This window comes from Bombus vancouverensis, unplaced genomic scaffold (assembly GCF_051014615.1).
Source record: "Bombus vancouverensis nearcticus unplaced genomic scaffold, iyBomVanc1_principal scaffold0084, whole genome shotgun sequence".
Classification (NCBI taxonomy): Eukaryota; Metazoa; Arthropoda; class Insecta; order Hymenoptera; family Apidae; genus Bombus; species Bombus vancouverensis.
Genome location: NW_027468975.1, coordinates 1 through 121,972, shown reverse-complemented (window position 1 = coordinate 121,972; position 121,972 = coordinate 1). Strand labels below are relative to the sequence as shown.

At 37.5% G+C, this 121,972-nt stretch overlaps 6 protein-coding genes, 3 long non-coding RNA genes and 3 pseudogenes across 31 annotated transcripts; 7 read left to right on the top strand and 5 right to left on the bottom strand.

Moving 5' to 3' along the window:
- Window positions 1-6,170: 6,170 nt before the first annotated feature.
- On the bottom strand, window positions 6,171-11,355 carry LOC143305090 (venom serine protease Bi-VSP-like). 5 transcript variants are annotated; one of them, XM_076627660.1, is made up of 9 exons: window positions 10,675-11,355; window positions 8,914-10,346; window positions 8,606-8,701; window positions 8,251-8,529; window positions 7,907-8,175; window positions 7,727-7,823; window positions 7,460-7,564; window positions 6,956-7,027; window positions 6,171-6,811 (listed from the first exon to the last, which is right to left on the bottom strand). In XM_076627660.1, exons 1-2 carry the CDS (start codon window positions 10,804-10,806, stop codon window positions 10,191-10,193), a joined length of 288 nt encoding a protein of 95 aa, XP_076483775.1. In that variant the 5' UTR covers window positions 10,807-11,355; the 3' UTR covers window positions 6,171-6,811; window positions 6,956-7,027; window positions 7,460-7,564; window positions 7,727-7,823; window positions 7,907-8,175; window positions 8,251-8,529; window positions 8,606-8,701; window positions 8,914-10,190. The 5 variants fall into 5 exon arrangements, with proteins under 5 accessions (XP_076483775.1, XP_076483773.1, XP_076483772.1 ...); XM_076627658.1 differs by having other exon boundaries at window positions 6,171-7,382; window positions 10,675-10,829; window positions 10,901-11,355; XM_076627657.1 differs by having other exon boundaries at window positions 6,171-7,382.
- On the top strand, window positions 9,512-49,517 carry LOC117162928 (uncharacterized). Of its 8 annotated transcripts, none has more exons than XR_013061765.1 (4): window positions 9,512-9,596; window positions 46,068-46,153; window positions 47,007-47,390; window positions 48,556-48,612. XR_013061765.1 is itself a non-coding variant. In XM_076627649.1 (2 exons), exons 1-2 carry the CDS (start codon window positions 47,463-47,465, stop codon window positions 49,090-49,092), a joined length of 567 nt encoding a protein of 188 aa, XP_076483764.1. In that variant the 5' UTR covers window positions 47,390-47,462; the 3' UTR covers window positions 49,093-49,517. The 8 variants fall into 8 exon arrangements, 2 of the variants coding, with proteins under 2 accessions (XP_076483764.1, XP_076483763.1); XR_013061763.1 differs by lacking the exons at window positions 9,512-9,596; window positions 47,007-47,390; window positions 48,556-48,612 and adding exons at window positions 43,793-44,098; window positions 44,236-44,878; window positions 44,977-45,633 and having other exon boundaries at window positions 46,068-46,371; XR_013061762.1 differs by lacking the exon at window positions 9,512-9,596 and having other exon boundaries at window positions 45,664-46,153; window positions 48,556-48,639.
- On the bottom strand, window positions 47,315-53,550 carry LOC143305087 (adrenodoxin-like protein 2, mitochondrial). Of its 5 annotated transcripts, none has more exons than XM_076627643.1 (5): window positions 53,402-53,550; window positions 52,874-52,986; window positions 52,577-52,709; window positions 52,159-52,210; window positions 47,315-47,506 (listed from the first exon to the last, which is right to left on the bottom strand). In XM_076627643.1, exons 1-5 carry the CDS (start codon window positions 53,548-53,550, stop codon window positions 47,315-47,317), a joined length of 639 nt encoding a protein of 212 aa, XP_076483758.1. The 5 variants fall into 5 exon arrangements, with proteins under 5 accessions (XP_076483758.1, XP_076483762.1, XP_076483760.1 ...); XM_076627645.1 differs by lacking the exon at window positions 47,315-47,506 and adding an exon at window positions 51,479-51,874; XM_076627646.1 differs by lacking the exon at window positions 47,315-47,506 and having other exon boundaries at window positions 51,880-52,210; window positions 52,474-52,709.
- LOC143305089 (survival motor neuron protein-like) lies at window positions 50,788-55,595 on the top strand. Of its 5 annotated transcripts, XM_076627652.1 has the most exons (4): window positions 50,788-51,068; window positions 53,261-53,341; window positions 54,940-55,122; window positions 55,248-55,595. In XM_076627652.1, the coding sequence occupies exons 2-4, from the start codon at window positions 53,261-53,263 to the stop codon at window positions 55,347-55,349; spliced, it is 366 nt and encodes a 121-aa protein (XP_076483767.1). In that variant the 5' UTR covers window positions 50,788-51,068; the 3' UTR covers window positions 55,350-55,595. The 5 variants fall into 5 exon arrangements, with proteins under 5 accessions (XP_076483767.1, XP_076483770.1, XP_076483769.1 ...); XM_076627655.1 differs by lacking the exons at window positions 50,788-51,068; window positions 53,261-53,341 and adding an exon at window positions 53,707-53,802; XM_076627654.1 differs by lacking the exons at window positions 50,788-51,068; window positions 53,261-53,341 and adding an exon at window positions 54,260-54,730.
- Window positions 55,596-61,905: 6,310 nt separating this feature from the next.
- On the bottom strand, window positions 61,906-70,753 carry LOC143305088 (omega-amidase NIT2-A-like). Its single transcript, XM_076627651.1, has 5 exons — window positions 70,610-70,753; window positions 66,067-66,251; window positions 65,497-65,665; window positions 64,989-65,222; window positions 61,906-64,837 (listed from the first exon to the last, which is right to left on the bottom strand). Exons 2-4 carry the CDS (start codon window positions 66,148-66,150, stop codon window positions 65,089-65,091), a joined length of 387 nt encoding a protein of 128 aa, XP_076483766.1. The 5' UTR covers window positions 66,151-66,251; window positions 70,610-70,753; the 3' UTR covers window positions 61,906-64,837; window positions 64,989-65,088.
- A 4-nt stretch (window positions 70,754-70,757) lies between these two features.
- LOC143305091 (uncharacterized) lies at window positions 70,758-73,512 on the top strand. Its single transcript, XR_013061768.1, has 6 exons — window positions 70,758-71,292; window positions 71,505-71,600; window positions 71,677-71,955; window positions 72,031-72,299; window positions 72,383-72,479; window positions 72,642-73,512. It is a non-coding gene; the product is annotated as an uncharacterized LOC143305091 (long non-coding RNA).
- Window positions 73,513-75,551: 2,039 nt separating this feature from the next.
- On the top strand, window positions 75,552-89,303 carry LOC143305086 (rRNA biogenesis protein RRP5-like; annotated as a pseudogene).
- Window positions 76,919-83,173, top strand: LOC143305082 (uncharacterized). Its single transcript, XM_076627642.1, has 2 exons — window positions 76,919-78,446; window positions 82,214-83,173. The coding sequence occupies exons 1-2, from the start codon at window positions 77,459-77,461 to the stop codon at window positions 82,231-82,233; spliced, it is 1,008 nt and encodes a 335-aa protein (XP_076483757.1). The 5' UTR covers window positions 76,919-77,458; the 3' UTR covers window positions 82,234-83,173.
- Window positions 89,304-105,863: 16,560 nt separating the features above from the next.
- On the bottom strand, window positions 105,864-105,982 carry LOC143305092 (5S ribosomal RNA; annotated as a pseudogene).
- LOC143305085 (uncharacterized) lies at window positions 105,890-108,338 on the top strand. Its single transcript, XR_013061761.1, has 3 exons — window positions 105,890-106,008; window positions 106,982-107,067; window positions 107,537-108,338. It is a non-coding gene; the product is annotated as an uncharacterized LOC143305085 (long non-coding RNA).
- A 372-nt stretch (window positions 108,339-108,710) lies between these two features.
- On the bottom strand, window positions 108,711-112,485 carry LOC143305083 (katanin p60 ATPase-containing subunit A-like 2; annotated as a pseudogene).
- Window positions 112,486-112,499: 14 nt separating this feature from the next.
- LOC143305084 (uncharacterized) lies at window positions 112,500-121,945 on the top strand. 4 transcript variants are annotated; one of them, XR_013061758.1, is made up of 4 exons: window positions 112,500-112,583; window positions 113,338-113,430; window positions 117,408-117,614; window positions 118,707-121,945. It is a non-coding gene; the product is annotated as an uncharacterized LOC143305084 (long non-coding RNA). The 4 variants fall into 4 exon arrangements; XR_013061757.1 differs by having other exon boundaries at window positions 113,335-113,430; XR_013061759.1 differs by lacking the exon at window positions 112,500-112,583 and adding an exon at window positions 112,722-113,193 and having other exon boundaries at window positions 113,335-113,430.
- Window positions 121,946-121,972: the final 27 nt, after the last annotated feature.

Sequence of the window (121,972 nt, the reverse complement as noted above, 5' to 3'; positions counted from 1 at the left end):
GATTCTTAGACACTATACCTAGCAAGTTATTCTGCAATTGAACAACCAACCAATCAGGCGTAATTTTTTCAATCTCTCCAGTAACTCTCTGCCCTAATTTGACAGATGCAATGGGTCTGTTTTTGTAATATGAATTCCTTGAAAGTTCTACTAATTTATTAAAATACAGGATCAATGGATTCAATGTATATTTTCTTTAGCGGTAATGTTAGTCTTAATTGTTGTTCTTTCCTGTTAATAGAAAATATTTTTGCCAATAAAATTTGGTTTGTGTGCAGTAGATTAAAATTACTAACGTTACTATGGGACACATATCCAAATGGCGTATATTCTGCAACTGGAAAAATAAGTCTTATACCAGTCTTATACCCATATCCTTGATCGTACAAGGTATACAGTCTCCTATTTTCAGTTTTTCAACATTCCTGTACCTTCCTTGAGTTGCAAAAGTCCTAGTTAAAATTAAATTAGGTACTGTAGCAAATAGAAGAGCTGAAAGTGTATGACCAGGAACATATTTTGATGCTAGTAGAGCTGCAATCTCCATACAAGGTGACATGTGACCATCTAGTAAAAATCCTGTACTAACAGTTTGTCCTTTATATCTACTGACTCTTAAATATAATCCCTGAGCGGATGATTCTATTATTGTGCCCTCTACTTCTTCACCAATATCGAATGTTGCTTCTTCAACTTTTATGTCTTGATTAGCCACATTTAGAACTACTTTTCCCGAATCTGTGTTCACTGTTTGAATTTTTACCAAAATTGTTTGTCCAGCTGAATAGTTTCAATTTACGTTAGATGTTTCCAGCTCGAGGGCAGTATGTGGAATCCAACCTTTGACATCCCCGAAAAACTTTACCAATATTCCACGCTTATGTATTTGAACGATAGTTGCGTGGTGTTTCGAGTCAATTTTCGCGTCTTGTATGTTTCCTAAAATGGGCAAGTCACTCGTTATTAAAGACCTTTTCAAAGTGAGATGTACTTTTTTCGGCCTATATAAAGGAACAAGACTCTTGCTTCTACTTCTTTGTCGACTTTCAGCTTTTGTAAGGGACTTAGATCTTCGTCAGATATATGATCTGGTGGAATTTGAACATTAAATTTACCAAGTTGTACATTAACGAAATCATTCAGTTTATCAATATTTGTAATCTTTACATTTACCACGTCGCCAGGTTTAAATGTTATATAGTAAATGACAACGTACATATTTTATAAACTGGCACATACAATCGTTTAGTGTAATGGTCGGGGTATCTACGTGTACTCTCTAAGTCACAAGTTAAGTAATTGCGAAGGCATATTAAGTTGAGTTATAAGTTTCAATTCCAACGAAGTAAGAATCTAATCCTTCTCATTCGCGCAAGCGAGAGAGCGGGAATCAAAGACTAATGTAAAATAATGCCTAGCATAATGCTAATACCACGTACCATATAGTTGCTGAAACTTTTATGCTTCATACATAGACATAAACATAAATTGTTTCAATATAAATATTAATAATAAATATTAATTGAATGAATATAGATAACAATGACCACTATAGGTTTCATATATGAAGTATTAGACCGAACGAGGTATGAAATATACAAGATATAGTACTCCTTATAACATTTATAATAAAACAATCGTCTGCTCAGATTTAATTTTTTCAATTTATAAAAATATGAATTTACACAAACACTCGCACTTTACTTATCATTACTTCCACAACAACGTTCTCTTTCTAAAGTTCAGATTTTCGTAACTGCAGATAAACGTGACACCCACATAGGCACGCATCATTTTTTTGTATTCCGCTACAATAGCACTTGCTACAGTTCTGCTCGTAAAGAAATCTGACAGGCGTGTAATAGACAAAAAATCATTTATCAATAAGAGGAAGCAGTCGCGAGCGAGTCAGTTATAATTCGAGTTTCACGAGTTATTAACGGTAATTAACGGAGTTATACGAGTTATCGAGTCATATGCGAGCAATCATACACTGTTTTTACGAATACGTTTGTACGAGCGTCTCTCGACAGTACTTATATTTGTCGGAGATGAAAGAACACCGGAGCTTTTGGAATTTTGGATAATCCCGCAACATTATAACCTAGAGTCTACTATAGCTGTAATTAAACAATTGTAGTTGTTCAATCCGATTGTAATTGTTCGAGATTAGTGATAGTGAGCTTTGGCTCGAGGCGACAGTCCGTCGCCTAACGTAGTCGCGGCCAAGGGATGAACGCTTTGTCTAACAAAGGTATGGAGTAATTCTATAGCCCTCCTTAAAAGAAATATTTGTGACGGCACGCGACGGTAAACATTCCAACGGTCTCTGTCCTGTAGCTCATCACACGCAGAGCCTATTCTCCGAGTAAGATTATTGCCAGATGTCGATGCGTCTCCGCAGTACATGTTCGGCTAGCCTGAAGGCCCGTTATAAATCTTAAGATTTAGTCAACTAAAGTCCTTCAAACAGACAAACAGTCTTTGTCCCACCTACGGGAAAATAGGGGAGACCTATTTTTCAACGAGCGGCGTCTCCCACTAGCAACTTTCCCTCGAGGGCGGCTAGCATCTTTTTCTAACCACCGATATGGAGATTGACCAATTAGCAGCAACGCCAATTTCCCTTACTTTCTGAACGAAGGCTTTTCTCGACGAATCCGATGATCTCGTGTCCTTAGACACACCCCATTATAGTTTTCCTCTGTGGCATCATCAGGACGGGAAAGGCATTCTCGCTCGCGATTTCATCGATGAAAAGAGTAACCCTTTACGACCAGTGAATATTACGCGTCCAACTTAGATTTTGTGAGCACGTTCATCTATCATCCCGTCGACCGCGGTGTCACGTAAAGTCGGTACTTGTGTGGTAGTAAGAAGGCTGAGTCGTAACCCAACTACTTATTTTCCTTTATAAAACTTTATTATAAATGTTCACACTTACAAAATAATACCGACCTGGAGAAAAGGGGTTATATGAGTACAGCAACTAGAAGAAGAACAAGAACTGCCCGAGCTGGGTGAAGTCTCGGTTTATATACGTTTTGGTTTTAGGATGTTGAGGGGCTAGGTGTAGGTTATGATGTAGAAAGTGTCCGAAGGTCAGGAGTCCATGTCCTATCTCTGATGTGGACTGAGGTGCATCACAGTCTTGGTGTATGTTATGATGATAAGGTGGTGATGTATCCAAAAGTGTCCAAAGGTCGGGGGTCCATATCCTATCTCTGATGTGGACTAAGGTGCGTCACAGTCTTGGTGTATGCTATGATGATAAGGTGGTGATGTGTCCAAAAGTGTTCGAGAGTCGGCCGTCGATGTATTATCACTGATGTAGGTTGAGATGTGATTGATGTCACAGCGGAATCGTTATTGAACCTAGGATCATTGTCATTAGTTTCTCGAGTACCTAACTACCACGGTTACTTGTCCGGTTCTATAATAATCGTATTTGCACTTGTCAATGTCTTCTCTATTGCATAACGACAACGTGTAACCCAAACGAAGATTCGTTTCACGCCCCTAACCCTAATTCTAATGTAAACCCGACATATATATATATATATAATTAATTAAAAAGGGGGAAATATAATTCTGTAATATCGTAGAATAGCTTTGATTGAAGATCGGCTGAAATTAGAAAACACCGTGTACGTCGTCTTTTTGTAGTTTGTTTACATCCAAGAGCGCCTAGTAACAGTGACGCGAGAAAAGATAAACAGCGTCAAAACAGAAGTACGGTTTCATATTTCAAGGAGTGGCAATCGAGAGGCCAGAGCATGTGAGCCAGAAAGTGTGTGCGTGTGCGTGTGCGTGTGCGTGTGTGTGTGTGTGTGTGTGTGTGTGTGTGTGTGTGTGTGTGTGTGTGTGTGTGTGTGTGTGTGTGTGTGTGTGTGTGTGAGAGGACGAGAGCAAGAGCGAGCACGACCGAGCAGGAATGCATTGGCGAGGGTCAGAGTTGATCGAGACGTCGAAGCATAGAGTCGTTAGAATTGTCGAGTGTTAGAGTTGCTAGTGAGAGAGAGAGAGAGAGAGAGAGAGAGAGAGAGAGAGAGTTACCAAATATAAAAAATACGAGCGTTGCATTTAGTTTTCCTGTTAATCAAACATCGTTTCTCTGTCTAACTAATATCTGTATTTTCAATCCATTATTAATAAATTATAATTAATCGGACAAAATTACACCTTTAATATATTCCGATATTACATTACCGTGATGTAATATTTATCATGCTTATTTTGTACGTAAAACGAATCGTTGGAATATTCCCGAAGCTAACGAAGCAATTCCCAAAAGTTAAACCGAAGAAATTAACGCGAATAGTTAAGTGAAATGTTTCCATTAACTTGCTGACCAACCGGCAAATAAAAAATCATAAAAATTGTTTCAATGTGTTGAGGTCACGCATAACTTCTTTTTTCATTGACGATTACCAAACAGGTAAAATTTCGAAATTGTACGAAGGCCACGTGACCAGATCGTATTGGAATTTGAAGTGCATGGAAAAAGACAACTCGAAGTACAAACCTTGAGCTGTACTACTCGAAGTACAAACGTGAACTAATGGATGCAGAAAAGCAATTAACGCCAAACATCCGAACAGCATCTTGGAGCCCGTCATTGTTCTGAAATAAAAGAAGTGACGAATTAAAAAGACGCAGGACTAATAATAATAAAGGAAACTTAGTTCGTATTATAAATTGAATTTACATCAGAAAAGAAGCACGATCAAGCGAAACAGATCGTAGAAATGACAAATATCATCGATATACGTTTCAGTGTAATTTCACTTTTGAAAATTATTTAGTTTAATACGATCGTATTCATCGCTCTGAAACTTTCATTGTGCTGCAATTTGTGCTGCGTCTTTTTAATTTCTCTATCTTTCTGTGTTTTCGGAAAAATTACTTGAAACATTAAGAATTGCTTGCCTTATTTTATTTTCGATTAGTTAGGATTTGATTATTCCAGGTAAGCTTTATTATTTATAACAGGTTTTATCACTTGTTTATTATTTAGGAGTTTGTTATTTTAGGATTAGTACCTTTTAGGATTTCTTATCCTTCGAGTTTCTGTTTCAGATATCTAGGTCTATTTCAAGATGTTTTATTACATTAGGATTATTTATTCGATTAAGATAATTTAAGAGTTTCACAATGTACAAAGAAATAATCGCGTGAAATTTAGATTTATGCTTTAAACGTATTAAACACGCGGTAATTTCAATGTCTATAGCCTCGAACGTGTTCTGATTAGTTGTGTCATTGTCTGTGACATTGAAATCACAAAAATCCATTGCAAGTGTGCTGTCATGCAATGTGGATGTAATTGGGTTTTTTGGGTATTTCCTGTATCATCTGATTTGTACAGTACTATTTTAACGCAAGGACAGGAAAGTTATTATATATTTCCCGTCCATTATTTGAATCGTTGTGAAGTGTAACGAATTATATTCGATTCGAGGAGATGTTAATGAATTACCCATTTCATATGTAATTACATGGAAATAAAAATCATTGCAAAAATAATTGATCTAATGACAACGGAATTTCCAATATTTTTTTGTTTCGTCACGTCTTTTTCATAATATATCTTTTATAGGTACGTGATTTATTAATCGTTCGAATGGAAATAATTATTCGTATAATATTCAAATGATTCTAGCCATAAAATAAATTAAAACGATACCTGTCAATGATATGCAATCTGCGTATGACGTCAACCTCGATCTATGCTTATACAAGAAATTTTATCAATCAATGACTAGATATACAGTAATCAAATATTATAAAATTTCCTGAAAACCTTTAGGTGTTAATATTAAGGTGTTAATATCTTTAATATTTGCAAGTTATTGTTTAGCGCTAATTAGTTAGAATGTAACAAGTGGTGTACCAGAATTGAGATAATTAAGCCACACGAACAATCTTATTTAGATCTTTTTAATTTTTTAATTCTCTTTTGCTCCAATACTTTGTAAAATTAATCTTCATTAGCTACTACACATCATAGAATAACAAGAGATAATTTTTCTTATATAACGTTTCATTCATAAAATCTATCATTAAAGTATATCTTCATAAAAATATCATTCCATACTAACGGTATATTTGGTGTCATACGAGATAACAGTTACCAGTGATGACATATGTAACTTTATAAAGATATCTCGTTTTATTATATATTAAAAGAATGTACTCATTGCTGCTATATTTCAGATGAAAAAAAGGAGGCAACGATTTTACAGTAAAATCGTTCGTTTACAACTGATTCATTTACATTTCATGATAATACTGTGCATTCTGAATATGCTATGATTTGGTTTAAAATAATAAATAGTCCATTCTTGCATACTATTGTTCCAGCTTTACTTGTATTTTCGATATTGATATAAATAGAAAGACAATTAATGTCGTTCGAGTCTATTTTCGGATCATTTATATTACGTTTAATCCATATAGTTATTATATGAGACATAGTATCGTAAAATTTGGAAGAATAAAACGTTCGTACAGGATGTACATTTTATAAGAACTCCAACAAATCTGCGTGTGCACCTAAAATACAAACCGATAGTGATTGTTCATAAGTTTATATACATTATCTAATGTCAATCGAAGGTATCAATTCTTTTTCTCCATAAGAGTACTTTTTCACTTATATGTGTTCAAAAATACTTGTGTTCAACCGTGAAGCATATGTCACCTACAACGAAAAAGAGTTTTCCTATACTTAATATTTCCTTTATATACCCATGAAAGTCTATTCTTCGCGTAGTATGAAATTATGAATAAATCTGGAATATTGTTCAATCTGAAAAGAAAAATAACTTATTGACATCATTCATTGATACGAGATTCAGAATGTTTGTTTTGTCTTGCAGAGAAAGAAGGCAGCCCTTTCTTTTAATGTGAAATAGAAAGCGAAAATTTGAAAACAGATTTTTTGGAAATTTACTTGCAAATATCGTTTTCAATATCGTGATTTTCTTCCCAATGGTACTGTACTTTCAAATTTTCCAGTATCCCTCTAAAAACAAAAAGTCGAACCTCGTTATTATTAACGTAGGCATTACAAGGAAGAGAAGTATTAGAAAGCAGCTCCTTTTTATTATGGATTTCTTTATAATCATCTAAATAAGAAATTCCGGAAATTTTTTCCTCAAGAATTTAATTCTTGTGTTTTGATTGATAATTATTACACTGCATACTAACTTTTCGCATACTGTTCGCGTCTAACAATTTCCTAATAATAACTACTTCAAAATTACATATGTTCTTGCACGAATTCAAAAGTACGTATGATACAATTACAATTGATTCTAAAATAATAATTATTTAAAGATATTAAGATACTAATTAAACGTTTCACTATATTTCAAAATCTGGAACAACAAATTTTTATTTATAAAAAATGAAACTGTGTTTATATATTCTTTGTCATGATGCTATTTCTTATTACCATGTCGACATTTTTTAAAATTCATTTTGTTATCTCTACGCAATATGAAAATTCATATACTGCTTAATATTTTTTACATATTATCCATCCACCGCATGATATCTCCTGAAAAATCAAAATATTAATGTTATATTATTACAATGCTTCTTAAATTTCAATTTTTGACAAATTTGAAATCCAATATATTTTGCACAATTGTTATTTATCAAAAAATTCTAAGTTAGTAACTTTCTTTTCAAATGGCAAATAACATATACTTTGACTTACCTGTAAGTTTTTGTTCCTAATCATCATTTCCTCTTATAGAACATCATTATTGATCTTATAATTACTACCGGTGTCATAGATATTGTAGTGGCTACAACTGAATTAATAGAAAATGATAAATAACTGTGTATAACACTAACACATAACTGTGTATAACAATGACACATAACTTTTACTTACATATCAGTCGATAAGGGATTACTGTGATATCCTGTTGATGTTTCTTAAGGCACTTGATTAGGTGTGATACGGTATCATTCCTTATGGTATACTGTAGATAAGTATTTTAGAAAATAACAAGAATAAATCTAAATTATTCAGAGGTTCCAGTTTCGGCTTAGACTTAAATACAGGACCATTTGCAAAGAAGAAAGGGTGCGTTTCTACAGCCTCGTTATAGTAACCATGAATACCAATCTCTGAATTACTGGTTACTAAACATAAATATCCTATAAAATTTAATATATTTCTTTAATTTTTAATACATACATGAGTTAGTAGTTCTAAATTATGAATCATCCTACCTGTGATATTACACTTTTCCTTATAATATCATCACTCAAGTGAACAACATTAAGATCATGTAAACCATGTCATCCTATCTTACTGTGAAGATACTTAGTTATGTTATCTAACATTATAAAAATATCATCAAATTCAAGTCCTTTTATTCACATCACATGGCCACGACGATCTGGTTCTTCGTTATATAATGTTCTAAAATTTGTCGTATATATAGGATGTACAAACCCTGATATCAAGGTATCAGTTCTTCCTTCCCAAGGGACAGTTTCATTAAAATTCTGATAGAATTAAAAATTAATTATTAATATTCTAACAATCATATATGTTAAATACATTATAGTCAACGATATATACCTGAGCGAATGTAGGGGTGATTCCTTGATAATTATAAATGTCATCAGCCCACATCATTGTGCCACTTCTTTGTACTCCAGCCTCTCGATTAACAGCCTAAACAAACATACAAAATTTTATAGAAGCTGCACAAAATATAGTATATATGCGCAATATTGAAGCGTTCAAGGGGATATAAAGGTAATGTACATCACATACACGTGTACTCTCATGCAACAAAATACAATTAGATTTAATAGTATAAACTCTTTTATTCATCATAATAGATTGGAAATTTAAGTGTCTTACGAGGGTGAGTAAAAAGTTACCCTCTCTGTCGGTGTAGAATTTATTTTAAGCAATTGTCAAAAAAGACATACATCATTTTTTGACATAATCACTCAATTTCTGTATACACTTTGTCCATTTGCTGAAGGACCTTCATATTTTCTCGTTAAAAAATGTTTTGGGCTGAGCTGCAAACCACGAATGCATCGTCGTCTTCACCTTTTCATCAGCTTTTTCGGCATCCATCTCGCACAAACTTTTTAAAACCCAAATCTGTCGTGCACTATTGCATAAGCAGAGCCGTGGCTGATTTGCAAATGATTTGCCACATTATCCAGTGTCACTCGTCTATTCCATAGATAGCACGTTCAATGTTGTCATCGTGGATGTGGACGGGCGTCCAGCTGTTTTTTCATAACACTTGTGCGATATTCTTTGAACTTTTGTGCCCATTCAAACACACTTCATGACAAAACACTTTCTCCATAATGTGCATTAAATCTTTGATAAATATAGGCATTAAACATAACCTCAGACCACAAGAAACGAATCACAGCATCCTGCACAAACGAATTGACGTAACACAATGAAACCTACGCAGCAGCACTGAACAGATATAGACGTCATACGAAGAGTGCAGATGGATCAATATGGTCGACAGAAGTTTTAACTATCTGGAGTGCGGATAAATTTTTACCGAGAGTCGTATAGGAATCTATAATCTGTAAGTACACCTTTGGCTGAATGGAAATTTCTCTTACATATAGTCAAAAATGCAGAAACAGTGTATTGAATTGGAAAGTGATAAAAAATAAGTGAAGTTTCGAGGTTGCATGTGATTGCATGAATATACAGGACGTTTTTAGCGAATAAAAAATAATTTTGAAAGACACGAGACTTATCTTGTATTTTATGTACTCTCTGTGTCCGAATTTCCAGAAGCTCTCTATCTTATGAAGTGTTTTAGATTAGCCGGAAAATTTTGTATGTACATACAAGAAGTATACGATCTAAGTGGAATATTCCATTATTCTCTTGATACAACAGAAACGAAATTTACAGAACTTCTCAGAAAGTTGGTTTATTATTACCAAATTAATAGAATTAATATACGTTTATCATCTTTACATACCTAAGTCGTGGAGGTTTATCGTGCGTAAAAAATTAGTGTCGTTTCAAAGTTACATTTCGTACATTTTAAGCCTATAATTTGTAACGTACAAAACAATGTAAATTTGAGCTGTTTCTTATCTCCACAATAAGAAAATCCAACTTTACGTTTTTTACACAATGATATTTATGGAACAGTAATATCATATTATTGCATCGCTTGGAGAATGAAGTCAAGGTACGATGTGACCCTAGTGTAAACGCTGGGATAGCCAGCTGTGCCGCACTTATAAGCGTAAGACACAATACCTATTAAATACGAGGTTAATTCATGTTGTATCAGCAGTGGTCCGCCGCGGTCAGCCTGAAAGGATCGTTAAATTTTTAATCAAAGATACTGAAATATATCGATCGAATTGTATTGAAATTATACTTATATACAGTAATAATCTTCTATTGATTTGTGTATAGAAATACTCCAATTTATAATGTACATGTTATATGTATTTTGAACAAAACTAAGATTAGAAGGAAATTAGACTAAATACCATAATGAGGTGTGAGAAGTGGGCAAAACTATTAAATTGTGTTTATCTATTATTTCTAATGTTTAAGACGTCGATTTGATGTTAATTCAAATTGACGTGTCTTCAGATACCGTATAGTTTGTAGTAACTCTGTAACTTAATTACCGTACAAGAATCCTCTCCACCTTGAGCATGTTCGGCGCATATTATACCATCAGTGATATCAGGTGCATTAGGAAATTTGGAATAAGCTATTTTGCATTCGGCGTTCTTAATCACTGGCATTTGTACTTCCATTAATGCATTACGTCGTGGTCGTCCTACGAAGAAAATAAGAAAGATATTTAAGACTGGAACTGTTTAATTTTATTATAAAATTGATATCACTTACTATATCTTAATGCTCCCCATCCAGCAACAAGGGGGTTATAGCCGACGAAGTTGCTCTTTCGTAGGGGCTCTTTCGTACAAATGGGATATACGTACCCTGAAAAATAAAAAAATAAATGAAAATGCAGGAAACGAATGACCAAAAGTATGAGAAAGAATTGTACACGCTTTATGACACAATATATGTGTACAGTAAGAAATTTCAGGATATGATACTTCAGTAATACTCAATAGCATATATATATATATTTGAGGACTTACTCGAAAATGGCACCTCCTCCACCAATCTAAGAATGGCAATATTATGATTGTGTATGTTTTCTATTCCATCCATATGTGCACAATGTGCTGCGGTCAAAACATGCCTAGCCGTTATCAGGGAACCTCCGTACTTCCATAGTGGTTTGTCTGGGTTTCGGGGATTACGAAAACTTAATGCAGCGATCCATGGCCAAGCGCCTAAAATGCAATAGTCATAGTTGTGAATATACATAATTTTTTCTCACATAACGAGTAACAACGATTATTACCTATTCGATATTCGATCATACAGCAGACGATAAGTACATACGTACAAATACTCTGAAATAGAGACTTGATAAAGACAGAAATTAAATTTTTATTCCAGTGGAATACAAATTATTAAATAATTCTATATAATTTCTATTTGAACTATACTGAACTATAAAGTTCAAACGTGTAATTTCTGCCCTAACAGTTTTTGATCTCTATCTATATTATTACTCCTATATCAATTTTTTATTTCAAGCAAAAAGATACTCTTCCTAACATGAAGTGAAAGAAAGAAATAATTCAAGTTAATAAGTAAAGTTACTACCGATAAAATCATATCATTATTATTTAGTCTAATTGAAATGTACATTGATGTGCTGTTTAATGCCTTTAAAGTTCATTCTTTGCAGTAAATGGCTTATTATTAATCGGAAAGAAAGACATAAAACGTGCCTTCTTGATTGTCCGGTGTGGTACGTACATTCTGGATCAAACAATTTTAAAACATTTATACAGTTCAAAGATGCGTAAGAAAGCGACACCGATTACTCAACTTTCGAAGTAAAAAGCCGATCAAGTCCACCGGATTGCCCTACAGACACGTATTAATCCGTAAGAGTTAGTCAACATGTTGATAATAATTATCTAAAGAAACTTTTCACGTGAAAATATAAAATTTTAATTGATTAGATATTGTGTTAGCCATACTTAAGAAAGAAAATGAAAATGAATGAAATGAAAGAAAAGGACTACCTTCAACCTCATTTTTTAAATAAACACTTTGTCAGTTTTGCGGTAAATAAATTCTTAGGAATTCAGGACAGTTTTTAGTGAATCATTTTGTTTCGACCGTTCGCGGAGAGACGCGATCGCGGGATAGCACGTCAACGAGAGTTGTAAGTTCCCGTTACGATTAAATAATCGACGCCACGAACTGATCGATCCCCTTATTTCGATTATGATAATAAGGGTAGTTCAATGAAATTCCACAGAATTAACACAAATAAATTAATGTTTATTTCAACAACTTATTAACTAGAAAGATATAAATGGAACAAAAAAAATGTAACTGCGTTTTGGTTGATAAGTAATGCGCGACATACCACATGTGTTGACGGTTCGACTTCTCGAAAAGTTCTGAACGCCTTTCGATTTTTTTCGTTTTTTCTGGAAGGCGACCCCCACTACGTTCGGATCACGCCACATTCTTTTACTGCGAGGTAAAATACGGGCCACGAGTCGACGTTTCTGGAAGTCGCCCTGCTTAATGAACCACGCGCTTGCCACTACAATGTTTGTTTGCCGGGCAGACGCGACGATCCGTCTGCGACATTATAGTGGCGCTATCGATAGTTAAGAATATGACCTATGGTAAGCCGCATGGCGTAACATTCTCCCCCCGTTGAGAGGGTACCGATCAAACTAGCGAGGTGTGGTTGAAGTTCCCATCTTATTTCGTCTCGGTGGCTAGTTGTTCGGGTTTCTCGAGATCGGGTTGAATTGGCAGTGGGACAAGCCTTTTGACGCCCCGATCCAAAATGCTCTTTGCCGTCTGAACTGTAGCTGTCCGGATGACACCATCGGCGCCTGGATGAACCTTGATAACTCGGCCCAGAGGCCAATGCATGGAGGGAACGTTGTCCTCTCTGAGGATGACGATTGTGCCCTTTTGGATGCTGTGTCCACCCTTGCTCCATTTATTGCGGTTGGTTAGCTCGTTCAAATACTCCTTATGCCAGCGGTTCCAAAAATGTTGTTTAAGCTGTTGGATATGCTGCCATTTGGAGAGTCGGTTCGATGGAATGTCTCTGAAATCTCGATCACGTAAGCACATTAATGAATCGCCAATGAGGAAATGTCCGGGAGTGAGGGCTAGGAGATCATTTGGATCGGTGGAGATAGGAGTTAGCGGGCGGGAATTGAGGACTGCTTCTATTTCTATGATAAGAGTATTACGGTGTTAAGCTCATATGTTTCTGTTTCTCCACTCGCGCTGCGCCATAATATCCTTTGATATTTCCGATCCTCTGGTCGTACGAGGAATTGCCGATACATTTTCTCGATGTCGCCAGTGAGTACGTACTGATGAGCGCGGAATCTAATTAATATACAAAATAAATCTTCCTGTAACTTGGGTCCTGTGTAAAGTGTATCGTTTAGGGAGGTTCCGGCAGTGCTTGGTGCCGATCCGTCGAAAACTACACGGAGTTTGGTGGTTTGACTCGATGCTTTGGTCACGCCATGATGGGGTAAATAGTATCCGTTGTCGTCGGAGTGGTTGACATTGACCTTCGTCATGTGTCCCAATGCCAGGTATTCCTGTATTACCGTTCGATATTCTGATTCGAAGCGTTTGTCGTGCTGGAATCGGCGATTGAGTGAGGCGAGTCGTTTAATTGCCAGCGTTTTAGAGGATCCGAGTGACTGAAGCTGATCATTGAAAGGTAGAGCGACGATGTATCGTCCTTCGCTGGTGCGTCGGGTGTGGGCTTGGAAGTGTTCTTCGCATCGTCGATCTGCCCTCTGAGATATGTTTAATTGAGGGTCCTTCATCGATTTCCCAAAACCGCGAGGGGTCTGCTTGTAAAGTCGTCGTGGATGTGTGAAATATGTTTGTCGCGGTTTGGGAAGTTGGACTCCCCAACTATAATTATTTTACTACAGAATCCTCAAAAACATGATGTATGTATATATATATCCTGAAATATTATCAGTCTATTGTCAAGTTATAGAACATTATGGAAATTGCCAATTAAAGTCATAAAAAACAAAAAATAAGGAAGATCGTTAAAATATGTGATTTTCCAATCAAGATATAGAATTTATTCGAGTAATACAGATTACGGTAGAGATGGTGACGGTAACAATGAGTGGACTGATTCTTCGTGCGAAAACAAATTGGAAGCGCAGAGCGATGTATTGTTTCAGCGAATATCGATTTTAAAGCACGGTTTTAAAGTACGTGTGCGTTTGACTAGGTGTGTTAATTAATATTGCTGTCTGATTTTCGATATGTAAATACAATATCTACATATCTTTAAACTTATGATAATTGAACTAACAATTTTTTTAAATTTAAATTAAACATGATAATTGAACTAACAATTTTTTTAAATTTAAATTAATATTTATCCTTTTAAATGCAACAATTTTTTTTAATAATAACTTCACGCGTAAGTCAGCTGCGCACATATTTGATCGTTCTTTAAAGCTTGAATCTCTGCGAAGAGAAAAAATCTTTCAACCAACAAGAACTGGTTCTATCCATTTCCTTCCAGATAAATCTCTCTATCTAAAATCCTTATTTCCGTATTTCCTTGAAAAGGTTAAAGTCGTTTTGTATAAAATCCAATGTAGAGAAGAAGGAAGATCCGCAAAAGATTCTTTCAGCTTTCCCTATGTTTGAGCTCGAATCAAAGCAATCCTATTCCCAATAGGGTGACTATGCGTTTAACTTCTCATAGAATCTCTCTGATTCCGTGTGATACCTTCGGTGTTTTTGAAGTATGTAATTGATGTCGTAACGTCGACGCTTTGCAGTGCGAATTCAATTTTGAGTTGCAATTTCCCTGTTTGCGTGGCAAAAGCATAAAATCGATAGCGCACGTTTCGATAAACACGTTTTCTTTGCTGATGGCGCACTGTAAATATAAATATTTGAATAAATATCGCGAATTTCATGTTGCTAAAAGATTTATACTATTTATTCGTAAATAACTGTTGGATATGTTTAAGTTGAAACCACTGCATTAGGTCTTTTTTCTTGTTTAAAATTATTTGTATTGGTAAATTGATTGAAAGTTCTAACATGTAATTTGTTCCTCTTTTATAAATAGTTTACAGAGGATAAAGCGTGGGTAACTCACGACTGTCGCGATCATGACACTATACATACCTATGTATAGCACGTATACTAAGCTAACTCAAATAGCAAGTCAGAGAAATGGAAACTTAGGAAAATCTAAAAGAAGATAAAACGTTCGAGCCTTGACAGGAATATAAGAAGCTAAGTAATCTTCCTAAGTAATCTCCTCCAGCTTTTTCTATTTTGATCAATAATTATTAGTACATGTTAGGAAAACAAATAGAATTTTTGTTCTCAAGCGAGGTATAATTTAAATTTTGTATGTACACAAAAGTGTTAAATATCTGTAATAAACATGGTACAATCAATTTTTTTACATAAAATTATATTGTATAGGCTATTGTTATTTAAACATTTTAAATTGGATGAAGGAAAAAAATGACGCAAATAAAACGTAGAACATTTTAATTAAAGAGACTAATAAGGAGATTTATCTACTTAACTGTGATTAAATCATCTCCACTTAACGCTCTACCTCTCCTATTAATTATGCTTCGTTAAACTATGATTACAGAGGATGGGTTTTTTGATAAAATGACATTCTGACAAATATATATAGATCGATATATATAGATATAGATAGACAAATATATAGATTCTTACAACAGTAGTTATGAATGAACAGTTATTGTATCAATTCCGTTCTTCAGAAGCTTCATTTGTGAAAAGACAATTCGCCAGAATATGGATTCACTGTAGTTATAGCTATAGGATTTCAATCTAGTTGACAGACTTGCTTTACGTAGAAAATATCTGTCTCTTGTTCTACCTTATCGCGATTCTCTCCTCATCTTATACGCTTTGTCGAACTAAGTAATATTGGCATATATCTCGGCTCTGGTTACAATCATTAGTTTCCGCCTAAACGGTTAGAATCACATAGCTCGCGCTCTACTCTCGTTTATTGAACATTCAGGCCATATGGTCGCATGCGACTAGTTTTATGTTAATTCCGACCGATTACAATACCTTTCTTTCGTTTACAAGGAACGACGAGACTGGCAGTTGCGCGATTTCCAATGCAAAAGCCGCGATATCTGCACGATAACCTAACCTTAACCGATTTTGTTGTACTATTCTTATGTGGACTTCGTTTGTACCACTTTCGTAACAAAAATAGAATACGTAGAACACAGCATTCCGTTATGCGATATTGTCGATTCCTAACATCCGAAAAATCAGAGATAATTTTTTCCCTACAGTTGTACATTTGTGTGAAAAATTACGAACGTAAAGTTGTTTGGTGCATGCACAGTGCTCCCCTCCCCTTCATTTGCGTGGACATGCTAGAAAGATTCACTTTTCCACGGTGAAACTGTATGTATTATAATTTCATTTTTACAAAGGTCGAACATCCTACTATACATAAATTTAATATTAATATAAGCAGGTTTCCTGTTAAGTATTACATCTGACGTATAAGCACACGTGTGTACGAGCCTTGGTTTTAAATGTCTTATAGTAGACACCGAAAAGATTATTCAGTTGGATATCTGACTCAACATCAATATTTTACTAGGAGATAACATGTTAAGAACACGTTGGTGGATGGCATGGGAGATGATGAATGAAGACATACTTCTGTGAGATACATAAAATAGTAGTCAGAACGTATTTTGGCGCTTGGGGACAGCAACAGCTGGTGATACTGTCATACACCTCCATTTATAAACTTTCGAAAATCGATGTGACCTTCAAACTTTAGTGTATTGTGTTTCACAGCACAAAATGTTTCCGAAACGTACGTTTATTGTTACAATGAACTTGACTAATGGCTCTGAAATACTATCCTTGAAAAAACAATGGGGGAATTGGAGCAAAAAAAAGAAGGAAATAAACAAAGACCTTGTTGGTTCCTAAAAATAAAATATGCTACAGGAAAAACTTTTTCCAACTGATTGAGATGCGACCAGCTTTAAAAGCTATGACGCGAATCGAGCGTTTGTCTACAAGAGCGCATTTTCAGTGGATATATATGTCGGAATGACATTGGGGATAGGCTTGTCGGTGTTTGAGGAGTCTTCATTGAAGGTAGCCATCGTTGCGGTGTAACGAAGATACGATTTATTGACACAGGTATGAATAACACAGGTTTGACAATCTACCACGGCGGTGAGACGTCCGCGGCACTAGTGACAGTGGTCTCCGGTTCAGTAACGAATCCGCGGCCAACGGGATGACAGATGGGCGTTCTCGCTGAATCTAAGTCTGACTCGTAAAAATAATTGCTGAGCGTAAAGACGTTACTCTTTGGTCGACGGGAGCGCGTAAAAGAATGCCCGTCCCGCCCCGATGATGCCACAGATGATAACTATAATGGGGTGTTTCTAAGGACACGAGATCATCGGATTCGTCGAGGAAAGCCTTCGTTTAGGAAGTAAGGGAAATTGACGTTGCTGCTAATTGGTCAATCTCCATATCGGTGGTTAGAAAAAGATGCTAGCCGCCCTCGAGGGAAAGTTGCTAGTGGGAGACGCCGCTCGTTGAAAAATATGTCTCCCCTATCTTCCCGTAGTTGGGACAAAGACTGTTTGTCTGTTTGAAGGACTTTAGTTAACTAAACCTTAAGATTTATAACGGGCCCTCGGGCTAGCCGAACATGTACTGTGGAGACGCATCGACATCTGGCAATCATCTTACTCGAAGAATAGGCTCTGCGTGTGGCGAGCCACGGGACAGAAACCGTTGGAATGTTTACTGTCGCGTGTCGCCACGAATATTTCTTTTAAGGAGAGCTATAGAATTACTCCATACCTTCGTTAGGCAAAGCGTTCATCCCTTGACCGCGGCTACGTTGGGCGACAGACTGTCACCTCGAGCCAAAGCTCACCGTCACTAATCTCGAACAATTACAATCGGATTGAATAACTACAATAGTTTAGTTACAGTTATAGTAGACTTTAGATTGCAATGTTGCGGGGCTATCCCAAGGTTCCGGTGTCCTTTCATCTCCGACAAATATTTAACTATATATATTAACTATATATTTTCCCTAGGAACAGTAAGATTTTAACGATACAACTTTATCAAGAGATCTTAATGTCATAAACGGTATCGAAACTTCGTAATTAATATTGTTAAGGAAGAAAATATTGGTAATCTCCTCGAACGACGAGCGCTTGATATTCACAATTAGAACTCGATAACTTAGCTTCTTATAATATCCCAATAAAATGTTATTTATCGATTACAATTGTCCTGTCGTATTTTATTGTGTTTGCTTTATAAATGTGAACTTTATTCAAAAAGAGTTCATCGATATAACGGTATTGAAGAGAACTACTCGAGAAACTATATCTAGCCCTTGGATGGAGGGATTGCTTGCTTCTTACAATCGAATAATTGGAGTGTAACTAGAAACACGAACGGTAGTTTAGCAATGGAGAAGAACTTTAGAACGACAGCAATTTTCTTCTTGTTTCTTTGAGAAAGGCACCGTTCATTTTATGTTTGCGAGAATGGGGTTGTTGGACGAATTTGATTAAAAAGGAAAGATCTTTAACAAATATTCTTCCCATTGATACATTCCTATATTTTTGATTTAATTATTTGAAAATGCAATTTTGCATATACCTATGTGCTATTATATACTATAATCGCAGGCGTTGTTTAAAATGATGTACTATTGAAACAAGGCAAAGTATCGTCGAATTCTTCTAGATTCAATTTCTCAAAAGAATGGCTCTATTGATTAACCAAACATAGTTCCCATAAGCATATACGTACTTCTCAGAAAAGATAGTTATATCTAGATCAATATTACTCCCCACAGTGACCTATATGTCAAAGAAAAAAAAGACACATCAAGTATTAAATCATACTACTATTACGTCCACTATCTCTACAAATCCTCCACTCTTGGAAAAGTTTATCTTATTCAAACGTAACGTAACTCAAATTAAATCTTTTCCATCATCATAAATACGAAACATTTATAAAATTATCATCTTCGATTATTTACTCAACATCTAGCTAACAAAATCTTCTCCATCGCCGTACCCCTTAATCCTGACCGCGTACAATTAACGTATGAATAGTTAATTTATTGAAATTTAAACGACCATTTTACGCTACTTGTACTCGAATGATTTTAGGATCTTGCTGTATCTCTTGCACAGTGTTATATTGACAGGCGAGAAACATAGAAACGTAACTTCCGATCCACTGATTTACCCTAAACAGACGATGATAGGTTATACGGTGGACGCAATACAGAAGCGTTTCCGATGCAATTCGAAGGTGCGTTGTTACAATGGAGTTCATCGATCCATAATGACTATTTTCCCGCCAACTACAGCCTGTAATAACGGAATAGCCAATAAAGTATATCCTGTCGATTTAATCGTTACCCTCACGGTGCACCGCGCGCACGGAGATCGGATCGGTGATTTTCACGTGATGTTTCGCAAATCGTGAGGCGCTCGCGTGATTCGCGCGTTTTAAGCGTTCCCGCTCTTCCCGTCCGATAGAAAGAGAAAGGGAACAGGGGTGGAAGGAAGAGGGAAGATACGTGATGCGGGTTCAACCTGCCGCGGGAACCTTTAAAGAAGGTCGGTGCAACGGGAGAGATGTAATTTTAATAAGTTGGAGAACAAGTCATTGTAAAAGATGGATATTCAGATGTTGGAGCGTCAGAAAGACAAAATTCGCTACGGAGAAAAGTAAACAAAAATATATATATAGGGAAGAAGCGACAAAGATTAAAAATCGTTAAGAATTACAGGTAATTTAATGATAAAAGGGAGAAAGAATTGTGTAAAAATTCTACTGGGAAAGAAAAGAAAGATTAAGCCTCCAACGAGAAAGACGTGCTCAGAAGCGAGTCCCGCGTAGCGCCATGTAGAGGAGCAGGAAGAAGCGCAGTCTTCCTCAGGCATTCCAGCGTCGAGTAATTCTGAAGCATATCCTGACGGGGCAACCGTCGTCAGCGGGCTTCAGGCACCAGCACAATGACTACTAGGCGAGCTCGGGCTCGTTGCACGGCGGCCACCACCACCACCATCATTCTGGTCACCAACAGGATCAACAGCAACACCATCATTACAACCAAAACAGCAACGTTCGTGGAACGACAGGGGGCAGCCAAGGACGGGGAGTCGACGTTTACGACTCGGTGGTCCATCAAAGAGCCAACGTGCATCAGGCTGCCACCACGCCATCTTCCACTCACAGACACCCTTTGAATCATTCTCAGTTGAGCGTGAACAATCTTTCTCAACGATTGAATCACTCGCACGCTCTTAATCTGTCCACGTTGTCCACGTCGAAGCATTCTGTGAACAGCGTCAGTCCTGTTGCCGGTGGGAATGACAATAACAATAATAATAATCTGTCGACTACATTGGGAGTGATATCCCAGGCGCCGCTGCACCAGGACAGCAGACCTAAAGCGAATGGAGGCTTTGATATCTCGAGACTGTCCAGATTACCCAGTCAGGCGACACCTTCGCCTGCACCTGCTCTTCAGGGTACGACTACCGGGGGACAGTTAACCGGTCCCGGTTCCACGGCGTACCCCTTGAACGCTTCCTGGTCGTCGTCCCTGTCAAGGAATCACAAGGACCACGAGGTTGGCGCGAAAGAGACGTTGACCAGTTTGGGTTTATTGTGTCTAGTGTCGTTGTTACTGGCGCTACTCTCGTTGATCTTCTTGCTGAAGATCTCACCGTTAACGGTGACGCCGAGTAGCCTGATCAGCCCGGAAGAGTATACGATTGTCTACGAGGTGACGTTAGCGCTGTGCGCACTCGCCCTCTCCCTAAACCTCTGCTGTCTCCTCATGTGCGCTATACAGTTCCTCTTCACTGTGAAACTCGTCAAGACTTCGTATCAAGGACATTGGTGAGTTGAGTTTTCGTTTTATGCCACGCTGGGTAAATCTGTGATTTATAACGCTTTAAATACCTTTGTACATAATCCGTACTTTACTTAACCCGAAGGTCGAACAAGGTGTGAAAAATATATACGTTTAAAGTTTGTATCCTTAAGATACTGTTATCTTTGAAAATCCGGAAGTCAAACAAAATACACAAAGAGAAACTTCTAAAAGTGCAAATAAACGTTGAGATACAAATATCCTTTAATCCCAACTATACATATGATGGAAAGAGGACTCTCATAGTCATCGACATTTTCCCTCCTAAATGTCAACAGCATCCATATTTACATTGTTGCTGTTGTACATGTAACTTTTCAAACTTACTTAGGTATTGATAAAGAAAAGAAAAATAAGCATTTTCCTGGTAGCTGGGAATTCGCGGGATTCGCGGTCGAACGATGATTACCATTAATTTCTATAATCTGGCGACGCTATCCTCAATCATTATCCTTGTGCCGGAATATAAGTTCTCATTCGTCCATGCGTGGCCTATCTGTGTGCGTCTGGAACAAACGCAGTGTCCCGTATCCCGTGCGATATATCAGAGGCCTGTCTAGTGTTTCTTCTCACGCGGCCTGGAGGACGAAACGCAAAAATTCACATCCTGTACTTGACGTGCAAGCGTTCACCGACCACGTGTCCCGTTTTTACTGATCAAACACGTGTCTGCAATCACAATACGATACTGTGTGGTGAGATGTATCCGTAAATGCGTATGTTTCGTGACGCGAACCTTGAAAATGAAAATTACACTTTCGTTTATTCCTCGAGCGTCGTGCACGCAGGAAATCGTATAATAATTTTATTAGTAAGATTTTTTTTATATAGACTACGCTATATTAATTTGTGACCAAGCTGAAAGATCGTGACACACCCTTTGTGTAGAAATTGCAATATTCTCCGTTTTACCTAGTAATTCTCCCAGCAAATTCAGCACGCACGTTCGCGAAAAATATTATCGAATACACACAGTGCAGTGCAGATCAAGTTACAAAGGGAATATAGATATGCTCGCCTCCCGTGACACGCAACTCGAAAGCGAAAATAAGGCTCGTTAAAGACGATACATACTCCTCGAGATGGGATCTGTGGTTTCTGCTCGGAAGTTCCCTTATCGTTGGTCAATCGGATTTCTTTTTTATCTTTTTCGTTGCCGACCGAGACAAAGTAAGCATCGCCGACTCTAATTACTAGCGAATGGAAACGCGCGTTAAGTTATGCAGATTGGCCGAAATCGTCGGCCAAATCACTGTGTGTTACGTCGCGTAACACTCTACCTAGCCGAGGCCACACACCGCGGGCAAGATGGCAACCAGATGTCTTCGGATACTCACTGCGTACCCTCAACAGTCTCAAGTACCTTCCATAAATCTCATAGATTTCCTAGTAAAGGTCCTTCAAACCAAACAAACGTCTGTTTCCGAAGAATTTCCAAAGACTATTGTCTACCACGGCGTGACAAGGGAAAATTAGTTTTTCTCACGTACGCTGCAACTTTCCTCCCACTAACCACTTTCTCTCGAGGGCGGTTAAGACCCTTCGTGTGACCAATTAACAACGAAGCCTATTCCCTCACTCTCCTAACTAAAATCGTCACCAACAAATCCGATGGTCCCGTGCGCTAGACACACCCATCCTTAGCTTTCCTCCGAGACAGCATCGTCTCCCAAGACAGTACTGATTTTACATCCTTCGAACGGTCAACATCCTGCAACCGGGTATACACACCCATAGATCAGTCACTCACTCATCTCGTACATACGCACCACCGTACATACGTACATACGTACATACTGTCTTCGTTGTAAGTTGTTGGAATAAACGGTGAAATATAACTTACTCTGCTGTGTCATATTCATTTAACCACCTCTGTTATCTTAACCGAAACAGGGGAACGACTACTTCGCGGCGTCGATTCACCGAATCGTAGCGAGAATTTACGCCTCTCGCGACCGCGTCTCTCCGCGAACGGTCGTAACACTGTGATTACCCTCAACGGACACGCTGTTTTAAGTTTTCTCTTCGGTTCTTTAATTCCGTCCTTTTTCTTTCGCTCAGTTTTTTGGCCAGTGGCGGGTCTTTTATCGCGTGGCGAGTTTGATTCGCGTGGGAAAATGTCGTGTGCTCTTCGGCAGATAGAAAGATCATTGTTTCTTAAAGCATCCAGACGTTGTGCGTGATTGGCATATTAAAGTTTCTTGCGAATGTTACCGTGTGACCATGTCTCCCTTGTGACCGTAATTGTGCGACGATGTTTTCCTGCAAATATTACCATCTAACAAGTTTTTCCAACGAATATTACTGTTCGATCAGGTTTTACTCGAATCTTGTTCTTCCCTTGATAGGGTCCTTTCCTTATATAGAGTGTCCCAGGATTTCGCAGTCAAATCTATGCCACTATATTCCACTGACTATTTTAATGTACCAAACTACGAAGATGCGGCTGATATTGTGCGTGTTGCGTTATTCCACAACTAGGCTTGATTGGCAGGCCGTTGGAACGAGATTTGTTCAAGCTGTTCGAAATGTTGGAGAACGAGCCGTTAACATTGTAATGTATGCAACTACAGAGACGTATCGTAACTTTTGTTTCGAGAACAAATAACAGAGAAGAAGAGAATAATGAAGGTTGGACACGGACGAAATTAACTGTCGATCTTGAAACTCGTGCACTGCGATTTCAGATAATCAAATTAGCATAGAATGAGATTTGGGAACGGGCAGAGTATATTCCGGAGTTTGGATATATATATATTTAGATCAAAGATTGGTTCTTTGCGAGAAACGTTTTTAAGCAACATATGAAATTCTTCGTCTATTTATAGTATATTTCATTTTACTATAGTGGGAGCAGTATTCTATAAATCGGTTTATAAGAGTGCGAATTTATTATCTTAAGGCTAGCCTTGCTAAACCCGGTCAAATGACCGGTTTCAAAATTTAATTTGAAATTGTGCGTTCGTCGTTGTTTCTTTTCTTCCTCCAACTTTATGTAAATTCTTATATTATCCGACTAATCAATTTCTCAATTTTTGTTAACGTAAGAATCTACATAAAGTTAGAAGAAGAGAAGAAACAACAATGACTGTACAATTCTAAATTAAATGTTGAAACACGGCCTTTTGACCAGGCCTGGTAGAGTTAGTGTTAAATCATGCTTTGTAATTATTTATTTTGGCTGGTGGTAAGCAACGGTAACGCAAACACTGATCGAAGTAGACAGGTGTTCGTTAGACAGGTATTCAGGCCCCAGAATTTCCAGGTCACCGATTGGGGCCCCTGTTGTAAATTTCTGGTGATTCGCCCAACTATTGGTTAACTAAGAGTAAAGAGAAGAGGACAGTTTACATCTGAGCTACTGCTTCGATTAACCACATCTGGCAGAATGGCCTTTAGGGAAGAAAGTGTACCGTTTTCTGTGGTCGACCATCCTTTGTTTTCTTTTCTGAACAATAGATCTAGCTTGGACATTGATAACTAGCGGTTTATCGATCGTTCGATGACACAGGACACAGCCATTCTTTATGCTACGTTATCACCACGACTAACTTTTACAGCTGTCTGCCAAGTTAATATTACCGGTTGTGTCACACTATCGCAGTGTGCCCAGAAGAGATAACCGGAGGACGATTAAAATTGCAACGTCACCGGACGCTTCTCGTTTGCCTTCTTTCTCTCTTTTCCTCGTCCTTTCGTTCAACGGTTGTTTCCCCTGCTTTGCTTCCGGGGCTTCCAGACAATTCAAGATTCTGCTGAATTGGAATGCTCGATTTTCTCCTAGAGAGCTGTTTAGCTAGAAGGAATAGTCCGAGTGTCGACGGGTATGCGAAGAACTATCTTCTTGTGCTCTTAACCACTTAACTACGTTCGACGTGTTTATTCGTTATTGCTTGATTTTACCTGCTCACCCCATAGAGGCATTTTTGAAATTAAACTTTAAAAAGTTAAAAATTAATTGTTTCCAAAATGTTTTCAAATACTCCGAAGATCGTTGGATATTTTCGTGTTAAAATTATTAACAAAGTAAAATGTACACAGCTGTATCCGTATTATTAATAATTAATTATCCTACGATATTTTCCGGGTTACTCGCGCTCCTGAAAAATTTCTACCATAGACCTCCCCCATATGTAAGGAAATAAACTTCGCAGTTAACAAATTAATTGTTTCCAAAATGTTTTCAAATACCCCGAAGATCACTGGATATTTTCGTGTTAAAATTACAAAGTAAAATATGCACAGCTGTATCCGTATTATTAATAATGGAGGCTGACTCCTACGATATTTTTCTACCATAAAAATGTCTACCATAGACCTCCCCCAAATGTAAGGAACTGCGGCATAAGTTCCCTAATAAACAATAGGAATTTCTGTTGTAAACTACAAATTACAAATTACGAAACCTTCCGCTCTAAATTAACTAAAGATCACCAACAATTCTCCTTCGTTCTGAAACTAATTCTCCGACAATGGTGTTCCCTATGAATGAGTCAACTGGCAACGAAAGACCAAAAGCAAAAGGGTTCTCGGTCAGTGTCTCTGGTGCACGCCAGCTAGGAAGCCTCAGCCGAAGGTCGTCCGGCTGAAGATAACTGCGAAGTCTGCAAAGTGGCATTGTTAGCGAAGGAGAAGGAGCCCTGGGGTGTGCAGACGTGCTCCGAAAGAAGCACGAACTTTAATGGTGGGTCCCAGTAGTAGACGGCCGTTCCTCTTCGCTTGCTCATTGTCACTCGAAGCTCGGTGCCCGTCCCTCCTTCCGTACCACGCTACCGAGTCTGAGACGCGAGGATGAAAGAAAAAAAAGCCGAAGTATGACACAGGTCCAACGACGACACCAACGACGACACCAACGACGGCGACGACGATCACAGAGACACGAGAAGAATGAAAGACAAGCGGCGCTGCTAAGTGTCGGCTCATTACTTAAATGGTCCGTGATAAGGGATCTCTGGTGCTGCTGGCGCGAACACGCTGAACAACAAACTTTTCGAATAAAGCCACTTTTGGACAAAGTAGTTGCTGGCTCACGAAGTTTTCTTCTTTCGTTGTTAGATGGCGCGATCCTAAAGTAGGCGCGCATTTTTCTTCGCGATCTCACGTTTCGATCGCGGATTTCGACTTATTGGGGAAACAGGTTAATTGGATTATTACTGGAGAGACGTGGAAGGATGAACGTTTTCATCGTTTCGTTCAATGACGGGTGAAACGCGTGAAAAGAGTTCGTAAGGTTTAAGCTAGGTGAGAAAATACAGCTTTGAATTTCCTATAAATGAGAGTTTAACAACGACGTGTCAAACACGACGCATGGAGCATTTGTACTAAATTTCTTATTAAATCTTGTTAATTCACTAGCTAAAAAACCAACTATTACATCGAACATGATACGACCAATAAAAATAAAGAAATCGATACGAAGAATACGAAACGTAGATTCTTATGAATATGTGCGTTTCTTTAGGTGTATCGCTCCTCCAAACGACAATTCGCCGAAACACACATTAACTTTAACCAATGTATGAGAAATCGTCTCTAGCGCGTTTTTATGCCAAGATGAACGCTACTGTGACCCCGAACGAACCGTGAAACTGAACGATTCGATCTGTCATTGAAAACGCCCATCGGTCGCGAAAGTCTTGTTCGTTTTTCATCGACAGCCCGGTTTAACGTTACACGCGTGTCTGGTTTCTGTTCACGGGCGGTTCTTCGTGCGTCAGAGCGTCCGAGCATACGCGTGCACCCGTTCGTCTTTCCACCAGAAAGAGAGAAGAGGGCTTCTCTGTCGTGGCTGTTGGCATTCCACGCCTTCGAATCCGGCATTTCAAATTTTTTCACCGACACAGGGCACTACGGAACGGGAATAAATTTGGCGGGCCGTGACTGCGCCTTAATATTCCAACAAGCAGACAGAAAAATAGAGAAAGAAACGGGCACTCTCGTGTCTCAATGCTTGTAATTTATTTTTCGATTAATTCCCAATCACCAGCCGATAATTTTGATGTTTCCAGCTGATGATAAATCGAAAAAGTGAATAGAGGACTTCCAGTAGAATTTGCGTGATTCATTCTTGGCGTTGATTGGCGTGAATTGTTCGTCAAGACGTTATTTTTCCAAGGGTATAAAAATCTGTCAGTTAGGTGGAAACTATCAATTTGTATACAAAAGATACGATCGTATTTGAAGATTGTATCGTAGTCATCTGATTTATCGTGCAAATTTTGCACGTGACACTCTATATTAAGTTTGTTGTAGCATTAATTAATCACAGAATGTTACAAGAAAACAAATTTGGTTTGGCAAATATAATAGCCGATGTTATGTAGATATGTGTGGCGGATCGGTATCAATAGGACGCCGACAGGTCGAGCCGCGGGTACCAACCGCCAACACTAGAGGGCTACGACGACAACGAGTCTGTCTGTCTAACTCGCTAGCGGTCGAATATACGAGCGATGATATAAATACCGCATCTAGCGAAACTCACTCTACGTCTAAGGCAGGGACTACCGGGCATAGCCTTACTGACGAGTCCACCGGTAGTCCCGGGACGAAACGCTCTCTCTCTCTCTTTTCTTCCGTCACATATGTAATGTTCGAATTTGTAAACTATTAACTTTTTCGACAAGGAGGTATAAGGAACAAGTTAAAGTAGACGTCATGTTATGAATCATCTGCGAGATATGAAAGACTTCTTTTATGAGGGATCAACACCTCGTGAAGTCAGATTTTATTTATAACATACTTTACAATTTTGATTTATTTGTTTGAGGTGGTATGTCGTGATAGGGTCGGAAGGAAAACTCAGATTTCTTGAACGATAAATGTTTATTCACTCTAATGTCAATAAGTACACTTGATACAGGATTCGCGATTGTATTCGGTTCGCGAATGCGCGGTTATAAGATAGAGCTTGGAGCGTCATGGCGTATAAATACGTATGGTGATGTTTCGAGCTCGCGGAACACGAAGGTTTTCTTCTCGCCCTGTCGCGTAATCGGGTGAGGACTGATTTTCTCTATTCGCTCCTTTAAACGGTTCGCGAATTCCGAGTTGGCCTGTTGCTTCGTTGGTACGAAGAATTCTGTCGGCAATCGTATGCCAGTACCGTAAACCATTTCGACTACCGTTGCGTTCAGGTCCTCCTTGATAGCGGTTTTTATGCCTAATAAAACAATTGGTAGGACTTATACCCAGTTGCTCGTATTGTGACATTTTATTGCTGCTTTTAATTGTCGATGTAGACGCTCTACCATTCCGTTGGATGCGGGGTGATAGGCTGTTGTGCGTAAATGCTTAATGCCGAGCAACCGGCATAGTTCATTGAATAGGTTTGATTCGGACTGGCGTCCTTGATCAGTCGTTATTTTTGAAGGTACGCCGAAACGAGCTATCTATGTAGAGAGGAGGGCCGAGGCAACGGTTGTCGCTATATTGTGAAGTTTCTGCCTTCTAAGGCGTGTCGAAAATGTTTGACTGCGGTGTATATCGCGAGTAGTTCGCGATCGTACGCGCTATATTTTTGCTGAGCGGGGGTCAAAGATTTCGTTGCGAATCCTAGCGGTTGTAATTGGTTATTCGCGCGTTGTTGTAATACTGGTATCGGATGCGCCAGCATCGTGGCGTCCACGAGTGCACGTTGCGATTCGCGAAAGCTGTTTTCCTACTGCTCCGACCACTCGATGGGCGCGTTGCCCTTTTTCGCGCCTTTTAACAGGTCGTTGAGCGGCTTAAGTGTTTTTGCGGCCCCCGGTATGAAACGTCGGTAGAAGTTTATCATACCGAGGTACCTACGTAGTTGCTTGGCGTTCGCGGGCTTCGACAATTTTACAATCGCTTCGACATTTTCGGGCGGCGGCTTAATTCCGTCGGGGTTTACCGAGTATCCGAGGAATGTGATTTCGTGCACGCCGAATTCGCATTTCGTGGGGTTTATCACAACGCCGTAATTATTGAGACGGTTGAGCAAGATTTTCAGATGTTCGCGATGTTGGTTTTTGTCGTCCGAGGCTATGAGAAAATCATCGATGTACGCGTAGACGATATCGAGCCCGCGTATGATTTCGTCGACGAACCGCTGACATGTTCCGAAGTCCAAATATCATATTTGTTGTTTCGAGAAGTCCGGTAGGCGTTGTTATCGCGATTTTTTCAATGTCCTCGGACGCAATCGGAATTTGGTGGTAAGCGCGGACTAGATCGATTTTTGGCGGTGAGTATCTGTCGGGTACGGTGCGGGCGTTCAACGCACGGTAGTCGCCACATGGTCGCAGGTTTCCGTCCTTTTTCGGCACTACGTGCAGGGGTGATGCCCACGGGCTTTTCGGTGGTCGCATCACGCCTTGCTCGATCATGTGTTCGAATTCCGCTTTTACCTCTTTAAGTCGATCAGGTGCAAGCCGACGCGGTTTGCTGTAGACTGGTGGACCAGGTGTAGTTTCGATGTGGTGTAGCATACCGTGTCGAATTCTCTCTTTTCCGAAGATCGGTGGGCGGGTGAGGTCCGGGAATTCTGCCAGGAGTTGGTGGTATGGTGATTCGCCGATGACGGTCTTGTCGGACGCTTCGTCTGTTGTGGCGGTGTATCCCCTTGATGACGTCTGTGTTATCGTATCCATAAGCCTTTTGTTTCGCGGGTCCACGAGCAACCCGTAGTGGCTTAGAAAATCCATGCCGATGATGGGTGTTTTGACGTCGGCTACGGTAAAATCCCACTTAAATGCTCTGCGTAGGGACAGGTTTAGGTAGGGACAGGTTGGCCGCGAACAGCTCGTACTTGCTTCTGTTCACGTGTCCGTGTAGCTTGTTGCGCGGGTATACGCAAACATCTGCGCCGGTGTCGATGAGGTAGGAGATCCGCGAGTTCTTGTCCGTTATGAATATGCGGCGAGATGCCAAACCGTCGTCGTTTGCCGCTTTTACGGACGGCTGGTCCGGTTTCCCGAGTTCCAGGAGCAAGGGGGTGTGCACTTTCTCGCGCTTTCTCGGAACTGTGTGTGATAGTAACACAGCCCGTCTTGCCGCAGCGTATCGCGAGGGCGCGAACGGCGGCGGGATCGTGTACGCGAGCGTGATTGTACTCGTGCCCTACGGTGTTCATTGCTTCTTTGCTCGGCTACTAGCGCTCGCATCTCGCGCATATGGGCGTCCATTCGCGCTACCCGCTCGGTGACCAAGTTGGCGAAGGCTGCCATGGCGTCGCCTATTCCGCTATTCTGGCCAGGTGGGAGGGTTATCGCAGGCAGTCGGCGATCTGCCCTGATTCCAGGGTGGCTTCGTAAATGTTATCGGCAATTTGTATGCGGGAGTCCGGATCGTTGTTCTGTACAGAGGCTAGGATGCTCCGTATGCGCTGTGGAAGTCGACCTTCCCAGACGGTGAAAATGACATCGTCTGCTAACGAATTGGTGGCTAGGCTTTTGAGATCACGGTAAAACTGAGAGGGCTTCCTGTCCCCCATTTGCTCGTTCTCGATTACCTGTCGGAGTCTCTTGGCGTACGACTCTCCCAATCGCTTGATGAGCTCCTTTTTGACGTACTCGTAACGCTCTGTCGCCGGTGCGGCGTCGAATACGTCTCGAATTAATCTCGCGTGCGACTTGTCGAGATTCGCGATGACGACCTGGTATTGTTCTTGGTCACTAGTGATCCGGGCAGTTTCGAACTGCACTTCCAGCATCTTGAACCACAAGTCGACGTCGTCAGACCAGAACGGTGGCACGCGGAGAATGGCGCTAATCGAGTCTGCGTTGTCCCCACCGGCCTTCGTACGTGCGGAGTGGGCGTTATTGGTCATTTCGAACTGATTTAGATTCATTGTGTTACGTTTCACGAGCACTCGGGGATAATCACGTCGGGGTCACCAATTTGAGGTGGTATGTCGTGATAGGGTCGGAAGGAAAACTCAGATTTCTTGAACGATAAATGTTTATTCACTCTAATGTCAATGAGTACACTTGATGCAGGATTCGCGATTGTATTCGGTTCGCGAATGCGCGGTTATAAGATAGAGCTTGGATAGCTACGATTCGAGATACGCTGCGAGTGCGGACAATGATTGCACGAGATGTCGAGAGCTTAGATAATTATTCGGCTCGAACCGTGTAAGTATAACGATCGTGATATACTGCGATAACTCGCGGTAATAGACTGACATTTTTGTCGCGATGCTGCTGCGGAGGAAGACTCGTTGGGATGTGTCTAAGGATGCGAGGGCATCGGATTCGTTGAGAAAAGCTTTGGTTCGGAAAGTGAGGGAAATGTACGTTAATGTTTATTGGCTAATTCGTGTTGGTCGTTGGAAAAGGATGCTAGCTGCCCTTGAGAGGGTGTTGCTAGCGGGCAGCGTCGTACGTGAGAGATAGCAGATTTCTCGTGTGTCCCCGTGGTAGGTGGTCGACTTCGAGACTGATAAACAAAGACTGTTTGTCTCTTTGGAGGACCTTAGCTAAAATAAATCCAAAGATTTATAGCGGTCCTTAGGCTAGCTGGGAATATTCGATACAAATGTATCGACATCTGGCAATCATCTTGTCCGCAGGTATAGGGTCTTTGTGTCGTGCATCACGCGACGTAAACTGTTGGGAAGTTTACTGTCAAGTGCCGCCACATGTTCAAGGAAAATGTATCTGCAGCCGGTTATAGCGGTATTTACGTTACGGATGATCTATGGGAAGATTCACACGAACAAACCTTTATGGACTAACCAAATTTATTTTGTTATTAAAAGCGATCTACAGAACCGATCGACGACTGGTGTTCAATTTAAAAATTGCTTCTCTATAAAAGCAAGAAATCTAATTTACATCGTGTTCTTCATCTGTCGCCTCCATATACATCCTGGTGGCAATAAAATTCTGAATTTACGAGAAATCCGTATTTCGACTTAAGCTTATCGATGTTACCGACTGGACAAAGCCTTCGAGAGTTTAAATTAACCGATCGACCCTTCGTTGAAAGGACGAGCAAGTGCCAGGAAACTATCGCGGGAACGCTCGTAAAAGCGCGCAATGGTTCGGCGTGGTAACCTAGGAAGAGGAACAGGTGCGACTGAATCGTAACGGTTGTCGTGGCCCCTTTTAAACGATCCGTGGCCACCCTTCAGTTTCGGCGTCATTAACCCTTCCCTTCTTTCTTCCTGGTTCACTTAGAAACGAAGAAAATTCCGGAGGTAGTTTGCTCTTAGCAGCTGCCATTTTTTTTTCTTTGTTTAGTCGACACGAAGCATTTTGGAGAATTTCTGTGATTGCTTCGCGAAGGTACAGAGAATAAGAAAAAGCGCTCTTTGTTCGTTGACGACTTTCTGTCAATTAGAAATAAGAGTAAACGGCATAACAGTTTTCTTCTTTGCCACTGTATACGTAATTTTTGTTAGACTTTAACAACTCTTATTTTTCGTGAGCAAATACTGTCGAGTGGTTATACACTGTATATGTGAAGCTTCGTTTTCTTCGCGCGAAATATCCATGTTGTTCTTTCTATACTTGTGTTCATATATCATGACGTTCAGCCTACACGTGCCCGAGAATGTAATGTGACAGATAATTGGGTTCGAGCTGTAAATCTTTCATTTGCAGCATGACGCGAATCTAACAATACTTCTTTCCTTGTTCAGATCATGAATATTTTTGTCGCGTGCAGGTAGAATCATATGTCTAGAGTATCCACGGGTTTCGTGTTTACTTATTTCTTTAACTAACTTCGGTTTTAACCAACTTCCTATTAACCAGCAAATTAATCAAATACTTTCAGAATCAATGACAAGAATATACCGAAAAGTGTCGAAAGAATTTTAAAGGTACAATCATTTTCCTAAAAGTTATCTTGAGACGTATTGTATCGTTAGTCTCATAGAGTTAACCACTTTTCTCTAGAATAATACTCGAACACAGCTGTAGCTTTCTATAAATTTCCTCGATATTCGATTGAATTTCCCGAGATCGTTTCCAATGACGAGATCGCAGCAGTTGTTACGAAGAATATCGGAAGAGCGAAGAACGCGTATGTGTATCTGATCCATCATTCACAATAGTCTCTACGGTCCATGCGTATGATCCATCATCTGCGTAACCGTTTTACAATCCTCACCGTGGAAATGCCGATCCGCGATGCTATTCTCGCGCGCACTCGACCGCTTAAGAGTGTCGTGTAAAATTAAGGTAAAAAGTAAGGAACTTGTTAATTTCCGACAAGGAGATAAAGTTCTTTTTATTTTTTACTCAATTTATACAATTTTTTCGGTTCGCGATGATACACTTTCGATATTTGGATTAGTTAAGAATTTTTTTATTAGACTGACTGGATGATTTTGAAGGGAGCATTTATATTCTTCCATTCGTTGGAGTGGGAGAAGGTTTTGTTTATACTTAGTGTAAAATTCGGAGAACGGCTGGAGTGATCGAATGCCACTCAGGCGGCTGAGAACGGATGCTGACCGGACGGTCACACGCGATAAGGCGTTCGGAATTTCGGTTTGTTATATACAGCTGCTCGAATTTTGTCTGTGACATTCCCCCCTTCTTAGATTGAACTTGATCCCTCAAGCTTTCTTCAGAAGACTTTTGTGGAATCGGACTTGACGTGGCTTGAAAATTACAGCTGATTCCTCCTCTTCATCTGAGTGGTATGTGTTGGTTGGAATATAGATGTTGGGTGTTGAGCCCAGGGTGAGTGGTACTGGTGGGGCTGTCGCATTTTGGCTGTTGATTACAGTTTCATTTCGGCAGCAAAATAAATTGATACATAATTTGTTCGGTATACATTTCCTGATGCATTTGAATACCCCTATTTTGTTTAATCCACATATACCTAGTATGCCTAATGCTATGTACCCTAATATCTGGAGCGTGGTTAGTCCCCAATACTGTATATTTTTAATTCTGTGTTCGAAATTAAGAGTTTCTATCTCGTCGCCTATTTTATCGATCGTTGTTTTATAGCCTTGTAAATTATCTATTATTTTCGGTGCTCGCTCGAGTTTATCTAATAGATGAGTGAAACTGTCGTTTGTTTTGAGCGCTAGGGTTTTTGTTTTGATTTCGTATTTGACTTCGTTTGTTGTTTCGCCCTTACGCGTGTGTTCGTCTTTGTAGAATATATCGCAAGAAGTGTTGGCTCTTATGATGGAAGGCTTGTCAAGTTTTTGTAAGGTATGTTTCGTTTGGCAAATTGTGTCTATTTCTATCGGATTTGCTGGTATCGCAATGTAACAGTTGCTAGTTTTGAGCGGTATAAAGCTAATGTCTTCAATCTTAAGTACAGTTATTTGACAATGTTCAATGTGTGGTTTGAAATTTATTATTTCGCTGCGACAATCGGTTCTTGAATTTCTGTCATGGATTGGTAGTGTTTGTTTGCATATAGTGGTTCCGGCTCGATTTTTACAAAGTTTGTTGAAATACTCGATATCAGCGTTTATAAATGAAAGACCTGAAGTTAAATATATCTGATGTTCGACTACTGGAGCCAAAAATACTCCATTAGGGGTAGGATATACTTGTAATATGTTCCATTCTGTGTTAGAGACTAAAGGTACTATGATTTTGAAAAATATTTTGTCATCTATTGTGAAGATTTTAAGATCACTGATGTCGAGTATGAATTGAAAATGTTCGGTTTTGGCAGAAATCGCGGTGTTGTACATCTGGCTACCTATTGCCTTGACGTAATTTTCTATGAATTCATTGGGGTCAAGTATTTGTGGACTAATTATTCCTTGTTTGCCTAATATCATGACGTTAAGTATTTCATCTAATTGGAAGTGTAAAGTTTGCATCGCGGTGTGGACTTTCATGATCATCTTAAGCATAGATCTATCGATATTTGCCTGCTGTTGTAATTTTAATATATCACTATATGATCTCTCTAAGTGGTTTAGGTTTTCTGAGTTTACAATTTTTCTAATAAGTGCTGTTTGATTAGCTATTATGGTCTTGATTTTATTATTATCATCGAATAGTTTGTCCATATTTTTGTTTATGAGCGTAAGATCATCATCGTCGAGAGTCCCGAACAGACTTTTCGATACGGAACCTATGATGTTAAGCAAACCTCGTGTGCTCCGGGTATGTGTTAACGCTTTCAAGTGTTTTGCGAGTTGTTTTAGGTTATTGATGCGATTTTGTAATCCGCCTAACTCTTCGACGTATTGTTTGCTGATTGCACGTGAGTCTATTGTTAATTTATATGATTCTATTGCGCTTATCTGTTCGTATATGTCGCTAGTGTCTAATCCTACTATTACATTGGCAGTGTCGCTGTATAAATATCCTTTTCCTATGTTTTCTACGAATACAGAGTTTCCTTCTAATGGTGTAATATTTATTTGCGCGGATACTATTCCGGCAAAGAGGAGCGTCGACCTGGAAAGTAAGGTTTTAAACGATTACCGTGTATCTTTTTGTCTTGAATCAGATAGTACGGAGTACATACTTTATCAATCGTGTACGGTCCTAACCATTCCACATCAAGTTTATGCTTTTTATGATCGTTATGTATTAAAACGGAGTCTCCTTCTTTGAAAACTGATTGAGGTTTTATAATTTTACGTTTTTGATCGCGCTGATATCGCTGTTTACTTTTGATCAATGTTTCGCGAGCGTGTCGGAATCTAGAGTCCCATTCCTTTTTGCGGAACGTGACTTCGTCTGCGTATGTGCGTTGGGGATTCTTGGATATTGTGGAGGGAAGATTGGCTTGGTGTCCGAATGTGAGTTCGAATGGCGTGTAACCAGTAGAGTCGTGTATCATTGTGTTATATGCAAGGCATACAAAGTTAAGTTGATCGTCCCATTCTTCATCCGAATTTCGCTGTATCGATTTTAACATGTCCGTTATTACTGCGTGTGTCCGTTCTAACGATCCGTTACTTTGTGGGTGGAAGGATGTCGTTTTGATATGTTTGATTTTGAACGCGTCTTCGTACTGTTGCATTAAACTAGATATAAAATTCTGTCCGCGGTCAGTTAATATCTTTTTTGGAGCGGAAAAGATGTAAATGTAATGATTCAAGAGTGCGTTCCAAATTGTTTCCGTTTGCTGAGTTTTTAGTGGTACGAGTATTAAGTATTTTGTCAATTCGTCATGTATGGATAGAATGTACAGATTGCCTTTTTTCGTCTTTTTCAGTGGGCCTAATAAGTCCATAGCAATTTTATCGTTTGGTTCGAGGGGTGTGTCGGTGATACAAGGTTCTTCGCGCGGTCTGATACGTGTAGTTTTAGATGTTTGGCAGGTGTCGCATGATTCTATATGTTGTTGTATGCGTTTCATCAAATCTGGTACTCTGTGCCGTTCACGAATGCGGTCGTATGTCTTTTGTATACCGGGGTGTCCTACTAAATCGTGATTTTCTTTCAATAATTCGTCTATTTCTTCGTCGCTATATGTTTGAATTGGTTCCCATGCAAAATTTAATTCTTTTACGGTGTCGTTCAGGAATAGTAAAATTTGTTTGATCGCGTTCTTTTCGGTCTCTGTGAAACTGTCGTCGCCTATACCTATCTTTTCGTTTATATGAATAATTTCGTTTAATTTGGTTAACCATTCGATTCTGTCGTAATTTCCTAGCTCTGTTTTGGATAATTGATAGAAAGATTTACGGTTCGGAGTCATTTTGAGAATTTTGGGTAACGCGTAGGTAGATTTTTCCCAATCGTGATATTTTTTATCGAGTTCTATGTTCAAATTTTCGCGTCGTCTGGTCAGAACATGTATTCTAGATAGTGCGTCGGCTGCAGTATTATCTTTTCCTTTCGTGTATTCTATGTCGTATTCGTATTCTTCTAGTTTTAATCGCCATCTCATCAAGCGTGATGAGGGGTCTTTGCAATTCTGTAACCATTTTAGTGCTTGGTGATCGGTTCGGATGAGGAATTTCCGTCCTAACAGATATTGTCGGAAGCGTTTCACGGCCCATACTATTGCTAAAAGTTCTTTTTCTGTAGTGGAATAATTTCGTTCCGGTGGGTTCAGAGTTCGCGAGATATAACAACATGGATGTCCGTCCTGTGATAAGATTGCACCTATACCTTCGTTACTGGCGTCAGTCGTTAATGTGAATGGTTTCGCAAAGTCTGGGAATTTTAGTACGGGTGATGAACAGAGTTTGTCTTTTAATGTCTGGAATGCTTCCTGGGTTTTATCTGTCCAATGAAATGGTGTCTCCTTTTTTGTAAGTTCGGTCAATGGTTTCGCGATCTTAGAAAAGTTTCTGATGAACTTACGGTAATAACCTGCTAGTCCTAAGAACGATTTGATGTCTGTGGGATTACGTGGCTGTTTGAAATTGCTAACGGCTTCTAATTTTTTGGGATTTGGCTTTACATCTTCGGCGGTTACTATATGTCCAAGATATTCTAATTCTGGTTTGAGAAATTCGCACTTGTCCGGCTGTATTTTGAGTCCGAGTTCGCGTAGGCGTTGCAATACTATCGCGAGGTTGCTATTGTGCTCTTCAATCGACTGTCCGAATATTATAATGTCGTCTACATATACGAAGCAATGTTTATTTATGAGTCCTCTTAGCACGGTATCCATCATGCGTTGAAATGTTGCAGGTGCATTCTTTAAACCGAATGGCATCCTACTGTAATGATAGTGTCCTTGTGGTGTGGAGAATGCTGTGTACTTTTTAGAGTCTATGTCCATCGGGATTTGGTGGAATCCGGAGGATAAATCGAGGGCTGAGAAGAATTTTGCGTTGCCTAGTTGGGATAGTATGTCGTATATGTCAGGTAATGGATATGCGTCCTGGTCAGTTAGTTCGTTTATTTTTCTGAAGTCTATTACAATTCGCCATTTCTGTTTCCCTGAGGCGTCTGCCTTTTTTGGTACTACCGAGACTGGTGAATTGTAAGGAGAATCAGATGGTTCTATAATGTTCTTTTGTAGCATTTCGTCCATTTGTCGTTTGATTTCTTCTTTATGGCATTCAGGCGGTCGGTAAGATTTTGTGTTAATGATTTTATTTTCTTTTAACGTTATTGTGTGTTTAGCAAGGTTAGTGCATGGTAATAAGTCGGTCTCTAGATTGAATACGTCGAGGTAGAACAGCAATATCTTTTCGATTGGTTCACGGAGGGTTTTCTCTATATGCGAAAGTCTAACTAAATCTTTAAACGTGGAGACTTGATCGTACGTATTTGAATTTTCGATAAAATTAGTCATTTTGGCTGGGCACTCACCACCATTGATAAAGCATATCGTTGTCGGTTTTCCTTCCAGGTAGACTGTTTTTGACACTGCTTGTTTTGGAGGTACGTCGTTTTCCTGTTGCAATAAAAGTATATTATTGTCAAGTTTTAATTGTTGATTCGAGAGTTCAAATTTGAATTTAGATAGGGCTGGCAAACCGAATATGCCGTCTTCTATAATTGGAAAGTTGTCTTCTACCACAAAAAATTCTAGAGTTTTGCCAAATAGTTTTATCAAAGCGTGTTCGTTGGTTTTAAATTTAGAGTGTCCCATCGAGAATTTCCGTTCTTTTGTTATTCTTGGTCGTAATACGCATCTTCGCTTGAGTATATTAATTCCTGCTCCGCTGTCAATGAGGAATTTATGTCGCTGTCCGTCGGATCGTAAAAGTACTGTGGGTAGTCTTCCTGTTGTGGCGTTAATTCGTAGGTCTGGTCTATTGGTTTCTCTATTTCTTCCTTGTGTGTCTCGAGATTGTGGACTGCTGGTGGTCTCGGAAATTGGCTGGGTGTTCGAAAATTTTTACATTGACTGGAGACATGTCCGATCTGGTTGCATTTGAAGCATTTTAATTGTGTCCTTTGGGCAAGTGGTATTTGTTCGGTTTGTCGGAAGCTTCTTGGCATTGGATTGGGTGTTGGAGTTGGTTTTTTAGTCATCAGATTAGGATTATTGGTTGTTAGTCGTTGCTGCTCAGGGAGTCGTAATCGTTCTATTGGTTTTGGTCGTCGATTTCGATCTTCCCTGAAGAATCGCTCGATGTCGGTGGCTTTCTTTTCGGCTTCAAGGATATTGTATGGTGGATTGACGAGTAGTAATTGTCCTATTTCGCCTTTCAGGCCTCGGATAAAATCGATCACGGAGTCTTTTAAAATCCTGTCGTTCATAGCTCGTCTAGTAATTTCGTCACGGTATTCGTTCGTTATACTGTATTGTAACTTATTGAGTGCTCTGCGGAACCTGATGATATAACTTTGCACACTTTCGTCGTGACGCTGTCTCGTTTCGCGTAGCTGGTCTTGATGTTCTCTAACAGAGTCTTGGGTGGCTACGTTTCGTCTTAGGGCATCGTACAGGTGTCCGTATTCGTATATCGGTATATTGCAGATGGTCATTGCGGCTTTACCCGTGATTTTCCCGATTTTGATCATTTTTAATAGTAGCGTGGGTTCGCTACACATGGCTCGTAATTCGCGAACTTCGCGTATGAATTCTTCTACTCCGATATTGTCTTCGCCGTTTAATTGCGGAATACATACTATCGCGTCTTTGGCCCGTAAGCTCGGAGAGGCGAATTGCGGTGGACGGTCTTCGTAAGAGGGATGGTTGTCTTCTTCTGTTCGAATTGGAACGCATGGTGGGGAAGTTCTATCTCTCGCGGCAACAGATTCGTCCATAGTAATAAGGGAGCCTAGTTCTGTAGTAGCGTCGCGTCCTATTTTTATTTTGGAGATATTTTTGCCTAATAGCTCTATTTCCGCTGCACGCTTCTTATTTTCACTGTCGGCCGTCCGTTGTGTCTCTTCTACACGTTGCGCAAGAATTTCAATTTGTTTTTGTATCACGTCGAGTATGGCACGAATCGAATTGTCCGTACCTCCGTTTGTAGAAACGGTTTCAATAGTTTCGACTTTGTCTTTTCGTGATGTGGGCATGATTCTAATTGAGCTTATTGATTCTGAACTACTGTTGCTATTTGAATTCGAAGCGCTTGAGAAACTGGGTTTTCTCACACGGTATCGTGAAAATGAATCCAGATTTTTCAGCTTACCGTAGTAGCTATGACCGTTGAGGAGTATCAGGGATGTTTCCTCTCTGGTTGGTTCTAGATTCCGAATCTTATTCGTAGGCTTGCTCTGCGCTGGCCGTAGTCCTCTCGTCTAGTTTCACCGTAGTGGAACGTTGAAAGTTGCTGCAGGGCTTCGTAGTAGCAAAGATTCGCACTGGGTCCGTTAATCCTTCGATCTTCAATGATGCGCGTACGCCGAAATCGTAATTTCGTTTGCACTGAAGTGAATAGATCCTGGCACGGATCGCTAAAAATGTCGTGTAAAATTAAGGTAAAAAATAAGGAACTTGTTAATTTCCGACAAGGAGATAAAGTTCTTTTTATTTTTTACTCAATTTATACAATTTTTTCGGTTCGCGATGATACACTTTCGATACTTGGATTAGTTAAGAATTTTTTTATTAGACTGACTGGATGATTTTGAAGGGAGCATTTATATTCTTCCATTCGTTGGAGTGGGAGAAGGTTTTGTTTATACTTAGTGTAAAATTCGGAGAACGGCTGGAGTGATCGAATGCCACTCAGGCGGCTGAGAACGGATGCTGACCGGACGGTCTCACGCGATAAGGCGTTCGGAATTTCGGTTTGTTATATACAGCTGCTCGAATTTCGTCTGTGACAAGAGCATCGTCCAGAGACGTTTTCATCATACACAAATAACTTTGTTTTTCTTGTTGCAGTCGGAAGCGTGGAGAATTCGATGTTTCTGGCTGATCTGTTGTTTTATCATTTGCGCGGCATTTTTTCGCGGTTAGAAGAAAGATGAGATTAATATCTTTGTGGTATTTTGATACTTATCGATCTGCCGATAATGTTGGTGCTGGTAGGGGAAAGCGTGGTTGAGAAGAAGCGCGCTTTTTCGATAAATTATGAATTATGGCTAACGGTAATTCACGCAATTTACGTAATCTAGATGGAACAGACGCTTTTCAAGATCGCTTGTCGACTCATTTATGTTTATAATTTTCAGGAGAAGAAAATCTAAACCTTGAATATATTCAATTCGAATATGTACTGTAGCCTAAATTCGGGTCTTTTTTCGGCTTTCAACGATATCGATTTTGTCTCGATTGACTTCCTGCCGGTTTACGTGCTTTTATTCTTCCTCCTTCTTCTTCTTCCGGTGTCCAATGATTCCTTTGAAAATCGACGCGGTTCGTACCGAAGCGTACGCTTCCGATGCGGAAAGTACGCGATCGAAGCGTGTGGCTTCTGACCGGAAGCGTAGCCTTGCAAACGCGATTAGATTGCATTAGCTACGAGACTGAAATTAAATCTCGAGTCGGAATTGTATTTAATTTTCTTCGGGAAGTTCAATGCCGGAATCGAAAATTAGACGATTGAATAGGGATTCCTAGTTGATTTTAGACGTCCCTCTTCCTGTAACTCCCACCGAACTTGCATTGGGCGTTGTTCGTAGGCTTGTCGTGCGGCAAACCGTTTCGCAAGAGCTTATTTGCATTTCCTCTAACTGCGGTTCGCATAAGACGCGTCAAAGGAATATTGACTACTATCTATTAGGTCAGATTTTTTCACTATTTTCTGCTTCTCGTAGGATTGTAATGTTACAGTACCGGTAACACGAAGCTTGATCTACGGCAAATAATAAAATATCTTTGAGATTAAAAAATATAAAGATTTGAAAATTAGGACATTTGAAAGTTTGTACTTACTCGACTGAATTGCTATTAAGTGACGTTTAAAAATTTTAATCACAAGGTTGAAAGTAATATAGTTAGTAATTCTAACGAACACCTATCCTCAGATAGATTGGTATACACACGCGAGTCGACCGTATTCTCCGGAAATGAAAACAACTACATCCCTGGAACCTGGAACACGTGATTTTCCGCATATCCATTAAAGCAACATCGGTCAGTGACTCGTCTACGGTGCAGTCGCTAGACTCAATTAATGACCACGTTCTGGTCGTAAATATAGAAAAGGCAACGAGATATTTTAGTTTCTTGGCTAACTGGGCTGAGGTTGGGTCAATGTTTCTGTGGATTTCATTTACCTCTTCCGGCCTCCTTATATTTTCTGAATTCTTACAATTTCCGAGATACCAGTTCATAGCAAATTGATTCTTATTATGGCGTAGGATATAGTAAATCTTATTGTCTAAAAATACAGGAAAAGATTTCATTTTAGATGATTATTTCATTAAAAGATTATTATTTTTTTAACATTTTATTCAAGCGTTTCTTAAGACATTTGTTCAAAGAGATGTCAGGTTATAAAAAATTGAATCAACCTTCCCAAAGCTCCTTAACCTCTTGTTATTTTTGATAAATCAATAGCATTACGCAATATATACCGTGTGATTTCCCTAGACGATCTAGTAGCACTCTTCTTTACAACCTTCTTTCAAAACGAGAAACAAGAAGAGGATTTACCAAATATCATTGTCATCGAAGCGCAGAGACGCTCCGGTGATTCTTATCTCCATTCATCTCTCCGAGTGAAACTATTTGACGTCGCCTTGAATAGACTCAGACAGTTTTGTCGGGGGTCCGTGTCGTCGCCTGTAGCCAGCTCGCACGATCGTGAATGGAAAGACTCGTATAAAATCAAAGGGCCGACAGACTCTTCCTGCTTAGACGAGATCAATAAGATCTCGTTCAATAGAGAAGTTACCTTCTCGACCGCCGGCGCCGTATTACCCTTCAAAGTCACCGGAAAGTCATACAAGCCAACCGATGCAGCCTAACCTTTATCCACAGATAAAATAGGTTTCTCTTATTCCATCTGAATTTCTAAAGAAACCAAGACTTGATTTCAGTCTGGTTAAAAGCTTCGCTCGATTAAAGCTGTTTTTCAAGCAATAACCTACTTTGTGAATTTCATGCACGCGAATCCAAGTATGTATGCGGCAGAAATGAAGCTTTCGTGCATGTCTAATTGTAAGTTGATGCGAAACAATGCGCATGCGCCGAAATCCCACCACTTTGCGGACCTACATTGTGCCTTTTACTAAGACGCCTTGTTTGTTTACTCTTCTCGAGCTAATTCTTCACTATTATTATCTACATTATTTTCACTGGCTAACAACTGGTTGGTCTGCAATTGACTAACCAATACAAATTTTTCGTTACGTGCATATATTCGAAAGAATTCGAAATTAAATTATCATGTATTACGGGCAGTTACGATAGAGTGACACAAAGCAATCTGTGTTTGAATGCCTCCACTCGTGGACAATATCGATATAACCTAAATGCGATAAATCGCGAACGTTTGATTCGACTCATGGGAAATTTACGCGTTTTTGAATCGTTCCGAGTCGCACGCGAAATGCAGGTCAGAGAACCGTCTAATATTTATTGTTGAGATCGTGGGCTTGATCTTAATGGCGCGGCGGCACGCGATTCTTTACCAACTATGCTCCTTCACTCCAGCTCTCGACCTTCTTCCCTATTCAACTAGCTCGAGCAGTGAAATTGACTCTGCATGCCTGTGATTTTGACAGGGAATGGGAGTCGAGTTCGTAGTGAATGCACATTGTGTATACGTGTTTTAGGTGGTTTGTGTGAGTTTGTTGCGGAGATTCGAGACATTTATTTAACCTCTTTATCATATTCGAGCCTGTGCGATATAACCATATCTTAAATGTAATAAGTTTTATTTTTTATTGCAAAGTTCTTGAAATATATAATGCACACAATAAGTGTATAATATTTTATATATATAAATTATATTTAAGAAGTTTGGGATAGTTTAAAGATGAAATAAATTGCTTTTTAAGTTTAATCTCTTACTTTCGACGAAATCAAGTTTCTCTGGAATTTGGTGGAGTTTAAGATTTGATATCGGTGTCGTAGGAGTTATGTGACACTTTAAGGTGGAATAAATCTAGCGAGGAGTTTAAGGTGCGGCAAAGGAGCGTGGAATGTTGCAATAGAAATTTATTGCAGTGTTAGTGCATTGGTAGATTGATCAAATTTACGTGCAGCGTGGGTAACCAATGGTAAATATTTTGCAATGTGTATAATTTCTCAGTAATCTGAGGCTTATAAAATCTATTGACAACTAATGGAAATTGTTGATTTAACAGATCAATTTTAAATTCCTCGTTAATCTAAATTTTCTTAATCCTATTTACAGCTAAACCTTACGACGAAAAATTAACGAAGTGGAATAAAAATGGCATTGTGATTCTTCTCGTCGTGTATTGGTGTCACATCAAATTTAAGAGACAGTTTTACTTGCGGATGTTGCATGTTACGTTGGTGAGGTCGACGAAAGCGTAAAATAGGAACTCGTCCGAAATACACTAACGCGGAAGGTTAAATTTAACGCAAAAGGCTGAGAAATTAGTTTAGAACTCGAAATTTCATTGGTACGACGCTCTTGAAACGCATTCAAAGAGGTCGGCGACCTCGAAAGGGGATGAACGCAACTGTTTCGTGGGAATTTCTTATTGTGGCTTATTTGGATGAAGCTGCTTTAAAATCAGCGCTGGATTCGTCTGTATTTTGCCCGGAAATCATAAAATGTTTAGGCCAGGCGACTCCATGTACAGAAAATGTTATGTCCACTTTTTACGTCCGTAGAATTCAACTCTTTACTACTATGCACTTCTTCTCCAAAAAAATATCGCGTTTCAATATTAAAAAAGTTTCAATAATATACTATCCATTAGAAGAATGATAACATGATAACCTTACAAATTATTAGTATTAACAAATTATTATTGTATAGAAATGCCAACTATTGCTTCGGTAAAACAAACAAAGGAATTTTACAGGTAAATTTTACAAATTACAAGTCATCTTATAACGCAAAATACGACGTGTAAAATTGTCTCAATTTATTAACAGTATTAATAAATTATTATGATAAAAGATGCAGGAATCTTAGCCTCATGAGAAATTAGAGATGAAAATGAGTGGGAAAAGATTAATCACTGGTCCTCCTAAAAAGATGCAGTCCCATGGATGGATGGTTGTGCGAGTATTAAAGCAGCGCAAAACCGTTCCCCGAATTCTCATCCCGGACGTCGTACGACCAAAGACAAAAACAACTCACTCGAGGGCATTGCGGAGAGACATTCATCGAGGACACAATAGTATTATTCCAGGAAGTGCTAGTTCTTCCTAGATTCCGGTTACAATGTTCTTAACGCGTGGAAATTAATCTTAACCAGGAAACATCTATAACGGCATGTATTTTCTGCCGTGATTGTAAATCTGTTTGGAACATGCGGTTTGTCCGTTAATCTATGCGCTGTTGTTCAATTGAGTCAATATTATTTGTTGGTAGATTAATGTGTGCAAGAGCGCTCTATCCATTATTGACCAATTCGAGCACGTATTGGTAAATTTCACACCGGCAATTACGGTGAAATCGTTCGTGGTCGCTGGAAATTAGCAGTATCGTTTGCGGTCGTGAGCTGATTCACACTGCGTGAGCGGGGAATTATGTGAAGCAGCTTTGCTTTGTCGTTTCATGCATTTAATAGGTTTACGGCGGTGGACAGAGTTTGTAAAAAATGAAGACAAGGTAGAAAAAGATTAGTTTTCATTTTTTACTATTAGATTATTTTCAAAGTGATCTTTTCAGTGAAATATGATTGACAAAAAATAAGATCTATAATTGAATCATTATAGAAAATAGAATAATATTGATAATAAAGAAATAAAAATCAATTATAGAATAACATATAATAATAATAATAATAATAATAACAATAATGTGGATAGACTTTATGTTTACTTTTATATGTATAATGATACTGTTTGATCCTTGAATTAAAGTTAAGATTAACGTTGCGATTATGATTATCCTTTGTCTGACTAAATATATTTGAAGTATCAATTACAGTAGAATTTTTGAAAGATTCTTGGCTGTTAAACAAAAAACTGGTTCCTTTATATTTCGCTCAATTATCATAGAATCGTGAAACTGACTTTCACTTCAAATTTTGTCTGTTTCAGGAGTAACAAGTACCTGCAAAAATCATCCATCAGCCGGATATGTGCTGTCGGAGGGTTTTTCATTAGCATTCCCGTCTTTCTAACTGGTAAGAACCAATTCCTTCAATTCTGTCAACTTTAACCTTTTGAAAGATACTAGTACATAAGTTATACGTTTAATTTTTCTTGAATTCAGGCATGAATCTAAAAGATACTGTGAACTATCTCTGAGTGTATGAAATCAGTTTAGAAATCCAATGGAAATAAAGTTAATTTTAACGCCGAATAGTCATTATTTTTCTTAGAAAAATAAAAAATGATCGTCTTTTAGGGAAGTTTTAACAGATTAATTTATAAAGAGCTGAAACAGAATATTCATGTCATGCATGAATACGGCTGGTGGATGGATCGAGATCTAATCTAAAGTTTACGTTGTGTCATGCTAGTTTACACAGCTATCATTCGCTCGATCAATCGTTAAGCTGTTGAACTCGATTCAAGACGGACATTTTGACTCTGTTCAGAAGAAAACTGCGTTTTAATAAATTTGACGGAATAGAAATTATGATAGACTACAATGTTTTTTTAATTATATCATAAAATTTATTTATTTTTTTTAATGTCATGTTAGAAACTTCAAATACTGTCCAAAACTTCGAACGTAATCGTTTTAGAAATTTGTAAATTACTTAACGACCAAAAATATTGAATTCTCTATTGTCTGAAGATAGATTCTCTATAATTTAAGTAATTTATTCGTCGAGAATTGATATATAAAGACTTAAATAATAAATTAATTGAAAAATAATTTGCGACTAGTATTGAAAATTTCAATGAAAAGCATATGTATATAGTTTACGCTTCGAGAATTATATGTATTGAGAATATGTATTTGCGCTGATTCTTTGTCCCGCTTGTTATGGCATACGTGTTATAATGATCCTCTAACAATGCTTTCAGGTATGATATTGTATACATTCATCCAGTTTCATTCGACGCCGGTGTCACGTAAAATGGATACTTGGGTTGCGAGAGAAAAGAAAGCTGAGTCGTAGCCCAACTATTAATTCTCTTTTATCGAACTTTATTATGACTTTGGCACTTACAGTAGAATAACGTTGAACAGAGAAAGGGGTGTTGTACAAGAACAGCAACTAGAACGAGAACTCCCCGGGCTGGGTGAAGTCTCGGCTTATATACACCCTGGCTTGGGGATGTTGGGGAGTTTGGTGTGGATTCCAAGGAGTCCGAAAGTCGGGGTTGGGGCCTTATCTCTGATGGGGACTAAGATGCGTCGCGGCGTTGGCGTCCAACAGTCGGGAGTCGATGTCTTTTCTCTGAGAGGTAATTGGTGTCACACTGGCAATCGTTACGTCGGTTTTCATAGGCCTTGGCATCGTGTTTTGTGGATGCGCAATGGTCCATAACGTCTTCGTGTGGCAGAGGGTAAGAACATATCGCTATTAAAAAAGAAAACGAACACGTTCAAACACGTCTAAATCATCTTTTATGTGTATTTTACCCGGAAATCATTTTATCGTGAAATTTTGTTTTTCAGAGTTACCATAATTTATCTGGTAGAGTTCATAAAAATTTTTCTGAAATCAATTGCAAGCTTTTAGGAAACCAGGATTTTTCACATTTTTAAGAAGCGTTATAATTATATTGCTGATCTTTATACGTTCGTGCGAAATTGAAAAGTACGCAAATGGCGCAAAATGCATAAAATGCGCTAAAATATACGTATATAAGAAAACAAATCTCGATTAAAATTTTATTTCTTTGATTATGTTCGTAAAACTACAAACTTGTATAAAAATACGCATTCTAGTTATAAGTGTTAAAACATTCGATCTAGTCCTTATCACATTCATGAAAACCTCCATTTAACCATTCGTTGTATCAACAAACATTCATATGCAAAACTTACCACCTACCACATCCTCCGCGTATTAATATAATCCCCTTTTATAAATTATACACTTTAGAATGGACTGGTTGGGTCAGAGTCATATAAGCTTACAAGTTCTCGAGGAGTTCTACCGAAGTTACATTTACGTTTGCATAATTTCACCGAAAAAGATACTCTGTAGAATGACAGGTTCGTTTGTTTATGTGATCCGCAATCGCAACTATTTCAAGGGGATTTTATAAATAACCATACACACGATATTCAGTGTATTTTCGTATTCTCGTTTATTTTTGGGAGATTTGTAAAACTGTTGAACAAAATAATTGAGTAACGATTATATTTGCTGAGAAAAAGGGTTTTTCTCTGTACCCCTCCTTCTACTTCAAGCATGTAGTATTGACAATAAGATTGACAATGGCTGAAAGTAATCCAAAAGAGTTTTCACCATGGTTATCGGTAACGAAAAAGATTTGAATCATCTTTAATACTTATTCGTAACTAGAATCATTTCAACTAAAATGTAAATTCTTATATTATAACTTTTTTAATTTGTTATGGCCCCTGACTACAACCTAACCTATCATTCTTATTTCGTAGGAGAAGACGAATGCCGTGAAGGCGTTAGCGCGCGAACAGTGCGAAGCGGCGGTACAGCTGCAGCGTCAGCAGCAGCTGCAACAGCACCAGAACCAGCCCCAGCTACAACAGCAACAACAACTACGTGGCCCGTTAACCATCCACCATGCTGGCTGCCCAACGAAAGTCGGGCCCGTGACGAACCAACTAAATACCAGCCACGCAACGCACGGCCGAGCTGCACAGTACCAACACTATCATCACCATCATCATCATCGACACGTGTCAATGTCTCCACCGCCCTTGTTGCTCTCATCGCCAGCTCCGATCGCGGCGACGCACAATCATCTGAACGTGAGCGGACACAGAAACGTGGTTACGCCACCGGATATACCAGCAGATAGATCGCCACCGAGTCCTGGAAATAAGCTAAATAGATCGCAGCATTTGCCACGGGAAGCAACCGGCAGCGTCAATCCTGGTCTTCCGGCTGCCACATTGGATCTAAGTAGCGCAGCAACCACCAATAGTCCGCATGAATTGTCCACGTTAGTTTAGAAATTTGGTCCGAACATTATATCTTCACATAGGATTGGAGATTAATAGTTGATAGTTAATTTACACATCGATCTTTTTATTTGTAAATTGGGTCGTGGTTTAGAGTTGGTTTGTAAAAATTCGGTCCTAATTGTTAAATGATGAATATTGATTAAGAATAATAGGCATTGATGTACCAATCTTTTTTTAACTTATATACTTGAGCACACGCATTGGAGATTTCACTTTTATTCAGTGAAACAGCAACTTCATTACTCGCTTATTCAATACGGCAATTGCATATATTTCATGGACATTTTAACAATGTTTTGAATAATTTCTAACGGTACAATTGTGATGAAGTGAAAAAAATCGTGATAAGAAACAGAGAGAAAAGTTGCTCGTTAATGAATATTGACCAGAAATAAAGTAATTTCTAAAGAATATCCCGAAGACGTCGTAGATATTACGAAAGGAATGATTAATTTATATCCGCGTGTATCTTGTCATTACCATACTATTATTATTATTATTAATATTGTTAGTAGTACTCGATTACATTATTATTAATATTAATATTATTGCCTTATTATTATTAATGTTATGGAACCTCTAGTCCTAGGTTACTTTCGCTGCCACGAAAGGATAAGATTTTCGAATTTTTGACTATTACGTGTAATTCAAGTTTTCCTGTTGCGCATGCGCAGTAGAAAGAAAGCGGAACTCAAATCTCGAACTATAGAGAGTTGAAAAGTAGTAAAAGTAAAAAAGCACGAATAACATTTGTATTTGTGCTGGATTAAGTTTGATAATTGAAAATTGAGTTTGATGATAACATTTTTTTCGTATTCGCTTTGGTAAATATTAGTTTTATTTAAAATTGAACAAAGCATTTTATGTTTTTCAAATACGGTACATAATCGTAATATCGAATTTTGTAAACTGATAGTAAGAAACTCTATAATTCGAGACTGGAACTTTGATCAAGTTCACATTGAACGTAAACTGACTTAATTTTGTTATTTAAGCGTGTATACTATACGTGTTTGTTCCTTCTTCTCTTGTGCGCAGGCTATAGCTTAATTACTTCCAATAAACGCAGTTATATCGAATCAATGACCGATACAAATTTAGATATTAGGATTATTTAAACAAGAGATTAAAAACTAAAAAGTATTGTTTTTATACTGCATATGTACATATGCAATATGAACGACAGTTTGTGTAATAATATGTACCCCTCTTCTTAGTTTACTTTTGTATATTTTGCGACATTTGATATTAATTTTATGAGGAACGTACTTACACTTTATCTTTGTAATTAAATGTGAAATGAAAGAAAAGAAATGACATGAGAAAAGGAAATTCGATGTATGAGTATATACGAATTGACGGAATTAAAATTTAACGCTATATTTAAATAGAAGACGTGAAATATCTTGTCATCTTAAAATAACTTGATCATTCCTATTCTTTTACATAAAAACACTTTTCGACTGTAACTTAAGAAACATGTCTGCTAACGTGAAACGTGCCAGAAAAAATTAACAACTTCCATTAAATTGGCAAATTTCTCATTAATATCGTAAAACTCGCGTTTACAAAGATCAGATCAGTGTACATAATATACAAAACAAATGCAGAATATATAAATATAGCACACACGTTCTGAATTATATTCGAATTGGGCAGGGTAACCAAGTGAAAATATGTAAATTTCACGATGTGTAATGTACACTTTATCGAATTTGTAAGTAGTGTAGAAATAGAATATTTTACACGTAACAAAATATACAAACGACAATACACAAGTTAAATTATTTGTTAGATCCATGTATAACAAGCATAGTACAAAAGTGTTTTAGCTTTATGTACTGGTAATTATGAGAAATACCAACTTAATAGATGTATTTGGTATGTACCTAGTTAAGAAAACAATAAATTATTCTGAACAGATAAAGCGTTTAGTAGCTTGTGAAGTATGAATTTTCGAAAACGTAAGTATTTTATATCTAAGTAGTTAAGAAACGCGAGCAAGGGAAATCAAACAAAGGGACAAAGTTTTTTTGTTTAAAAATATTTAATTTGTTGTTCTATTATCCGAGGTTAGAAGCGATAATGTACAAAATCTGAATAAATAAGATTCTTCTATATTATTGAATTTTAATTCTAGGGTAAAGTAATATATCCGCATATTTTATTTATATACAATATGTATAAATAATGATGTGATTTGACTAATTTTGTTGAAAGAATATTTGTACTTTTTACGTAAAACTTCAGTCTTTTACAAACTTTCTTGTAATTAATAAACCAGTAAACACAATATTAATAAAATCTATTAAAATTATAAACAAACTCATAAGTTTTAATTTTAGTCCTTAAAGGTTGAAATATTTTGCTCCAATGTCGAGACATTTGTTTTAATCCAAAACATTACTATACTGAATCGATAATGTTGCATGTGCCACGAAAATGATGATAGTGTCAGATAACTTGTTGTGAAACGAAAAAGCATTGCATGTACATTTCTGTTGTTTTGTTGACCATGAGTTTGATGATCTTTTAAACTTGCCCATAGCTAAGAAATCAAACAGTATATCTAAACGAAATTAATTTCAAATTATTTTTTAGGTTCTAAGCTTTTATCTAATCTTTCAGAAGTTGCAAAATTTATTCCACAAGAGTCTTTTTTATCATAACCAAGTACACATCTTAAAACCATTTAAGTCTTCCTTAGTAATTTCTTCTTATCTTTAATAGTAACGAAAATAATTTAGATGAACGTTTTAAAATTGACACCCTGTATATTAAAAATAAAAGATATATTTTCTTCATAATTGGATAGGCTTTTTACAATGGCAATGTACAAATATCAAAATTGCAATTATACTATAACATATGTATATATATAAGCTTCACATTTAAACACAAGATTCTTTATTATATTTTTTTAATACCAATATTTTAATAATTATAACAAGGGTTTTTTAACAAGAGATGTACAACATTGTATACAAATTTTCAAAAACCTATAGATAATTTCAGTTATGCTCTTGCATCATTAATTGTTGATGGAACTCTTACCTCAATTCCATCTAGTTCCTTAGACATTACTATTTGACAGCCTAGCCGTGACCTGAAATTAAATATTATATAACTGAATATGTCAATAAATATATTTATTGCTATACAAATTAATACTAATACACAATAAGATTTCTATTTATCCATTTGAAAATCAACATTGTAAATATGCTAATTCCAACATAGATTTGTAATGATTATAGGGTCATAAATAAAAAACTATGAAAATTTATTATAATTTCAGTTTCGTAGTATTCAGAGATAGCGATTTGAAATTCTACATTGAGATGCAGATTTCGAAATACCCAATACTACCTGTTTTTACATAAATTTAAATAGAAAAATTCACTTTATAAAATATTAAAAGGTAATAGAATTAATAATGTGAATGATTTGATACTGATTATTATGAACTAACGTATCTGTTAATTCATATGCTAAATCCAACATGTCTAATTCTTCATCTGTTGGTTTGTCAGGAAGTGCATCATAAACTTCTTTCGAAAATATTAAATGGCACGTACTACAAGTTAATGTTCCTTCACAAGCACCTATATCAATTATATTTTAAGATTACAACATACTTATATAATAAAGTATCAAAAGTTAAAAATAATAAGAATATTAAACTTGATAAAAATGAAAATTTTCAAATATTTTCTACCTCAAAATTATTTATTTTAAATTAAGTAAATTACGCTTCTTTAAAACATACCATATCCATCTAAATCAATTTCATCATTTACTACTATGTCTAATATAGTATCTCCAACTTTCCCTTTTGCTTTGATTCTCTCTCCACTTGCTTTAACAAACGTTATATTTACTCTGAAAATAATATTTATGAAAGATAAAAATTATCTCAATATAATTATTTTCTTTATTTTTTGTGTTTCTTCAATTAATCTTCTCTTAATTATACCTTAATTATATGTATCACTTATGATAATAGAAATAATTTAAAAATAAGATATACTTGTCTTAATAATACATAAATAAAATTCGTATATCATATATTTATAACAGTGTTATATTTTTAGTTGTTCACTGTCAATGTTGTTCTTATTAATACTATTCTATTAATACTATGTTATTTTTCTAGATGTTATACTCCTACAAAGAGAAAAATTTCTTAGACATTATTATTAGCATTATTATTTTGACACCAATTTTATATTGGAAGGTAAGTACTGAAATTCTATTAAAAAAAGAAGGAAAGCACAAGAAAATTTGTATCACTTACTCTTGTTTTTCTGAAAGTGGTTGCGTGGTCGATATTCCTCTTGTTGCCTGCAAAAAGGGCAACGTTGTGTTGCTTGTATATTTTGAATAATTTGATGCAATACCGAGAATTGATCTCGAAAATTTTTGTAATTGATTTACTAACGCCATTCCACTGTCATAAATATCATGAGTATGGGACACCCTGACCGAACACCAGATAAGTATTGCGGAAAATATCAATTGTAGATCAATTGTACTTTGTACAAAAACTTTCACGGCATTCTTCGGCTGCTATACTGGGACGTTCCTTTACTGTGATAGGTTATAAAACGATTCCTAACACAAGTGACGTATCCCTACCGGACACGTGCTCTTCGGGCCACACGTTTTATGATACAAGACCAGCAAAATGATCAATGTGTAATTTTACATATCTTACATTTTTTCCAAGTGAAATATTGTTTTTATTAAACGTTTAAAACCTCAGGCAACATTTATTTCATCTGATTTCAGTTTTACAAATATATATCTATAATACATATCTGTATAAATTACGGTCTGGTTATATCAAACAGGGACCGACACTCGCTAGGGAAAACTGCCCAAAAATTGAATCGTAAAAACCAATATGAAAGACAACAAATTTCTCGTTCTGCGGAACAAATAGAAATGAGCAGAGTATCTTTATCTTTATCTGAGACATTCAAAGCGTATCACGCATACGCTAAACCTGAAGAAAACTTTCTTGTCTTCCATGTTCATTTTTCCCTTTCCATTTCCGAACGGTTTCTTCTATATTTATTTATATGTTCGTGATTGATGCTATTGACAACATACAACTAAGGGGAAATACGAATAGTAATAGATAGATGTATAATTCATTATGCAATTTTATAGAATTAAATCTTATTTATCTTCAGATATAAAAACTATATTTACCAGCTGAAACACTAACGCATATGCAGTATAATATAATCTACTTAACAATCTCGTTTTAGTTATAATATGTGATTAATTCTTTTGCTATTTCGCTATAAACAGTTTCTTGTGCATACAATATTTTTTTATAGTATTCTAATATATTGTTAGATATTGTAAAGAAAGTAAAATACAGTTATTGAAGTTTGGGAACATTCAATGTTAACCTTGCTTCAAAAAATAACCTTTCGAATGAATGGGGAATAGATTTTTAGTATTATAGTTGGTATAATGTCATCATTGTTTACAATGTGTTAGAGTTAAAGAAATGAGACAAATTAATATTTCAGAAGCAAATTCAATATTTAAATGATGTTATTTTAAAATGGCAGATGATATGAATGTTCTTTTTATACGAGGAAATGGAAACGTATGTATGGTAATGGAAACGTATGTATGGTAATGGAAACGTAATGGTTTTAACATTATTTTAGTACAAGATTTTAGCAAAATAGTAATTAACAGTATCCACTACCTTTTAGTCAATTTTTGAAAAATGACATATATGATAATTTGCAATAGTTTGATAATAAAATACTTGTATCAATATTAATAACGTATAATTTGCTATCTCAAAAGGATACAGACACAGCCAATGATAATGTTTGGGATGATAGTGCATTAATAGAAGCATATGATAAAGCAATAAATTTAGCAAAAGAAGAAGTTATCAAGCGAATGGGAATGGATGTTGGAAATTCTCAACCGAAAGAAAACCCACAAAATCTTAAGCAGCCTAAACACGCAAGTAAATTACACAAGGTTGTGATTTTGATAGAATATTACAAATTTGATACAGAATATTATTAAATATATTGATTAAGAAGCAAATTATTTTATTTTGCTATTTACTTATATTTATTTGTATACACATCTTTTCTCTATAGAAATGGATCATAGGAGCACCTTATCGTGCAATATACTCAGAGGATGGAGAAATTTATGAAGCTATAATATCAAAAATTTACGAAAACAATGGCACGTGTTGAAGTGGTTACCACTTCTAAGAAAACTCTACATCTGGTCTTTTTTAGTTTTCTCAAGCACTGAAGCCATCGACAGCGTGTAGACAAAAGACTGCGACGAAGTCAGGCCATAAACAGTAGACAGGCGACGTTGGCTTCGGGGTTTTTCAGTTATTAGGTAACACAGCTAGCGTGCGGATCTGGACCAGCTCAAATTGTATTTTTACTTATTACACTTCTATTTAAATATATTTTCTACCTTACAATTTATCCACGTGTTTTCTCTGTTTACACACCGAATAACCTCAACAGGTTATGGGCCCAGGGCTGTAAATTGCAAGGTAGCAACGTGAAATGAATAAATTGTTAAAGTGTTGTGCTTAGTAAAATAAGGGATAGTGCTAAAATGGAATCAGCAAGTGCGAAGGTCGAGATGTTACGCGGCGAAGAAAATTGGCTCCAGTGGCGTTTTGTTATGCGTACACTTTTGGAGGAAGACGACGACCTGATCAACGTGTGTGAAGGGAATTTGTGTCATCCAGGTAACAGCGCGGAGAAAGAAATCGCTCGTGGAAGATTTTTGAAAGCAGATCGATTAGCGAGAAAATTAATCGTGACCTCAGTAGGAAAGAAACCGTTGGATCTTCTTTTATGTTGCACGACAGCACATGAAATGTGAAAAAAGCTGAATACAGTATATGACATGAAGTCGGATGAGAATTTAAATATGGTCCAGAAGCAGTTCTTCGATTTTAAATGGGAAGAATCTGAAAATGTCTCTTACAACCTATCAAAGTTGGAACTCATAGCGGCGAAGATGAAAGTCCTTGGGAGTGAAATTGGCGAGAAAATGCTGATAACACGCATTTTATCGGTGTTACCAAACAAATTCGATCATTTTCACAGTGCGTGGGATTCCGTAGAAGAAGAAAAGAAGACCTTAGACAGGCTTAGTACCAGGCTGATGACGGAAGAAATTAGATGGAAGAAAGACGACCAGGAAACATCGGTGGCACTGGTAACGAAAGGTAATAATTATAAAAGGGAACAGCAGAAGCAGTCAAGTAAACGCGAATACGAGAAACAAGGACCAAGTTGCTTTAACTGTGGAAAAGTTGGCCATCTAAAGAAGGATTGCTTTAGATGCTTTATATGCAAAAGGAAAGGCCACACCAGCAAAAACTGTTTTAAAAATAACAAAAGAAGCAACAGTAGAGACAACCAGGAACCTAGAAACCAAAATCGGGATCACAGCGGAATTGGTCTATTAGGAAGTACCTCAGCGATACAAACGGCAAACCCTGATGTTTGGATAATCGACTCAGGAGCTACGGATCACATGACAGGACGACGGGAATGGTTCAGCGTTTTCGAAGAATTCGATAACACGGTGAAGATAGAGATCGGCGATGGTACGTTCATGGATGCGTGCGGCAAAGGAAAAATCAGAGTAGACTTTTGTGGACGGCAAATGGGTAACATGTACAATGAACGATGTTCTATACGTACCAGGTATGAAAAGAAATCTGTTTTCGATTAGATCTGTCGCAAGAAGGGACATAGATTTTTGTATTTCAAAGGAAGGGACCAATTGCATATTTTTACAAAATCAGAAAATAATAGCAAGAGGTTCTGTTATCGGAAATTTGTATAAAGTAGATATGCGAGTTATCATACCGTCAGTTTGTAATTTTAGCAATAGAGCGGAGTCAAACGCGGACACATTGCAGTTATGGCACGAACGGCTATGTCATCAGAACATCAGACATGTTAAAGAATTCTTAAAGAATTCAAATATGAAAGTTGTAGAGGATAATAACTTTTTCTGTGAAGGTTGCGCGTACGGGAAACAGCATAGATCGAGTTTTCACGAGAAAATCAATCGGGCGAATAAACCTCGCGAAATTATTTATACGGATGTATGTGGACCTATGGAAGTCGAGTCATTAGGCAAGAAACTGTATTTTCTGACATTTAAAGATGATTTTTCAAAATTCACAAAGATTTACTTCTTACGACGTAAGTCAGAAGTAATTGAAAAACTAAAAACCTTTTGCCTAGAAGTTGAAAATCAATTTAAGGATAAAATTAAAGAAATTCATAGTGATGGAGGGAAAGAATTCCAAAATAAAGAAGTCAAAGAATTTTTAAGAAGTCAGGGAATTAGGCACACGATTAACGTCCCATACACTCCTGAACAGAATGGTGTCGCAGAAAGGGAAAATAGAACAATAGTAGAGGCAGGTCGGTCGATGCTATATTCGAAACCAAATCTACCGCTGTTCTTATGGGCCGAAGCCATGAACACAGCAGTACATGTCATAAATAAGACGGGGCCGACAAGACAAGATAAGAAAACACCATATGAACTGTGGTACGGGAAACCGCCGAATTTAGAAAAGTTTAGGGTTTTCGGTACTGAGTGCTTTGCTCACATACCTGCGGAGAAAAGGACAAAACTTGACAAAAAGGCTAACAAAGGATATTTGGTAGGCTATTTAGATGACGGACGAGGGTATCGAGTGTACGTGCCAACAGTAAAAAATGTAATATTAAGCCGTGACGTAATATTTAAGCCTGAACTAGAAAATGCGAAATTCGTAAAATTAAGTTTACCGAAAATTGTCGAGCGCGAAGATGTGAGTGCGCAGAGCGATGGAGCATGTACGTATGAAAGTGCAGAGAGTGAACATGAAAAACAACCTCATGGAACTAGCGACAATGTGAGACAATTGAGAGATAGAGATAAGATCAAACGAACCGATTTTTATGGTAACCCAGTAACGTACGTAGCGGAAAAATTACCGGTGGATTTTAACGAAGCGATGAGATCCGAAAAGAAAGAGTTATGGGAAACAGCTATGAATGATGAAATGAAATCGCACCATGAAAATAAGACGTGGATACTTGTAGAAAAACCTAAAGATCAGAAGGTACTTAGCAATAGGTGGGTTTTAACGATAAAGCTAAATCCGGACAACTCGGAACGATACAAAGCGCGACTTGTAATAAAAGGGTGTTCACAGAAAGAAGGCATAGATTATAAGGAAACATATAGTCCCGTTGCTCGGTTTGGCACAATTAGATTAATGCTCAGTATTGCAGCCAAAAATAATTTACACCTCGGACAGTTCGACATTAAAACCGCATTCTTATATGGAAGTCTGAAAGAAGATATTTATATGAAACAACCTAAAGGTTATGATGATGGTACAAATCGGGTTTGTAAATTGCTAAAAAGCCTATATGGCTTAAAGCAGTCTCCAAGATGTTGGACGGAACGTTTCACAAAATTTATCTCGAACTTAAAATTTTATCAGAGTAATGCAGATCCTTGTTTTTATATTTATACAGAAGACGACAAATTAATGTTGATGACCATATACGTAGACGATGGACTGGTAGCAGCTTCAGACGAATCTTTAATTGATAAATTCTTCGATGATTTAAATAAAGAATTCAAAATTACGAGTTCGAAAGAAGTAAAGAGTTTTCTTGGACTTGAAATTAATAGATTAGAAGATGGTTCAATATTCATTCATCAGAGTAGGTATATCGAAAACATATTGGAAAAATTTAATATGAATGAGGCAAACAGTGTTTCTACACCTATCGAGACTAATTGGAACGAAAGTAACATAGGCGATAATGATTGTAACGCACCATACAGAGAAGCCGTAGGGAACTTAATGTTTTTACAAACCGTAAGTAGGCCAGATATTAGTTTTGCAATAAATATAGCGGCGAGACACTTAGAGAATCCAAACCAGTATCAATGGAAATTAGTCAAACGAATTTTGCGCTACATAAAAGGGACCGCAGACATGGGACTCTTATATACAAAAGCAGGCAGTCTCGAAACCTTTAGCGACGCTGACTATGCAGGCGACAAAGAAACAAGAAAGTCGACATCAGGCGTTGTATGTAAGTATGCGAATGCGGCCATCACATGGCAATGTAAGCGACAACAATGTATAGCTCTATCTACGACCGAAGCTGAATATGTCAGTGCAGCCTCAGGAGCGAAAGAAATTATGTGGCTAAAGAAAATATTTCTTGAATGTAAATTAGAGATCCTTAAGTATATGCTATGTGTAGACAATACTAGTGCCGTGAAATTAATTAAGAATCCAGAATTCCATCAAAGAAGTAAGCATATTGACGTAAGATATCATTTCTTGCGAGATTTATACAATAGAGGCGAAATTGATATAACGTATGTAACAAGCGAAGAGCAATTGGCAGATATATGTACAAAGGCGTTGCCAAAACCGAGATTTGAATATTTAAGGAAAAAGTTAGGTTTGAAAAGTAAAAAAGATATTAAGAGGTAATTGTTTGTAAACATGTAGAGTTTTTAGGGAGGGTGTCGAAGTGATTATTACTTCTCAAAAAAAAAAAAAAGAGGAAAAACTCTACATGATCTGTTTAGTCTTCTAGTTTTTTTTTTGTGTAATAAATTAATTTGTATGGAAAAGAGAAAGGCGGCTGGCAAATGTACTTGAGAAGGCATTGACAAATTAATTTTCAGATATTTACGACAAGAGTTAGAAAATATTAAGAGATAATTTGTAAATTTGAGATAATTGTTTGTAGGGATGTAGAGTTTTAGGGAGGGTGTTGAAGTGGTTACCACTTCTAAGAAAACTCTACATCTGGTCTTTTTTAGTTTTCTCAAGCACTGAAGCCATCGACAGCGTGTAGACAAAAGACTGCGACGAAGTCAGGCCATAAACAGTAGACAGGCGACGTTGGCTTCGGGGTTTTTCAGTTATTAGGTAACACAGCTAGCGTGCGGATCTGGACCAGCTCAAATTGTATTTTTACTTATTACACTTCTATTTAAATATATTTTCTACCTTACAATTTATCCACGTGTTTTCTCTGTTTACACACCGAATAACCTCAACAGCACGTGTGTTGTAAAATTTGTAGGTAATACCTTTAGCATGATGGTTATGTCAATTAAGAAATGTACTAAAAATACATATATATATGAAGTAAAGGCTTTCGCATAGTCTATCACAGTGTCATTCAGCAGGTCCTTAACTGGGCAGGAGTACCTGTCAATGTCTATGGGGAGACCCGTGGGATATAGGGTCATGAACCATAAACATGCATGTTACTTATTGTTCATTATTAGCTGCGTGGAATATAATTCTCCTCATTAGACGAGTGATTATTACTACATATATCAAGGCAAACATTTATACATATACATTTATGCACGGGAAATTCTAATACATTGCCTGTAAGGACAGTAACTGAATGGCACTCAGTCATTCTATTAAATGACAAAAATTTCTTTTACTCTGTGTTTAGGCTATGGTAATACAGAGAAAGTCGAGTTGAGTTCTCTTTTAGAATCAGAAGGTTTGCAAAGTCAAATAGCACAACAAAAGAAAGCTTTGGAAGAGAAATTCAATGAAGAGAACGATGAGACTTGTGAGACTAATTTTTCTACAAATGTAAATTCGAAAAAATATAATGTAGAAAAAATGGATTGTGACTCTGAAGAAGCAAATGCGTATAAACATCACTTCATACCGGGACCATCTTTCAATTCGATGACTGATATAATGCCACCTGCACCTCCTTTACCACCACAATTAATGGCCAAGTAAGTACAATTTAAAAATTCTAATGGAATGCTGAATACTTCTAATATTAATAAGTAATTTGGAATAAGTTTAACATTTTATTTGGAAAAAAAATACGAAATTTTAATAAAATGTACTAGATTACCAGATAATGATACAGACGCACTTTCAAGTATGTTGATGTCATGGTATATTAGTGGTTACATGGTATATTACACAGGTAATTATTTCATATAAGTATTTTATTGTATATTAAATTTTCAATGGACTATGTTATTTCTTTTGTAGGTTATTATCATGGTTTGAAACAAGCAAGAAACAATCAAGAGAACAGGAAGAACTGTTGATTATATCAATTTTTTCAATAACAATATAACAATAATATAAGATATAATAAAATATAAAACTCATTGTATTTATTTACTTCAATTATTTGAAATAAAGAACAGCTTTATTTTCATATAAGACTTTAAGACTTTTTTAAAAATAATTACTAAGATAAGAAAACATAAAAAACATATTTTTGATAAAATACACTCACATATATATGTCGGGTTATCATTAGGATTTAAGGCTCGTAATGATCCTTCGTTTGAATTAGCCATTGTTTTACGAAACGGGGGAATATATTTACGCGAATAAACAAGATTTTACAGAATATTATGAATAATGAGTTTAATAAATAATAAGATTAACAAACGATAAGTTTAACTAATAATTAGATTAAAGATTAATAAGTTTAACGAACAATAAGAGGAACGAATAATTAGCCATTGTTTTACGAAACAGAATATATTGACGCGAATAAAAAAGATTTTACGAAATATTATGAATAATGAGTTTAATAAATAATAAGATTAACAAATGATAAGTTTAACTAATAATTAGATTAAAGATTAATAAGTTTAACGAACAATAAGAGGAACGAATAATATGTCTTACGAATAATGAATTTAACGTATAATGAGATTAACGATTGATAGGTTTCACGAATAATGAATTTAATTAACGCTATTAACAATGTTCCGGGGTTCAAACGAATCCACGGTCAACGGGATAACTCTTTACTATGTGTAGAATAATTTTAAACACAAAATACAATTGCTGAGACACTCGGTAAATTGCTCGATGTATCACTTTCCAAGGCGATCACACGAATGAATATCTGATGAAAATCTTTTTCGCTATACGACTGCATTGGTTTGTTATATGCTCGCTGGGAACATCGAGAAGGTTCCAATCGTTGTTGCTAGGCAAATTCTGTCAAAAGTTTGTTGTATACTCTTTGGAAACATCGAGAAAGATTCAAACGCCGTTACTAGGCAGTTTCTGTCTGGAGATTGATTCCTAATACAACGTGTGTCCCATTATATCGACATCTCTAAAGTACAATTCTATGTGATTTCTAGGGAGAACAATACAACCGATCCACACCTTCGTCAGGCAAAACGTTTATCCCGTGACCGTGGCTACGTTCGGCGACCAGTTGTCACCTCGAACCCACTTTCGCTTTCACAAATATCAAACAATTACAAATGACAATTGCTTAATTACAGTTATGATAAAATCTAGGCTAAAGCATTAGAAGGCTTCCTCAAAATTGCAAAGGGAAGGCTCCGGTTTTCCTTTCATCTCCGACATATATAATACAAGGATATAATACAACCGAACATTTTAAACTTAGCCTATAGCGCGTGCGCGCACACACACGCACACACATGACACACATGACACACATGCGCGCACGCACATGCGAATGATTTCTCGAACGATAATCCATTTATTTATATTTTTCAATATCTGTCCTTACGATTGCGTATTTATTTGTTCCACGTATCATATTTATCTATTTGCATAACTGTAGGTGACATTTTTTTTAACAATTTTGCTAATATTTCATAACTTTTTAATTCATATTTCAAAGTGGTAACAGGTGTTTCTTTCTTTTCAAGTCTCCTCCATATCGGGCTTATTTCTAGTAGCCACGCTTGCTTACAAAACAATTTTATATCTGCACAAGAATATCTTTCAGTACATTTTACTATGTGGTTTACAATATCTGTATTTTCTAATAAGTGGTTGCTAAGGTATAATTTGAATATACCAAGTCGAGCAACTTCATTGGGTAATGATACGTATATTTGCTTTTCGAGACGCCTGAGTAAAGCTGCATCAATGCCCCTAATAACATATTTACAATAAATATTATCGTTCTATTATACTAATAATAATGAAGGAATACTTCAAACAACACAATAACATATTTGGAATTTGGAGAAATATTACGATATTTTGGTAGATATTACGATAGGTTGGTTTAACTTGTATAGTTTTAATAACTGTGTAAGATCAAACAAGAACCTATCGTTAGTTTGGCGAGATTTGATTACACGAAGCAACATAATTGCTTTGAAACTCAGGACAGAAAACAATGTCAACCGGTAGACGCGTTTGTCTGGTGAACGTGTAACGCGTGAATAATAGATAGCGACAATCACGCGAACGCTAGTTACAGCTGACTTGGCTTACATTGTAGCATTCAAACTAGAGTATACGAGCCGTAAGCGCTATTGAAAGTTCAAAGGCCGACTAGTGAGCTTCATCCTATCTCATTTTTTAATCAGGCGATGGATCGACGAATCGTATTGATTTCGAGGATTATTATAGTTCTGTGGGAATTTTAAAGCGTGGTTTGTCTAATCTTGTCTCGTTAGCTACAGACTCTTTGGCGAGCAGCCTGAAACCGTTCCTTCTTTCCTCCTTTTTCCCTTTTTACATCGCTTTGTTTTACATCGCAATTTACATTTATTTGTAAAGTTTGAATCTCCTCGATATTGAAGATGTTGAAGCTGCAAGTATGTGTTTCATTTTAATCCATTCGAGACCGAGATTTAATTGTAAGACGATACCTAGGTGTCGGTACGATCTGAATGTTTAGTTGGAATGATTCTGTGTTTTACTCTCTCCAGGGTATCCTTTTCATACTTTGATTTTAAATCGATGACAATCTTAAATAGTATGCCTCATATTTTTAAAATATAAAATTATATACTATGTTATTCTATAATGTATTATGTACAGTTATATATATATATATATATATATATATAATAATTCTATATTGAAAAAAATATGAAATTAACATGATATATACATTACTACATAAGTTATATATAAAATATGTATATTATACCCTTGCCTACTGACTGATATGAATTTCTTTCGGTCTCGAATGCGTTAAAAGAGAGCGCAAAGAAGTCGAAATTACTTATTGTAATTAGTAAAACGACCTGAGAGGCAGACAGATACAAGAAAGAAGGAATATTATATTAGCGGCATTATCATGTTTTTGCTCTCTTTAATTCTTTCATCGAGACAGACAATCTACAGGTATTAATCGACCAATTTCTCCAAGCTGATAACTTCGAATTGATGTTTATATATAAGAAGTGTTGTTAAACGATACGCAATTGCCTTTTGATCGTAAATTTTACTATCAAGGGGTCTTTTATGTATGCGTAATCATTGTGAATTATAACAATTTATGTGATCGATATTAAAGGTGTTTAAAAGCATGTATTTTTTTCTATATTATTATTCTCCTATATTATTATCCTATATTATTATAGCATTCCTATATTATTATAATATCCAATTACATGTTGATACACAAGATATACAGATTATTATTTATAACGTTTTAGTTTTCTTAATTGAGTCATTCATTTAGTACAAATGATAAGAAATTAGTAATAATTCACAAAAAAAGGATATCGTAGTAGAAATATTATAAAAAAACATTTTCTGTTTTAGTGTAGAGTTACTCCTTCTTACAGACAGTGTCGTACAAATCTGTACGTCTCTGAGAAAATGTAGGTATCCGAGCCCTTACTTCCTCAACAACTTTTAGATCTGATAGAGAAAAGAAACATACGAAATAATAAGTAATACTTACTAATAAATTCAACAAATACAAAGGAAGATGGCTAAATCGATAAATTAACGAGACTAAAAATTAATTACATCATGGATCTCTCGCTTTTAATTTTAAGCTGTAAATTACCGATATCGGTGACTGCCATATTCTCTTGAGTTTCCAAATCGTAAAGAATCTTTCCTCAGGGATTGGTCAACTGTGTATGTCCCCATGCGACGTAACTTGCTTAAGGAACACGAGCCGGTGATATGCAGGCAACGTATAATTGATTATCATTCGCTCTGAAACGCTGAAGTAATGACCAGTGCAGTGGTCCAGTGGTCATATTGAATGCCGCTGGATATATCAGCATTTGGCAACCTAACCCAGAGAAGCAGGAAATATGAAGCCACCGAATACCAATTAACTTCGTAGTTGCACGGTTCACATTCCATCATTTCTGAATATGCGAGGACAGTCCTCTTATTGTGCTTTTAATTCTTTTATTTGTTTCATTTTCAGCAAATATACTGGTTTTTTAAATTAAGCTTCTTTTTATACAGAGTTACAGATTATATTAATTTTATATAGAATATATTTAAGAAAGATATTTAATTTTTTGCTAGTTAAGTATTGATCGATTAAGTTACTGTACCTTTGTTCCGATAAATGCGTGCCATTTCCTCGAATCTAATATCATAGCAAATGCCAATACCTATTTTGCAGCCCTTCACATCGAACGTCGTTAGGGAGTTACCAGGACTGAGTGAATCACTCTCTCGAAAAGTAATCTTATTAGGAATGTCGATGTCGAATAGATGTACCTAATAACATAAAAATGTGGTCGCTAATTATATTGCTGCAACTTTTGTAATTTAATATCAAAGTTACCAACTCCTAAACTTTAATTATTTTTTATTTAATAACTGACAGCGTTTTTATCACTTTCTTTTATTAAAAAATCTTATCATTTAATAATGTTTAAAAAGGAGAAAAAATAAGTATAATAATATTTTAAGTATGTGAAAAATTTATACAACAACAAACACATTACAACAAAAATGGGCGTTTCCCGTATCATAACGTATTTTATAAACCGTAAATTATAGAATTGGTTATAGTATACGTATGTACATATGTATATTCCTAAATTATTCCTAGATAGAGTCACTTTCTTCACCCCGATATTTTCAAATTCAAAGCCATAAAGGAATATATTACTTACCTTTCGGTGTCTTGCTATCAAAGTTCCATCGGGACCCCAAATAGTACAGGTATTGTACAATTTATCGCCCTCTATTTCAGGCATCGTACCACCAACTACATAGATGTTGTTTTCTTTAGCTGCGTTCGATGAAGCAACGCTCGTTTCACCATCAGGAATACTCTCGCCGTATTTAGGAAAGTACTCTGCATTGCAATATTTCAATTAATGAAAAATAACTGTCTTTTGTTCCAACCATAAATTAAATTGAAATGTTTGTCAGTTTTTTATTTTCTAAAGTATCAAAATAACCAAGTTTTATATTTCGACTTAATTAAATATGCAATTTCTTAGCTAATAGTATATATAATAAATTGTTTCTACAGGTTCAAAATGAAAAATGAATATTTAGAAATATTTAATTACGACAATGCTATTTGTGTTAGCATCAGTGGCTTGTTACTCAACGACTTTGCTAGTATAAGTACCCAATTATTAGTATCTTAAAAAATATATTTATACAAAAATCACGATAATCATGAAAATGGGGAAATCCTATATTCTCGAATCAATTCACAATTTATTTTGTATATTAATTAGATTCCGCGCTCATCAGTACGTACTCACTGGCGACATCGAGAAAATGTATCGGCAATTCCTCGTACGACCAGAGGATCGGAAATATCAAAGGATATTATGGCGCAGCGCGAGTGGAGAAACAGAAACATATGAGCTTAACACCGTAATACTCTTATCATAGAAATAGAAGCAGTCCTCAATTCCCGCCCGCTAACTCCTATCTCCACCGATCCAAATGATCTCCTAGCCCTCACTCCCGGACATTTCCTCATTGGCGATTCATTAATGTGCTTACGTGATCGAGATTTCAGAGACATTCCATCGAACCGACTCTCCAAATGGCAGCATATCCAACAGCTTAAACAACATTTTTGGAACCGCTGGCATAAGGAGTATTTGAACGAGCTAACCAACCGCAATAAATGGAGCAAGGGTGGACACAGCATCCAAAAGGGCACAATCGTCATCCTCAGAGAGGACAACGTTCCCTCCATGCATTGGCCTCTGGGCCGAGTTATCAAGGTTCATCCAGGCGCCGATGGTGTCATCCGGACAGCTACAGTTCAGACGGCAAAGAGCATTTTGGATCGGGGCGTCAAAAGGCTTGTCCCACTGCCAATTCAACCCGATCTCGAGAAACCCGAACAACTAGCCACCGAGACGAAATAAGATGGGAACTTCAACCACACCTCGCTAGTTTGATCGGTACCCTCTCAACGGGGGGAGAATGTTACGCCATGCGGCTTACCATAGGTCATATTCTTAACTATCGATAGCGCCACTATAATGTCGCAGACGGATCGTCGCGTCTGCCCGGCAAACAAACATTGTAGTGGCAAGCGCGTGGTTCATTAAGCAGGGCGACTTCCAGAAACGTCGACTCGTGGCCCGTATTTTACCTCGCAGTAAAAGAATGTGGCGTGATCCGAACGTAGTGGGGGTCGCCTTCCAGAAAAAACGAAAAAAATCGAAAGGCGTTCAGAACTTTTCGAGAAGTCGAACCGTCAACACATGTGGTATGTCGCGCATTACTTATCAACCAAAACGCAGTTACATTTTTTTTGTTCCATTTATATCTTTCTAGTTAATAAGTTGTTGAAATAAACATTAATTTATTTGTGTTAATTCTGTGGAATTTCATTGAACTACCCTTATTATCATAATCGAAATAAGGGGATCGATCAGTTCGTGGCGTCGATTATTTAATCGTAACGGGAACTTACAACTCTCGTTGACGTGCTATCCCGCGATCGCGTCTCTCCGCGAACGGTCGAAACAAAATGATTCACTAAAAACTGTCCTGAATTCCTAAGAATTTATTTACCGCAAAACTGACAAAGTGTTTATTTAAAAAATGAGGTTGAAGGTAGTCCTTTTCTTTCATTTCATTCATTTTCATTTTCTTTCTTAAGTATGGCTAACACAATATCTAATCAATTAAAATTTTATATTTTCACGTGAAAAGTTTCTTTAGATAATTATTATCAACATGTTGACTAACTCTTACGGATTAATACGTGTCTGTAGGGCAATCCGGTGGACTTGATCGGCTTTTTACTTCGAAAGTTGAGTAATCGGTGTCGCTTTCTTACGCATCTTTGAACTGTATAAATGTTTTAAAATTGTTTGATCCAGAATGTACGTACCACACCGGACAATCAAGAAGGCACGTTTTATGTCTTTCTTTCCGATTAATAATAAGCCATTTACTGCAAAGAATGAACTTTAAAGGCATTAAACAGCACATCAATGTACATTTCAATTAGACTAAATAATAATGCTATGATTTTATCGGTAGTAACTTTACTTATTAACTTGAATTATTTCTTTCTTTTACTTCATGTTAGGAACAGTATCTTTTTGCTTGAAATAAAAAATTGATATAGGAGTAATAATATGGATAGAGATCAAAAACTGTTAGGGCAGAAATTACACGTTTGAACTTTATAGTTCAGTATAGTTCAAATAGAAATTATATAGAATTATTTAATAATTTGTATTCCACTGGAATAAAAATTTAATTTCTGTCTTTATCAAATCTCTATTTCAGAGTATTTGTACGTATGTACTTATCGTCTGCTGTATGATCGAATATCGAATAGGTAATAATCGTTGTTACTCGTTATGTGAGAAAAAATTATGTATATTCACAACTATGACTATTGCATTTTAGCCGCTTGGCCATGGATCGCTGCATTAAGTTTTCGTAATCCCCGAAACCCAGACAAACCACTATGGAAGTACGGAGGTTCCCTGATAACGGCTAGGCATGTTTTGACCGCAGCACATTGTGCACATATGGATGGAATAGAAAACATACACAATCATAATATTGCCATTCTTAGATTGGTGGAGGAGGTGCCATTTTCGAGTAAGTCCTCAAATATATATATATATATATATATATATATATATATATATATATATATATACATACATATATATATGCTATTGAGTATTACTGAAGTATCATATCCTGAAATTTCTTATTGTACACATATATTGTGTCGTAAAGCGTGTACAATTCTTTCTCATACTTTTGGTCATTCGTTTCCTGCATTTTCATTTATTTTTTTATTTTTCAGGGTACGTATATCCCATTTGTACGAAAGAGCCCCTACGAAAGAGCAACTTCGTCGGCTATAACCCCCTTGTTGCTGGATGGGGAGCGTTAAGATATAGTAAGTGATATCAATTTTATAATAAAATTAAACAGTTCCAGTCTTAAATATCTTTCTTATTTTCTTCGTAGGACGACCACGACGTAATGCATTAATGGAAGTACAAATGCCAGTGATTAAGAACGCCGAATGCAAAATAGCTTATTCCAAATTTCCTAATGCACCTGCTACCACTGATGGTATAATATGCGCCGAACATGCTCAGGGTGGAGAGGATTCTTGTACGGTAATTAAGTTACAGAGTTACTACAAACTATACGGTATCTGAAGACACGTCAATTCGAATTAACATCAAGTCGACGTCTTAAACATTAGAAATAATAGATAAACACAATTTAATAGTCTTGCCCACTTCTCACACCTCATTATGGTATTTAATCTAATTTCCTTCTAATCTTAGTTTTGCTCAAAATACATATAACATGTACATTATAAATTGGAGTATTTCAATACACAAATCAATAGAAGATTATTACTGTATATAAGTATAATTTCAATACAATTCGATCGATATATTTCAGTATCTTTGATTAAAAATTTAACGATCCTTTCAGGCTGACCGCGGCGGACCACTGCTGATACAACATGAATGAACCTCGTATTTAATAGGTATTGTGTCTTATGCTTATAAGTGCGGCACAGCTGGGTATCCCAGCGTTTACACTAGGGTCACATCGTACCTTGACTTCATTCTCCAAGCGATGCAATAATATGATATTACTGTTCCATAAATATCATTGTGTAAAAAACGTAAAGTTGGATTTTCTTATTGTGGAGATAAGAAACAGCTCAAATTTACATTGTTTTGTACGTTACAAATTATAGGCTTAAAATGTACGAAATGTAACTTTGAAACGACACTAATTTTTTACGCACGATAAACCTCCACGACTTAGGTATGTAAAGATGATAAACGTATATTAATTCTATTAATTTGGTAATAATAAACCAACTTTCTGAGAAGTTCTGTAAATTTCGTTTCTGTTGTATCAAGAGAATAATGGAATATTCCACTTAGATCGTATACTTCTTGTATGTACATACAAAATTTTCCGGCTAATCTAAAACACTTCATAAGATAGAGAGCTTCTGGAAATTCGGACACAGAGAGTACATAAAATACAAGATAAGTCTCGTGTCTTTCAAAATTATTTTTTATTCGCTAAAAACGTCCTGTATATTCATGCAATCACATGCAACCTCGAAACTTCACTTATTTTTTATCACTTTCCAATTCAATACACTGTTTCTGCATTTTTGACTATATGTAAGAGAAATTTCCATTCAGCCAAAGGTGTACTTACAGATTATAGATTCCTATACGACTCTCGGTAAAAATTTATCCGCACTCCAGATAGTTAAAACTTCTGTCGACCATATTGATCCATCTGCACTCTTCGTATGACGTCTATATCTGTTCAGTGCTGCTGCGTAGGTTTCATTGTGTTACGTCAATTCGTTTGTGCAGGATGCTGTGATTCGTTTCTTGTGGTCTGAGGTTATGTTTAATGCCTATATTTATCAAAGATTTAATGCACATTATGGAGAAAGTGTTTTGTCATGAAGTGTGTTTGAATGGGCACAAAAGTTCAAAGAATATCGCACAAGTGTTATGAAAAAACAGCTGGACGCCCGTCCACATCCACGATGACAACATTGAACGTGCTATCTATGGAATAGACGAGTGACACTGGATAATGTGGCAAATCATTTGCAAATCAGCCACGGCTCTGCTTATGCAATAGTGCACGACAGATTTGGGTTTTAAAAAGTTTGTGCGAGATGGATGCCGAAAAAGCTGATGAAAAGGTGAAGACGACGATGCATTCGTGGTTTGCAGCTCAGCCCAAAACATTTTTTAACGAGAAAATACGAAGGTCCTTCAGCAAATGGACAAAGTGTATACAGAAATTGAGTGATTATGTCAAAAAATGATGTATGTCTTTTTTGACAATTGCTTAAAATAAATTCTACACCGACAGAGAGGGTAACTTTTTACTCACCCTCGTAAGACACTTAAATTTCCAATCTATTATGATGAATAAAAGAGTTTATACTATTAAATCTAATTGTATTTTGTTGCATGAGAGTACACGTGTATGTGATGTACATTACCTTTATATCCCCTTGAACGCTTCAATATTGCGCATATATACTATATTTTGTGCAGCTTCTATAAAATTTTGTATGTTTGTTTAGGCTGTTAATCGAGAGGCTGGAGTACAAAGAAGTGGCACAATGATGTGGGCTGATGACATTTATAATTATCAAGGAATCACCCCTACATTCGCTCAGGTATATATCGTTGACTATAATGTATTTAACATATATGATTGTTAGAATATTAATAATTAATTTTTAATTCTATCAGAATTTTAATGAAACTGTCCCTTGGGAAGGAAGAACTGATACCTTGATATCAGGGTTTGTACATCCTATATATACGACAAATTTTAGAACATTATATAACGAAGAACCAGATCGTCGTGGCCATGTGATGTGAATAAAAGGACTTGAATTTGATGATATTTTTATAATGTTAGATAACATAACTAAGTATCTTCACAGTAAGATAGGATGACATGGTTTACATGATCTTAATGTTGTTCACTTGAGTGATGATATTATAAGGAAAAGTGTAATATCACAGGTAGGATGATTCATAATTTAGAACTACTAACTCATGTATGTATTAAAAATTAAAGAAATATATTAAATTTTATAGGATATTTATGTTTAGTAACCAGTAATTCAGAGATTGGTATTCATGGTTACTATAACGAGGCTGTAGAAACGCACCCTTTCTTCTTTGCAAATGGTCCTGTATTTATGTCTAAGCCGAAACTGGAACCTCTGAATAATTTAGATTTATTCTTGTTATTTTCTAAAATACTTATCTACAGTATACCATAAGGAATGATACCGTATCACACCTAATCAAGTGCCTTAAGAAACATCAACAGGATATCACAGTAATCCCTTATCGACTGATATGTAAGTAAAAGTTATGTGTCATTGTTATACACAGTTATGTGTTAGTGTTATACACAGTTATTTATCATTTTCTATTAATTCAGTTGTAGCCACTACAATATCTATGACACCGGTAGTAATTATAAGATCAATAATGATGTTCTATAAGAGGAAATGATGATTAGGAACAAAAACTTACAGGTAAGTCAAAGTATATGTTATTTGCCATTTGAAAAGAAAGTTACTAACTTAGAATTTTTTGATAAATAACAATTGTGCAAAATATATTGGATTTCAAATTTGTCAAAAATTGAAATTTAAGAAGCATTGTAATAATATAACATTAATATTTTGATTTTTCAGGAGATATCATGCGGTGGATGGATAATATGTAAAAAATATTAAGCAGTATATGAATTTTCATATTGCGTAGAGATAACAAAATGAATTTTAAAAAATGTCGACATAAGAAATAAGATATAGCATCATGACAAAGAATATATAAAGACAGTTTCATTTTTTATAAATAAAAATTTGTTGTTCCAGATTTTGAAATATAGTGAAACGTTCAATTAGTATCTTAATATCTTTAAATAATTATTATTTTAGAATCAATTGTAATTGTATCATACGTACTTTTGAATTCGTGCAAGAACATATGTAATTTTGAAGTAGTTATTATTAGGAAATTGTTAGACGCGAACAGTATGCGAAAAGTTAGTATGCAGTGTAATAATTATCAATCAAAACACAAGAATTAAATTCTTGAGGAAAAAATTTCCGGAATTTCTTATTTACACGATTATAAAGAAATCCATAATAAAAAGGAGCTGCTTTCTAATACTTCTCTTCCTTGTAATGCCTACGTTAATAATAACGAGGTTCGACTTTTTGTTTTTAGAGGGATACTGGAAAATTTGAAAGTACAGTACCATTGGGAAGAAAATCACGATATTGAAAACGATATTTGCAAGTAAATTTCCAAAAAATCTGTTTTCAAATTTTCGCTTTCTATTTCACATTAAAAGAAAGGGCTGCCTTCTTTCTCTGCAAGACAAAACAAACATTCTGAATCTCGTATCAATGAATGATGTCAATAAGTTATTTTTCTTTTCAGATTGAACAATATTCCAGATTTATTCATAATTTCATACTACGCGAAGAATAGACTTTCATGGGTATATAAAGGAAATATTAAGTATAGGAAAACTCTTTTTCGTTATAGGTGACATATGCTTCACGGTTGAACACATGTATTTTTGAACACATATAAATGAAAAAGTACTCTTATGGAGAAAAAGAATTGATACCTTCGATTGACATTAGATAATGTATATAAACTTATGAACAATCACTATCGGTTTGTATTTTAGGTGCACACGCAGATTTGTTGGAGTTCTTATAAAATGTACATCCTGTACGAACGTTTTATTCTTCCAAATTTTACGATACTATGTCTCATATAATAACTATATGGATTAAACGTAATATAAATGATCCGAAAATAGACTCGAACGACATTAATTGTCTTTCTATTTATATCAATATCGAAAATACAAGTAAAGCTGGAACAATAGTATGCAAGAATGGACTATTTATTATTTTAAACCAAATCATAGCATATTCAGAATGCACAGTATTATCATGAAATGTAAATGAATCAGTTGTAAACGAACGATTTTACTGTAAAATCGTTGCCTCCTTTTTTTCATCTGAAATATAGCAGCAATGAGTACATTCTTTTAATATATAATAAAATGACACCAAATATACCGTTAGTATGGAATGATATTTTTATGAAGATATACTTTAATGATAGATTTTATGAATGAAACGTTATATAAGAAAAATTATCTCTTGTTATTCTATGATGTGTAGTAGCTAATGAAGATTAATTTTACAAAGTATTGGAGCAAAAGAGAATTAAAAAATTAAAAAGATCTAAATAAGATTGTTCGTGTGGCTTAATTATCTCAATTCTGGTACACCACTTGTTACATTCTAACTAATTAGCGCTAAACAATAACTTGCAAATATTAAAGATATTAACACCTTAATATTAACACCTAAAGGTTTTCAGGAAATTTTATAATATTTGATTATTGTATATCTAGTCATTGATTGATAAAATTTCTTGTATAAGCATAGATCGAGGTTGACGTCATACGCAGATTGCATATCATTGACAGGTATCGTTTTAATTTATTTTATGGCTAGAATCATTTGAATATTATACGAATAATTATTTCCATTCGAACGATTAATAAATCACGTACCTATAAAAGATATATTATGAAAAAGACGTGACGAAACAAAAAAATATTGGAAATTCCGTTGTCATTAGATCAATTATTTTTGCAATGATTTTTATTTCCATGTAATTACATATGAAATGGGTAATTCATTAACATCTCCTCGAATCGAATATAATTCGTTACACTTCACAACGATTCAAATAATGGACGGGAAATATATAATAACTTTCCTGTCCTTGCGTTAAAATAGTACTGTACAAATCAGATGATACAGGAAATACCCAAAAAACCCAATTACATCCACATTGCATGACAGCACACTTGCAATGGATTTTTGTGATTTCAATGTCACAGACAATGACACAACTAATCAGAACACGTTCGAGGCTATAGACATTGAAATTACCGCGTGTTTAATACGTTTAAAGCATAAATCTAAATTTCACGCGATTATTTCTTTGTACATTGTGAAACTCTTAAATTATCTTAATCGAATAAATAATCCTAATGTAATAAAACATCTTGAAATAGACCTAGATATCTGAAACAGAAACTCGAAGGATAAGAAATCCTAAAAGGTACTAATCCTAAAATAACAAACTCCTAAATAATAAACAAGTGATAAAACCTGTTATAAATAATAAAGCTTACCTGGAATAATCAAATCCTAACTAATCGAAAATAAAATAAGGCAAGCAATTCTTAATGTTTCAAGTAATTTTTCCGAAAACACAGAAAGATAGAGAAATTAAAAAGACGCAGCACAAATTGCAGCACAATGAAAGTTTCAGAGCGATGAATACGATCGTATTAAACTAAATAATTTTCAAAAGTGAAATTACACTGAAACGTATATCGATGATATTTGTCATTTCTACGATCTGTTTCGCTTGATCGTGCTTCTTTTCTGATGTAAATTCAATTTATAATACGAACTAAGTTTCCTTTATTATTATTAGTCCTGCGTCTTTTTAATTCGTCACTTCTTTTATTTCAGAACAATGACGGGCTCCAAGATGCTGTTCGGATGTTTGGCGTTAATTGCTTTTCTGCATCCATTAGTTCACGTTTGTACTTCGAGTAGTACAGCTCAAGGTTTGTACTTCGAGTTGTCTTTTTCCATGCACTTCAAATTCCAATACGATCTGGTCACGTGGCCTTCGTACAATTTCGAAATTTTACCTGTTTGGTAATCGTCAATGAAAAAAGAAGTTATGCGTGACCTCAACACATTGAAACAATTTTTATGATTTTTTATTTGCCGGTTGGTCAGCAAGTTAATGGAAACATTTCACTTAACTATTCGCGTTAATTTCTTCGGTTTAACTTTTGGGAAATGCTTCGTTAGCTTCGGGAATATTCCAACGATTCGTTTTACGTACAAAATAAGCATGATAAATATTACATCGCGATAATGTAATATCGGAATATATTAAAGGTGTAATTTTGTCCAATTAATTATAATTTATTAATAATGGATTGAAAATACAGATATTAGTTAGACAGAGAAACGATGTTTGATTAACAGGAAAACTAAATGCAACGCTCGTATTTTTTATATTTGGTAACTCTCTCTCTCTCTCTCTCTCTCTCTCTCTCACTAGCAACTCTAACACTCGACAATTCTAACGACTCTATGCTTCGACGTCTCGATCAACTCTGACCCTCGCCAATGCATTCCTGCTCGGTCGTGCTCGCTCTTGCTCTCGTCCTCTCACACACACACACACACACACACACGCACACGCACACGCACACGCACACACTTTCTGGCTCACATGCTCTGGCCTCTCGATTGCCACTCCTTGAAATATGAAACCGTACTTCTGTTTTGACGCTGTTTATCTTTTCTCGCGTCACTGTTACTAGGCGCTCTTGGATGTAAACAAACTACAAAAAGACGACGTACACGGTGTTTTCTAATTTCAGCCGATCTTCAATCAAAGCTATTCTACGATATTACAGAATTATATTTCCCCCTTTTTAATTAATTATATATATATATATATGTCGGAGATGAAAAGAACACCGGAGCCTTTGGAATTTTGGATAACCCCGCAACATTGTAACCTAGAGTCTACTATAGCTGTAATCAAACAATTGTAGTTATTCAACCCGATTGTAATTATTCGAGAATTGTGATAATGAGCTTGGGCTCGAGGCGACAGTCAGTCGCCGAACGTAGCCGCGGTCACGGGATGAACGTTTTGCCTAACAAGGTATGGAGTAATTCTATAGCTCTCCTTAAAAGAAATATTCGTGGCGACACGCGACAGTAAACATTCCAACGGTTTCTGTCCCGTGGCTCGCCACACGCAGACCCTATTCTTCGAGTAAGATGATTGCCAGATGTCGATGCGTCTCCGCAGTACATGTTCGGCTAGCCCGAGGGCCCGTAATAAATCTTAAGGTTTAGTTAACTAAAGTCCTTCAAACAGACAAACAGTCTTTGTCCCAGCTACGGGAAGATAGGGGAGACATATTTTTTAACGAACGGCGTCTCCCACTAGCAACTTTCCCTCGAGGGCGGCTAACATCCTTTTCTAACCACCGATATAGAGATTGACCAATTAGCAGCAACGCCAATTTCCCTTACTTTCTGAACGAAGGCTTTTCTCGACGAATCCGATGATCTCGTGTCCTTAGACACACCCCATTATAGTTTTCCTCTGTGGCATCATCGGGACAGGAAAGGCATTCTCGCTCGCGATCTCATCGATCAAGGAGTAACGCCTTCGCGATCAGTGATTATTTTCAGACTTAGACTTTGTGTGAACGTTCTGTCGTCATCCCGTTGGCCGCGGATTCGTTATTGAGCCCGAGAACATCGTCACTAGCGTCGCGAGTGCCGAACCGCTGTGATCAACTGTTAAGACTGTAATAATTCTATCATTGCAATAAACTACGCCTGTGTGTACTGTATCAATGGCTAATCCTCGAGAAGATTCATTTGACGCCCACAACCCCATTCCCAGTGAAGATCCGACATCAGAAGTGGGATTCGAACGGTTGCGAACGCTGGAAGGGCAGGTCGCTACCATGAGCAACCTGATGCATACGCTAATGCAACGACCAAATACGGGAATCACCAAATTCCCACATTTTAACCCAGAAGTCGCAGGCGCCGACCCAGCCGCGTGGTGCGCGGCTGTTAGTATGGCCATGGAGGACAACCCCCTGCGAGGTGGCGCGCTATACTCTGCCTTAAGTGACTCTCTACAGGGTTCTGCAGCACATTGGCTGGCGCGAACAACGGGAAACGGAGAAATTACTTGGCCTAAAGTTAAGGAACGATTCCTTACACAGTTCGGTGGCCGAGAGACGACGTCCTCATCGTTAATCAAGGTATCCAGGGAACCGCGGGGAGCGGGCGAATCCACGGGGGCGTTTGCCGGCCGTGTCCGCTCCCTCCTGCAGATGCGGTGGCAACATTCTACGCTAGACGAAATACTTAACGCTGTCACTCTCTACATATTAATTCCACACGACCAACGTCTTAAACGACTGGCCCTCACGAGCGATATCAGAACGGAGGACCAATTCCTGAGCGAAATGCGACCCTTTTGTTACGAAGAAGAGTCGACATCTTCGCCGAGATATGCACCGGCGGAACCCGAAGCTAAGCGACGCAAGTTATCGGGCCACCAGACGAGGTGTCATTACTGTGGTACTCTCGGACACAGAATCAAGGACTGCCGCAAGAGGATGCAGGGCGAACAACAGAGGGATGCACGACGCCAGGAAGGAAACCGACCGGCCGCACCGTCCAAGGTGGTCTGCTACAGGTGTCATGCGGAAGGCCATATCGCACCTAACTGCCCGGCACGACGGGACGGTAGACCAGGCCTCAAGGATGAGCGTAAAGTCAACTCCTGCGTGGTGGAGTCCCCAGCCGGTAGTCTAAGTCATCTGGGTGAGTCGTTCCCATTTTACTTCGATTCCGGAGCCGAGTGCTCATTAATTAGAGAATCTGTCGCTCCGAAATTCTCCGGAAGGAGAACAACAGATATAGTAGTTATGCGAGGAATAGGAAACACCTGCGTTAAGAGTACCTCCCAGATCTTATCTACGGTGCGCATTAACTGTTTTACATTGGAGATAACCTTCCACGTTCTGGCCGATAGTCACTTACATTATGATATCATGATTGGCCGCGAGATCTTAAGCCAGGGTTTTGATGTAACTATTACACGGAATAGCGTCGATATTTGTAAAACGAAGACTATTAATGCCTGTAGTAAAACCTCCGAGGACGAGATCAATATCAATGCGGTTGACACTGACGTAGTTGGCAACGATAAAAGTCGGTTAATTTCTGTCCTCGAGAAATTCAAAGATTCATTCATTACGGGCTTCCCACGTACTCGCGTAAGCACGGGCCAGTTAGAAATACGGTTAATCGATCCTAATGTTACCGTGCAAAGAAGCCCCTACCGACTTAGCGAAGAAGAGCGTAGGATAGTGCGTGAGAGAATAGACGAGTTAATTAGAGCAAAAATCGTGAGGCCGAGCAGCTCGCCGTTCGCGAGCCCTGTCTTACTTGTAAAGAAGAAAGACGGCTCAGATAGACTGTGCGTAGATTTTCGGGCACTAAATAAAAATACGGTCGCGGACCGGTATCCCCTACCCCTCATCGCGGATCAAATCGCGAGATTGCAGAAGGCGAGATACTTCATTAGCCTGGACATGGCCAGCGGATTCCATCAAATTCCCATTCATCCTAATTCGACGGAATATACGGCGTTCGTTACACCCGACGGGCAATACGAATACGTGACTATGCCGTTCGGTTTGAAAAACGCACCATCCGTTTTCCAAAGGGCCATTCTCAACGCCTTAGGCGACCTCGCGTATTCGTTCGTTGTTGTTTACTTGGACGACGTCCTAATTATCGCCGACTCAATCGATCAAGCTCTAGAAAGGTTAAGCACCGTATTAGATACCCTCGTGAAAGCCGGATTCTCCTTTAACTTTTCGAAATGCTCCTTTTTAAAGACATCGGTACTCTACTTGGGATACGTAATCCGTAACGGAGAAGTCCGTCCAAACCCGGGTAAAATACAAGCCTTGAGTTCTTTACCTGCACCGTCGACCGTCACACAACTTAGACAATTCATAGGTTTGGCCTCTTATTTCCGAAGCTTCGTTCCCAAATTTTCACAAGTAATGAAACCCCTGTACGCACTTACCTCGAGTAACAAGAATATACCTTGGACGGATAGGCACGAACAGATAAGACAAAAGGTAATTTCCGTCCTGACTGACGCGCCGGTTCTGATGATATTTGACCCCAATTACCCCATAGAACTACATACGGACGCTAGCTCGGAAGGATATGGAGCCATTCTAATGCACAGGGTCGAAGGCAAAAATCGAGTAGTGGAGTATTATAGCAAAAGGACTAGCCCTGCGGAATCTAGGTATCATTCCTACGAATTGGAAACGTTAGCAGTTGTAAACGCCGTCAAACACTTCCGTCATTACTTACACGGACGAGAATTTCTCGTCGTCACCGATTGCAACTCCCTGAAAGCATCCAGTAGTAAGGTACACTTGAACGACAGGGTTTACAGATGGTGGGCTTACCTGCAAACTTTTACCTTCGACATTATGTACCGGGAAGGTAAACGAATGGCCCACGTAGATTTCTTTTCGCGAAATCCCGTAGACTTGGATCGCAGTACGTTTAGCAAAATCGTAGAGAAAGAAATTAACCTAACCGAAATCTCCGACGATTGGCTACTAGCGGAACAACGTCGCGACCCACAAATTGCCGAGATCGTCGATAAATTGCAGAACGAAGAGCTCGCGGAAGATGTCGCGAATACGTATGAGTTACGGTCCGGCACCCTTCACCGTAAAATACAGAGAAAAGGTAGAACTCTCTGCCTGCCCATCGTTCCGAGAGGGTTTAGGTGGTCTGTTATTAACCATGTGCACCAGTCCATTATGCACTTAGGTTGGGATAAAACGCTTGAGAAACTGTACGAGTATTACTGGTTCGAAGGAATGGCGAAGTATGTTCGCAAATTCGTAGAGAACTGTCATGCTTGTCGAGTTTCAAAGGCGAGTTCGGGTAGAGTACAAGCCGAACTACACCCCATACCTAAGACCAGTATACCTTGGCATACGGTTCATATGGACATAACGGGCAAACTAAGCGGTAAAAACGATTCGAAGGAATACGTCGTTGTGTTGGTCGACGCCTTCACCAAGTTCGTATATTTGCACCATACCCGTAAGTTAGACTCCGTTAACACCATTAAAGCGCTTAAGTCCGCTATATTTTTGTTCGGCAGTCCCTGCCGGATAATAGCGGATCAGGGAAGATGTTTTACGGGCAAAGAATTTCGCGACTTTTGTCAAAGTAAACACATAAAACTCCATTTAATTGCGACCGGAGCTAGTAGGGCCAACGGGCAGGTAGAGCGTATTATGAGTACGCTAAAAAACATGTTCACAACAATAGAAACCACCGGGCGGTCCTGGCAAGACGCGATCGGGGAAATACAACTAGCCTTGAATTGTACCACCAACCGCGTGACTAAGTCAAGCCCGTTGGAACTACTAATCGGTAAAACAGCGAGACCCTACGGCTTATCCCTACCCGACAGTATCGAAGAAAGAGAGGTAAATATCTCCCATGTAAGACAGCAGGCGATAAAGAATATAGAAGCAAGCGCCAAATACGATAAGGATAGGTTCGACGAAAACAAAGCTAAAATAGTTAGGTTCAACCTTGGCGATTTCGTATTACGCAAGAACGAGGAACGGAACCAGACGAAGTTAGATCCGAAATTCAGGGGTCCGTTCGTAATAGCAGAGATTTTGGAAGGAGATAGATATACCCTAAAAACCTTAGACGGCAAACGATCATATAAGGACAGACACGACAGACTGAGAAAGATGCCAGAAGGTTGCGTCCCTGCTGAGTTAGACGTCTGCGGTGATGACGACGGCGGTGATAATAACGATGCAAGTACACTGACCTCAGAGGATCATTAACACTGCGTTGTGGTCATAGTAATACACCGAGTGGTTTTATGTGCTTTTGTTGTAACCCGGTGAGTGGGTTGATGTGCTTTTGTTGTAACCCGGTGAGTGGGTTGATGTGCTTTTGTTGTAACCCGGTGAGTGGGTTGATGTGCTTTTGTTGTAACCCGTTGAGTGGGTTGATGTGCTTTTGTTGTAACCCGGTGAGTGGGTTGATGTGCTTTTGTTGTAACCCGGTGAGTGGGTTGATGTGCTTTTGTTGTAACCCGTTGAGTGGGTTGATATGCTTTTTGTTGTAACCCGTTGAGTGGGGTTACGTTCTTTTGTTGTAACCCGTTGAGTGGGGTTACGTGCTTTTGTTGTAACCCGTTGAGTGGGCTTACGTACTTTCTGGGTGTAATGCACCCAACGTGGCAATATGATCCAACAAACTGAGGTTCACCAGTGTACGAAATCGAAAATGATCTGTTGTGTCATTACGGTCTGACTGGCGACTCACAGAACGCACCTGACACTTTGAGTACAAATTATAACATTACAAATTCCTATTCTCTTTTATTTTTCTGTTGTCAAACCTCCGAACGAAACTTTGTTATTGCACTGGACCCTTGACTTACTTAGACATTTAGTTAAATCGTAAACAATGTCGGTTGTAGCGAATCTAATGTAAGAAATACGATATTTTAGTTACACACGAGGACGTGTGATAGTCAGGATGGCCGTGTCGGAGATGAAAAGAACACCGGAGCCTTTGGAATTTTGGATAACCCCGCAACATTGTAACCTAGAGTCTACTATAGCTGTAATCAAACAATTGTAGTTATTCAACCCGATTGTAATTATTCGAGAATTGTGATAATGAGCTTGGGCTCGAGGCGACAGTCAGTCGCCGAACGTAGCCGCGGTCACGGGATGAACGTTTTGCCTAACAAGGTATGGAGTAATTCTATAGCTCTCCTTAAAAGAAATATTCGTGGCGACACGCGACAGTAAACATTCCAACGGTTTCTGTCCCGTGGCTCGCCACACGCAGACCCTATTCTTCGAGTAAGATGATTGCCAGATGTCGATGCGTCTCCGCAGTACATGTTCGGCTAGCCCGAGGGCCCGTAATAAATCTTAAGGTTTAGTTAACTAAAGTCCTTCAAACAGACAAACAGTCTTTGTCCCAGCTACGGGAAGATAGGGGAGACATATTTTTTAACGAACGGCGTCTCCCACTAGCAACTTTCCCTCGAGGGCGGCTAACATCCTTTTCTAACCACCGATATAGAGATTGACCAATTAGCAGCAACGCCAATTTCCCTTACTTTCTGAACGAAGGCTTTTCTCGACGAATCCGATGATCTCGTGTCCTTAGACACACCCCATTATAGTTTTCCTCTGTGGCATCATCGGGACAGGAAAGGCATTCTCGCTCGCGATCTCATCGATCAAGGAGTAACGCCTTCGCGATCAGTGATTATTTTCAGACTTAGACTTTGTGTGAACGTTCTGTCGTCATCCCGTTGGCCGCGGATTCGTTATTGAGCCCGAGAACATCGTCACTAGCGTCGCGAGTGCCGAACCGCTGTGATCAACTGTTAAGACTGTAATAATTCTATCATTGCAATAAACTACGCCTGTGTGTACTGTATCAATGGCTAATCCTCGAGAAGATTCATTTGACGCCCACAACCCCATTCCCAGTGAAGATCCGACATATATATATGTCGGATCGGGATTCGAATTTTGGGCGCGCGACGACTCTTCATGTGGACTAGCCATCGTTTCACAAAGCCGAGATTTTATTTACACGTATATACAGGTCTATCACTAAGCTTAACAAATAATAAGTACAACTAATAATAAGTCTAACAAACACTAAGCCTAATGAATAATACGATCTACGAATAATTAAATTAAATAATACTATTAGCAATGTTTGAGTTCAAACGAATCCACGGTCACCGGGATAACTCCTTACTAAGCGAAACTGACTTAGACGCAAATGCGATCCTCGAAAACGCTCGATGTATCACTCTCCAAGGCAATCGCAAGAATGCCAGCCTCGTGGAGATTTTTCTCCCTGTACGATTGCATTTTGTTTTCTATACCCGTTTGGAAGCATCGAGAAGGTTCCAAACGCCGTTGCTAGGCACACTCGTTGGAAGCATCGAGAAAGTTCCAAACGCCGTTGCTAGGCAGTTTCCGCCTGGAGTTTTGATTACTAAATACAATGTATGTCCCATTGCATCGGCACCTCCGAGGCAACATCACACGTGGCTCGGCCCGCTCTCGAGGCCGCGTGCCGCCACAACCACATTTCTCGGAAAACACATACAACCACTCCAGACCTCCGTTAGATAAAACATCCATCCCGTGACCGTGGCTACGTTCAGCGACCGATTGTCACCTCGAACCCAATCTCGCTTATTACAAATCTTAAACAATTACAACTATAATAAAATCTAGGCTAAGGTACTAGAGGATGTTCCCAAAATTTCCAAGGAAGGGCTTCGGCTTTCCTTTCATCTCCGACATATATATATATATATATATATATATATATATATATATGTCGGGTTTACATTAGAATTAGGGTTAGGGGCGTGAAACGAATCTTCGTTTGGGTTACACGTTGTCGTTATGCAATAGAGAAGACATTGACAAGTGCAAATACGATTATTATAGAACCGGACAAGTAACCGTGGTAGTTAGGTACTCGAGAAACTAATGACAATGATCCTAGGTTCAATAACGATTCCGCTGTGACATCAATCACATCTCAACCTACATCAGTGATAATACATCGACGGCCGACTCTCGAACACTTTTGGACACATCACCACCTTATCATCATAGCATACACCAAGACTGTGACGCACCTTAGTCCACATCAGAGATAGGATATGGACCCCCGACCTTTGGACACTTTTGGATACATCACCACCTTATCATCATAACATACACCAAGACTGTGATGCACCTCAGTCCACATCAGAGATAGGACATGGACTCCTGACCTTCGGACACTTTCTACATCATAACCTACACCTAGCCCCTCAACATCCTAAAACCAAAACGTATATAAACCGAGACTTCACCCAGCTCGGGCAGTTCTTGTTCTTCTTCTAGTTGCTGTACTCATATAACCCCTTTTCTCCAGGTCGGTATTATTTTGTAAGTGTGAACATTTATAATAAAGTTTTATAAAGGAAAATAAGTAGTTGGGTTACGACTCAGCCTTCTTACTACCACACAAGTACCGACTTTACGTGACACCGCGGTCGACGGGATGATAGATGAACGTGCTCACAAAATCTAAGTTGGACGCGTAATATTCACTGGTCGTAAAGGGTTACTCTTTTCATCGATGAAATCGCGAGCGAGAATGCCTTTCCCGTCCTGATGATGCCACAGAGGAAAACTATAATGGGGTGTGTCTAAGGACACGAGATCATCGGATTCGTCGAGAAAAGCCTTCGTTCAGAAAGTAAGGGAAATTGGCGTTGCTGCTAATTGGTCAATCTCCATATCGGTGGTTAGAAAAAGATGCTAGCCGCCCTCGAGGGAAAGTTGCTAGTGGGAGACGCCGCTCGTTGAAAAATAGGTCTCCCCTATTTTCCCGTAGGTGGGACAAAGACTGTTTGTCTGTTTGAAGGACTTTAGTTGACTAAATCTTAAGATTTATAACGGGCCTTCAGGCTAGCCGAACATGTACTGCGGAGACGCATCGACATCTGGCAATAATCTTACTCGGAGAATAGGCTCTGCGTGTGATGAGCTACAGGACAGAGACCGTTGGAATGTTTACCGTCGCGTGCCGTCACAAATATTTCTTTTAAGGAGGGCTATAGAATTACTCCATACCTTTGTTAGACAAAGCGTTCATCCCTTGGCCGCGACTACGTTAGGCGACGGACTGTCGCCTCGAGCCAAAGCTCACTATCACTAATCTCGAACAATTACAATCGGATTGAACAACTACAATTGTTTAATTACAGCTATAGTAGACTCTAGGTTATAATGTTGCGGGATTATCCAAAATTCCAAAAGCTCCGGTGTTCTTTCATCTCCGACAAATATAAGTACTGTCGAGAGACGCTCGTACAAACGTATTCGTAAAAACAGTGTATGATTGCTCGCATATGACTCGATAACTCGTATAACTCCGTTAATTACCGTTAATAACTCGTGAAACTCGAATTATAACTGACTCGCTCGCGACTGCTTCCTCTTATTGATAAATGATTTTTTGTCTATTACACGCCTGTCAGATTTCTTTACGAGCAGAACTGTAGCAAGTGCTATTGTAGCAGAATACAAAAAAATGATGCGTGCCTATGTGGGTGTCACGTTTATCTGCAGTTACGAAAATCTGAACTTTAGAAAGAGAACGTTGTTGTGGAAGTAATGATAAGTAAAGTGCGAGTGTTTGTGTAAATTCATATTTTTATAAATTGAAAAAATTAAATCTGAGCAGACGATTGTTTTATTATAAATGTTATAAGGAGTACTATATCTTGTATATTTCATACCTCGTTCGGTCTAATACTTCATATATGAAACCTATAGTGGTCATTGTTATCTATATTCATTCAATTAATATTTATTATTAATATTTATATTGAAACAATTTATGTTTATGTCTATGTATGAAGCATAAAAGTTTCAGCAACTATATGGTACGTGGTATTAGCATTATGCTAGGCATTATTTTACATTAGTCTTTGATTCCCGCTCTCTCGCTTGCGCGAATGAGAAGGATTAGGTTCTTACTTCGTTGGAATTGAAACTTATAACTCAACTTAATATGCCTTCGCAATTACTTAACTTGTGACTTAGAGAGTACACGTAGATACCCCGACCATTACACTAAACGATTGTATGTGCCAGTTTATAAAATATGTACGTTGTCATTTACTATATAACATTTAAACCTGGCGACGTGGTAAATGTAAAGATTACAAATATTGATAAACTGAATGATTTCGTTAATGTACAACTTGGTAAATTTAATGTTCAAATTCCACCAGATCATATATCTGACGAAGATCTAAGTCCCTTACAAAAGCTGAAAGTCGACAAAGAAGTAGAAGCAAGAGTCTTGTTCCTTTATATAGGCCGAAAAAAGTACATCTCACTTTGAAAAGGTCTTTAATAACGAGTGACTTGCCCATTTTAGGAAACATACAAGACGCGAAAATTGACTCGAAACACCACGCAACTATCGTTCAAATACATAAGCGTGGAATATTGGTAAAGTTTTTCGGGGATGTCAAAGGTTGGATTCCACATACTGCCCTCGAGCTGGAAACATCTAACGTAAATTGAAACTATTCAGCTGGACAAACAATTTTGGTAAAAATTCAAACAGTGAACACAGATTCGGGAAAAGTAGTTCTAAATGTGGCTAATCAAGACATAAAAGTTGAAGAAGCAACATTCGATATTGGTGAAGAAGTAGAGGGCACAATAATAGAATCATCCGCTCAGGGATTATATTTAAGAGTCAGTAGATATAAAGGACAAACTGTTAGTACAGGATTTTTACTAGATGGTCACATGTCACCTTGTATGGAGATTGCAGCTCTACTAGCATCAAAATATGTTCCTGGTCATACACTTTCAGCTCTTCTATTTGCTACAGTACCTAATTTAATTTTAACTAGGACTTTTGCAACTCAAGGAAGGTACAGGAATTTTGAAAAACTGAAAATAGGAGACTGTATACCTTGTACGATCAAGGATATGGGTATAAGACTGGTATAAGACTTATTTTTCCAGTTGCAGAATATACGCCATTTGGATATGTGTCCCATAGTAACGTTAGTAATTTTAATCTACTGCACACAAACCAAATTTTATTGGCAAAAATATTTTCTATTAACAGGAAAGAACAACAATTAAGACTAACATTACCGCTAAAGAAAATATACATTGAATCCATTGATCCTGTATTTTAATAAATTAGTAGAACTTTCAAGGAATTCATATTACAAAAACAGACCCATTGCATCTGTCAAATTAGGGCAGAGAGTTACTGGAGAGATTGAAAAAATTACGCCTGATTGGTTGGTTGTTCAATTGCAGAATAACTTGCTAGGTATAGTGTCTAAGAATCATTACTCTGAGAATAAAAAAATAGGGGACAAAATTTCTGGGACGATTATATGGAAAAATTACGTACACGAGCTTGTCCAATCGACCACGTTATCGTTAATAATGCATAAGTGCCAAAATAAGTGCCAAACAAAATAAGCAAATACAATTTCCTGACGGTAAATTGCTACGTGGTAGAATCTTAATGGTGACAAATTGGTTTATCCTGATGCTCCTTCAAGGTATTGGCAACGGAACTTTAGCTGCGATACCTGTACGTCGTCACATAAATAGTTTACTGCCAGATCTAACACCTTATACTATTCATTCTAAAATTAAATGTTACACCTCATTAAATTTCAAAAAATCCGATATTATGCCTCTCAGCGTCATAAAATCTGCATTTGAAAAGAAGTGTTGTGTGAGAGAGAAATCGGATGATAATAATAACTTAAAAAGAAAGAAGCAAAATCAAGAGTACGTGGCACTCGCCAAAAAAATAAAAATTGAAAAGTTACGGGAAGACGAAACATGAAAAACAAAGGGAAACGAAACAGAGAAAAACCAGAGAAAGATTTAGAAAAGGAATATTCAAAGAGAATGTGTGTTGAACAAACAGGAGAAGAAAAGATTAAACTGGAAGATACCAAAGCTTCCGAAGAAGATTTGAAATATGCTGACTCAACTCTCCTTCAGGATAAAGAGTCATCTTGCGATAGTGAAGATGAAGTAGAAGAAAAACCAAATCTGAGAAATAAGAAATTATGTGCCGCTGAACGTCGAGAACAAAAAAGACAGGAGAAACGTGAAATACGTCAAAGAGAAGAAGCACTCGCCAATAACCAGTTACCAAATTCTGTACATCAGTTCGACAGATTAGTTTTAGCTAGTCTAGACAGTTCAATAGTATGGTTACAGTATATGGAATATCATTTACAAACAACAGAAATCGAGAAAGCAAGAGCAGTTGCAAGAAGAGCGGTGAAAACGATTAATTTCAGGGAACAGAAGGAAAAATTAAACGTTTGGAAGGCTTGGTTGAATTTGGAGTCTAAATTCGGATTTCCTAAAGCACTGAATGATGTTTTTCAAGAGGCAGTGAAGTCTAACGATTCACTGAAAGTATACAGTCACATGTTGACTGTTCATGTCGAGGCTAGCAGGCAGATGGAACTAGAGAAAACAATTAATACCATGATTGGAAAATTTAACTGTATTCCCGAGATGTGATTTAATTGTGGAGAAGGGTTGCTAAAAATGGGTTTGAGGGACAAATCGAGGCATATTATGCAGAGAGCATTCCAATCTTTGCCAGCATCTGAACGTATGTACACTACAGAAATAAAGAGAGAGCAGTAACTCTGTTTGAGCAAATTCTAAGTTCTTATCCGAAACAGGTGGATATATGGTCTTGTTATGTTGATTCTCTAGTTAAATCTAATGATACTGATATAGCAAGGTAAAAATATTTTTTCAACTATATTTTGTCTTTTTAATTTCATACAGAATTTATCTTCTAATAATTTGTATTTACAGGAAAGTTCTAGAGAGAGCAGTTGTTCAGGCATTACCGCCTAGAAAGGTAAAGATCCTCTTTAAAAAGTTCATCAATTTTGAAGAACGAGTTCTGCCCGGGCGGTCGAGCTATGCGTACGTAAAACATAGTGCCTCCGACATTGTGCGACAAGAGTAGAGCAACAGAACCAATCGAGGATGGAAAAAGTACCATCAATAAGAATACTAAACAAAGGAGAAACATACACTATAAGCAGGGCAGTAGACCAACAGAGCCCAATTAAAACAACAAGAGAAGTACAGGACTGCGCAAATACAAAAGAAATAGAAATGGAAATAATACAAGAAGACGACGTAAAGAGCAATACTAACAAGGATCTACCACAACATAACGAAAGTTGGAGAACTGTAACTCCCAGCAAAAAAAGAAAAATAAACACAAACACAAACGATAGGAGGACCACAGAAACAGAAAGTCAACAATGGCTACAAGAAATTCCTACACAAAACTCCTTCAGCTCACTGACAGAAGAGATGGACACAGACCCTACAGAAAAACCAAGAACACTCACTCCCAAGCCACCACCAATCTACATAGACGCAAAAATAATAGACCCCCTCATTGATCTGCTAAACAGCACGGCAGGAAAAGAAAACTGCACTATCAAACAGCTCAAACTGGACCAGGTAAAAGTACAGACTAATACCCCAGAAACCTACAGAAAAGTAACTAAAGCGCTAAAGGAAGAAAACGCTGGGTATCACACTTGCCAACCCAAATCCGACAAGAGCTGCAAAGCAGTAATCAGAGGTCTACACTCCAAAACAAATACAAACAAAATATGCGAGGAATTGGCCAAGATCGGACACCAGGTAAGAACAATCAACAATTTAGCCAGATTTGACACTAAGCAACCACTACCGCTATTCCTAATAGAGTTAGAACCGAAAAGCAACAACAAAGAAAAATTTGAAATTAAAAAAATCTCAAACACAATAATCACAGTCGAGCCACCCAGACATAGAAAAGATATACCACAATGCATGCGGTGTCAACAATACGGATACACAAAAAACTACTGCAACAGAAGCCCGGCGAACACAAGCCAGCTACAAAGGCTGCGTAGTCAGAAAACAACTACAAAGCAAACTCTTCCCGCCGATTCGAAACAGGACACACAACAATTTCCACACGCAACAAGACAACACAGAATCTATGTCAGCACCAAATACACAGCATGTAATGAACAATAACCACACTAACACCAATACCGTCAAAAACCGAAGCTACGCGCAAATAGTCAACCGGTCGTCACCCCTAGATAATCAAGAATAGAACAACCACAGCAACGACGCTACAGAAATCAAAGAGTTAATAAAACATTCCATAAAAAACACCGAAATACTCACAAAAATGATAAGCGAACAAAACGAACTCCTCAGACAGCAAACACAGCAGATAACAGACATGTTACAATTACTTACTAACGTGATGAGCAAAAAATAAAAATAGACACGCTTAAAATAGCAACCTGGAACTCTAACGGCCAACAACAAAGGGCCCTAGAAACTAAAACATTCCTGTATAGCAACAACATCGATATACTACTCGTTTCAGAAACACACCTCACAATGAAAAGCTATATAAAAATACCGCACTACACCATATGCGACACCAAGCATCCTCCAGGGAAAGCACACGGAGGGATGGCAGTAGTAATAAAAAACATTAAACATCACCTACACAGTCAGGTCAGTAAGGAACATATACAAGCAACCACCGTTACCGTACAGACTAACAGCAACCAACTGCAGTTGTCAGCAGTATACGTACCGCCGCGACACAAAACTACAACGCAAATGTGGGAAGAGTACTTTCGACACTTAGGTGACAAGTATATTGCAGCGGGAGACTACAATTCAAAGCACACACTATGGGGATCAAGAATCACTACACCTCGAGGTAGAACCTTGGAAAAATACATTAGAAACAATAACCTCAATATATTATCCACAGGAAGACCGACATACTGGCCGACAGACCTGAGCAAAATACCTGACCTGCTAGACTTTGCAGTTACAAAGGGACTAAACGCAAATAAACTAAACATAGCACCCAGCCTCGAGCTTACCTCCGACCATACGCCCATAATAATTGAATACAGAAACAAAGCAATACTTTACAGCAGCACAGAGAAGCTATGCAATAAAACCACCAAATGGCAAATATTCAAAGAAATAATAGAGAGCAAAATCAGCTGCAACATCCCACTGAAAACACCTGAACACATCGATCAAGCAGTAACAACATTCACAGAAACTATCCAAGAAGCAGCAAGGGCAACCACTATACCTGAAACAACCAACAGACAAACAAAAACAGTTCCACTAGACATCCTCGAAAAAATTAGAGAAAAAAGAAAAGCGAAAGCAAAATGGCAAAAACAAAGAACAAAAGAAAACAAAAAACACCTAAACAAACTCACAAAAGAAATAAAAGACAAAATAAAAGAGCACAATAACAACGAGTTCACAAAGTTCATCGAGTCACTATCTGCTCACGAGAACTACAACTACTCCCTATGGAAAGCCACAAAAAAAATAAAGAAGACAATAAAACTGGTACCAGCAACCAGAAGAATGGGCAAGAAGCAACGAAGAGCAAGCTGAAGAATTTTCCAACCACCTATGCAACACATTCACCCCACACAACATCAACAACAGCAACCACAATAGCCATACGGACGAGGACGCGCTAACTACTAGTACACCAACTGACAATCACTACACCATACCCAAAGCAACAGCACAAGAAATCAGAAACATAATTGAGAAAACAAAAAATAATTAAGCACCAGGAATCGACCTAATTAACGGCAAAATCTTAAAAAACCTTCCGCCAAAAGCAATAAGACAAATCACAATAATAGTTAACGCAATACTAAGAATACAATACTTTTCAAAAACTTGGAAACTGGCACAAATCATAATGATACCCAAACCAGGCAAGGACCCACACGAAATCAAACCCTACCGACCAATCTCACTACTTCCGATGTTCTCTAAGATACTAGAGAAAATAGTTTACTATTTGGGGATAAACCCCATAATAGAGAAGAATCAACTAATACCGGATCACCAATTCGGATTCAGAAACAAACACTCCACAATAGAACCAGCGCACAGACTCGTCAATGAAATCTTACAGGCGCTGGAAACAAAACAATACTGCACGGCACTCTTTATGGATATCGAAAAAGCATTCGATAAAATAAACCACACTAGCCTACTTCAATCAATCAGGAAACAGTTCCCGGAGCAGAGATACCAATTAATCAAATCATACTTAAGAAGCTTCATAGTAAAAATCAAAGACACATACTCTGAAGTTAAAGAAATCAAGGCAGGAGTTCCGCAAGGAAGCGTCCTAGGACCAATTTTATACACATCATACACGGCCAACATACCAACAACTAACAATAGCAAAATACTGACATTCGCGGATGACACAGCTGTACTAGTCAGGCACACTAACCCTGCAACAGCAGTTACACTACTACAAGAACATATCGCAAAAATAGAAAAGTGGCTTCAAGCAAAACAAATTAAAGCAAACCCCGATAAATGCAACCATATTACATTCACACTGCGAAAACAGAAACCACCAAACATTGTACTAAATGGCACACACATAATACAAACAAGGCAAGTCAAATACTTAAGACTCCACTTAGATACACGACTCACATGGAAACAGCATATTAAAGCAACAACAGACAAAATACAGATGGCAAGGAGACAAATGTACTGGCTAACAAGTCGAAAATCCAAACTAAGCATAGAAAACAAACTAAAAATATATAAAATGATCATAAAATCAATCTGGACGTACGGAATAGCACTATGGGGAACAGCAGCAATGAGCCATATAACCAAAATAGAGGCAACGCAATCTAAAATACTCAGAACAATAGTAAACGCGCCATGGTACGTTAGAAACGAGAACATTCGGAAAGACCTGGGAATACCAATGGTCAAGGAGGAGATTAACAGAAGTGCAAGAAGGTACAGAGAAAGAATACCCAAACAAATACAACGCACCCAAACCGGCTGGCAGCGGAAACGGTCGACACATCAAGCATAAAAAGAAGATCTCACCTAGACCTAACAGAAGACCTAACAGATCTCACAAGGACATAACCTAACAAACACGATAATGGTACCCCGCTGGGGGTAGCCACCCACATGTTATATTAGTATACCGCTATAATATTTTACCAAATGTCCTACTGGACAAATTGTAAAAATTGGCTGTAGAATATGTAGAGAAGCAGTGTACAAAATGATTAAAAATAATAAAACATTTTGACACATATTTCATTACATCACGTGAGCAAAACCTATGTTACGTGGCGCAAGATGATCCGTGCGACGTCCTTCATTGTCGGACCGTCAAAACCCAAGCACCATTAAACAGGCCCTCAATAAATCTAAGGCCCCACCATAAAACTTTAACTTTTTAACGTCATTATTTTAACACATGTTTTAAGTTAATCCTTTTGTCCTGGAGGACTTTTTAAGCCTAGAAAGGTTTTCGGTTTATAGAGGGTTATTGGAAAGGTCCTTAGGCTTATTAGGCGCTCTTAAAAATTACGGAGACTGCGGGCAGTGACCTAACGGAAAAAGTGGATATTTATCTAACGGAAAATCCGGCTTTTTCCGGATTTTTTGTAAACAATGACACCCCCTAGCAAGGTTGGTAGGAGGTTTCCTTCTCCTCTCACCACTCATTAACATGACTGAAACCAATAGGCATCACATATCGTTACTCTCACCTTATTAACGAAAAGTGTGAGAAACGAATCCGCTTTCTTCGTTCAAGAAAACACACCCACACCGAGCTTTCCTCCGTAATTGCATGAGATCGGAACATCAGTCTCCTCTATTGCTACGTCAACTACAACAAGAAACTCAACTGTAAGGGCCTTGCTGTATTACCAAAGAATACTGTGCATGTGTATCGCATCTTCATACGCCAAATCGTCGTCTACGACATATATCATACGCAACGGCGTAAGTTCGTTGTATCAATTTGTTGAAAATATATAGTTTATAATCCTGTTAATCGCAGCGCTATATCACCTCAACCACCTCTATTATCTTAACGGAAATCAGGAGATCGATCTATTCGCGACGTCGATTATTATAATCGTAACGGGAATTTACGACTCCCGCTGATGTGTTTCCGCGCGATTACGTCTCCCCGCGATTGATTGAAAATACAACCTTAATTACACAATACCTAAAACAGTCCAGTTATGTAAAGTTTTCTACCACATATACAAAATACTATTAATATTGATACAGATAAAAATGAAAAAAGTAATAATAAATTGACATATTTACAATTTCTCTGATCTCAAGTGCGTCCTTTTTATTGATTATTCTGTAATGACAAAAACAGGAATATGTCTAATCAAAAATCTTTTAGTACGTTTGGGACGCAACTGCTCCATTGTGCAGCAGTAGTTTTAGCTAATCGATCGTTACAACCACGTCCGCGCTATTGACTTCTTCAGAGGTCTCGGCGACATTTGAATTGTGCCTGAAATTGTACAATTTGGTTTTGTAGGTACCCAGGTAAATACCCTTGTCCAAGAAGTCTTCGTTTTTGTACTTCCCGTTCGTGGTTATTATGTTTTGCGTCTATCTTCTTAAACATATTTTTTGAGGTAATCCATGCTGCATCACGAAGACATTAAATAATGTAGATTTATATTGTTTCGACTCGAGATCTCTACCGATTCATTTATGTGATGCTCTGTATGAAGTGTATCATCGATCAATTTGAAGAGAGACACGATTTGAATTTTTGGACGAACTACAAATTTTTAATAGTTAGTAGCCAAAATTGAGAAGCTAAATCAAAATCCGCGCGGTCACCGTCTACTTCTTCATAAATGTAGTCATAGACTATGGACATAAAAATATGGATCGTACCATAGGTCTATGGTTTATTCATCTCTGGATATAATGTTCTTGATTCGTGATGTAGTCGCGCGTGGGTTGCCTCGTTGCTTATTGCCCCGGTGTGGCTGATTCCTCCATCTGGTTTAGGATCAGTTGTCTGCAGCTTGTGAAGCAAAAAAATCAGAGACTGTTGAAGAATTTTGAAGATAGATCTGTCTTATACTGTTCATTCTAAAATAAAACGATATATTTCATTAAGTTCCACAGAATAAATTATTGCGCCTATTTGCATGGTAAGATTTGCTTTCGAAAAGAAATACTATGTAAAAGACAAGTTGTGCGATAATAATAACCAAAAAGGGTTGATATTTCTAATTTCATAGTGTGCTTACTTCATAAATGAAATTTTGGGGGTGTCCTGGAGAAAGTACTTGTTACGTTCGGATACTGGCAAAGATTGCAATGCTCTCTGCATAATGTGCCTCGATTTTTAATAATCCTTCTCCACTATTAAATCATGTCTCGGGAATATGTTTAAACTTCCCAATCATGGTATTAATTGTTTTTTCTAATTCCATCTGCCTGCCAGCCACGACACGAACAGCCAACATGTGACTGTATATTTTCAGTGAACCGTTAGACCTCACTGCCTCTTGAGAAACATCATTTAATGAGTCAGGAATTCCAAATTTCGATTCTAAATTCAACTAAGCCTTCCAAACGTTTAATTTTTCCTTCTGTTCCCTGAAATTAGTCGTTTACACCGCTCTTGTCGCGACTGTTCTTACTTTCTCTATTTCTGTTGCTTGTAAACGGTATGCCGTATACTGTAGCCATACTATTGAACTGTCTGGATCAGCTAAAACTAATCTGTCGAACTGATCTACAGAATTTGATAACTGGTTATTGACGAGCGCTTCTTCTCTTTGACGAACTTCACGTTCCTTCTGTGTTTTCTGTTCTCAACGTTCAGCGGCACTTAATTTCTTATTTCTCAGTTTTGGCTTTTCTTCACAATCGCTAGATGACTCTTTAGGCTGGAGGAGAGTTAAATCAGGGTTGTTATCCCAGTAAAATCCATACGCAAATATCCTTGGCTTCCGCTCGTTATCGTCACCATTATTAACATTGTTAAGCGCATATCTCAAATCTTGTTTGGAAGGTTTGGTATATTTCAGTTTAATCTTTTCTTCTCCTGTTCGTTCAACACACGTTCGTTTTTCTCTGTTTCGTTTTTTATCTTTGGTACTTCTTGTAACTTTTCAATTGTTATTCTTTTGGCGACTACCATGTTCTCTTGATTTTGTTTCTTTCTTTTTAAGTTATTAATATCATCCGATTTCTCTTCCACACAATAATGGAAGATAGTGTCACGTAGAAGACACAGGAAATCACGAAATTAACGGATCATGTCTTGTGAATTTGAAGTGTGTAGGACGTAATAGATGCCAAAAAAAAAAAAAAAAAAACACTCGGAGATATTTAAACAGTATATTTATTAACAATTCTCTCTTTCGACACTTTGCGTAGAACTCGCGATTACACTTGACGATTCGCAATTCTCGGTTACAACTGATAGACGATGAGTTAAGGTGGCGATTGAGCAAAGTGCGCGATATAAATTAAGATGATGACTACTCAAGGAACGTAGAGGAACTGTCCTTCTGTGACGATGACGCTGCGGAGGTGTGACTAAGGGTACGAGATAATCGGATTCGTTAAGGAAAGTTTTCCTTAGGAAAGTGAGGGAAATGAACGTCGCTGTTAATTGGTTAATTTCTATGTTGATGGTTGAAGAAGGATGCTAACCGCCCTCGAGAGAAAGTTGCTAGCGGGAAGCGTCGTCCTTGAGGAAAACAGATTTCCCGTATCTTCCCGCAGTAGGTGTTAGAGATTTAGGGACTGTTAGGATAAAGACTGGTTGTCTGTTTGAAGAACTTAACTAGTTAACTAAATCTTAAGATTTATAACAGGTCCTCAAGCTAGCTGAACATGTACTGTGTAGATGCATCGACGTCTGGTAATCGTCGCACCCGGAGAATAGGGTCTGCGTGTGGCGAGCCACGGGACAGAAACCGTTGGAATATTTACTGTCGAGTACCGCTACAACTATTTCTTTTTAAGGAGAACTATACTATTACCTCATACTTTTGTCAAGCAAAGCGTTCATCCCTTGACCGCTGCTACGTTCGGCGACTGGTTGTCGCCACGAGCCCAAGCTCATTATCACAAATCTCGAACAATTGTAATCGAGTTAAGTTATAGAGGCTAAAATATTGAGGGTTTTCCGATGAATTCCAAAGGAAGGCCCCGGTGTCCTTTCATCTCCGACATATATATTTTGTGGCATGCTTGTAAAATCTAGACATCATTCTTTTGGTAGCTTTTTATGATTGTATCACAATTTTAAGATTAATTAAACGAATATTTAATAATGATTTTAATATCGAAAGTAACGATTATTATACTACGAATTTTTATATGAATAGAGTATGTTAGAATATGTGAAACATAAGATCCGGTCAAGTAATAGGAACAAACGAAAAACAGTTTTGTACGAAGAAAAACAAGAAAGATATAAAGAATAACAGGCTTTGTTTTCGAGAAAATTGATCTTGGAAATCTGTTTGAAACATGTAAATTTGGTTAGTTACCGATTAAGCAGAGGGAAGTTATTCGACGTGCAAAAATAAGAGAAAAATGTGGAATAAGATCTTTCCATATAAAGCTTCATTTTCAAGAAAAACGAATTTCTTCGTGCTCAGTTGATAACACTGTTCAACACGTAATTTTGCAACCTTCAATTTCTTTTACCACCGTTCCTGGTATGCCATCTACACCAACCGCTTTATTCCGGTTCATCTCAGCTCCGGCATCCAGTAGCGCTTCCTTCGTGATCAAGCCCTCGCTGACACTAATACTCCCGTGGGTTCTACTTATATTTCCCCTCGGTCTCGTTAAGAAAAGCTACGTCATGATAGCCCTGTACGCCCTTCGCTATGGATCCCTGCCCAACGAGGCACAGAACTCCTTTCAACCCTTCTCCTTGTTGGTTCGAATCAGTTTCCTCATCTGCCTCTTCTTTTTCCGCAACTCCTAAATCCACTGTGCCGCGTCTCCAGTTCCTCTCGCCATTGCTCTCTAGCTCTTCTTCTCGTCGTCATCACCTCCTTTCTTAACTTCATCGACTGTTCACTCCGCCAATAATTATGATTTTTCTTGCTCATCGGAGGATAAACCCTTTTTAATTCGGAGGTACATGAGGTTTCCACTGTAACAGCATACATCGAGCCCTCCTGCATAGATGTCCCTCGGTACATGTTACTAAGCTTTCCTAATTAACCATTGCCACCAGGTGGCCCACTTAGCCAGATTGACACATACCATTTCATATTGAATAATACTTCACTTCATACATGTAGATGGCACCACTCCTTAATGTATCATAAAGCCCCTAAAGAAGGGGCCCGCTTACCTATTGGCAACCGTATGACACATGCGCGTCTCATCACGTCGTTCAAATTATTATGTGAGCCCTACTTCCTACACTCCATTGCATATAAGCATTTGCATTTGCATTTCCCCTATCCCATCAACTCACAGTTGACCCTAGTGACAAGAAAACCTCACCTTGCCCCAATGCTACCACCCACATGTATCTTCTTCAATTCATCGATCTACTAATATTCATGTGCCAATCCAGCAGGTATTAATCGTGTCGAAGCCACCCAAAGGGCAGTGTTAGTGTATTATTGTGTTCCATCGTGTGCAATTGCATTCTCTATCATACTTCATAATCTTACACCATTTAAATCTATTATATTAATTATCATCTCGAAGCCAATATTAAATACTGTTGCGTTGAAAATTAATACAAAACCATTCTCGTTATTCAATTAAAAGTAAAATAAATAACGACTAAAACAAAAACAAAACACGATAAACAGACTTAGCGTGATGAGTTATTGTTATTAAAGGCGTTTTTAATCTTTCCATTCTTAACCATTAATTTAATAGTTTGTAATTAATTAATTAATTAATTTGTAGTTATGAAGCTATAATAACTCATCAATAAATGCGAACAACCAACGTCCTTTCGAATTATCTACAACAACGTACTCACGCATATTAAACATTTACTAATACGTTATATACATTAATTTATTACTTTTTAAATTATCTACTGTTTCCTATTAATTCCTTTCTTTCTAATTCCACTCTCTAATTCTTTCACTGTTTTCCATTATGAACTGACTTTATCTGATGAGTCATTATAGTTCCAAACATATTTATCCTAAGCTATTGTATTTAAATTACTTAAGGTTGAAAATAAATTTCTTCTTAAAACTTTATATTTATATAGTTCTTCAATTATATTATGTAGTATTCTACGTAATACTCCTTCATTATATTACCACTCTTTATTATATTTTATTGAACTCTGGCTTCTCCTAATTCAATTCTAATTTTATTTCCTTTTAAAGTTTTATCATTTAAATTGAGATTCGTAATTGCATTTTTTTATAGATACTCGACTTTACCAACTCCTCTTCATATTTTAATTCAATAATTCAATAATTTATTGCCTTATATTCTTTGATATTGTTCATCTATGACTCATCACGCCACGATTATCGAGCATTATACTTCTTGTTTCTCTCACATTTAACATTAGATCCTCCAATTATTCCATTTATTTTTGTTCAGCGAAGATATTACCATTTAATTATACCCAAACATATTGCAACTCACTCACTCGATCATAATCCACGTCGACTCCCTTGTAATATACACCCTTTTTTTTTTATTAACGTGGAGGAAATCCGCACTGACACCAGGTCGCTTCTGGGGAAAAGCGGCGTGGTAGTGCCGGACTCCAGCCGACTAAAACCTCCACGATGACCGCCCCGGCTGCGATTGAAAGGGGCCCGGGAATTGGTGTGAGCGATACACCGCCCCCCCCCGCCTAATACCGCCGCTTGATGGAGCCATGTATCATACACCCTGATATTCACTTAATACTATTCCACTCACACCAATTCTCCTATCACCTCATCCCACTTCACACCCCTTACAATTTATCGTAATAATTCATTGCACTTCCCTCCCTCTTTGTAATCCACTGTAACCCATTGCAATTTTGTTGAAATTCGCACAAGCATACTGTATTTTCGACCAGTCGTGGGGAGACGCTTTTGCTAGGAAATGCGTCAATGGAAGTCGTAAATTCCCGTTACGATTGTAATAATCGATGCCGCGAACAGATCGATCCCCTGATTTCCATTGAGATAATAGGGGTGGTTGAGGTTGTATAACGCTGCGATTAACAGGGTTATAAAGTATGTATTTCCAACAACTTTACACAAGATAATAACGCCGATGCGTAAGAGGTAAGTGAAGAATAAATGGATTGCTCTTAGATGAGAGAATCAGTGTAGAGACGATGATTGATCTAAAGACAGAGCTCGCGTCCTGGTAGATATGTTGTCGTCGACGAAGTCTTGAGATGTTGGGTATGTTAGAATGGAGAGTTAACTGAACTTCCGCTCTCATGTAATTACGGAGGAAAGCTCGGTTTGTAGGTATTTTTTGAACGAAGGAAGGGGATTCGTTGTTCACACTTTTCGTTATGAAAAGTGAGGGTAACGGTCCGCGATGCGGCTTGATTATAACCCACGTTAATGCATAAAGGTATGAGGAAGAAGCCTCCTACCAACGTGGCTCATGGGTGACCTTGTTCATGGGAAAAACCAGCTTTGTCGTTAGACAAACATTCGTTTTTCCCATTAGGTGACTACCCGCTCTCTCCGTAATTTTTAATAGCGTCTAATAAACCTGACGACTTGTCTAAGGACCAGCCATAAACCGAAACACTTATAGGATTAGAAAATCCTTCCGGATAAGCACATTAACTTGAAAACATGTGCTAACAGTTAAATTAAAAAGTTAAGGTTTATGGTGGGTCCTTAGGTTTATTGAGGACCGGAATGACGGTACGTGGACCATAGGCTGCCAGGCATTGTCGTGACCAGTTTCGACCATTTTGTTTATTGACGGTCGGACGAAATGCGTCGTCTCCAGGTTTTGCGCGGCGCGTATCCCAGGATGGGAAAGTCCCTGGAGCGAATTATATACGCTGTGCCGCAAGGGTTTCAATACAAACGGTCGTACAATATCGCCTGATACGTCGTAATCAGGAAAACGTATCTTCCTTAATTGTAATGCGGATGTATCGGACTTGATGATGTTGCGCAGCTCGGTGTCGTTTTCTTGCGCTGCGGCGAGAGTTTTATGGTCCACAGATTTCCCTATCGCTTCGATGCGAGATAGAGCGTCGGCTACATTATTGTCCAAACCTTTAATGTATCAGATGTCGGTCGTGAACTGTCCAATGTAGTCAAGATGGCGAAATTGTCGCGGTGAACATTTGTGTAGATATTGATTGAACGCGCACATGAGGGGTTTCTAAAACGTTTAACTGCGGTGTACAGAGCAAGAAGTTTGCGGTCATATGCTCTATATTTTTTCGCTGCGCGGAGGTCAAGGATTTTGTAACAAATCTTAACGACTGCCATTTGTCGTTTACGCGTTGTTGTAGTACTGCTCCTATGGCGTAATCGGATGCGTCTACCGCGAGGCTGACGGGCCCGCCTGGTATCGGATGCGCTAGTGTCACACGCTCAGTAATGTCACATGTTGAGAAGCAGTAATAGGGTGGACAAAACATACTGCATGCCACAGCTATCGATACAATAACCAGATAGTAACGGAATAGCCGTCTCTGATATACACTCGGGGATAATCCCTACAGGGGGACTAAAACCTCAGCATAAAAACCTTTCCAAATTAGCGTTCGATATCTTTTTTATTATAGCACTCTGAACCCTCACTATTTTGGATTCGTACAATAAATTTTACTACTGTTAGGTAGATGATACATTTACACTGTACATGTGAATGTGTGTGTAAGCGTCAGAGGGCGTCCAGGTATCAGTTGAGACAAAGACGATTCGAAGCTGTTAGAAGAATCTGGTGGGGTCGGTTGACAACAAGCGTGCGTACAAGAGGGTTATCGAGGTCTTCGGAGTGTAATATATGTCGGAGATGAAAGAACACCGGAGCCTTTGGAATTTTGGATAATCTCGCAACATTGTAACCTAGAGTCTACTATAGCTGGAATTAAACAATTGTAGTTATTCAATCCGATTGTAATTGTTTGAGAGTTATGATAGTGAGCTTGTGCTCGAGGCGACAGCTAGTCGCCGAACGTAGCCGCGGTCACGGGATGAACGCTTTGTCTAACAAAGACATGGAGTAATTGTATAGCTCTCTTTAAAAATGAAATAGTTGTAACACACGGCAATAAACATTCCAACGGTCTCTGTCCCGTAACTCGCCACACGCAGACCCTATTCTTCGAGTAAGATGATTGCCAGATGTCGATGCGTCTCCGCAGTACATGTTCAGCTAGCCTGAGGGCCCGTTACAAATCTTAAGATTTAGCTAACTAAAGTCCTTCAAACAGACAAACAGTCTTTGTCCCAACTACGGGAAAATAGAGGAGACCTATTTTTCAACGAGCGGCGTCTCCCACTAGCAACTTTCCCTCGAGGGCGGCTAGCATCTTTTTCTAACCACCGATAGGGAGATTGACCAATTAGCAGCAATGCCAATTTTCCTTACTTTCTGAACGAAGGCTTTTCTCGACGAATCCGATGATCTCGTGTCCTTAGACACACCCCATTATAGTTTTCCTCTGTGGCATCGTCAGGACGGGAAAGTCATTCTCGCTCGCGATCTCATCGACGAAAAGGTTGACACCTTACGGTCAGTGAATATCACCAAAGAATCTGACATAGAGTACGTACACCTACCATCCCGTTGGCTGCGTATTTGTTAGTGAACCTAAGACCATTGTCACTAGTGTTGCAAGTGTGTGATCATCGTCAGTTTGCGTCAACTCTGTAACCTTTTTGTTTGTGTCAATAAAAGTCACTTCCGTGGTCTAAGAAGATGGATAGCTTCAGTGAAGAATCATTACCTACCCCAAGTCCTCACCGTGATAGCGACTCGAGCCCGGACTCGGATCGTGACTCGACATGTCAATAGGAAAGGATGTACTTACTCTTAATAGGTGTGTACCCCTACGAGGTAAGACTTGGGCGAAGTGCGGTGATGTGTGAAGAAGGTTTCGATTTTAGGAGGTAGAACAGGATATCCTGAGAAGTGGAGTTTTATATTAAATTATATTAAAGTTATATTAATTTTATAATAGTAATATTATTATTATGGCAATAAACATTGTGCAGGTACGATGAAGTTTAGCATTTTTTACCTATTTAACAGCAGATAGTTTATTGTAATTGACTATAGAGTTTATACGATTAATTGTTTACTAATATCGACTACAGAAGGAGGTTTTTAACTCTCCATATATCTATCAATGTTTATGTGTTTTATTAATTATTACTTGGTTGTAAGCATATATGAAGGAGTTACTTACTTGCTTTTACTAATGTACTTACTTGAGAGGTAAGTCTTGGCTTGCGTAGTGTTTAGGGAACGAGGTTTTTGATATCTAAAAATTGACTTTGAATTATTATTCATGAAGTGGATCTCGCTAGGATATCTATGCTCATTTTAATAATGGACCATTGTTACTTGATTTGTAGAGAGAGTTAGTTTATATTTAGTTTTTATATGTCGGAGAACAGTCAGGAACAGGGTTGTGGGCGTTTGATAGACCTCCCTTGGAGTTGGCCATCGTTGTGTGATAACGAAGATACGGCCTGATGCTACGAGTATGGACATTACCGATTCGACAATCAACAGCGGTGGTTGGGCACTTGTGATGTTAGTGACGTTGGTCTTAGGTCCGATGACGAATCCACGGTCAACGGGATGAAAGATATACTTGCTCTAACTCAAACTCACTGATCGTCAGGCGCTGCTCCCTTCGTCGGTGGGATCTCAGGAAAGAATGAATTTTCGTTTCAATGATGCCACAGAGGAAAACTATGATGGGGTGTGTCTAAGGACACGAGACCATCGGATTTGTCGAGGATAGCCCTCGTTCCGAAAGTAAGGGAAATTGACGTCGCTGTCAATTGGTCAGTTTGGGACAAAGACTGTCTGTCCGTTTGGAAAATCTTAATTGCCGGAAAAACCCAGGTTTTGTAGCGGGTCCTCGGGCTAACTGGATTTGTGCTGTGTACGTGCCTCAACATCAGGTATTCATTGTCCGAAGGAACCGTTGGAATGTTTTACTGTCACTCTACGTACCTCTATTGGTATTTCTTTTAACGAGGGTCATACTATAACTCCACACCTTTGTTAGGCGAAGCGCCCGTCCCGTTGACCGCGGCTACGTTCGGCGACTGGTGGTCGCCTTGAGCCCAAGTTTATTATCACAAATCGCAAACAAGTACAATTGGGCAGGATGACAGCAGATTGTTTAATTACGACTGTAAACTTTAATTACAATTTTACGGATTTTCCCGAAGTTCCAGAGGGAAGGCTCCGGTGTCCTTTCATCTCCGACATATATGTTTGATTCTACTTACTATATAATGACAATAAATTTATATTTTATGTATTTATGTATATGAGGTACTTACTTTGAGTGATAGTGATAAATTGATGATGGCATGTGTCTAGCGAAGGAGGTTTTGATGCCTGTAAGCAGGCCTCGAGTTAGTTTTGTTAAGAGGATTATTATATTCTCTTGTTTGATTTTGACTATGTGATTGTTATGTTACGCTTTATGCTTTATATTTATTTTGTCTACTCAAATAGATGTACTAGGAATGATGTACTTACTTCTAATAAGTGCGTGCTCCTACGAGGCAGAGAATTGGGTGATGAATGTGTTGAGGAGCAAAGAAGGAGCTGATCTTAGAAAGTAGAATGAAGAATTATCCTGCGAAGAGGAGTTTATTTTAATTATATTATTATATTAATTGACATTGAGTAGGTATTATGGAGTGTAGAGTATTTTTACTTATTTATTAGGATACTGTTATTATAATCGACTTTTGATTTTAGAGTTGTACGATTAAATTGTGTTATTAATAATTGACTAGAGAATAAGGCTTTAACTTTCCATATATCTATCAATGTTTGTGTGTATTATTAATTATTACTTCGTTGTAAGCATGTATGCAGGATGTACTTAGTTGCTTTACGTACTTATTCTTACTTGAGAGGTAAGCCTTGGCTGGCGTAGTGCTAGGTGAGCGAGATTTTTCGATATCTGAAAGTAGATTTGAATGATCATTTAGTAAGTGGACCTCATTATCATATAATATATATTTTATTTATTAATGTACTATTAATATGGTACTATGAGATTTATTATATATTAGGCTATTTTACTATAATAGGTGACTATGTATTAGGTATAGTTATTATGTTTTAATAATTGACTAGTGATATAAAAGTATGGAGTTTGGTTTTTGTCTATAGTATTATAAGGGATGTACTTACTTTAAGAGGTTGTGATATTAAGTGGGTTGCTTACTTACTGATTTAATTTATTTAATGGTTAACTATTGATATATAAGGAGGTACTTACTTCAAGAGATAGGGTTAATTCGAGGATGGTCTAACGTCATGCGAAGGAGGTCTTGATGCCGGTAGTGATGAACTAGTTTGCGATCGTTAGTGCTTTTAGCGGTGATTGATATGTTTATTAAGTGGTGAATTGCTGGTGGACGTGAGCGCACCAAGCCTGAACCTCACCGAGGGGCGCGGCGGGCCTAGCGCGCTTCGCCAACGCCACACGGAGTTCCCAGGCGATCACCCATCCAAGTACTCTCCGTGTCCGGCGCTACTTAACTTTCGTGACCTGACGGGAACGAGTGCACTCAGCGCGGCCAGGGCGTTGGCATTTCTATTTTTTACTTAACATGTTTGTAAGTAGTTGTAGCATGACTGTAATTTGTTGTGTTTGTTGTCTGAGTACTGCATTTTGCTCACATATTTTTGTTGACTGCAGCGTCGTTATTGTTGTTGTTTTGATTTTGGTTGTTTAAGGGTGGTGTTTAGTTAGTTACTTGTGCATAACTTCGGCTACCAAAGGTGTTGATGGGGTAGAACTGATGCCGATGGAATTTGACGAAATCGTTATTGTGTTTAAATGTTACATTCGTCCATTAATTGTCGTAGAATATCGAGACTACGTGATAAGTAACACACATTTTGAGTCGATCCGTTAATTTTCCCACGATCAATCTATCAAGTTACGAGACGAGAAATTTTTAATTTATAATAAAAATGTATGAGATTACGCTTTTTCGATGTACGCTTTTTCGAAGATCTGTAGCGCAAAGAACAATTCTCTCTCCAACGGTTTCTTTGATACATATTATAGCATCGCCGGAACACTGTTTACGAAAGGCCGACGAAACACATACAGTGTCGCGATAAAGCGTAGGTGCCGACGGGCCGAAAGTGTCGGGAAACTTCAATAGGCCTAATGGCCCACCGATATCCCTTTGGTCCTTCCGTAAAATAATCGGAAGAAGGCGTATATAACCAAAATAGCAGACGGTTACGAACACGTGCGTAGCGGGGATATTGAAAGATGACAAAGGGAAGAAAATTATTACTGGACGTCTAGGTTACATCATCGAGAACACAAAAAGGAAACAAATATGTCCTGACCATACAGGATCTATTGACCAAGTGCTCCCTTAAAATTCCTACTGTAGCGGTTCATGGCCATAAAGGAAGTTCCAGGGCTGAAGCGCACGTGCTGGCCTGTGAAATGTGACGTCCGAGGTCAGGACGTCGTCAAAGAATAGACCCTATGATTTACAATAAAGCGCAAGTGCTTTCGATAAAGGAAACTGATTCCCTACCCCAGAAGAAAACATTCTGTTTCAGGCACCTCGGTATCCTATATGAATGGCAACGAGGAAAGGCTAGAGAGACGCAGAGAGATACAACTGATCAGTGAAGTCGAGTAAACGGTGAGTATGCGAAGAACAATACCAGTACGGCCCAGGTAACGCGTGCTGGTAAAACTATCAGGTCTTCCACGTATAATTAATAAACTCATTGTTAAATCAATCCGCGGAGTATTTCTTTGGCACCGTACACGTCCTACCACCTCACTGATAAAATCGAAAATAAAATCTAAGGAATATTACAACAGACGGATCAATAAACAAAATTTCAAAATGGTAGATTTGTTACATTTAATGAAAGAACTTAGTAGAGGGAAATCTCAAACGGATATACAGAACCTCATAAAGTTCCCAATATTTTCAAGTACCATAATATTGAAATCGAAGTAAAAGGAATGCCATGGTCAATACATATAAATAAATTAAAATTAACGCGCTCGCAATAGATAGTGACGAGCATTCAAACAGGCGGACCAAACACAACAAACAAAAGCAACACGTTAATAATGAAAACTTTTCCTATTATATACAGTACGGGCATCGTTTTTTATGAACAAGAACAAGGAGAGGAACTCTACGGTCCTTGGGATGGAGAACTTCCAGCCTATCACCCGGAGGTGTATGGATAATTACTCACTTACTGTTACCAATTACTCCAACACGCTTATTAAAATATCTTCGACCGTATCATTTGTCAAAACTGTTATTACAATGTAGATGAAATGCCAAAAGCAAAAAGGAATCGTAGACGTAGAGGCTATAATCCAGAATGATCGAGCTCTGTATACGACTGTTAAACTCGATATTTTGTTATCGAACTCACGATAAGAATAAATATAATGACCGAGCCCTTCTCGCTGGGGCATTCGATTGTTGCATATTCACTACCGTAATCTCCAGGTCGCATTGACAAATTTTGAACAGATGTTACGATAATAAAATGAGCCGTGACACTTTAACAATTTATGATTTTACAATCCGCGGGAAAATAACATACTCAATATTCTGATTTGTGACTCAACAAAAATAAAGAAACACATTTATACGTCCTCTGTACTGCATATGTCGTTGAACATGTGGAAAATCGCTAGTAGCACATAGATTATGAAGATACATTTTGCTTGTTATGATATAGTAATCCTACTTTTTCAGCACTGTATCATATTTGGATTTAGGCTTGAAGAACGCTTCTACTTTACTAGTGTTGCTGTTTTTAAGATCTGTTTCTCGTAGTAGGTCTATAGAATTGTACTATATATTCAATATTACTTTATGAATATATTATGAAAATTATGTAAGAAAATTTAAATAAAAGGCAAATTTGAGGTAACAAACTGATAGAGCATGTTATACAAAATATGTTGTAAAACGAATAAACTCACTTCACTTCACTTTTCGTTCACTTTTTATAACACTTCGTGCTTTGCTTTTTTGTAAAATGTTTCGACGTATTCATTTTTTTATTATTTTTATGCAAAATTATGTTATTCTGCCAGAACTTTGTAATTTAATTCTCTCAAGTTAACTTACTGTTTGAAACTGACTCCCTTCTGCGAAAACATTTTTTGACTAAATTTACCCAGATATTTTCTGTATCCAATACTCAGATCCGATGAATATTCGGAGCAGTTCAAGGCTTGAATTTCGAAAGAGGTCCCGGTGCACCTTTATTAAGCGTCAAGTAGGCCAAGGTGAAGAAATTTACCTTTATATATGATAATAGAGTTTATTATGCAGATCTAACAGAGTAACGGTACAAAATGTTACAGAATGATTCAAAGTATTAAAAGAGACTGCGTCAAAATATTTTAACAGATTGATTCGAGCGCTTATTTTGGGGGGTTTTTATATCGTGCTTTCTATACTGTGTGACACTATCGTGGGGTTTTAGTCGGTAAGTCCGACACTACCCCGACAGTGTCCATGAGGATCTCCCCACGAAAAAAAAGTTCAAGGCTTGAATATTTTTAGAAAAATAATAATTTCACTGATCTTAGTATTAATTTCAGTGATTTCAGTAAAAATAAATGTAATTTTCAGTATTACTAACAATTTGTTTTATCCTCTTCCTACCACATTTTGAAATACAAATTTTTAAACCTAAAGTTCAATCTAACAATGAAGGTCATCATCGAGGTTGATACATGTTCCAGTTTCGAATATACATCAAAAGAAGTATTTCCTTTCTTAAGTTGAGGTCACAATAAGCATCTTCAATCAGCATTTTATTCTTTTGTCTTAATGGTGAAAACAAGTGATCGAAGAGATAGTACGCATCAAAATATAATACAATATGCTCAAATATACTACACAACCTGCTACAATATACTGCAAGAGTAATTGAGACCGAACACGGAAGACCAGGAACGATAGCGTCATAAGCAGCTTGTTCCTTTTTGTTCTTTATTTGGAGTTTTAGATTTCTTCCCTTACAATAAGTAGCTCTTTGTGATCTATCTGTTTCCTCTCCTTTTTCCATCTACTTAGGGACTCATTTTTTGGAATCCGCGGACACAGTACGTAATTGATCTTCATCGAGCAATCTTGTCAATACGCATCGTCATTTGCCACTCCCTCATTTGAAGAGATTTGATGATAGTATTCCTATTACGGCATGTATATATTTCATGATATGGAGCAATATCATATGATGGTAATAAAAATTTCTCGAACGATAATCCATTTATTTATATTTTTCAATATCTGTCCTTACGATTGCGTATTTATTTGTTCCACGTATCATATTTATCCATTTGCATAACTGTAGGTGACATTTTTTTAAACAATTTTGCTAATATTTCATAACTTTTTAATTCATATTTCAAAGTGGTAACAGGTGTTTCTTTCTTTTCAAGTCTCCTCCATATCGGGCTTATTTCTAGTAGCCACGCTTGCTTACAAAGCAATTTTATATCTGCACAAGAATATCTTTCAGTACATTTTACTATGTGGTTTACAATATCTGTATTTTCTAATAAGTGGTTGCTAAGGTATAATTTGAATATACCAAGTCGAGCAACTTCATTGGGTAATGATACGTATATTTGCTTTTCGAGACGCCTGAGTAAAGCTGCATCAATGCCCCTAATAACATATTTACAATAAATATTATCGTTCTATTATACTAATAATAATGAAGGAATACTTCAAACAACACAATAACATATTTGGAATTTGGAGAAATATTACGATATTTTCTACTTAGAAAACATTGAAATAACGTGATATACGTACCAAGGGGAATTAGTTGTAGCCAGAAGAACTACATTAGAATTCTCATTAGACACTAATCCATCCAATCTAGAAAGAAGTTCTGACCTGAATCTCTTTGCAGGTTCAGACAATATACAGTCTCCTTTATTTGTGGCGATCCAGTCAATCTCGTCGATAAAAATAATTGTAGGCGAATGACTATAGGCAAGTTCAAATAAAACCTGTTCAGTTTAACAAATGTATTATTCATTAAATATTATATTCGAAATTCCTTAAATTCATTGCCTCATCACGAATATGATATCATTTCGTTTTCCAAACAACTATTCTATTTATATATAAATGACGAAAAATAAAATCAAATCTTTTTATACCTAGAATCTCTCCTTCATAGACAAAGGAACAAAGAAACTTACATAGACAAAGCAACTTACACGTATATACTTCTCGGAATCGCCTCTCCATTTGCTGACAGTTATGTTAATGAGCTGGCAGTTATGTTAAAAAAAGGTGCAATGGCATTCTGTCGCGACTGCCTTCGCTAACTTCGTTTTCCCTGTTTTGTATATTTCTTGTAAACACGTACAGAAATGAAAAGAATACGAGTATCTTACCTGTACCAGGTGGGCCGTACAGCAAAATACCTTTCCAGGGGGAAAACGGGCCATCAAAAAAGATATGATACTTAAGGGGATACACAACGGCCTCCTTAACAGCGGTTTTACATTCCTCTAGGCCTATAACGTCATCCCAATGTACATTTAATTTGTTTACTATGATCTCCTGTGACGATACAAAGATAAAATGGCGTCTTCTCTATATTAAGTAAGTGTTACGTAATTTGATATTTGAAGCGTTACTGAAATCACGTCATTGTCGATATACGTTGGACGGTTTATCGACGGGAATTTTATCGTTTAAAAGCTTTACGATACGTATATTAATCGAAAATAACTTACGCATGAGATGTCCTCAGCAATTTTTCGTAATTCCGGATTATCTGAATAAAGCTTTGCAATGCATTTCAATATCTTCGATTGCATGGATTGTTCCATTGGGACGTTAAATAGCTCTTCTGATGAACGTCCATCACTCTCATTGGGGAATATTGACGTCACTGTCATTGCGAGATTAATATGATTCGCATTATCATCAGTTATCTTCTGCTGTAGATTCGTCTCTTTCACAGGCTCACTTCTCGCTTGTTTACTAACAGATTTGGCTTTTGTCTCAATACTTCTACAAACACTGGATCATATTGTAATACGATACGTTGAATACGATACGTTGAATACGTTGAATACCGTTTAATATCGTTAAATAATTTAAATTCTTACGTTTTGCTTGCATTTGTCACTTCCCTCGTCATTTCCCTTCCAGTTATTTTCTTACACAATATGGGATATTTTTGAAATTTCATCTTGTAATAATTTTCATACTCTGCAACGATAATTTCCAAATCGATGTTGTCGCAAACCCGATGTTCGGGAGATAGACGAGCTTCCCGGAATAATACATCGCTAACGTCTATATACATAAAAAAATGTAGTTTTTAATTAATTATAGTTTTTAACTAATTAAAAATATTTTTCGCAATGACTGAACACTATAAGATAACCATCAAACAACTGTTTTATCTCTAGGTAAGACAGGCAAAAGAATGTATTTACTATATAAATCCTCGAAGATAATTTCTTGTCTTCTGCTTTTTAATTTCCAATTTTTAGATGGATAAGAATAATTTGAATTTATACTTCATATATTTGTTTATAACTAGTTAATCTACATAATCGATTGAGTTATTCTTAACTACTGAATTACCGATGTCGAATTTTCAAATTTGGTTTCGCCTTCTCTTTCCATGATGTCCACTGATTTCTATTTCGATTGGTCACTGACACTATTCAAAAGAATTGGAACTAGGAATATATTTTAATTATAATATACTCACCCATTGTGTTCCAAATAATCACATACAAGGTATAATATGTTCCGATGACGTTCCGAAATACGACTCTCCTCCTAATGCAACATGGATATAGAAAGATGGATGCAACATGGAAATAGAAAGAGAACACCATGTATAGATACTTCCTGTCCATGTTTAATCAGGCATGCACACTAGTGGACACTGACGCTGCTCGTATACCGCTGTTACATATTTCCTGTACAAGTGCGCGTCATTAGACAAGGACGGAACATCCTCTCTCTACTTCTCTATCGCGTTTTTAGTTCGCTCACGCGCTCTGTACTTATATCTATTACATTTCCACCCTAGGCAGCGGCCGTGCAGTGACTTACAAAAGCTCCGAACGGTTCCATCCTGGGCGGACGGTTAATTGCGTTCGGTACTTCGAGGCAGAAAGGTGAGTACAGAATCGCTCCTCTTAGTACTCTTATTAGAAGTGTTATCATCGAATATAAGTTTTTTCAATAAATTCTTATCGTTTTACGATCTTTCTAGAATACAATGACGCCAGCAATCGATCATTTTCGCGAATTTATTGTAAATTAATTGGGGGAATATCTGGAGTTCTTTATCGGTTTCGACTGTAAAATCAGCAACTATTCGAATTTTTCATTCATAATTGTGACATTTTCGACACTTCCGTTGCCAAGACCCTCTTGAGAGATTTTTGGCACGTTCCATCACCCTTGTTAAACGAGTGCACATTGGTGGATATATTGATTTTAAAAACCAATACGTGTACGAGATTTATTATCTCACTGGGACAAAGAAATCCGTTTTATTCGCGAATTTTCCGTGTTTCTTCTTAATTTTCGTGAGTGTCTGGCGCGGAGCATTATTTGAATGAACTTTTCATCGTTCAGATTATATTTCGTTTAAAAAGATTGAAATTGATGTCGAGAAGAAATGAAACAAGGTGCTCGGGCATTCCATCGTTTCCCGGGGAAAGAGAAATATGAAAAAAACGGTCGTTCTTCCTTCTGCCATTTTCGTCCATTACCAAAATGGTATGACCCAAATGTCCCGGGCCGTGAATCAATCAAGCGAATTTTGAATAATTTTTGAATAATATCCAGTTAATAATTTGTGAAACAAATTAATTTCATTTTATTGTTGGAAACAAATTAGTTGGATTTTTCTTTCTTTAGCAGTTTTCGCCGGAGTTGACCTGACGTGCTACTTCAGTTTCCATCATCGCTTCTCGAAACTTCCAACGTCCTTGGTGTTGGAGTCTCCTTGACCAGGTGAGTACATAGCTTCTAGATACTCGTCGCTGTTCATCCTTACGAGCCTCTCGAGAAAAATCCGCAGTTAATATTCTGCTAATCCCTGCTGCTTTTAAAGACCATAAGTAGTCGTCCGTAAGGTTTAAAAGATTTCGAGTAGATTTGTATTACGTATTTTATCTTCTAATTTTTAAAGAGAGGGTCGTGTTTAATCAATTGAAAATGACGAAACTGTAATGGGACATTATTATCAAATATTAAACGTGGTTCCATTGGGTACTTTTATGGTCTTTGCGAGATATATATGCATTATACGTTGCTACTAGCAACGCGTAGCGATGAACGATGGAGAGCAGTACCTTCGTTATCTCGTCTCGGTTGTGTACATATCAGTAATGCACAGTACTCGTACTAAATATCTTACAAATTCCATACAGATTTTCAGATTAGTTTCGAATAATACCAACACGACCATGATAGTCACAGTACAGTATTAAATGGTGCCACTATGCATAATACACTCCTAAAATGTTTCTACAAATATATTTGTCCGAATATTTTTGTCAGCTACTATATCCTAACCACGGTTTATTAAACAATATATAGATTTAAAAAAGAATATATAACGACATTACTTGTTTAGGCTAGATTGGTTTAACTTGTATAGTTTTAGTAACTGTGTAAGATCAAACAAGAACTTATCGTTAGTTTGGCGAGATCTGATTACACGAAGCAACATAATTGCTTTGAAACTCAGGACAGAAAACAATGTCAACCGGTAGACGCGTTTGTCTGGTGAACGTGTAACGCGTGAATAATAGATAGCGACAATCACGCGAACGCTAGTTACAGCTGACTTGGCTTACATTGTAGCATTCAAACTAGAGTATACGAGCCGTAAGCACTATTGAAAGTTCAAAGACCGACTAGTGAGCTTCATCCTGTCTCATTTTTTAATCAGGCGATGGATCGACGAATCGTATTGATTTCGAGGATTATTATAGTTCTGTGGAAATTTTAAAGCGTGGTTTGTCTAATCTTGTCTCGTTAGCTACAGACTCTTTGGCGAGCAGCCTGAAACTTGATCCAGTTTCGAGAAAATGAAAAATTCGTTTCTTCTCTTTGCTTCCCTGTTCCTTCTTTCCTCCTTTTCCCCTTTTTACATCGCGTTAGGACCCGTTAAATAATATTGACTGCCGTGGACGCTGGCTGAGAAGTGCACTTTATAACTAGCTTTAAAATCACTGACGTCGATGAGGACAAAGGTAAGTTAGAGGGTCATTTATCTGAGCTGGTGTTATTCGACCTGAACCCTGCAGCTTTTCAGAGTTTCTTTCGTTTTTCTTTTAAGAGCAGAGATGTTAACTGGTCTCTTGTTACGTGTAAGGAGTATGTACTAAAGCTTATTTATCACCAATTGGTTGCTCAAAGTCGAGATATACATACCTATATTATATTAATACGTTACAGAAGATTACGCGTTAGTTAGCTTATGAGAATTTATAGTGTGTCACAGATCACAAAAGCAGAATGACTACTTTTTCATAAACGATATATGTATATGAATTGAAAGTTTAACTATTACGTCACATACTTCTCTCGATAAAGGTCGTCGAGTGCATATTGTTAAAGAATATTAGCCATTTGAATTCAATAGTTTCGAAGATACTAATGCTTCTGTGAAGTTTTTGCAGGCTGTTAATTTTTTATTGAGATACTACAAATTTTAAATAACTTCGATTAGAAATAAAAATCACATTACATTAACGCGTAGAATGTAACGTAACGTAGATAATGTAAATATAAATTATATTACAAGGAAACAATACGGGTAGGTAATGTGAAACATTCTGGTTAAAATTGCATCCTTTGAAGGCTAGGACACACAGTACTTACGAAGTAGATTAAGTACCAAATGGGGTACTTAAGAAAATTCATGTTGTCATTGTTTAATAAACATCTTCAGCTAATAGCTTTCTGCAAAAGCTGGTTTAAGTTATGCTAGCTTGTTCCTTATTAATTGCAATTATATTGTTCGTATCTCCTAGAGGATTAACAATCCATTTTTATAATGGATAATAAAAGTAAATTCCTATTAGGTTGTCCCAAGTTTCTTTCGTTTTATAAAGAAATGACAGTTATGTTATTCTATATTATTTTATATTAAATTGGAAAAAGGTGGATCACACGTAATTCAATAAAATAATATAAAACGAAAAATGTTGTACATCTATTACTTTCTTATAAAACGAAAGAAACTTTTGGAACAACCTAATATTTCTCTACTACGATGCTTCTACAGTGCTAAAATATTTGATAAAAATGTTAAGAAATTCTAATATTGATTTAAGCGTATCGATTTATCCACTCTTCATATTTGATCAAACAGAAATTGTTAATTATGATTTACACTTAAAAGCGGATTGCATATTATGAGGATAAATTATCAAATTCATCTCTAATATACACATTAGAGAATCATTCATAGCCGCAATCCTGTTTACCGCTAACATTCCTGGTACTCAATAATTCATTAGGTGTCTGCTTTAGCCGCACAGAATACACCTGTAAATAATTAATCGCCATTAATATTCCATCGACTTTTGAAAATCCCTCATGTGATCTATTTCATGCGATGAGAATATGTATAAATTGAGATTGCGATCGACCATCCTCAGTCGGATAAATCGAGTGATTCAAATTATAACACAAAAAAAAGTTAAAACTAGTTACATTATCTTTTTCAATTTTTATGTATTATTTGGCGGAAGAAACTTTGGTAATTGGTAAGTAAAGTTCACCTCCTTAATGTTAATGATTTTAATATGTTATTAAGCTCAAAGTTCTAAGGAATTTTCTATATATATATATATATATATATACATATACATAACTGTGTGCGTATATATATAATATACGTATAACAGGCAAAGTTCAGCTCTCAAGTGTACGCAAAACTTTTATGTTCATTTTACGCTATACCAGTATGTTTCATGAATTTGTTTGCTAACAGTATCGAAACAAATAACAAGCAGAGGACGAGCTATTCATGAATTGTTTTGCCAGCGTGTACGCTCCCAATATTTTCTATTTGAGAAAACATACTTGTTGCTATTGCAACTACAAATATCTTTACAGTCGACGCTTTTGCCGCGAATCATTGACTAACATGTAAAATCGAGAAAAAACATGGTTTATTGTGATGGAAATGTGGAAAACCGCAAAACCGATATAGAAGGGAAAATAAAGGAAAGGAAGGTAGGGATAAGTAGAAGCTTGGGGCCAAGTTTAATTCACTGAAACCGAGCTGCTTGTATTATCGCAAAACAAAATTGCCAGTACGTCATTTCCGTACTCTCGTCCTCGCGAAAATGGTTTTGCTCGTTAAGAAAAAACGAAGAGACAGGGAAGAGAGGAAAAAGCAAACGGAGAGCGCTTTTAAAAAGCTGGCGAACCGTGTGTTACCACAACGAGATACGCGGTGCTATTTGTCGCTTTAAATTGTGTCGCAACTCGTTTTTGAGATCTTTGCCAGGGACGCGTTAAAACACGCTGCAAATATATTTCTGGCTTTTCTGGGGTTTAACTGAAATATGACAAATAACGTTGTAAAACATATGTACTTATGACTTACAGAGTAATTGAGTGTACAAAATATAATAGCCAGCGATTTAGGGCTTTAAAAGATCAAAAGAAAAGAAAAGAAAAGAAAAGAAAAGAAAAGAAAAGAAAAGAAAAGAAAAGAAAAGAAGAAAGATAATATGTTGCGGCAGAATAAGTCGATCTAAGAAAATAGATAACGGGAGGGGGGGGGAGGGCAAAGCTAGTTAATCTGGAAAGAATCCAAGCGTCAATTTCAAGCATTTACAGAGAATCAAGCGGGCTGGTTAAGGTCGTGAGTTGAGCAATTATCCCGCGTTAGGTTCAATCAGGTTAGTCCCACGCGAAATTGATCCAACCATGCGAAAACGAGTGTATTCTGATTTCTGTCGCAGATACTTCTGGCTAGTGCAGTACCTACACGGTGGTTGTTGAAATAGCCGCTTCTCATCTATTTTCCGCAGCGCGGACATCATCCTTTGATCCCTTACGACTAATGAAGTTTTCAAAAATGTACGGCAGTTTGAGATTCTACTTGAAAATGATCATGATTGCGGTCTGCGTACCGCCTGCCCTTCTTTTCGTTCTTCCGTTAAAGACTGGTAAGTTGATACTGATTAATTATGCGATCGAAATCCTATATAATGGCTACAAAAAATATTTGCATCATTATTCTCGTTTCCTAATGAATCGCTGTTTTAATCAAGTTTTATATTGCATCAAATTTCTGTAGTTACACGAAAGTACTAAATTATAGAAAACTTGATATACACGGATTTAATTAATTGATAAATTAGTCGATATATAGGCATTATTATTTATTATATTATATATTATAGCCATTATATATTAGTAATGTATATATACACTTTTGAATTTTAGCCTTCTATTATTCTTATATCCTTTAAACGTCATTTCAAGCTACAAGCGACTTTAACTCAAATAGCTCGATTTCAAGTTCTAACGTATACTGTAAAGCACACTTGCGAAGTGAAACAGTAAACACGATATGAAAACTCTCTCCCCAGTAAGAAATCGAATATCCAATTTCAATCGTGCTTCATCGATAAAGCATCAATGCTACGTAGAAGCATCGTGGCAGCCGCAATGCGGATCCGTTGATCAAAAATATCCTGGCACGATCGTTTTCGTAACGCTATTAGCCGTTTCAGTATCAGGGATGTTTTAAAAATCCGTATCGGATTGTACCATGAAGCGCAATAGCGCTTCGTTTATTTATTTACGAGAAGTGCCGATCAACTCGATTGCACTGCTCTTTTTTTTTGTCGAAACATACCTTTCAACGCGTTCACGCTTCACTTCATCAGCTATATCAGAAACGTTACACTAAAGAGTCAAAAGGTTGCCAAATATTCGTGCTTTACCTTTTGTTTGTGTGACGTTCTGTAATTGGTTTTCCAATTCAAGAGGTAATTTATACATTAGTTTTTTCTTTATTTGGTTTACGATTATTTGAAAGAAAAGTAATTACGAGAGGAAACTCTGATAGACTAGCGACAAGCTACGTTCGGAACCGAGCGCGCTGTGAATTGACAATCGTAACCAAACATCGCGACACAGTTCACCACACTATGCGTACAGCATGATCACGCTGAGTGGCGTTGAAACGGTTAACGTAACTGCGCGTACGACCGTCGAATGGCAAAGATATTCAAGCTGAGAATCGTTTTCAGATGCTACAAACAACCGCTGTGCTGACTTTGAAGGAGAAACCATTCGACATGATCTTACGTTTGAGCCGGGGCCTTCGGTTTGCAGTTTCTGCGTCTGCTACAATTCGAGGCTGAAGTGGTGCATATCGATCGTATGCAACCCGCCCGTAGTGAGTATATGCTCATTACTTAAACACTTAACACAACCAGAGAGAAACTAAAGCACACCGTTAATGCGAATAGGGTACACAGCGATTCATCTAACTTGCCTTGAATTACTTTTACAAAGAGAAACATGGACAGGAATAATTCTTTGTTACGAGTCGTTTAATTTATTCGTTCGTTAGAACGATTGGTCTGACAAATTCAAAGTCTTGTTCCGTATAAATATTTTTAAACAAGCACGTCATAAGCTTTGTATATTTTTTTTATCGCAACGAAACTGTTCAGAGAAATGTTGAAATTATTAATTACAAAAGAAGACATTTACGTTGTAAAAATGTTAGCGAAAACATTTGTGAAAAAGTTACTTTGTTATAAATTCTACAAAAGGAAATATTGAAAATCACGCCCCATTTATTCAGTTGCACGTATGAAAAGTATTTTGCATTCGCGCAAAAAAATCCCTTAAGGATACATATTTTATAATAATTGGAGTGTCAAAGTTATTACGCGGATTGGCGTACACGTGCCTTTTAATGAAACTAGGTTATTCATTTGTTATTCGTTCCTAACTTTCAACTTTATGATTTTTGCGGAATAAAATTTTATATTCCGGTTCAGTTTATAAATGATTCATTTTGAATTTAATAAAATTAGAGTTACAGCAGTGTAATTTAACAAAGAACAAATAATCATTTGTACTTTATTAAAATGTTCTTTTAGCGTCTCGTTTTAATATTTCTCTAATAATATTTTGTTAACCGTTATATTTAAATGAAGGTTTTCAAAGCAGAGACGTACTTTAACGTAGGAAATGGACGTACATTTATAATGAGAATTCAGAAGCAAAAATATTTCATACAAAAATAAATATTCCCCATGTGTAAATAGCTACGTTATGACTTTTATATGTATCTAACGTTTTTCCATGCAAGGTAACGTATATTTGCTTCTTCGCTTCTTCGCTTCTTCGCTTCTGAGTAGTAAAACCTGGCATTCATGCGGCTGATAGGTAGTTACGCGCTGACAACGAAAAACATAAAATGAATAAAAAACATGAGCCATCCTATAAAAAAAATAAAGCTGCTTTTATCTTTCATTACATATTCGTCAGAATATTGTTAATAAATATTTAAGTTCAGATTTCAGCTTAAATAAATGCATAGGATTGGACATTTATTTATATATGTATCTGCGAACGCTTTTTGACATAAAATTTTTATAACGACTAAAATGACATATTCCGATATTAAATTAATTTGATGAGAATAAAAACTGAATTTTTTAAACGAGATTTTGTATGAAGTTACATTTATTGGGAAAAATTCATTCTTTTATAATATGATAAAACGAGACTCATAGTCTGTATAAATCATTTCATGGAATATTATGTGTATGTACATGTGTTCTACGCTTTTATTATAAAAATGCTAAATGAACATAACGATCAAATGCATCGACAAATTGATTATCTTTTATTTGTTTCGAACTACAAATTGATTGAGACATTCGTGTTTGCTAAATTGCGAATTTAACGCAATGAAGTCGTCTGAATCCCTTGCGAGCATGTAAATATAGCGTCGAATTAACAGGTCAATTACTTGAGGTTGGAACTGAAAGAAAGAGAAAGATGGAGGAGGTCTTGCCTTTGAATGCTGGACACTTCTAAAGCCCACAGTTCGCTGAAATTGCCAGAGAATTCAATTAAATGGCAAATTAAACCATTGAACTGAATCTGTTTCCAATCGTGAGCTTGGAGGTTCTACCCTTTGAATTTTTAAACCAGTCAACCTTCTTTTGTACGTATGGTAACGAATATAATTCATAAACTAATGAAGTGTGTAATTCAATTGAAAGCTCTTTTCACTGAATTCAGTTTAGATTAAGAAAAATGATATAATAACGAAATTATCAATTTACAATTTATAGAGCGTATACTTTATTCGAAAGTGAAGTTTATTACTGCAAATATTAGTTGGCTATTTATAGCCTGTTTGAAAAGGTGATTTAATTTCGATTGATTTTCGATAAGTTTTTGTTGGTTTACTCAGGTTAATTAATCTCCAATAAAATAGAAATACCAATCCGGTAGTATAATTGCTTTCTTGCTTATTACTTTTTTACCAATTAGCGATGCACGATTCCAGACCAGTAAATATTTTTCCATCGGGAGAAGTCAGGTCGAGAGATGCAAGATTTATACGCTCGTTCTGTCAGTTATCCCAGTGTCTGTTACGCGATAGAAAATGAACGAACTGAATAATAAATGCATTATCGGCATGAAGATTGCTTGATGTAGGCCACCGCTTTTTTTCTATCCTTCCGATACCATTTTTCTTTACTTTTTTTTCTTTTTTTTTTTTTGCGAAACACTTTGCTAGTCGTGAGAAGCAGCAATTCCCTTCTGCGAATCAATTACGGTTCACGAGAAATTGTATTATAGCCTGGAACGTATTCAAATTATCTTCAATTATTCTCGGCTGTTTCCATTTCCATTCGTCTCTTACGTAAGTACTCGTTTGATGTACGTACATCGTGAGACAATAATCGTTAACACCTTTAATGTCTTCAGTATTATAGAATAAGACGCGAAAATACGTTGAAACCTGACTTTTAGATTCGCGAGACTCTATAAGGCTTCGAAAGTCTCTTGTTTCAGGCCGAATAAAAAATTGTAGATGAAGAATTACATTGCGAGGTCTGTTAAGGAAAATTTTAAATCGTATCGTTGTAATAGGATTATTTCAGCGAGGGAAATTACGTGTTGCGTGCGAAGCCACGAGCTTTCTTTCAGGCTAATATATATAATTGTCCTATCGAACTTTCCATCTAAACCGTTGCGCTCACACGTGGATTTTGCATTTCAATTTTCTTACTTACAGTCCAGTCCAGTGAGACCAAGTTAAATTTTTCAGCCCTCCGAGGTAGAATATGTTTTATAGAGAGACGTACAACGCCATGAAAGGGAGACAGATCAATAAATTGGGTTATCTTTAAATTACTGACAATCATTTCATCGACGCGGTTTCACCGACACCGAGTCCCCCGGCAACGTCTGACAAAGCTTATTTACCGATACACTGAACCACAATCATTTTACCGACCTCTTCCTTTGCTGACAGTTA

Bases quoted from the DNA above. Each gene is read 5' to 3' on its own strand.
- LOC143305089 (XM_076627652.1), top strand. From the start codon at position 53,261: ATGTTATACTCCTACAAAGAGAAAAATTTCTTAGACATTATTATTAGC. The intron at 53,342-54,939 runs GTAAGTACTGAA...CTATCTCAAAAG, and splicing joins CACCAATTTTATATTGGAAG to GATACAGACACAGCCAATGA. The intron at 55,123-55,247 runs GTTGTGATTTTG...TTTTCTCTATAG, and splicing joins ACGCAAGTAAATTACACAAG to AAATGGATCATAGGAGCACC.
- LOC143305088 (XM_076627651.1), bottom strand. From the start codon at position 66,150: ATGCCTGAAATAGAGGGCGATAAATTGTACAATACCTGTACTATTTGG. The intron at 65,666-66,066 runs GTAAGTAATATA...TTATGTTATTAG, and splicing joins TGATAGCAAGACACCGAAAG to GTACATCTATTCGACATCGA. The intron at 65,223-65,496 runs GTACAGTAACTT...TCTCTGGGTTAG, and splicing joins ACGCATTTATCGGAACAAAG to GTTGCCAAATGCTGATATAT.
- LOC117162928 (XM_076627648.1), top strand. From the start codon at position 48,373: ATGGCTGAAAGTAATCCAAAAGAGTTTTCACCATGGTTATCG. The intron at 48,415-48,555 runs GTAACGAAAAAG...CTTATTTCGTAG, and splicing joins AGTTTTCACCATGGTTATCG to GAGAAGACGAATGCCGTGAA.
- LOC143305082 (XM_076627642.1), top strand. From the start codon at position 77,459: ATGGCTAATCCTCGAGAAGATTCATTTGACGCCCACAACCCCATTCCC. The intron at 78,447-82,213 runs GTGAGTCGTTCC...ACGATATTTTAG, and splicing joins CGGTAGTCTAAGTCATCTGG to TTACACACGAGGACGTGTGA.
- LOC143305090 (XM_076627657.1), bottom strand. From the start codon at position 10,806: ATGGAAGTACAAATGCCAGTGATTAAGAACGCCGAATGCAAAATAGCT. The intron at 10,347-10,674 runs GTAATTAAGTTA...CGATCCTTTCAG, and splicing joins GTGGAGAGGATTCTTGTACG to GCTGACCGCGGCGGACCACT.
- LOC143305087 (XM_076627643.1), bottom strand. From the start codon at position 53,550: ATGGCGTTAGTAAATCAATTACAAAAATTTTCGAGATCAATTCTCGGT. The intron at 52,987-53,401 runs GTAAGTGATACA...TATTATTTTCAG, and splicing joins CCACTTTCAGAAAAACAAGA to AGTAAATATAACGTTTGTTA. The intron at 47,507-52,158 runs GTAAGAGTTCCA...CTTTTTTAATAG, and splicing joins AGGAACTAGATGGAATTGAG to CGATATGTTCTTACCCTCTG.